A 144179-nucleotide genomic window follows, 5' to 3' on the forward strand; every position below is an offset into this window, starting at 1 on the left:
AAAAAATCTGCACGTAGGAAATTTTAATGGAAAATACGATCAATTACAACCTCAGACTGGATAAATGTAATTCAATCACTTATATATTAATAAAAGTTTGTCTATATCATAATTATTAACAATTTAAAACTATATTATTTAATGCAAACTTCGTGTAATCATATAGTTTGATCACATTAATAAAAGATCTAAGATTTACTGTAAAAAAATATAGACTAAATTCTTTCGAATATTGAAAAGATTTAGTGACAAAAGCTACATTTACATTCGTAAGCATTTTATAAAAATAATGAAATAGATAGATCCAATATTATTTTTTTTTCATAAAATAAAATGAAATGAATATATTCGTACATATTTGAAACAATTTAAAAACAAAAAAAAACATGCTTTATTGTAACATTTTTCGCCTACGTACTGAAATTAGGAATGAAAAAAAACTAAAACTTAAAGAAACAGAAAATCGGTCTTTCAACAAAACGGTTTAGCAATAAATAAAATCTCGGTTTTCTATTGTCGTTTTTACCCTACCTTAAAGGCAAATCATATTTCTCAGAAAAGAACATAAAACAAGCAGAACAAAAGTGTTCAGTAATTCCCCCCCCCCCTTCTTCTACCCCTCAATAAACCTGCCCACTTAAATAAATCTTAAATCATTTTTGATGTACAGCTGATGTGTTTTCTTTCACCCACACTGTTTGCTCTCTCACAATGGTTTACAAGAAAAAAAATTGACAATGTGTTTTATCAGAGCCATTTGAAAAGAAACACTTCTTGCATCGTCCAAGTCTATTGTTCCCAAATTTTGGCGACCGTCATTGAATAGATTGTAAGATGTTCGCAATGCTGATAGCAGACAAGAGCAATTGTGTTTCAAGATGGAATTCTTGGAGGATCAAAGGATAAAGTAGTTGTACTAGGTAAGATAAAGTAGTAAAAGAAAATCGGGATAGAAAGGGGAAACTTGGTTTTAAACCAATTGGCATGCGAGTTGCACAAAAGTAACTTTAATATGGATATATGTACTACACTTAACTTTTTAAAGCCAAGATTACGTATATAATAATCTAGAAGAAACCATACATATTAGCAATGGTAAAATTAAGCAAAAACATAATAATAAAACTCACTCATGTTTACTGAGTGCAATTCAGACATCTAATCATTGCATTTGTAAACTTATAATCTAAAATTAAATGATTCATAGGCATTATGATTCTGTATAATAAATAACGACAAGTTATCCATAAATATGTCAAAATGAGTAAATATGACATTTGATTTCCAAGACAAAAGGTGATTTGTTATTAGGTAGGTGAGAAAAACTATGCAATCGCAATGTCGTGAAAAAAAAAAGTCAAAATATAGTAAATTAAATATGAGGTTAGTATTTTGCTACAATTAATTAACATACGCGCAGTTCTGGATGGCCCAAGAAAAGCACCGTTAGGCTCATGTACACTATAATGCTTTTAAGTACCAATTACCACAATACCAAAATTTTATTTTAAAACTAATTTTTCTTAATATTTTCTAAAAATCGACTACTATATAATATCATCTGAAATCGTAGATCACTTCTCTTAAAATTGGGAGTTTTTTTTCCGGTCCAAGAATTCGAACAGAAAAAAAGTTTTTATAAGGATTTTTCAATGGCTCAATTGTTTTTTTTCCCCCGTTGAGTTCGAGTTTTTGATAAATAATGCATATATTAATCCGAATGTTTTTACCTGTTGTTTTCTTCCATTTAAATTAAATACAATGCTAAAAATTTTGCTCTAAATATTAAAATATTTTCCAACTTTACTTTTTTTTTACCTAATTTAATTACGCTATCATAACATTCGATGATTCATTTTACAGGTCTCTATAATGTCTATAACTTGATTTAAAGTTTTTCTAACAGTTTAATTCATGAGAAAAATTAACATTTCATCCACCCACCACAGCCTTCCATACATTCTTAAACGATCACACATCTGGTGGAAAATATTAACACCCCTTTTGAATAGCTAACCCTACAACTTGAATCAATAAAATTGCAGTTATGTATTTCTTCTAAATCTAAGCACAATCAAATCGGACTATAAAAGGGTTTCAAGAATTACACAGCTTGGAAATATGACGTTCACTTGCTTTACTATTATGAAAATTTAAATTCTTACAAAAATTAAACTTCATGTCTATTCAAAACTTTTTTACAGTCAATTATGCATTTATTTTTTTATCTCCTTATTTAATAACTTCAAAAAGAAAAAGAAACATTTTAATATTAGAGATTTTTAGGTATTAAGAATTTTTAACTACTAAAGCCGTAAAGATATCACTTTCACTTAAGACAATATAATTCTACCTTTTATAAAAGTAAGCACAAATCCTTACTTATGGCAATGAAGTCTTTACAAAATAAAAGTTACCACGGTTTTTTACAAAATATTTAGTAAATCTGAATTATATAACTAATGTTTTTATTTTGCAATAATCTGCATCTAACTGAAGAATGTTTTTGTTATGAAGGCTTCAAATAAGATTAATTTCGAAATAAGAACGAGATATAATAAAGGCGAAATTTCAGGATTTAATATGCTTTGTACATCATAAACAGTTGAGATATAATGCTTCAGAAATAAAGTATTAAAAAATACGAAACTTTGACTGAAAAATTACTTTCAGACAAGTTTAATTCAGTAAATGTTTCAAAATAGTGTGATTTAATACTAAATATTTTCGTTAATTCTAAAAAAAAAAAAAAAAAAAAAAAACTAAAAAAAAAAAAAAACCGGAAATAGAATAGGCATTTATGCGATAAAACAGAAGGCAGCTAATAATATTAACTTCAGTTGGATAAGAGAAAACGTCTTTCATAATTAGAATTTCGAGTTAATGAAATGTTCATTAATTTATTAACCTCGATAATCCATACATTCATTTCGTTTGAACTAATATTCAGTTGAAATCCTTTTTAAAATCAATTTTTGAAAAGTTCGTAAACAGATACTTTTTAGAAGAAAAGTTATTCTCAAAAAATAATACTTAAAAAAATGTTTTTTAAATGCTTGTATTGAATAAATTTGTACGCAAAACTTTAATAGACTATTTCTAACAGAATTGGAATTTTTTTTTCTATCAATAGCATATAGTTATCCAAAAGATCCAAAATTTCAAAAAAAATTTATATTATAACGAGTTTAAAAAATAAGTATAAACGAAAAATGCAACAAGATTTTTTTTTTAAATTGCATATGACGAAGAAAAAAAATTTAAATAAACAAAAGGCGAGAATCATAGACATATTCTTAGCAAAAGAGGTCGAAATTTTTTGGTATAACAGTTTCTCCAAGATAACAAGATTTCTCCAAAAATTGGTTTTATATAGCAAATAACAAAGAACTAAAAAGAATAATATTAATTAATAAACTCTTTTTTTTTCAACTATTTTACTTAAATTGCCACAATTTTTTTAAAATAAAAAATAGGATTATTTAAATTTTGAAAAGCAGTTCGAGTTCAACAATGAGTAAAATATATTTTTCAAATTTTTTTTTCTTACTATTTACGCATAATCCAAAATAGTACAAAAAAGTAGAATTTTTCAAGTTTATTATTTAAACATTTGTAAGCCAGGGTCTTGAAAATTTTTTATTTTCAGCTTTATAAAAAATTTGAAATGTAATTAAAATTATATATAGTTAACCATTTTTTATTTGAAGCAATTTAGTTTTCTAATTCAAACCTAGAACAATTGGAAATATTTCATTATATGATTTAGATCTTTATTAGAAAATCTTTTATATTATACCATAACATGACAATAGTTTGTATGCAAATAAGTAAGAAAAACGATTTCAAAGGTTGGAGATTCATGATATTAATTAAGGAACTAATCTGAAAATCAGCCTTAAAGAATTTATTAATACGTTTTCCACGTCAAAATTTTAATTATCAACCCTTAGGAAATACATAGATAAAAAATGCAAAAATCAAATAAAAAGGATTTTTTCGAAATAAATTCAATTGTAATAAAAAATATAAATCAGCAATTGTTGCATGGAATTTTATGCAATTTCCAGACAAAACAAACATGAAACAAATAATTTTAAAAATAAATAAGCTTGAAATTGCTTCCAGTTTAATCAAGAGTAAAAATTCTTGATGTTTTTTTTTATTTTTTTAAGTGAAAAAGGGTATTCCCCCGTCTATTGCAAACACCGTTGCAAAATCGAATATTAATATTAAAACGATTATTTATCATAACTATCAGAAAGCAAAAACGGGAAGTAACGAAATAATGCTTATCGATAATAATACGCACTTTTATCCTCAACACCTCAATTTTCTGATAAGAGAAATAAAAGGAGTTATTCGATAATAGAATCACACTGACAATAGGATTGATAAAGAGAACAAGAGATGTGCAAGTTTTATCGGAAAAACACCCCCATGGTAAGCTTATTTTAGAGAATATGCAAAATCAATACGTCACTCTCAATGCCGTTTTCGAGATTAAAATATCGATAAGTTTTTTTAACAACCCCCCACCCGGCAACAAGTCTGTCACCGTTATTTATATTACACTATCACTGTGAAACAGTTGATTTATCTTTTCTAAACAATTAGAAACTGATTAAATATTAGCCCTGCATGGATATTCGCGCGTTCCGGTAAGATTTCGAAATTAACTAATTTATATTTTTTATTATAATTTATAAGCTTTTTTTTGTTGTTGTTTAACCACTGATTCAATCTATTATGAAATGTTTCAATTTTAAGAATCAAAATAAACTAGTAATTTTAATTGTTAAGACAATAAAGAAAATACATACTTGTGGTTGAAGAAAAGGATATCGACAACTTAGTCTAAAATGAAAACTATTTTCATCAAAAATCTTTTGAGTTTTATCAAAATTCTTTTTGATATAAATAAAAAAAATCTTTATTAAAAAGTCAAAAAAAATCTTTGATTAAAAAGTCAAAACTCTTTAACAAAAATCAAACGATTTATGGAAATAAAAATATGAAATCGTTTTGAAATAATCAAGATTAGAATTTTAGAAAAAGAATTTATAAGAAAATTCATCATCTAATGAATTATTCATTAAAATGTTTTCCAAACGTAGTTAAAAAAATATGAAATAATTCTTTAAACTACCATTATTACATTCAATAAAAAATTCTATCTGATTCATTCACTGAGAAAGAAAGGAAAAAAAACCTATCTTAAGCACTTTAAATTTATTTCGATTCAAAAAGCTGCATCACTCACCAAATTTAATGAAATAAAATTAATTTTTAAAAAATAAAAAATCTAGTATATTTTAAAACAGTTAGCTGAAATAATATTACAGCCATTTATTTACAAATCACTAATTTATATAGATTATACCATTACTATAAAAAAATGACCTTTTAAAAGGTTAAGCTAGATGGTATAGCTGCAATAATGGTATAGCTGCAATAATATTTCAAATTCATTTCATACCTGGTTCTTTCCGATTTTCTAACCAAATTAATTCTTAACGGTACTAGAATTGCCATTCACTTTATCTTTTTTTTTTCTCTTTTTTTTCAGTTCAAACGTTTTTCCAATTCATAATTGATTTTACTATAATAAAACATTGCGATATGTTAGTAAACTTTTAATTGTAAATTTTTTTTTTTTATGTATATCTGTTTACTTCATCCCAAAAATTCATTATGGAATTGGGGCACAAAATTATATTTCTGAAGGCATTTTTTTATTAACCCTTTCTAGGGCCGTTCCCACCAAATTTATCAATCTTTGTATGAATTTATGTAGGTTGGCATAAGTTCTGACAATTTTTTTTAGAAAGACAGAAACTTAGATGCTTCAGTTCTTTATTTCACACAAAATGACGTGTCTTGATTTGTTACATAATTATTAATTAACCAAATTAATTAATCAAATTAAATTTATCTAATAAGCTAAATGAATCCCTTTTCTTATTCTAATTTCAAGCCTAAAAATATTTTAACATAATATGACTAGAAAAAAATGGCCCTTTAAAGGGTTAAATCAGTTCTCGTCTTTTCAACGCTCCATTATCTATATAATTCCTTATATTTCCAGAAACCATTATTACACTTTCTCGTATAATCATCAAAGACGAAGTATTGTAATAACCCAAAAATTCAACCTCGGTTTTTCTTTACTTTTCAGGCCTTCCCTGATCCGGAAAAATGACATACATTTGTGTGTATGTGTGCTCGTCTGAATAAGAAAATTCAGATCCGTCAAAACCAAAACGGATGAAACTGGGTGTAGGTCTTAATTCCAAAACTTTATATTTTTAAAAAAAAAAAAATTTGAAGGAAATAAATCAGTTTATGTCAACCGTTATGCACGTGAATAAGATAATTCAAAAATGCAAAGAGTTAAGACAAATCAAATTTTATCATACGTATTACAATTCAGTATCAGAATTCCACCAAATTCGCAAATTAAAGAATTGTCGTCGATTTATCAATTCGTCTGCACAAGAACTCGATAATTTAAAAATGTAGCAAGTTAAGTTAGATAAATAAAATTTATATGTAACCTTTAGATAAAAACTATAAAATTATATCTTTCTTGTGCCATTCTGAACTCATACCAAATACTGAATTAATGCTTCATATAATCTGCTTCCTGTATATAGTATAAAACTTCTACCTCTGAAAATAAACGGACCGTTAGGCATAGGAAGTTAGAAAGGAGAATGAATTAAGACTAATTTTTTTTTTCCTTCGTCCATAAAAAAGTCATAGATCGTTTCACTTTGGAAGAGCCATGAAGGTATTTCTTCACAATTCTTAAGCTCTGATAATATAACTTTAATACAAAAAATAAACTAAATAGAAAATTAAGCAGGGAACTATTGAGATTTGTTCACACAGTTCACACCAGGTAAAAGCAAAACTTTATCATAAAGTTTTATTGCATTACATTTATCTATTGATAAGTGATAAATCTTTAGCTCAAAAGTAGTCTAGAAATAATGTGTAAAAAAGCAAAAACTTTGCCACATTTTTTGTTTCTTTAATACTTTAAGCCCCATAATATTTCCCAGTGATTGACATTATCCTTTCCGGTTAGACCGCGTCAGTCATCGATGCCTGACAAAATACTTTTTGTTCAAATTGAGTCAGTCACTGTGGATTGACAATATACTTTTTGTCTAACCCATGTCAATGATTGACTAGTCACTGGCAAGTCAATAAATGCAGTTGCGCTTTGCCATATTCCTTTTTTTTACATAATAAGCCAGATGTCACCAGTGATAGGCATTATTTTTCTTCGGTAGACCGTGACACTATACTTTTTGTTCAGATCACATTAGTCACTGGTGATTGAAAGTATACTTTTCATCTAAACACGTTGACTATTGACTAGTCACCAACATGTCGATAAAAGTAGTTATCTCAAGTTAAGCAAAAAGAAAGGATTTCAGTTCAAACAGGATTGAAGCTTAAGGAGCTAAATATCAAAAGGATGGTTTAATATCTATTTATCGTAACAATAATTAAATCCTCTTTTTGACATTTCTGACTACAAATAATAACTAGGCTAAAGAGTACAATGGAACCTTCTGATGGTTCCTGTATCAACAAATTTCATAGGTATAAGTACTGCAATTCGTCTGTAATTCCAGCAGACAGCACATACAAAAGTACAAGCAAATGAACTCTAAATGACTAAGATAAAACATGCCTGAACAAGTTTTAGGCTTTAACAATCGAATTCCATGAAATCAGTAACATTAAATTTGAAATAAAATAATTCATTACATCAAATATCAATACAAAGACTGCATAAAATTTGAATTCTGTTAATACATTTATCACATTTAGGATTATATTTAGGAATGGTGCATTATATTTAAAGCACCGTCTAGTTTCTGCCAGGCTGTCAACTTTAATTATTTTCCAACTAAATAACCAATATTGTATTTAAATAATTTCACTATTTTTTATGATTAAAGAACAAAAATTTAAAGTCATCGTTCAAAGAAGCGAACCTATATATTGCTAGTTTAGTAAATAAAGAAAAATAAACACAGAATATAACTATATTAACCTTTTGCACTCGGATAACTTCTCATTCCTAATATAATATTGTAAAGTATTATCAAAATATGAAAGAAGATGGATTCAATGGGAAGTTGTATCCAATGATGGAAGTTTTGAAAGATTTTCTCCAAGAAGGAGTAGACTGTCTCAAGACGCTCCGTATAATCGCATATATGTGTACGGTTAGAAAGTTGATATAGAAGAAAACTAACTTTCTTGGAACAATTACAACAATTTGCATGAGCATTTACAGAATTCTTATGCAATAACAGATTCTCAAGATATGATTAGTACGATATTATTTCACAGCGTAGTAAATCCATACGATTAGTGCCATGATGAAAATGAAACAATTGAGTTGAGTCCGCCAATTATATTTAGAAATCAAGTCTAGATGAAGGATATGAAGTCATCGCGAAATGCAAGATGGTTATTTGGCATGAGCAATTACATGTGGATTGTGACAATTACGTAAACATTAAAAGAATTTGGCTTATCTTAAGATTAGCCAAATCTTTGCCAAATGCATTGGCAAAGCTGAACAACTTCAGCGAACAGTCCGGGACAACAATCCAGACTAGACATAGATGCAGTTTCACCGTAAGGGGTTCTAAACTTAAAGAAGTTATAATGTCAGCGTTTTTGTCATGATTTTATTATAAAAAAAAATAAATCAGAAAAAAACTATCTAAAATATGCAAATGAGATTTTTTTTTAAATGATGTTTTTTTCCCCAGAAAGTATTTGAAGGAACAGTTGTTCCTAAAATATTAAAATCCTGTTAAATGTAAAAGAAACACAATTCGAATTGATCGGATGAAGCATTTCATATATTTAAAAGTGATTAATCAACCGCTACTAAAGTTTTTGGTAGAATAAGTTTTCAGAAGTTTTTATTTATATATTTTAAATAATAATGAAAACGAAGTTCTAAGCCTATACAATTGAGTCGATTTTGTCAATTTCACCTATTAGCAAGTTCAACTAACCAATTATAATTTCTTTTGCAAGTATAATTTAAAATAAACTTTTTTTGTTAAGATTTAATTCATCCGTGTTGCTTGATATCATTAAATTAATACTATTAATATATGGTGGAGATGGCTAGCAATAATAATGGATTTCAATAGCACAATTGAGGGGAATTTCTAAACTGTCAGATCACAAAGCATTGTCACATTTAAAGAGACAAAAATCCTTTACAAGTAATTTTCCATTGAAAGAAAAACGATATAAAAAGATAAGAATAAGCAAGTTTATTTGAAAGATTAAGTTAATAAAGATCAAAAGTGTTGATTGTGTCACTATAAAAGCATTTTGTTGACAACTAATATTAGGAAACAAATATCCACCTTATGAGTAGCATTAGTACCTAACTCTTAAATCATGATGTTTTGGGGGAAAAAATATAAAATTAAAGGTTCACAGATCAAGAATCATGAAAGCTAGAAGTTACCAAAATTTCATTAAATTCAACTTCACAATTATTGTAATATCTTATGGCACAAAATTAATAGATAATAAGTATTTGCACATTGTCTTTAGAAGTAATATAATTTTACCTTTCGATTTCTCATGAGAAATGCGCAGATAATAAAAGAATCTTTTATACTTAAATTATAAAATAGAGTAAAAAATAAATTTTGTGCATTCATATTTTCGAGAATTATCAACGGAAAACGGTAAAATATTGCTTACATTCTAATAAAAATTTTAATGGAATTTTAGAAACAATTCCTTTTAATGTGCTTTCGAGAATTATCAACGGAAAACGGTAAAATGTTGCTTACATTCTAATAAAAAATTTAATGGAATTTTAGAAACAATTCCTTTTAATGTGCACATTCCCACCCTCCAAGACATATCTATCCCAAATTTGATGAACTCTAGATTAAAATATCCGTTCAGTAGGAGATATTCTCTTGCAAACATACAATCCACTTTTGTTATTAAATAAGATTATTATTATGATTAATATTATGTTAGCATATGAACGATATCGCGATAACAAAAATTTAACTATTTCAGACATCTAGCATTAATTTTTCATTCTAATTTTCAAACAGGTGACTGTAATTATTTGCAGTTCTTTTCTCAAAATGAGAAAAATTATTTTCTATGATTGTTTTTAATCAAAACAGAACTAAGATCAATTTTAGACATTCAATCCTTCATTTCTTATCCAGTATAAATGCGATTAAATATTTTTGGAAATTACTAAAAAGAGGTGAAAAACACCGCCACCGAATAAATTCGACGCCGTTTATCTAATCATGGCATAATAAGTGAAGCATTCTTGAGAGAAGAAACATTGTTTCGATAAAGAATAGCGTCTCTTGATTTCACCCAATATGGGCCGATAATAAACAAACCACAATACATTCCAGAGATAAGGGTATTCTATTATTTTAAATCACTTGAAGAAATAGAAGCAAAATGGAACAAATTACTATAAACAATGACAGAAATATTACACTTATTTGAGAAATCAATTGAAGCATTTTCTCTAAAACAATTCAAATAAAATTTTAAAAAAGTTGTTCTATCTGTTAAAAAAGCGCCTAATAACATGTGTGAATGGAAATATATATACAAGAATATTACACAAAAATAAACTTTAAACGCAAGCAAAAAGAAAAATTTATATATAATCTATCACTATAAAAATCAATTTGTTTTCCAATTCATCATTCAGATAAAACAGAGGAAATTTGAAGAGAAAAAAAGGGGCGCACAAAAAATGAATGGTACAGAATATAAGCAATGAGCAACAAAATTGAACTCAATTTATTAACTGATCAAGAAAAAAAAATTCCATAAAAAAGTGCTTGAGATATTATAAATATTTTAGAATTGTTCATTCACAAAAGAAAATTAATCGATTTGAAGAATTATCTGCGGAATTGTAATCTAGTAGTTCCACGAGATGGAACTACTAATAAGAAATCAAATTTTATTTGTTAATTTCATTTTACAATGAAGTTGAGAAAATATTATAGTAGAGCGAAAACATCCAGAATGTACAATTACAAAATTTTATAAATATAACATATCAGAAAATAGGCAGCAATGAATAACAAAATTCAATTTTCTCAATAAAAACAAATTTTTAAAAATGCGTAAAATCAGACACGAGATGGATATGTTATATTTTTGAGATGTTGGTTTCAGATAATATTAGTTTATGGCGAATATGTTAGAACTTGAAAAATGTCTTCAAATCTAAAAAGCAGAATCAGAGAACCAAGCAAAAGTAAATTACATAGCATTATTTTCGAGTGGAATAAAGTAATTATTTCCATAAAACTAACACTGAAATTGTTTTCAATTATAACAAGATCAAAATCGGAAATATGTATATAATATTTTTAAATATTTACAGCATTTAAGTTTTAGAGTCGTTGATGATTCTAAGTAATATTTTATTGCAACTGAAATATAAATTTCTTTACAAGAAAAACTTGAATATATCCAACGAAAAAAAAAAACCGCATTTATAGTATGAATAAAAATTTTAAAAATCCAATTAAAAATTCTTTAATTATTTTTGCTATATTTCATATCTGTAATATTTGAAACATCACCGACAGTGTGTGGCAGAACACAATGAGAGAATAAAAAATACATTCAAAAGCATGGTCTAATTAATTTCGTGTTCTAACTAATTAACGCTCTTGGGGGATAATCTTAAAAATATGTTTGAAATAATGTTATAAAGCCTTTTATAAATGGATCTTGTCACAAGCATTTTTCATATCATTTATTCGCACACTGACAATTGATCTAGTTTGTGAGTCCACCCCCCCCCCAATAATTATATACATGAGCTTCGGGGGTGGGGGGTTAATAAACATAAAACAGTCATCTCTTTCTATATAAAATAAACAAATATTAATTATAAATAATTTAATAAGGTGTGTGTGTGTGTGTGTGTGTGTGTGTGTGTGTGTGTGTGTGTGTGTGTGTGTGTGTGTGTGTGTGTGTGTGTGTGTGTGTGTTCTATTCAACATTAGCCTCGTTCACTTTTAATTTTTTTTATTTATTTAAAACATCTTTTTTAATATTTTTAACATCTAACAACACTCTATACTTTTCCTCCCGTTAAAACTATGATGAAGTGGAAATAAAAGCACAAAGCTGGCGACACCATCATACTTTAATATGCATGGCATTGTTAATACGTCAAAGAATAACACAAATGCTACGCACCGTTTCTAAAACTCGTTTTCATAAAAATAATAAAAACTGGCGATAGGGCTTGTGTGAGACATACTGGCGGCAGACTGAAGTATTTCTCTTAGGGGTGCGGGTGGTCAGGTGTTAATTATACTAAGTAAATCGATCTGGAGTAACGTTTACCGTAAACCAGACAGAAATGGCGTGTAAGATTTTCTACGTTTAAATGTATAAAAATTGTTTGACCAAAATTTTATCCAAGCAAATGCTTTCTTCAAAAAGAGATCTAGTTTTTGTACAGATTTTCTTAAAAATGAATTTTTCAACTATGAGTAGGAGAAGGGGCATATTTCATAAAAAATATTTTATTAGAAAAATGTTATTTTAAGATGTTTCCACCACCAATAATTTTAATTATTATTTAGAAAAAAACTTTCTTATATGACAAAAACAATTTTTTTTCGAGTATGATTACGTAATTTGCACGAAAAGTAACATCAAGTAAAATAAATACTTCCCAAATGTTTCGGTCAACTTGTAGCTATCTACTAAGCATTATCTACAATAATACTATCTACAAAATTTTATTCAAATTCATTCTATTCAAGTAATAATTAATATATCAAAGAAAAGATCCAAATTTGTTGCTGGGTAGAAATATTATTTATAGCATAAAGTAGCATCTCAACTTTGTCACTTACATGAAATGATGAAATAAACTGAATTTCTAATTGGAGAAACCACGTAAGTTGTTTTTTTTTCTGAATTTGCACTAATTATGTTTTTATATTTTAAAGAGCCCTAATGATCAATTAAGGTTCGAATAAATTCGCAGTGTAGTTATATCAAATCTACCAAATAAAAAAATAATTGTTTAAAAAATAATCAATTTTTAAAAAACATTGATATTATTGATTCATGTGGCTTTTGGAATCAGCGATTCAATTAAATTTATTTCCAGATCAGAACTAAAAAAATTTAAGCCCATATTGAACAATATAATGTCAATGAAAGTGGTGGAACTTGGGTTTCCTTTAGTAGCGGATAGCATCTGACAGTGAATGATATTACAACCACATAATAAAATTCTTATAATCTTGTCAGCGTGGGAGTTTTTTAATCGTAAAATTACAAAACTAGCGGCACTAAAATATTGAAAAATGTGAATCGTTCTTTAATCGTATTACCAGTAGAAATTTCACAAGGGAACGCACAATATCAGAAATCAAAAAGATAGAAGGCAGAAGCTGGAGATATCCCAAGTAATCGACTATGAAATCGGAACTCGACTATGAAATCGGAAACTTTTCTCAAAGTATCTTTTAATAAAGGGGGAAAACATAGATGCCCAGTAGATGGAATTCCGAAATAAACAACCCAAGGATAAATGGGGTTGTAAAACCATAATTCATAGAATCTTTAAGCGTGTCTTAAAGAACTAATCTTTGCTTAAATGTGGTAATTAAATCGCGACCCAAGATTTCACAATATTAGATTCATTCATTTCCAATGAACAGGGAAAGCGAGTAATAATTTTTCTTATGATTACAAGTAATTAGTAATTATCAATAAAATCTACACACACAAAAACGGACCATTTTCCACAGAACTATCTATAAAGCGGCATGGCGTTGAGATAAGCACATACACTGCTGCTGCCAAAATCATGATTCATAGATTGTTTATTCACAGCTGTGGAAACAATTTCAGGAATTGTTGAGAAGGTTCAAGTAAAAAAATGACCGAATTTCCAATTTCTGAACACTGGATAACATTTTTATGCTAGATTTCAATCAATGGCTATAATCGCAAATTCTAAAGATGATGAAATTTTAAATGTGCAGCCATCTCATTTTAAGCTTTTCAAATATGATACGGTGATAAGCAGAATGAAATAAAAATTAATCCTATCATGTTTCTTTTTATTTATCTTGAATTCTTAAGTGGGGCAGGCATCAATGCAAATTTCGCCATATTGATAAAGCTTGACTTTTTTTTTTTTAGACCTATCAACTGTTTTTTCCTCGTAAAAAGTACAAGAAGTAAAATTTCTATTTGCCACATGTAAAAAAAAAATTACTCCTACTTTAAAGCCGTTTTTCCTTTATTTTAACATACATTTAAAGCAAGAAAAAGTATACTTATTCGTATTACTCTTTATTATCTAAAATAAAGTCAGTTTTTTTTTAAATACATGTTTTTTTATTTCTTTAAAAGCTAAACAAATCTTAAAAATTTGAGTCCTTAACCCTTTCTAGGGCCCTGGGAAGTATGCTTCCCACCAAATTTATCAATCTTTGTATGAAATTATGTAGGTTGACATAAGTTCTGACAATTTCTTTTAGAAATACAGAAACTCATATGCTTCAGTTCTTTATCTCACACTAAATGATGCGTCTTGATTTGTTACATAATTATTAATTAACCAAATTCATTAATCAAATTAAATTTATCTAATAAGCTAAATGAATCCCTTTTCTTATTCTAATTTCAAGTCTAAAAATATTTTAACATAATATGACATAAAACATAATTTAACATTAACATAACATAATTTAACATTAACATAACATAATTTAACATTAACATAACATAATTTAACATTAACATAACATAATTTAACATTAACATAACATAATTTAACATTAACATAATTTAACATAAAAATGGCCCTTTAAAGGGTTAAATCAGCATACAATGCTAAGAACAGGCTGACATGCTCATTGGTATGATTCTATATTGGAACGATACAAGAAACAGATTTAAAAGAAAAAAAAATGCATTAAATAACTATATCCTTACCAGATATGATCAAATACTTATATTTTATAAAGAATCAATTATTAATAAATTTTATAATTTTTTATTATCAAAAACAACATTAATTTGATTACCAAGCTATCAACAATTACATTTACTATTAACATTAATGTTTATCACATACAAATCTATTTTTATTAAATATTCAATTTAATTCAAACAATTTTTAAAAAATTTTTTAATTAATTTTCCTCTAGAATTTTAATAATGATGCGATTTTTTTTATTATACATAAAAACCTCAAATTCGTTTTATTTCCTTATTACCTCAGATATCATGAATGGCTCAAGCAAAAACCGATATGACGTCATTCTTGATAAAAAAAGTTTAAATACTATTCCGAATATCAGAGTTTTACTACACTATCAAACTCATCCTTGAGAGTAAATCAATAAAGCTACGCTCAAGCAATATTTAGGTCAGAATCGCCGCCCTACTTATAAAATCTCTTGGAAGAAACAGAGAATGTCATTTAGAAATCCCCTTGTGGATTAAATATGGAACTGAGAAACTTGTAATAAATTCACAATAAAAATATATTTTCTTTCGGAAAGTTTTTTTACTTTTTTTAATTCAATATTTGTAATGATATACGCTCTTTATTATCATTTAAATATAAATTCTGACGTAAAGGAATTTAAGCGAACAATCTATAACGATACATTGACGAAAAGACCGTTAGATAATCATATGTCAAAAAGTAAAAAACTCAAGTAGCCGATACACAAGCAAATAATCTTCTATTTACATGAATAATTTAGTAACGTTTCTAGGTAAATAAGCCTCATTTTTTAAAAATCATTTAAAAAGAAAAATTTATGGAAAATGTAACAGTAATTGTGTAAAATGTATATTCGAAAGTCATATTTGTTTTTAATAACACATCAAAAAAAAATTATTTGGCACAAGATATTACCAAACACATTTTTATTATTCTTAATGTTTTATTTCAACAAAATTACTGATAAATTTTAAATATATTGCATTTTTTTTAAATTTAAAATATGGGAACTAAAAGCACGAAATGACTCAACTTACCAATATATTTGCGTTTAATTAAACATAAACTTTTATTTATCTTAAAAACTATTGCAATAATTAAAAGCATACCTTCTGCATTCAAAATAATAGATGAAAAATTTATTTAAAGAATTAAAATATTAATATAATGAGGTTTTTATTTCAAAATAAAATAATGAAACAGAATTTCAAAATGCAAAGCTACGCCTTAAAAAGCACCATATTTTCAATTAGTATATATAAAAGAAGTAATCAATTCCTAAATTTAAATATTGATTTTTTTTCCCATACGCATAAATTTAATTTTTTCACGTCAAATATATAATTTATGTAAGAATAAATCTAATGTAAATATATAATAAAATATATGTAAGAAATACCATTTATGATATTATTAAAAATCAAACAGTTCTAGAACAAAACAGACTTGATAAATCACCACAATTAAACTTTTCCCCATTACCATCATTTATTGTTCTAAATATTATCAATTAATTTAAATATATCATAAAATGGCATAAAACACGATTTTGTGATAATATCTAAATATGGCTTCAAAAGGAATTCATGAAAAGCAAAAAATAATCCTTTTATAAACAATCGGTTATTTATTTATTACAAATGCCCAGAAGATTGGCTATGACGCCATTAGATCTTTAGCCTTCCAATATTTCTGAACTTTTCAGTCAACCGATTATAAATATCCAAATTTACAATCGATTTTCCAATTAATATCAAATAATTTGATTTGATACGTTCAAATAGAAATAATAACGATCAAATAGTTTGAATCAAAACTTGTATAGATTCCTCTGCTATGTCACGCACACAAAAAATTAATTAAACATAAAATCCTTATTAATTTATAGCAAGGCACATATACATTATTGCTAAAAATATACACATACCCGAAATAAAGAATAAAAAACTATGAATCACAATCACTTATTTCGCAATAATTTACAGAATTTCATCATCAGCTTATAAAAACGTATTTTCAACAGAAGTTTGCATAATTGCAATTCTTTAACTTCAAAAATAATATAATTACGTACCAACACTGTTGAAATAAATAATAACTTCATATCTAATCTCAAAAACATCTTTAAAAAAATTTCTAAAAAAAAAAAAAAAAAAACTCGAATTCAAATTTACAAAAAACTCCACTTACGCCATCATTAAAGAAACACAGCCAGAAAACAAAGAAAAAAATTCCACAACAACAACACACCTATACGAATCACAACCACCTTACCTTTTCACCACCATCCACACACTTCAACCAGTTAATAAACAGAAGGGCAACACCAACTTTCCATCCATTCCATTTCTTGGAAGGCACACGTGCGCCGACTACTTCGCGCGAATCCAGGAAACGGGACCGCAGAGTTCTTCCCTCCGAAATGATGGTCCGGAGTCGGAAAAGAGGCACCCGGGGAAATCCGGGAGCAAAAACTGGAGAAAGAGTGATGTTGATGCGAGGGATGACGACGGTAGCGAAGGACGATGATGATGCAAGTGCGCAAGTCGGATGACTCAGTGGCTAGTCCAGCTCTGGATCACGGGACCACTACTAAGAAGTGAGGGGGTAGCTGCATATCTAACGAGGGTTCACAGAAAAGGTTAGGTGTACTAGAACTGCAAGGCCGCCAGCAAGGAAGGAAGGAGGAGGGGGGGGGGGGCGTAACAGGCTAAAAATATCTTTCCCAGTATTAATTTGACGCCATTTTCAGGAAAATTAAGAGTTCCAATAAATTTTATTAAAAACTTATTGGAAGAGAGAAAATTAGATTGAAATCTTTGAAATGAGCGCCACCTACTATAGCGATATGTTTTTCAGTCTCAAGCAACTTAAATTATTTTTCGTTCCATTTTTTGTTAAATTAGTGTTTAGTTTATCTGTTAAATTAATTTAAAAGTAGTTTTCAGAAATATAAAAATGCCATTTTGACATTTTTTAAAAATAATTTCTCTGTTCTTAGTAGAGATTGTCAAATTCCATTAGACCACTATCTCCATTTTTTTTCTGACAAGGAGTCCGATACTATGTACTTTAAAAAACCATTTGAAGCTTCAGTAAAAAATATATTGCGCATCAGTAAGTGAACGTCTTACTGAAATACTTAGCGCAATATTAGACAAAAAAAACCTGCATTTTTTTTAATACTTCGATATTAATACTACTAAATTGTTATCAATTACTTCATAAAATATCAACATCCATAAGAGTGATGTCGAAAAATATCTGAATGATAAAATTTTTACTTCCAATTCTTCAATAATACAAAAAACTAATTAATAAGAATAATTTATTTAAATTCTTACATTAATAGTTACTAAATAATTCTCGTATTTTAATAATTTTCCTAAAATGATATGAACCTCCATTTGTATTTTTAAAACACATTGGAATAATCTAAGAAAATTTTTGGTTAACAATTTTGATTTCCATACAAGCGGTGCTACTTAATAGAGTATTAGAGAAAAAACTGAGTACCACACCATAGTATTTATAGTAAAAATATTTTTAATTAAAACCTAACAAATATAAATATACTTTTCTACCATACTAAAAAACTATACTTTTTGCTCACAAATAAAAGCAAACTTTTTTAAAGAAAAGCAACTTATTCAGACTTTTGAAAAAAATGACAAAAAATTAATAGAAAATAATAATGTCTGCTACATACTTATATAAAAACTATTTCATTTGGTTAGACATTTATTTTTTGCCAACTTTAATTTACTTCAGAATTTTTTAATGGTTGAATCGGAATTTCGGATGAAAATATCTCAGAAATTGACGGAAGAAAAAAAAATCTTGCTCACCAAAAATAATTTACAATTATCACATATGGAGCTACTTAAACAGAAAAAAAAACTTTTCAAAGTGCGATATTACAAAAATCAATATATTTTCTCCTTAAAAATAAACAAAAAAAAATGAGAAAGACAAAGAAAGTGGCTTTTATTGCGTTTATAAAACTTCAGAAAACCTGTTTTTCAAGATGAAGATATTTAGTTTTATAGAATTCCCCCGGTTTACACATTTAATTTTTGATTAGAATAATTGCTATTCCCCTGAACAATAAGCATTTTTTTTAATATTATGCGGAATAATGAGATTCAATCGATCTAGTCAGAACCATGTCCTTGGGCAAAGCTGAGATAGGGTATTTTAATTATATGTTTTCAGTAACCAAAAAAGTCCTTGCATTAAAAACCGAGTTATATAACAGTGCTTTATATCTCAATGTAAAACACTATTATAAAGACAAGAGTTACATTCTATAAACGATATACTTTAAAATTCTGCACAACTTACTATAATTTAGATTAGAGCAATAGCTAATTATTTAAAAGCCACCAAGCTTTCAATTTTCATTTAATTTATTTAATTACACTAAACGCGAACAGAAAAATCTGTGCTTAATTCTTTATTTCAAATACATTTACCTCATATGCTCGATCATCATGAGAATATCTTAATTTTCTATATTTAATTATATGATATGCTAAATAAAAATTTTCATGTCATTAAAATTTAGTATTTAGATATTCCAAATACAGATAGCAACTTTATACCCGATAGAAGTTATAGAAGGCATATTATCAGAAATGTTTTCCTTCGATCATTTTACTATAAGATTTTAATAGTAATTTCTTTGACACGTGTAGACTGTTTGTTAACTGATGTTTGATTGTCGGACAAAGGAATTCTTTCAAAATATTTCAGAGATTAGAATTAGTTATATTAACGTCCCTTTTAAAAGCAGCACTAGGGCTATTTTGAGACGGACCTGGTCATCTTGAACCATGGTCAGTTGACGGCACCTGAGCTGGTAACCCCCTCTCCAAACTTCTGCATCACATCAGCGGGAGAACATTTGGCTCCGACGGATTAAACGCGCAACAGATTAGCTTACAAGATGGTTATTCAGTGGAATCGGGTCTCGAACATGGAACCCTCCAACTCCGAGGCCCAAACCTTACTACCCAGTTCACCACGGCCCCAAAATATTTCGGAAATTGTTTCATCAAAATCAAATATATCACCAAATGCTACCGAAAGATTCTGCTTTTTTTATAATTTTCATCCCTTTACCAAACAAGCGCCATTGGTCTCTCTGAAAATTTTCCGTATTCCATAATAATGATCCCAACTCCTCGACCATCATTGTGGGTTTGACCAAGGCCGTAAAAACCACGTAGGCTCAGAGTTTTATCATAAAGAAATCGAATTGATGAAAAGGATAAGGTTGAAGGGTGATAAGTATGCAAAGTGTCACGTAGGCTCAGAGTTTTATTATAAAGAAATCGATCAGGAGAAAAGGATAAGTTTGAAGGGTGATAACGCATATAGAGAGTCCCTCCTCTTCCCATTCTGACTTGAGTATTATTAAACACCAAATTATTGAAAATTTCAAATATCATGTATACAGGCATAAAAATAAACAGACCGAAAGACGCTAAACCCGTTGACGGATCTAATTAAACTATGATACTGATCAGCATTTTAAATATCAAAACTGATACATTTTATTCAATTTTGTCTTTTACATTTTGTAATCATCGCGTTCACTAGTGGGCAAGCGGACAAACAGACACATAAACTTTCTGCGAATTGCCCAAAATTATCAAATTTACAAATATAATGTAAAAAGTCTACATACCAAACTTCATCCGTCTAGCACAAAGCGTATTTTTTAATCACCATTTTCATAGATAGCACTAATTCCAAAAACATGTTTTTCAAATTTAGTGAAATCATCTGAATCCTTTGCAAAAGCTTCTCTTTATATACTTCATATACGAGAAAATAAAACTATCAGGAAGTTACTAAAATATTTTTTGGACCTTAGTCTATTTATAAAACTACCACATGTCCTTAAAATAAATATTTTTCTCATTATATGGTAATATAGCAATCTAAAGATAAATGTACATTCCGGAATACAAGATTTTTAAAGTTGCTACAATGTCACTAAGCTAATTTTGAACAGACAATTCATATGAATCATAGTAAATACTTTCCCCAGCTCAGGACGCCAGAAAAGAAGAGACGCGGAAATAATTTTAAATATTCGCTGTGTTTGTGAGACGCTAATAACTGTAACCATGGAGATCTAGAAAGCAATTGATAAAAGCATGAATCATCAGATTCAGCGGATTCATAAGACGATATGACTGACGCAAAGGAATTGCTATGCTATATATTCATCATCTTCCACAACTCATTGATGAAAAATTATCATGTATATTAAATTGAAATGAAATATTTAAATATTTGTTAACCATATGAAACTTAGGGCTTCATACTTGAAGTACAATCGTTTTTGCTGGTGTACTTTGATTTAAAAATAGGCAATTTTTTATTTAAAAAATCTTAAATAATAAATATCACATTATTTTTCTTTATACATATTTCATTAAAAAATCAAATGATAAATATCTCTAATTTTAATAGAGAAACTACATTTAAAATAGCATTTTCTAAATACCATTATTACTTTTATTATATTACTTCCCTTTATATTATTATAATACGTATACATACAGGGTGGTCAAAAAAAAACTTCCCCTATATATGAAACCCTAGCGGCCTATCCGCTCAACCAATCGAACCAAAATTTCAGACATGGTTGTTTGAAGGTATGCGCTGGAGATTGTGATGATTCTAAACAACGCAGAGCTCACGGTTACGGTTACAGTGAGAGAATTTTGAAATTTTCGAATGGCAACACCAACTTTTTCCTTGAGCAAATTGATCACCGTATTGAAAAACCACAAATGGCGTTGGAACGATTAGCGTGTGACGAAAATTGCTGCCGTAAAGCATACGCAAAGAAGAGCATTATAAAGGACTAATGACAACACAGAGAGGAAAGAGAAAAAAAGTTTTTATTGGAATGGAAAGTTATAATTACAGGTTTCCAATGTGTTCACCTTAGCAGGCGCCAACGCATTGCAATCGGGAGATTGTGGACAACAATGCCGAACGTAACATGAAAGGAGGAATCTGCATAACTTCACGTGTTATGGCATCTTGCAATTCTGACACATCTCGTGGACCAGGCGTGTACACCTTAAGATTTCAGATAACCCCAGAACCAGAAATCCATAGGAGTGAGTCGGGGGATGGCGGTGGCCACGAAACTACGAAATTTCTAGAGATGACTCTATCACCAAAGTGTTGTTGCAGCACTGGCCGAACACACTGGGCGACGTGTGGAGGAGCCCCATCTTGCATCCATACAATGTCCTAATGGCATTTCTTTGCTGCAATTCCGGAATAACGGAATTCTGCAACTGTGTCAGAATTGCAAGATGTAAAACACGTGAAGTTATGCAGATTCGTCCTTTCATGTTACGTTCGGCATTGTTGTCCACAATCTCGCGAATGCAACGCGTTGTCGCCTGCGAAGGTGAACACGTTGAAAACCTGTAATTATAACTTTCCACTCCAATAAAAGCTTTTTTTTCTTTCCACTCTGTATTGTCATAAGTCCTTTATAATGCTCTTCTTTGCGTATGCTTTACGGCAGCAATTTTCGTCACACGCTAATCGTTCCAACGCCATTTGTGGTTTTTCAATACGGTGATCAATTTGCTCAAGGAAAAAGTTGGTGTTGCCATTCGAAAATTTCAAAATTCTCTCACTGTAACCGTAACCGTGAGCTCTGCGTTGTTTAGAATCATCACAATCTCCAGCGCATACCTTCAAACAACCATGTCTGAAATTTTGGTTCGATTGGTTGAGCGGATGGGCCGCTAGGGTTTCATATATAGGGGAAGTTTTTTTTTTTGACCACCCTGTATTTTAGCAGATACATAGCCGAATAGAAGAAACTTTTGAAATTTTAAAACTTATTTATTTAACACCTGGGAGGCAAAATTTATGTACAAAGAATATGTGGTAAGAAATACATCACTCTACATCGCGGCAGATGAGCAGAAATTTTTTCCTTCAATCATTTTACGATAAAATTTTAATAGTAATTTCTTTGACACGTGTATATTTAGGCAAGAGAATTTTAGGTATCTTTGAAAGAATGTTGTAAGCATTAAGGGTTTTTATCCCTTCACTTGGAGTGTGAGAAAATACTGATTTGAGCAGTTTTATAGAGCGCGTGTAGAATTAAATAAAAAGACGGGAATTGGATCAGGAAATAAAAGAAAATTTTAGAATGAAGTTAATATGGACTAAAATAAGATAAAAAAAATTAGAAAATTAGGATTTAAATTAAATTTTATTATTATATATATATATATATATACACTATGCTCGTTAAAATTTTTCTAAAAAAAATAGTAAAAAAACAACGCTAGATCTAATTGAAAATGAAATTTGGAAGTTGCAGTCAAAATAGTTTTGGGGTATAGTAAGACTCTTTTAGAACATTATTCTATCTAGCTCCCATATCATTCCTATTCATTTCACCGTTATAAAACATTTATAACGTCTCAGATATTCGACAATCGATCAAATCGATCCATAAACTATTCATCGATCTTTTCCTTTTATGTTCAAATAAAACTGCTGCACTTTTCTTTTCTCCACAGAACAGATCAGACTCTTGAATCAGCAAATCAAATGTCTGCTTTAAAGTAGTTTATAACAGACTGATGGATGGGATGAAGATGTTTGTGATCTGGACAATGGCTGATTTGGGGCATTTGCAATCCTTGGTATTGCACATTATGAAGCCTCTCCTTTAATAACTAATGAATTTAGTTTCCTTCACATCTTTTTAAGTTAACCAAATACTAATGAATCATTTTAGTGTAACTATTTTGTTTTAGTAAATTTGTGAAAAATATTTTTAATAAGTATATCATGGAAAAAAATGACTTCAGAAATAAAATTCTTGAAAAATTAACAGTAACTTCATGTTATTTCCTTTTTTTTTTTTTTTTTTTTATAAATAAAAGCATTTAGCTTTTATAATAGAATATAAGGAAATAATTAATTTCAAGCAAATATAATATTAAAAATTATTATTTTACAAGACTTATCTAGTGGAATACAGCATAATTATTAAATGTACAATTAATATATCGTAAAAACTGATTTATTTCACAATGAATTAAATAATGCAATTGTAATGTAAATGTAAATACAATTACAATGCACATTGTAATTCTAACATTGTATCATTCACGGAATTTGTGTTAAGTATAAATTACACTAAAACTAGGCTTTAAAATTTTTTTTAATCGACGTACTTGCGGTCAGCAGTTCTTGGCACTTGCCAAAACCGAAATCCGCCACTGACCATATAAATTTCAAGATTCTATCGATTTTGTTCCTTCATATCACATAGAGAAATTATCCAACTTTTTCAAAAACATTATAAAGCACAAAACTATGAAGAAGTTCTTCTCAAATCACATTAACACAATATTTTTTTTTAAATTATGAACGGTGGTTATTCCAGAAAGATAACTCCATTTAAAGTAATCCAATTATCGTTGGCTTTTGTTATTTAATATTAGAAAAAACTGTCGATATTCTTTAATTATATATATAATTCTTTTATATAATACTGATATTTAAATGAGATAAAAGTGGAAAACTTTTAATATTTTTAAATTTAGAGCTTTTCAATATTATTTTACATTACAAACTTATACTAAAATAATAATTCGTAAAAAGACCTAAATCATTACTGAAATATTTTATTAAATTTTGATTTAACGTTAACTAAAACGTCGTTGAAATTGTTTTACATTAATAAAAGTAGTGTGTACATAAAATTATTACTTGAAAATTGTAACATTTCTTTTAGAAATAATTATAATTTGTTCTGCAATGTATTCAGCTACATAGTAGCTACATGTAGCCTTAGTCACGATTTAATTTTATTTAATACTACATAAAAATATAAAATGTATTTAAGTTTTATTTAACATAACTATATAAAAATTGATAGGGCATTAAAAGCCCCACTGAAATGGTGTGAAGAGATTTGGAAAGGGAATGCAGGTTTCTGTTTATTTAGAAATTCACCTGTATTATTCCATATTTTAAAGGAATTTATTCCTATTACACATTTTAAATTAATACAGCAGCTGCATCAGCAAAAATTTCAGCAAATAGTGCGACAATAACGAATTTCCGCAAAGATCTAGATATCGATATTTCGGAATCTCGTCTATGTTCCTGATATTAATGACTTTTCAAATAATATTAAATCTAATTCAAAATAAGAACAATTTTCTAGACTTTTAATGCTCAAAGCATCAATTATATTTATCTTCGAATCAGCGTCTATTGAATACGGTTTCTGCTAAAATTATTCAGAAACAACATTGAAAGGTTCTAAACTTCATATTTGTGAAATATGCGTTATGAGATTTAGTTGATAATTTTAAATTTGTTTGATTTTAAATCATTATATATTTTGTATTATAAATCATTCTTCATATCGTAATGAACATTTTGCATTAATGCTCGTTTTTCTCAAAAACACCAAAATTTTGAGCAGAAATCTTAATACACTCGGGCGTAACGCTACGGAAATTATTGGCGAGCGTCTGGCGATTGACTTCTTATGTCAGAGCAAATCATTACTAATTCTCTGGTCAATTTATTAATTAGATATCATAAATAACACAGTTTCCTCAATAAAGCTGCAAGGATACTTGCAAAAATGTTTAAACTGAAGATTAACCAGCGAGTTAAATTGTATGTTTCAAACCGACATTCAACTACTTAAATCATAATACTGATCTGTTAACATTCTGTTGAGTTATTTTTATCGACTTTTAAATCAACATCCCACTTTAATTCGCCAACCACGACCTCAAAGTAGATATTCACCAAACAAATTGAAACGTGTTTTATTTTTCAGATACATTTTCTTAGTCATTTGAATAGCTGCGTTCGTGACCGGAATTTCAAAAACCTTTATAAAAAGCATAAATTTGATTATGAAAGTAAGCAATTATTCGCTTTTGACGGCACGTGTGTGGAACTATTTATATTAAACCTTGAACTCATTTGGGTAGGGTTTATTTTTTCTAATTCATTTCTCAAATGTTCAAAGATAAGTAAAATAACATTAAGTGAAAATAATTTCATTTAATTAATCAATATATTTTTTTTACATTTGGAGAAAATGGAAGAAATTCACGAATTTGAAGGATGTTATACAAACAAATATTAGCATTACAAATCACATAATGCAAAAAGGCGTCGAACACTTAAAAATTAAAACATTCACATTTTTAAGTCTTATGAAAAAAAGTATAATGACAGATTCAGCTTCACAGTAAAAGCACAATTATAATTCTTTTTAGGGAGTTAAAGTTTACTTGTTATATAGAGCAATTAGGTAATTCGAATAAATATATTAATGTAAAAACTTATAAAATGGGTACCTATATGTAATCTAAAACTTCAGAGGCGCTATTTCACTATAAAAAAAAACATTGCACCTAAAATTTTTATTACAAATCATGCCTTTTAATATATAAATAACAGAATTTTTTTATATATTTCTACATAATAAATTAATTAATAACTACGAAAAAATAAAAATCAGCAGCTCAAACGTGCATTTCCATCACTGTGAAATTTCATTAATACATCGTTTCGCCTTGGCATCGATTTATTTTTCTTGATTTCAATACTCATAAAAATTCTTCTAGAAGAATTATATATTCGTAAATTACAACTCAAAGAATTTTATTAATGATATTTAAGTGTAAAGCTTGCACAATTTGCACTTTGTAGGTATTCAGCTGAAGGCGATTCTTTGAGTTGTACTTTACGAATACATAATTCTTTGAGATGTAATTTACGTATTCATAATTCTTTGAGTTGTAATTTACGAATATATAATTCTTTGAGTTGTAATTTACGAATATATAATTCTTTGAGTTGTAATTTACGTATTCATAATTCTTTGAGTTGTAATTTACGTATTCATAATTCTTTGAGTTGTAATTTACGTATTCATAATTCTTTGAGTTGTAATTTACGAATACATAATCGCCTTCAACTGAATGCCTACAAAGTGCAAATTGTGCAAGCTTTACACTTTAATATCATTAATAAAATTCTTTGAGTTGTAATTTACGAATACGTAATCGGTTTTTGCGTAATATTTTTTATTCGAAAGTTATGAGGTACGGAAACTCCGACTATAATTAATGAACACCCTGTACAATTAAATCATTTTTTTTAGACAAAACTAAAATTTGAGTATTTTTTGCAAACTTTCTTGGAAAGATAGAAAAATAGAGAAAGATAACTTCAAGAGAATAATGGACTATCTATATATATAGCAAAAAAGAACTATCTAAAGCATCTACAAAGAGCAAGCTATCTAAATGCATCTAAAATATCGCAATATACCCAATTCTGAAAATTATATTTTATAATGTTCACTGATAAAAATTAAACGCAAAATTGTACATATGATTACTCCAGATGGATTGATTGGGGAGATAAAAATGCTGCAATACCATTTATCGCTCCAATTATTCAAAATTTAAAATTTCATAAAATTTTATAATGTTTTTAAATAGATGAGCATTATCCGATAATGAGCATTATCCGATTACCATGATGTCTTATTAAAATCTAGACATATGCCATTATATTGTATAGATAAGCAAGTAGCTTATCCAATTATAATCCAGATTCGAAAGTTTATCGTGATCGTTAATATGCATTTCGAAGAGATCTTAAAAGAAATTCTACTATATGTAAAACTTAATGAAAATATACTCAAAAATCATTTCAGTATTTCTGTTTCAACAAATTTATTGAAAATTTGCAAATATATACCCAGAAATATTAACATGTAAGAAAATTCTTTTTTTTTTTATTTTACATAAATCAAAATAATGCATCAGATCTCCGAATTCAAAAACAGTATGTTAAAATTTGATAATCAGAATCCTTATTATTCCAACAAGATAAAATCTTCCAAATATCCTGCAAAGTTCCATCAAAAAAGGATGCAAACAAAAAGTGGAAAATGAAAGAAACAGCTGCTATTCCTTACTTTACTATACACATTTTTAGCCAATGAAAGTCAACTTACCTTTATAATTTTGATTTAGGAGGCCAATCAACTTCAATTACAATGCTCCATAGTGAAGCTGAATTTCCAAGAATAACCTGTTGAAATAAACAATTATTAATAAACAAATCGCTGAAATGCATTTATATATTGCAATTCCATAACTTCATTCAGAGAAGAATATGTTAATTATAGAAAAATATGTATCTTAACAATATTTATCCGTGTTCGCAACATCCATATAATCAAACGTCGTTTTACCACAATAATAACAATTCAAACACCATTTTAGAGATACATCGATCTGGCATTTCATAATGTCAATAATTAAACAAGCGGAAATAATTCCCAATATTTTATTGCATATTTTCTAATAAAGGTGTCATCTTTTTCCTCCGGGATAAGATTGTGGGTCATGGGTAAAGCCAACTCATGCTTTGTAAGCTACTAGTGAGAAACAGTTATGCAATATACACCTTTGGCATGATTTTAGCATTCGTGCTGAATAACGAAATCTTTGGCAACTTTTTTTGGTAATAAATCTCTGATATGCGGTTAATATGCAAACACCCAAAAATCAAATATGTATTTCAGGCACTTTTTCCAATTCGATTGAAACCAAAATTTGAACATAGCAGTGCAATTGTAGTCACATATTCATATATTAAGTTCTATTTATTGAAGTCACCTAAGCTTTTGAATTATTGAATTTGCATGCATGTAATTATTCCGCAGGTTTCCTCAAACACTGCATTTTGTACTTGTGGAGAAATCTAAATATATGTCGTTTAAAGTAACGTACAAATGCATCGGTAGCATTGATTTTTTTTATATATTGTGTGGGAACAATAATTAAAAATATTTGTAAAATCATGTTGAAATATATTCTTCAAATAAAAAAAGATGAAAAAAGCAGAAAATCATACAAAGAATTTTAAATCATATTATTTATTACGATTACTATACTCGAATTTGTAGCGGTTACATAACTCTAAAACCTTCTTTTTTATACAACAGATGGCGTTACCTTGATGTTTGCTTGGGGGTAATTATTAGATTTTATTCTAAGTGACTGCCGTGTATTTTTCTGTTTGTTTTGTCTTGTGAAATGTGGAACTTAGAAAATAATTAAATAACTGTTTCTGGCACTTGTCCATAATTTTCATTTACCTCATAATGAAATTATAAAACTTATATTTTTTCGTTAATCAAAATTTATAGCTCTTAAAAAGAACCAGGTTTCAAAAGCGTCTTTATAGCTACTTTAAAGTTCTTTTACAAATTATTTACAGAGTTAATTTAGTATTTTTTTTAACATTTATCAATAACATTAATAGTAAGTATCAAAACTGCATACATAGGTTACATTTTAAAACTTTCTGCCTTTAGACTAACAAAGATTTTAAAAAATGAAACTCACATTTTTCTTTTAGAATTTCGATGCTTGCTTAATATTCGCTTCGTAAACAAACCGAAAAACACAGTTATTAAATTATCATATTAGTCGAAAAAATATACATTAAAAAAACTAATATTTTAAGTCTTCCATTTTCTCTACTGTATGTACAAGATAAGCTTCTTTTAAAAAATTATGACGCAATACATGAACATGTACAAAATAGTACATAAATTAATCCTCACACATGACAGATCTTTCCACTTAACAAAGAATGTGTGGTTAATTTACAAAGGTAACTTTCATATCTGCTTTTATATCGAAACATAAGGTAAATCCAACATCGAAACCAATTAGATGATGAAATTTCCCCCATTTCCTTTCATGACTCATGATTAAACTTTCACTCTTTCGTCTCACTGACGCAATACCCAGCGAGGATCAATCCCTTTGTTTTCCATGATGATTCAAATCCCATGCGCCGACGCGATTCGGATTTTTTTTTTAAGTTTTATTTTAATGAATCTATCAAGTAATCGATTGCTTATGCTTTCCCACAAATATGAATTAATGAGTTTTCAATTTTTAGTGAATCATCTTATAGAGTAGATCTGGACCCTAGAATACAAATCAGCACACAATTTACGCGTAAAATGATGAAATTTGTTTTGCTTAATTTTGTTACAAAGACACGTTAAATAAATAATCTTCTGTGTAAAAATTTTAAATTAAGCTCATATATATCAATTGATTTTTAAAAAATGTCTTAAATATATTTTAAACATGGAATGAGTAAATTTTACATATGATCAGCACATTATTATTTAATATAATGAGAGATATTTTAAAATTAATTCAAACATATTTAATGAAGTCAATTATGATGAAACTAGTGGCGATTTCTTACCGACCAGCTAATCAGAGAAGCTGGTCTGAAGGTGACCGCAGGCCTGGTGATTAAAAATATTAGCCTAATTGCCAATTAAATAAAATGTATAAAAAATACAAATTATATGAATTATCAAATATTTGAGGCTACAATGTTTAAAATCATTATTAAATACATTAGAGAATAATTATTTTTCAAACTTATATGAATAACATTTATTTATTTATTTGGCTATTATGTTCCATTCCACTTGACTGGCCCAGCAAAACAATTTTTAAAGTTATATTTATTTGGAGCTTATTGATCTCCCAATAATATAATAATTAAATGCCTATAATTGTGATTAAGAAAATCTAATTAATACTTATCGATGATAATAATATTAGAATAGAAAAGCAATAGAATTTTCATTTTTTAAAAATCCTATTACTTTAACTATTTTGCTATAATATACTTTTTTTTTAAATAATTTGAAAACGATTTTCACGAAGTTATTAAAATAAAAATTTTAATTAAAATAAATCTTTAACATATTAAATTATAATAAATTGAAAGGAAAAACCAGTTATTAAAGGAAAAGCCTCATAATACGCAGCGCCAGGAGCCGCAAAATATGGAAATCTACTTTTAAATACCGCGCATTAAAAAAGATTAATTATGTGTCTGTCCAATCCGTATTAAGTTATGGTTAAGGGAAATCCAAGAAATCGAAAGACGGGAATTTCAGTGAGGAAATAGGAAAACGCTTTCAAATCACTGAAATTTTTTTTAAAAAAATCAGGTAATCCCACGGATGTCCATAAAACTAATGCCAATTTTTGTCTTTCACCATTAAAAATATACACAACTTTTATACATCGTGTGAAACTATCTACAAGGTAATTAAAGTGAAAATAGATTAATTCCTCGAAGTTAATGAAATTTTAATGGTTTAATAATACAGCATACAGTATTTGTAAACAGAAATGAAAATTCTACTTTTACAGTATTTGTAGAATTCTTGTCAAAATTAATATACAATTTGAAACCTTTTATATAACTGTTAACGAAATAAATACAGTAAAATCCCACGATGTTGTTCCATTTAAATGTTCCACAATTAAAATTGAACCTGAGCTTGAAAATAAATATGTAATGCCTCCCCACTTTTACATTTGTCTTGAACGTCTCCACTCATTTCCAAAACTTTTTTGTTAGTCCCCTCAGCTTAAATGGCAATTAATACATTCCGCAAATAATTGTTAATTAACTCCCACAGATCTACACTTTCTTTAGATTTATACCATTGTTCTCTTGGTTCCTTGAAAAGAGGAAACATGGATGATATTATATATTCTATTTAATTAAGATGTATGGTCCCTACTCACTTTTGCTGGTCACTTGTAATAATAAAGAAGGACACACTTTAATAAAGCATACGAATTAATAAATGTAATAAACTGCAAAATTTTGAGAGCCAGTGCATTCTCCTTTTATATTGTTTTACATAACATTCATGCGGTACTTTACAAATGTAGATTGGACTTAAAATTCATTTTAATTTTTCAGTTGAAGTATTGCATATAATTCTGAAGTATTACTTTAGAATCGATTATTTAAAAATAAATTTTGAAATTACAAGGAGTACATCTTTAAAAAAATTTGTAAGGTAACTATCACTGACAAAAGTAAATGAGTTATTACAATGCATTATATAATGATTTAATTTGCGTTTATAGGTGACTGATACGATTTGTTCGATTACAATATTAGGTGTTTTACCAAAAACAACAGAAATTTTGTTTCTTCAAAATTACAACAATAAACTGCAAGATAATTCAGAAATAAAGTCATATTTCAAATAAAATTTTTAAACATAATCATTTATTTTTAAAATTCAATAAAAAATGTTAAATATTTTAATTTCTTTGCCGATTAATAAGTAAGTTATTTATCAAAATTAAAAACGCAATCAATCGACATAAACTGATTTCTTAAAAAATATTTTAGAAGAAAAGCATTCTTTTGCTTTTGTTTAATAAAAGAATTGTAATAAGTAAAACATAACGAAAATTAAAAATATATCATTATCTTAATTAAACATTCCTAAATTTATTTGAAAGTAAATTATTCAGGTTCACAGAATTTATTATTCAATTTTTAGTAATATACTGAAAATTATTTTTAGAAACTCCTTAAGTAGTTCATATAAGAGTACCGACATGTTTTCTACCAAATATGACTTCGGTCGCTCATGATCGATAAATTTGAGTTGCGACTAATTACAGAAAATTGTACACGAAATATTTTTATTTTATTGTAATTTTATTTAAATATGTTATGAATAATGTATTAAGTTTTTGTTTTCTAGAAAAACGCTTTATTTGTTTTATTCATTTGTTTTTTTAAGTATGCACTTATTTTACAGAAGGATAATTTTAAGAAATAGATGCACATAAGTGGCAACCATTACGCATTTACGAAAAACATTTTATAGCAAATTAGTTTGTTCTCTCCTTTTTAACTTGTTTTAAAAATATCAAAAGTAATTTTTTAAAAAAAAACCAATATTTTTAATTTTTGTCTTTTAAATATCGTGAAATCTAGAAAAAAATAAACTAGAAAATTATAACTACTTTAAATACAATATAATAAAATTATTAGCAATAACTATATTTTATCAAAATACAAAATAAGAAAGCTACTAGCAATAACTATATTTTATAAATAGTCATTTTAATTCGAAAGAATTTTCATCTTAATCTGCGCAGTATTTTTAAAAAATTAAGTAAAAAAATTTCTCATTTTGCATCAGTATTTCCTTAGAAAACAGTTCCATAATCTTTTGAACAATATTTCCCTTTATCCATTTAATTAATTAAAAAAAACCAATGAAAATTTTCTCAGAAAAAAATAAATTTTCCTGATATGTTAAGAATAGCTCAAAATATTTCATTTTTATATATTTTATATATGATATTAAATATTTAAATATCATAAAAATTATTACCTACGAATAAAAACTTAAAAAAAAATATCAAAATTTACATATTACGAAAGATTTATATAATTTGGGCTCTAAAAATTTGTCAATTTTTTGCAAGCATACAATTTTGAAATAAAGGAAGTTAATTCTACTAGATGAATTCAGTAAAGTTAAATCTCAAAGGTGCATAGCTAATTTTTTTAATCACATCAGTTAAAACTTTTCCAATATAAATTTAAAAAAGATCGATCTTTGTAAATGAACGATCAAGCGTTCATTTACTTGTAAAAAGTCAATTTAGAAGATGTAAATTAAAGATTTATTAGATATTAAATAAAACAACGAATGAAATGTTAGGCGATAAAAAATTTAAGGAATTCAAATAAATCGAAATACTAAACACAGCGATACAAATCGGGAATATTATTCTTTAAAAAAGTTGAGCATAAAAATATATTGGTTTTGGTGTACCCCAAGGCGATCCGCCTATACAAAAAGGCGTAAGACTTAAAGAATCGCCAAAGAGAGAACCATTATTCATTCACTTAAAGACTTGCTATCGCCGCCAGAATATGGGAGGTAATTAAGGGTGTACGTTATAATTTGTTTGTTTAAAATGAAATAACTAAACTGATAAATAAACAAGCCTGCTCTCGAGTCAAGAATTTAAATTAAAACTTACATAAAAAAGCAATAAAAATACCTAAACATAAAATTGCAACGTCCAAACGACGGAAGATATATATTGTGCAGCAATATTTAAAATACAATCAACTGATTAAAAAATAGTAAAAAAAGTATGTCAGAAATATGTGCAGAAACGCATAGAAATATATTAAAGAAATATATAGAAGTTTTATAACAATACATTAGATTTCATTATATTATTGTTTTATAAATATGGAAGCATGACGACCATTCGATAGGTAGATATGTAGACGAAAAGGCATCAGTTAAAAATCGAGGTCTCGCCTCTTTGGCGAGAATAAAAAAAGGTGTAATGCCCTCCATTGAGATGATGGAACACACTTTATTGTGCCTCAGCCGGTGAATGCGGCTCGTGTTTCAAATATATATAATTCTAAGAGAGGGATTTTAATCTATTACAATAATAAAGAAAAACTTTCGCAAACTTAAGGGAATTTTCAGAACATTTTTTCAATAATGAAACACAACTAACAAAGTAGAAAGAAAAGTGATTTTACTCCCACGCTGTTATTTGCGAAATGCTTTACTCAATTTTCTTAAGAATTCAATTAAGAAACGAGCTTAAAACTTCAAAGAAATAGTAACATCAAAGTAAATAACACTTCCCAAATCAAAGTCAAGAAAGTCTATTTCACATATATTTTATAAAAAAAGGAAAGCAAAATAATATGTAGATTTTCCCTTCGCTTCATTAACAATGTTTTAGATAATTTTAAATACCACTGCGCTACACCCTACATGCTTTCAACATAATTTAAAGATTACAGTTTATTTTTGAATTAACGAAACGTAAATATTGATCCAGTGACGCCAATAGATAGTGTTTTTTTAATCACCAGTTTACTTAATTCCACCCACAAAATGAAATTCTTTATTGCAGGGAGATGGGGAAAGGTAGTATTCTACATTATATCCCTCCAATAAAAAGATTTTTAAATTACTAAAAAACAATTTTTTCAACTTTTCCTATTTATCATTCTATGATAAACGCACGAATTTAACCCTTTGACTACTAATTTTTTTAAATTCTTTTCTCCGCAATCGTGTAGAAAATGAAGATGATAGCTTCTGTATTATTCGAATTTTTTTCCAAATGTTTTTAAACCCCCGTGGCTAGGACATGATGGTCAAATACATCACCCCCCCCCACACACACACCAAAACTACTTTCACTTAGAGCTATTAAAGCGCCGGCGGCTTGGCCTAGGGGTAGCGCGTCTTCCCCGTGATCTGGGCGTCCCGGGATCGAGTCCTGGTTCGGGCATGGTTGTTCCTTACCCTGTATTCTATCAACCCCCCCCCACCGACCCTGTAAAAAGGGGTTGCGCAAACGAGTATGTGAGTGCCATCTTCATATGAGCTAGAAGTCAGACTTCTGCCCTCGGTTGCTCAGGGGTCCTTACCCTCAGAAGCTACTGCACCCCTCCTTCCCCGATCTCTTGGACTTGCCTTGAATTGGCGTTCAATACGAGGGGGATAAGCAACATCAACAAACTATATAAACTGATTTTAAAAGGTTAGTGGGATGTCTATATCTCGTTGGTAGTCAAAGGGTTAAGAAACATATCAAAACATTCTCATAATGCGAAATACATTATTCCAAATGAAACGAAATGATCGTAAATTCCCCCTCCTCTCCCCAGAGCTTTAAATTCTTTACATACCAACCATATTTCTTTATCTTCAAATAAAATTAAAGTATTTATTCACAAATTAATTATTAAGCATTTAATTAATAACCAAAATCCACACCGGAATTAATTAAATCCCCGAACAAATAACATCGCCAATGTTTGACGCAGAGACAAATCAAACTCAGCTTCTTGGGAGACGGTGTAATTTGCAGATTTCCCCCGGGAAAAATCGAGAGAGAGAGAGAGAGCAAAGCAGGAAAAAAACAGCGGCGAAAGCAAGCAAGCAGCACGAAGTCAGGTGATCGGGAAGGGATGACGTAAAAGAGAAATTCAACAATTCGCCACGATGGTAGTGGTAAGAGAAAAGGGAATAGAAGTGGGCGGAAATGTATGGTGCCTCTACCTTAGCCTTCAGAATAGGAAAAACAGGCATCTTTTTAATAAAGGCTGACACTTTTTCCTCCCACCCTCGCTCTCTAATTGGCCAGATGCGATCAGAATGCTCTTTTGTCATTGGCTTCTACTATTAGAAGAGAAAAGCTTTGACCTTAAGGATTCATCTGTCATGAAATGAATTGATTGCTCAATAAAATCGTTAAAAGTAGGAACAATACATTTCACCTTATATACAATGCAAATGACGATTTAAGCATGCGACAAACTTGCCAGAGGGAATGTTCTCCTCTCGGCTTTCTCTATACTGACATATTGTAGCCCATTTTATGTTAGGATTTATAAATTAAAATTGAAAATTAACAGTTCATTTCTTTTGACCGATGAGTCAAACTAATTTTAAATCCAAATTTCTACCAATTTTAAATTTAAATTTTGGCACAAATTTTAAATTTAAATCATGTTAAATTTTGAATCCAAATATGCTATATTTTTAATGCCAAGATTACATCTAAATTCATTTGTCTTAGTAAATTGGATTTTGTCATTATAATGTCTATATCCACAAGACTGAGAATAGACAGACTTCTTGTTAACAAATCTGGTCCAAAATTTGATGTCAATAGATACATTATTTTTCGATACAAAGGTGCATTAACAGATATAGGTAATAGGTACATTAAACCAGTTTTCCTTTTTCAAGGTCATTTGTAAGCTATGGTGTTTACAGATTGACTAACACAATTCCAAAAATGATTTATAATGATATAGATTTAACATGTGGATATCTACCAACATCCAAAGATAAAATTTTCTTCACGATTTTGATATTTTCTCTTCTCATAACATAAGGGAGTAAAAAGATTGAAAGATTGTTTTTCAGATTTATACATTTTAAAATACCTCGAAATACGTAATTTTTATAACGCCTAACATGTATAAAAATTTAAATACTCTTTAATAACGTCAGAGAGGACTTTATTCCGATATAGAAAGATTTTGACCACTTTAATATTGATTTTCTTCAAACACTTGTCCTAAAAGAAAGTAAGGCTGTTTTAAAATTTCCGGAAAATTATTCGAAAATGATATAATTTTTCATAATTAAAAACTTTTAAAAGAATAAGTTTAATTTTGAAAACAAAATGATATGAAGCCAGTGTATTTTGAAATATATCCCAATTCTGGATAAATAATACTTTTCTTTTTTAACGATATTTCCATAATTTAAAAACGATCTAACTTTAATTATCTTAAATATAATTAAGTGCCTATTCAAAACACACCCTAATTAATGAATTTTTGCTTATAATATGCAAGTTCCACTCTTTTATTGTTTACGATTATAAATCATGTAACCATTATATTCCTCACATAATTACGTAGACAACCGAAAGGAAACATAATCTTAATCTAGTACTCTCTGCTAGCAAGGTAATAATTACAGAAGTTAAGAATAAAGTAAACGTTTAAAAATACTATTTCATGTACTTAACATAGCAGATATATAATTTTTAAAAAGTATACTTCTAGTCTAAAACCAAGATTAAAAAAAAAACTAAAAATGCAAGTTTAATTATTAAATAGATGCAATAAAAAAGGAAGAATAACTGGATATGCCTAAATCCCTTTCAGAATTTAATTACCAAAAACTTTTAAATTTATATTAGCAATCATAATAATAAAAATTATTCATCTCTTCTCACTTTTAATGCTATTTTAATCATGAAAATGAAATATAAAATCAAATAGCAGCTCAACACACGATAGCAATGTCGATTATAAATATTTGAAAAATTCAATATTTATTCATTAAAATTAAGGGAAAAACCCCATAATTAATGATCTTTCCAATTCAGGAATTTTCATCCAATTTAGAGTGCGTAACAGAAGCATTGCATTGTGTTAGGAAATTTCGGCATTAAGGTTCTAAATTCCAAATTCTTTTGTCTCCCGTACTTTATTCTAAAATAATGCAATGCATTTTGAACCTGTTATGTGCGTCCTTAGTTTGAGTAAATCACTTCACTTGACATTAACCATCTAGCTATTTAATCGGTATCGTATTTGACATTTATTTAACCCGGTAACCGTAGCTAATATGCAAATATAAGAATTAAGAAATGATATAAATACGTGTCATTATGTTTGTAATGTGGTTCAGTGTTGATCTCAGGTCCTGTAGTGACAGTCTATGTATTTATAAGTTTCTCCATCATATCTGTAAATAGTTCATCATGTGTTTAATTTTATTTCCTCTTAATAAATTGTGTTTAAATTAAACCTTTCCTTTTGTCGGGCCCAATCTTTGGAGGCTTTTTATTTGTCATCATTTCCACTGCAGTACTTTAATATCAAACGGCTGAATCCCCAGCCGTTATATAAGATATCACTTTAACACATTGTATAAATAACTTATAAATAAACTTATAATATTCTAAACTTATAAATGCAATTAATAATTCTATAAAGCTTGAATATAAACAAACAATGCCATCTCTTTACTAATGAGCACAAAAATTGATTCAACAACATTAAAAAAGCAACATTAAAGCTTAAATATTATAGTACTTATTAACATATAAATTCCTTTCAATGTACTACAATAAAAAATAAAGAATCTAATTTAAAAGGTAAAGAATTTTTCCACTGAAAAAATGAAATAGTACAAACAGATAGTATACTCATAAATTGTTCATTTCACGTAACCTAATACACAGCATCTAATAGGCGACTGAATAGATATCACATCTTCCAAGTAATGGGGTGGTTCTTATCCTGATTTGTCAAACATATCTAGACATGTCTGTAATTTTAAGTCTCATGATAAAGTGGAATTATAGAATATTCCGTTCATCAAAGCAACCTGGGTGGGAGGATTTGGATTAGTTCCAATGTACTAATAAATTTGGTTTCGTAAGGAACTTTAAGGGCAAACTGATTCACAGTTTGGTGAACCAATAGGAAACTTTAGTGGCCTGCCTAACAGCAGTGCTTAAAATCATTGTTAAGACGCACATCAATCTGCATTTTTGAATAACTCTGGTTAAGAGTATATAAACCTCTTATTCGGTTTAATACATTAAATCGCTGGTAATATATTATCGAAAAAAACTGGCAAATTTGCAAAAATATTTGAAATGATTTATATTTGAATCATTTCAAATATAAATTTCAATAAAGTTGGAACCAAAACTTTTTCATACTTTATTTTTCAAAACGCTTTATTTTAAAGTAGTACAAAATCACGCAAAAAAATGAAGAAAAAAAAAAGCAAAGAAGAAATAACTGATTTTTCTAAGGAATCATAAATATTAGTGTTAATTTATATCGTGCCCTAATCATTTCTCCTACAAATCCATAAAAACAAAGGAAAACAAAATAATATCCTTTATCACATTTCCCCCGATTTCATACAGTTTGTAAAAAATGCAATCTAAAAACCATCAACAATAACCGTGAACAATACCCAAATAACAACCAGCAATCCGATTCACCCGTAACTCAATACCAGTTAAAGGTCAAGAAAATGAGAAATTACTCGGTAATAATCTCCACGACGCTTAAAAGAGATACAAAGTAACGACTTCTCCCCCAAAATGCCGCAACTCCCTCAAGGTTCTTTCCTACCATCGCCTCATTATCTCCTCCTAGAGAATAGCGAGGAAACAAACGATCCAAGGGCGTCCCGATCAGCAACGGGTTACGAAATCCTGACATTTTCTTCTTTTTTCTGATTCTCGAGAATTGGAGAGATAAACAGAGAAAGGAGAAATCGTTCTACTGACACACTTGACATCAATAAATACTAGTGGGACACTTATCAGGAGTTGAAGGCGTTGCACTGAAAAGGTATGTACTGATTAGTTAATTGAATTGTCACATGAATAAAGTGACAGACGTCCCTGGATTAGTAGGGGCGATCCCTGTTTTGAATAAAGTGCTACGATTTTTATTTTCTGGCATACGAAGTATAAGAAAGGCACATAATGATTAGTTAATTAAATTGTCACATAATTTAAGAGATAGAAGCCCCAGATAAGATGAGACTATTCTGAATTATAATAAAATTTATCGGATTGTGTGTTTTTCTATTTCATTTTTTTTTTTCGCATAAGAAAAGTAGTGCCTGCCTGCTACTACCAGTTCGTCCATCATTTTAATGGTAACAATTTATTGCTGTTATAATGTAATTATAATTAAAAAAGATGTTTTGATGATAAAATCAAATGAAAATGCTATATTAAATTATACCTACACGTTAAATACACAGCTTTCTGGATGGATCCAAATGCATGCAAAGTGACGAAATCAGCTGATGAATAAAATTGTTGAAATCGGTCGAGTTACTGAGACTCGGTTTTATTTTGCGACATTTCTCGAAAATGGGGAACAGGTGGGAGGGGAAACAGGTGACCGTTAATGGCGTCCTAAATATCATGGGTTTCCAAATGAAGTAACTATTGGAAAATCGGTACAGTGATTGCGGCTGGTCGTGATTTTTTTTTCCAACCATACAGTATGTCTAGTGGCGCTTTTTGAGTTTTCTTTCAAACTGGAGGGTTGGTGAAAGAGAAAAAGAGAGGAAAGTAATTACAAATTTAATTTCGCTTTTTAACACATTTTTATTTTAATCAATCTGAATTATTAAAGATTTATTTTTTTTATCTTAAAAGTTTTTTTGAAATGTGTTATTTTCTTATTGTTTATTGTTATTATGGCTCGTAATTGCACGGCCTGCAAGTTTATATGCAATGTTAACTAAGCGGGCGTTTGGCGGTTATAAATATTATATGAAACAGATTGGAATATGACCAAATATAGGCCACATAATAATGCATCAAATTAATGTTCTGAATGTCAATATTAACCAATCATACAGATTGGAATATTACCAAATATGTCACATAATAATGCAAATTAATGTTCTGAATGTCAATATAAATCAATCACATGTTTATAAATAAAACATGTTTTCTCATATATTTTGCACGTGCTGTTTTATTAAATATTTTACATTTATTTGGCAACTAGTTAATACTATTTTAATCAATCTCTCAGGTCTGCGGCCCTAGGCGTCTACCTAGTCGGAAATTCATTACTAATACGAACAGAAAGTATTAAAATCGGCAAAAAAAATTATGGTGCCATTTTAACGAATCTTTACATTTTGAACCTCCCACGATCCGATAAACCGTTTTTATATCTGCTTGTTTAATTGAATTTGTTTGTGAACATAATTCCGATATAGATTAAATCTTATATAAGTGTCTTAACCAAAATTATACATTTTGATCCATAGCCGTCTATGGGATGGTGGCATTTCTGTCTGACTTTCCTTGTGATGTGAATATAGTAACTCAACAATCTCATAAAATGAAATCCGATATGCAATACTCCCGTCAAAATTATTGACCTGTATCAAATTTGAAACCCTAGAGACAGACATAACACATTTCCGTGGATATGGATTTCAACGTTTCTGTAATCTAATTTAAATATTATTCAGGTTTAATAATTTTTTATGTAATAATATAATTTTTTAAATACCTCAAATCCCTTTTTTTGTATAAATGCTTTCATTTAATTGTTTAATTAATCGTATTTTGTTTTGCGGTATTTATGCTTGACAAAGTTCATTATTTTATGAAATCCAGCTTTATTTTTAATGCCCTATCTATGTTATGTTAGAAGGCAAGAGGCCTTAAAAGTGTATTCGATTTTTTTTAATACTACAAAGCTAAACACAAAAGACCCTGCTTTACTAACTATAATATAAAGCCAATTAACTAACCAGTTCATCAATCTATTTAAAATAATTGGTAAAACTAAGGAACAAGTTCTTATGCAACCCCGTGTCCGATTTCGTCAACTTGTATTTCACATGAAAGTTTATCGAACATATATATAAAAAGTCATACCCCCCCCCCCCATTTCAAAAAAAAAAAAATTGGTAAAATCCTCTATCAATTCACATACTACATTGATGAAGAAATAAAATTACAATATTTTCAATTTATATATTTCAAGCATGAAATTTTTTTTAAAAAAATTGAATAAAACGTAACTTACAATAAATTCAGTATTTAATGAAATTGAAGTTGAAAGTTGAAAGCAGATTACCATTAACTAAAAAACCTATTATGAATTATTTATTAACAGTTAACTACTTTTCGATAAGGAATTTTCAAAGCATTAATTCTTTACAAAATAAATCACAATGGTACCCAAAACCTACATCAGCTTAAAACACGTGATTTCTAAACTAAACGGAAATGAATGATCCATACATAGGCCACGTGGCTCCAAAACTTTCCAAGCTTGACATGTATTTACCAAGAGGAAACTAGACTATTTCGAAAGCGAAGCACTAAAACAGATTAATCTTAACAAAGATTTAGCAAACATTAAATATATTAAAAGTGAATCCGGTAAGCTTTCTCTTATCAAAATTCGAAACATGATATTTGGTCTCTAATTTAATTTTTTCTTTATAATCAAGTTAGGTTCAGGTAATTTGATGTTTTTAAGTTCTTGTTTCTAATTTATTTGTTTGTTCCAAAGTATAATCTCGAAGAAAAGTAAAATTTTTATTAACTTTATAAGCCAGGATTTCTTTTCTTTCCTTCGCAATTTCGTTTAAAAACATATTAAAAATAATAACAAAAAAATTTTTATTGCAAATTTATAAATGTGTTATTATTTTCTATTTTTACTTCGCAACAGAATTTCATTTAAACTAATACAATCGCAGTCAGTTTCGTAAACTGCATTTAAAAGAGTTAATTCGACATAAAAAATACGTGAAAAACGTGACTACGCTGTAAATTAAGTGTATACTGCGCTGTGATATGTAAATTTTACCTTTCCTTTTATAATACTATATATAAAGTATACAAAATAAAAATAAAAAAAAATTATGATTTTTTTTAACAATATGGCAAAAAATGCTGTATATTCACATTTAGGATCTTTCGTAGCCTTAGAAATACATTTTTGGAATTACGTCTGACTGTCTATCTGGAAACCCAGTACCTCAAAAACATTTCGTGTTGGACATATGACATTCAGTTTTCGGTCTTAAAATCAAATTAGCAGGTTTCTATCAAAATTTGGAGAAAATTCTTTAAAGAAAATCCTGTCCATATGTATGCATATGAAATCGGTAATTCAAAAACAAAGATCTAACAGGTTGAAATTTGTTATTCAAATATATCACTTAGGATTGTAGGTGCATATAAAATTTTAAATAAAATATGTCCAAAGAGCGACCATTTGTGGGTCTGCATATTCGCGTTCATATGAATGCGGTAATTCAAAAACGCAACAACTCTTGTTTATCTAAATAAACAATATTTATCTTAGACAAACAAGATCTTGTGACCAAAACTGCAGATCTGTGTCACATTTTGGATCCGATCAGTATTTAAAAAAAAAAAAAGGCGGGGGCGTTTAAAGTGCTTACTCAAGTATCTTAGTTACATTAAGAAGCATAAAACGAATCGGATTGCATCGCTAAGCACAGAAATCCGGGGGGAGGGAGGCATGCATATTTGTGACTTCTTATGGTCTCGATGTTTTTAGATGCCAGCATACACAAGAGTGCATTTCATGAGTGTTGGGTGCAGTGACGAGAATGAGACAAACAACTTACTAAGTAATCTCAGTGCCATGTTAATACCCATATCACCAGTTCAATCCGGAGGTTAAGAACATAGAAGTTCAAGAACTCCGTAACACATCTCTTCAATCGGCAAATTGAAACATTGCAATGCGGAGGCTCCGTCTGCCAGTCTGGGGAGGGGGGGGGATCACTAAAACACAAACTATTGGGTGGTTTAAATAAACTGGCCAAATTTTTCTTAAATGTAACTTCGTACAATCAATTATTAGAAAAAATTCGAGGGATTAAAAATAAATATCTACAATAATCAAGCAGTAAATTATAAAAATTTTCGAAACACATAGGCAGTGGCCTTTCAAAAACTTCTCATATACTCTTTAATAAACGCACTTGAGCATTATAAATGTACACAATTCCGTTCAATGTACTTTGTGTTTACCTAATTTCTCGTACCCATCTTTTGACATCACAGAAAAGAACGACAACGTTTGAAAAATGGCACATTTAAAAAACTGATTTAAAAAAATCGCTCGATTCTAAGATTAAATTTTTAAGTACAAAAAAAATTCATTAAGAGCATTCTTTATACTGAAATGTACTCAACATGAAAAAATTAAGTCGAAATATTATGATGAAATAATATCTTGAACAAAAGGGGGGGAAGGCAAAATGAAATATTATTAGCGAAAATTTGAATGGTTTCAGTTTCATTTACTTAAATGACATTTAAACACTTCCAAGAACATTAAAAAAATAAATTTTTGAATTTTAAGACGCTGTAAAAATTATTTCTCCACTATAATGTTTTCGAAAGTTATCGAGAAAAACGCCAAATTTTATTTAAATTTTTAATTAACAATCTAATTAAAGTTTAAAAAAATAGCTCCGAGGTGCACATTCTCATCCTCCAAAGTATGTATGTACCAAATTTAGTAGCTCTAGATCAAATAGTCTGTCCTGTAGAGGGCCAACAAAAAAGCAAACACGAATACGCATTCATGTTAATTATAAATAAATATAAAGATACACTGTTTTAAAATAATGTTATTTATGCCCCTTTCAGAATAGATGCGTGCATGTAAAACAATTTGAAAAAATTTATTATTCTGATGGTATGTGTTTCAAAACTAAACTTTTAAATTATTTTTCTTATTTGAAAAAAAAAAAGTTAAGTTCACGAATAGGCGTTTTTATATGACATATATTAAAAACTTTAGTTAAAATAAGATAAGTAATAATAATTTTATTCATAAATATAAAAAAATAGAAAATTTATTTTTAATTATTTCATTTAATTTTAATTTCATTTAATTTTTATTTTTCATAAAAAATTAAAATTTAATAAATTACCTATTTTACTAATTCTTTAAAATACGTTAAAACTACGATTAATTTTTTGTAATTTTTATTGAATTAAAATTTTTAGCTGGCATTTAAATTAATTGGATATATGAAAACCTATAAGGGCAAAATAAATTTTTCAATTACTAGAAACGCAGTAAGCAACGAAACAAACCCCAGAAATAAGAGACGCCTTATTAGCTTCCAGAACTATACCAAAGATGGCGCTATTGCGCTAATGCAGGTTCTTTTTCCGAGAAGTATCGCCAGGATTCAATTCTCGGAAATTCGTGATAGCTTCCGAGAAAACAGAGCACAGGCAGCTGTTTCCGAAAAATCCTCTCATTTCACAGAACCGCTTTAAAATATATATATAAAGAAAAATAACAAGAAACTTGATTAATCCACAAAAGAGGGGTTGGAGTTTAAAAAATCAATAGAAGGGCACCGGTAGTCAGAATGAAAATAAAATAATATCGCATCGTAAAACTTAAGAAAACACCAGTATAATATTTATAAATCACATGCAGGAAATAATTTAAATTTATATAAAATTTATATCTGATTTAAGAATTACTTTGCAATTAATTGGCAACTAAGCAATCTAGAATAACACGGACAGGTGGAATTTTATTATCAGATGAAAATTCATGGAAATAGTGCTTCAAAAGGAATTTTTCTGATTATAAAATTTAATTATGATTAAATAAACTATTATCAAATGAACTACATAAAAGGTGATCACTATTAGTTTTTTACAATTTGCAATCGATCAATAAAAATAAAAAACAATCAAGAATAGTACTTTTTCTAGATTTTTTTTTAATTTGAACGATTTTTTAAAATTTTATTTCAATTTCAATTCTGTATAATTAGGACATTTATTAATGAGTTTAAGGAAATTTAGTACACTAATAATAATTCATATAATAATTATATTTCATAATAAAAATAAATTATGCAAAATATTAATGACTAAAACGTGGATTTTTTTTTTTTTTTTCTATTTCATACTTGATCTCCACTTATTACTTTTATTGCTGTACAGAAAAGGAGAAATTTTTAAATCCCATTTCAGGAACCCTAAGTAACAATCGTAAAATTGGGAGAAACTGAAAACAACATTCTTATATAATTAGAAAATTTCAAGCGTTTGACACCATTTGACTACTAATGGGATTTACATGTCTCTCTCACCTGTAATTAAAATATATAAAACATATTAAAATAAAACATAAACATGTTATGTTTTATTAAATTATAATAAAACATATAGCGGTTTAAACTTTTAATTTACATAGATAATTTCCTATATTCGGGGTTTAAGCGCTTTAATCAGTCATTTTGTAAATTTTTTGATACGTTAATGAACACGTTTTTTACAACTTAGCAAAAATTCAGGATATTTTTTTTTATTTTATAAAATACTTCTAAGTTTGCATAAACAGACTGAAAAGCTCATATGAAATATATATATATATCAGAAAAAATCCAAGTATTTTTGTAAAAATAAGAACATATATTTCTCTAAAGAGATATAAAGCAAAATTCTTCTAGTTCACAGTTCACAAGTTCATAAAAAAAATCATCTCAAGAATTTGCAGTTAAATATCTAGCCTAAATCGAAAAATAAGCTGCATTTCTAATCTTTATATACCTGCATTCGATTGATAAATAGCATTCATTTTGCATTTAAAAAATATGAAACAATAAAACTATGAAATCTGTTTAAAAGAAAAGATTGTTTAATATGCAGTTCAGAAATTACAAAACATTGAAAAATTATTACACCAAACTTAACTGGTGGGAGAGAGGGGGGTTAAAATCAAAATTCAGAAAATAGCATTAAAAGTTAAATTATTTAAATTAAAAAAACCAATATAACTTTCCAAAGAATGAATACATCAACAAAACTCAAGCGGTTTAAAAAGAAAGTTATATCCAGAAATTACGAATATCGAGTAAAAGCAAATTTGGTATTTTCGTCGAAGATTATTTCTCGATTTCGTAACATATCTTAAAAAATATTCAAATAACTACCCTCAGTGACCAGATATTTGCAAAGCTATAAGTCATATGAACCAACTTCAATGAATTGCATCTCCTCATATTAAAAGAAAAATGCTATCTTAAATATTTAAACTAAATTTGAATTATAAATATAGTACATTCTGATTGGTTAAGAAATTTTTTAAATTAGCGAATAAAAGAAGCAAAATTGGTGTTCTTGCTAAAGCTGAGGTTCTGACAAAAAAATTATTTTTAATTCAAAAACTGGAATTTAAGGCAGCGCAAGAATTATGAATTTAGGCAGTTGCGTAGCGAATGGTGGGGATACAGATGCCTCGTACGCCAATCTTAAGGGTCTGTATGGTACCGAAATGCCAGTGTATATAAGACACTTTTTGAAATCAAATATGAGGAGGTAAAGCAAGTAATATCATATTCTGCCCTATTAGCAGAAAATTTCCAACAGCATTTGTTGCGATCGATATCTTCATGTTTTCTGACATCTCCAAATGTAGAATACCACCATGAAGATATCGTACAATATATTGTGATTACTGTGTGGCTTCAACTTTTTAAGTCGCTGATGATGATGGATAGAGGAGAAAAATATCACGTTATGCCCCAGGTGTCGCTTATAATCGCTACATCCCTGGAGGCAGACTACTAATGATGCATTTAGGGATCATGAGGTTACAAATGAAATAGAAACTTTCAAAATCAGTGCAGTAGTTGGAGTTGGGAAATTCTATAGTTGCCCCCCCCATAGCATATGTACAGTAAAACACTAATTTGAGAAACTTCTCCAAAAAAAAATGAAAGGCAGTAGACAGCAGATACAATTTAATAACACATCTAAATCTTTAATTTCACTGCTTATTTTAAATACAAGGATTTTTTTTAATATCTCCCCTTAAAAAACACGATATTATCAATTCCATTCACTGATATTATCTCATCCATTACAATACATTGTACGACAATTCATATTTAAAATGAAAAAAATATTTATATAGCTAGGTACCAAAATTTTTTTTAAATACTTTTACCATAGTTAATCCACATTTATTCATTCCACACATATTTCACAAAAATCAAAAAAGTAAACATAATCAACATGACTTGACACCCATCACTTGGCTAATTAATTTACTGGTATTTTTCTGCCATTGATAAAGACGTGCTCTCACGCAGGCAGGGGAAAAAAAAGCCGAATAGGAGGCACGCAATACGATCATAAATATTCCATGACGGGAGATTTTCTGTCCATTCTTCAGGTTCTGAAAGAAATAACTCCCCAAATAAATTAATTCTTTCTTCTATGGTACGAAATAATCTCGGACATAATCGCCCTGGAGCATATCAGAAGAAATTCAGACCTAACTAGCCAATTAAAAAAAAATAGTAATAAAATTCGAAATGATTATTATATCTGTTGTGGTGGTAACCTTAATTCAATTTAGTCCAACCTATTTAGTATTACTTAGAAACGGGTGTGATTTCTGTTGGTTAAATCGATCAATGGTTGCATCACTTTAGTATATCTGAATTAGCTTCAGTGCAAAAACAAGTCTTTTACAAGCACTTCAAGCCAAAAACAGAGAGTAAAGTGGTAAGTAATCAGTTTCTACCAATGGGGTAGAGCAGAAAGTGGGCATTCTGTCTTTTCAATATCCATCATTTCAGTAAATTAAAATTGGGCACTGACCAGTAGGTGAATGCAAATGGAGAGAGGCACAACCATCTAACTCTCCGACCCGCCACGAAGGCACACGGATTTAAACTATAAAAACTGAATGACCGGACCGCCGCAACAGCAACATTGGAGGGAACTGTGGTTGAGTCCTAAGGGCCGCCACCGGCCACGGTACAACCCTCCCCGAAGGAAGTACGTCCCGTCATCGATGGGAGGAGTCAGATCCCCCACCTATTAGTGTACTCCTCCAGGGTGGCGAGATCCAACCACCATGCCGGAAGCATCTCATCCTCACTTCGAGGTGCCCCCCCCCGGGGGATTGGAGAGAGGCACAAATTGGACGAAACGGAAAATGCAGAAAAATGATATGAAAGAAATTATTTACAAGTGTCATTCAAATTAGAGCCTGCAGATGTCATTGCAATAACCTAAAAACGATTTTTAGACACTTAAAGAAACCAGGTACGTTCTTAATAGTGGATATAAACCAACACTTATTATACACTCAAAATTCCTTAATCTAAATTAGACTCTCAATAATTAAACTTTCATGATATAGAATAATAACAAACAGCTGGCTAATTGACTTGATCCAATGATGAATTAGCAATCGCCATCCTTCTTAGCATGTTTCTGTGAGTTCCAGATGGCTTTAGAAATTATGACACATTTCAATTATCGTATCCCTTGATGTTTCTTAAAGCCCCTTTTCGTAATTTTATCTTAGCATTATCGAGAAATTGAACAATAGTTGTGGAATTAAAACAATTACAAATTATTTCTAAAGAAATCATTAATGAAGCAATTAGCAATAATTAATGAATAATCTTTCCTGTGTAACGACAAGACAACATTGTCACATGTGATGGGATTAAATATAGTGCAGACCAATTAGAGAAAGTTAGATCAAAACTTTTCAATCAAAATAGCAATTTAATCCTTCTAATGCTTCTCCAGCTGCTTCCATAGATTTGGAAGTCAGTTTATTTTATGTTGCATATCACATTTGTGTTTAACTTTTATGATTATAAGTGTTCAAGCATAGTATATATGCTATTCTATAACAACAAATAACAATTTAGTGTCAAAAATACCTTAAATTATTTTCAAATGTTGTATCGAAATAGTGGCTTTAAAAAAATCAGCATTTAGAAGGTTAAAAGAAATAAAATCATTTGCGCATGCTTCAGACTCATAAATATCCAAAAAGTTTCTTTGAACATATGGAATGAAATATCCAAGTATTTGGATGGGAAGAGCAAGAAATAAAATAGCAAATATTCAAAACAGAATGTGGCATATAATTGAGGAATCAAATCTATGATTAAAAAAATAAGAATCGGATGAAATAAGAGCTTTAAAGACTACAATCTTTTGTGCCCGCAGGACTGGTGTACATTTTAATTTCGTTGCCTAGGCTTCATATGCCTTCCATTTCTTTCGAACAACTTGATTTACTCGTTGAACAAAATCATCCGTTGCGATCTTAACTTGGAGAATACGGTTTGGAACCAGGTGATGGGATTCCTTGTAGAGTTTAGAGAGATGTCTGTCGTCGCTTTATATAATAAAGTGAGCCATCGATTACTAGAGTGTTTTCCAACGCTAAGTTGTGTTGAATTTACGAACAGCTCACTATTCCAGTTTTTATATTGTCACGAATTTGTAATATTTCTTCCCTGCGCAGTTAGTCTCCTGGTAAGAAAGACAGTTCTACAGATACTGCAATAACTGCTGAATGGCTGGCTATTCCCGGCTTTGGCGACGAACTTGGCGACAAAAATGAAAAATCCGGAATATTTGACGACTCTGACAATATTTCCATTAAGACTCGATTTCCAACGATTGTTCTGGAAACTTTTTGCCTGTTGCGGAAATTACAAAAAGCCGAGAGACGGAGGACTTAGGTAGTCAAGTTGGTTTGAGTTGAAGTGAATATAGCGAATTCACTCTAAACACTGTGTTGTTGCGTTATTTATTACCGATTTGCTATTTGTGAACTACAGCTACTGCATATGCTGTTTAGTGTACGTTACGTCTGTGTTTGGTTACTGTAAAATTCGCGGTTTCGTTTAAATTAAAGATTCTTCATCCGTATTTGAGACGGTTGGACTCTTTTTCCACCAGGACCACATCGAATGGATTTTGTAATTTTTTCATTATGATATTTTACTTTTAGATTTAAAAATAAAGTATATAAGAAAAAGTTGAAGTTTCTCAGCGCATAATAATTTTTGAGCACTTTTTTACTTAGCCGATTTTTTTTCCCCCTTCTTTGCATATTATTTCACTTCGTTTTCTTAAAAAAAAATACCTAATTACTATAAATAAACAAAAGAAGTTAAAAATAACAATATTGCAAATTTTACAAGAAACTAGAAATAATAAACGAGATCCATCCCGTTCCTGCCAAAACCTCAATTAGACATTAAAAAATAAGAATAAAGAAAAAATGAATTTATTATAAAGAATTATTTACAAGTATAGTTACTTAAGCTGTAATAGATAAAATAGCTGTAAAGTTTCTAGTATTTCCCATATCGATGGATCAACTTTCCTATTTGGTTTGATTTGTGAGGTTTACTGACACAAAGGCCAAATTTGGCCACGCTGCACCCAGGATCAGGTTTCATCTTCTAAGAATATTGTCGTCAGTAATGTAATATGAACCTTAACACTTCGCTGACGCTCCTTATTAGTTTGCAAATTCTTTTAATTATCTTTTAAGGAAAGAATATAGAGTGGAAATACCTAAATATCCACCTTCCTAAGATGAAATTTTGGTCAAACTGGTCGGCTAGCTCGTTGCCTAGGTTTCATATGCCTTTCATTTCTTTCGAAAAACTTGATTTACTCGTTGAACAAGAACTGTTGCGATTTTAATATGGAGAATGCGATTTGGAACCAGGTGATTTTTGTCTTTTTTCTTGAATTGAGAAACTAGCCAGGATTCCAAAATAATAATTCCAAATGAGCCAGAAGCTTCAAAGAAACATTAATACACTTCTTATATTACAAGTGGCCATGATCTCCGAAGAAGGCATTGGAAATCTTGTCCACCGATATGGCAAATCACCCAATCCTCACCAATCACCAATTGTCGGTAAATAACCATGTTTGTACATTTTTGATAATAACTAATCTCGTTCTCTACTCTCGTCTTTTTTTATGGTTTATCGGATCTTGAAAAATAAACTGTACACGTATTTTTAACATTTAAATAGAATTAGACATAATTTTCACATAAAGATTTCTTTATACACAATTTACTGGTACTTTTTTAGTATATAACCATATTAATGACCCTAAATTACATTTAACTGATTATTTTAAACGTAGTTAGTAACATGTAGAATTAGGGCTTATGTTTTACTCCAAAAAATATACTACCTTTTTAAAATTTATCATATTGGAAAACGGTATTACTGTAGTAATAATGATTTACTTTAGTAGCGGTTCATAATTGTAATTACAATCCTGTGTATAATAACCCACTTTCACTTCATTACATCACAGACATTTGTCTGTTCGATTTACAACTCTCATTATATAACTTGTAAACTGATTGTGGTAAAATATTATAATAAACTATATTTAACGCAAACTCTGGTGATATTATATAAGAATCACTTTGATATTCGAAAATTTCGGCGAAATATTCCTCAAATCATGATATGGTCTAGCAAACTTAGAGATATATTCTGCAACATGATGCCAAATGATTTATGCAATTACATAAAAACTTTGCATACTGCAACAAATAAATTTGCTTATATCATCACTATGATGAGCTTGTTTTACATCAACGCTCACAATGACTGTTCAAAACTGCGGCCATCAGCAGTAAAATGTGTTAAGTAGCGTCGATGGAATATTCAAAATTGCGTCATCAACAATAATGCATGTGTAAAAGCAACGAAGGAATTGAATCTATGACGTAAGGCATGCTCAATTATACTGATAAACTGACTGATGTTAAGTTTCGGGCAATTTCTGCAAGAGTTTCGTCGATCAGATATGCATTATGGCTGCATGTGTGCATGATTCAACTGGCTTTCTTCTTCTTATTATTATTATTATTACTGGCCATTCACTCAATTGGTAAAATGTGTTCGTGCACACAATTTTGATTATTATATTCATTATTATAAAAATACTTACTCAAAGGTACCATAAAAATACAATGTACGTCTTTTTTTTATCATTTTTATTTCTTGTGTATGTACGTTAGTTACGAGGGTACAAAAAAATTTTTTTTTCCAATATCCTCCTGTATTTCTAATGATTTTCCCAAGATTATTTTAGTTTTAATAAAGAGCAAGGGGGATTGATATAGAAAAATATAGAAAATTGAAAACATAGAAATATTGAAAAATATTGAAAATATAATGCTACTCTGAAATGGAAAAGTAAATTTCTCAATATATCATCAATTTAAAATGTATATAAGTCCCCAATAATCTCATAAACAGAATAGAAGTTTGTATTTAGAAATTCAAATTCACAATAATTTTGTATTAGCTGTATTTGCATTGTAAATAATCAAAATCAATCCCGAATATTTAAGAATTAAATTAAACCCTTCAAACTTGAGGGGGGGGGGTGAATATTAGCATCAATAAAGTAATAAAATTAAAAAGAATCGGCTTTGAAAGAGTAAAAATATTTTCAATTTATTTTATAATTCACTAACAATTATATATCATAACAAACGACATGGAAAACCATCTGTACAAATGGTTGAAATGGCACAAATAGTTTTGAAAAATTTGCTATACCATGAAATGGATTTAAAGGTGTGAATTCAAATTTCCACAAATGTAATAGGCTTATTATGATATGCTGTAAGGTTTGGGAAAAAATAGTAATACTTGGGAAATATTTTGTTTAAAAAAATATATCAATCCAATTCTTTTATAATTAGTCAACAAACCTATTCAATGCAGTAAAATTAACATAAATTAAACATAAAAATAACATAACATGCAAATAAAATTAACATTAATCATAACATTACAGTAAAATAATACATGAGTAATGCTAAGTATTTGCATTATTATACAAATATAAATAAATGCAATATAGCGGTTATTGCGCAGGGGTGTTTGTGGGACCCCAAAAAATCCCCTGAAACTTTTACGGACTTACTACCGACATTTTGGAGTTTCGAGAAGGGGGGGGGGACAAATGAAAAATTACGATTATGAAGTATTGAATGACCTAATTATAAAAGTTCAATGAATTACTTTTTTTGCAAAATTAAGACCTTTGAACCCAGGTCACGTGATCGCACATCTGGTCGAACGAAGTCTCTCCCTTTTTTTTTCTGCCGCGCCTACTTGCCGAAAAGAATCCAGAAGAGAATGTCCGAGAACCGGAGGAATGAGTCATAACTCGCAATAAGGAAAGAACAAAAAAAGAAGTTTTTTCCCCCTTTTCACGCATTATCACTGCCTTTGGAGAAAGGAAGGAAAAGTTTTCACCACACACACTGACCTTGCATTTTCTGCTTTCAAAGCAAACAAAATTACCCAGATCAAAATAAATAATTCATTATTATTCCTACTTCATTTTGAACGACGATCCCCGGAATTTCCGGGTATCGAAGTTCAAAATCCCCGGAATTCCGGGGTTTCCCCGGAGCACAAACACCCCTGATTGCAGCAATTTAAAGCTTAAAAATATGCCATTTTAGCAACAGATGAGTGGAACTTTTTTGTCTAAGTGAAAAATATTTCACTAATTATGAATAACTGGATCGGGATGGGGGGGGGGGCGAATAGAAATTTAAACTTCGTAATTTTATTGACTCAAATAACAAAAATAATTTAAATTCTTTAAAAGAAAGTATATAGTTAGCCTAAATGATTTAAAAGTTAACTGTTGATCCATATTTGGAATGGGCACTATATACAGAAAAAATTCTGTAGTAGTACAAACACAATGCGAAATACAAAATACTACAACGTTGCAAAACACAAACAATCCCTAATACAACAATTCGCGTCCCTTAGGTTGCGAGTTCGAACTTCGCCGGCCGAAGATTCCCCGCGTGCTTGGTGGCTGACGCGCGTATAAATTTGTCGTGGTCACAAAGTCCTCCATGTCGAGAGTAATACACTGGGGGTACTGGATCAGGGGTGATCGTTCTCTGATTCAGGTCTAAATTACGATCTGTGGATGAGTGAATGAAATGCGTGAATGAAGTCCGCTCCGTAAAAAGGGTTGTGACGTGTGTGTAGCTAAGTCGTTCTCTTGGCCCTAGATGGCGCTACTATAAAAACAAGAGACGCTCCCCCACCGGCTTAATATCGCTGTCTTCGTTATAGCGGGATTGTTCATGGCAAGTGCCATAAGAAACAACATCACAATTAAAAAAAATTATAAGCGGATGTTACCAGAAAGCAATGCCATTTCAAAATGTAAAGGAAAAACAACATTCATACATTAAAACAATCTACCTAGTAACTTTGTAACCTTCCCTTAATAATTATATATGCTTTACAACTTCTCTCATTGAATGTGAGCAACATTTTTTTTAATGTACACACAAGAAAAAATCTTGCATTAATGACCACGCTTTTCGGCTAATAACCACTTATAAATCACTTAATTACTTTTTCAACCATTCTTTAAAACAAAAACACCACCGATATAATTCAGCATTAACAAGCGAGAACAGAGACAAATCGTATACAATGGCTGTAATCATCACAAAAAAAAAATAATTAATTAAAATAAAAAAAAAATTAGCGTCAATAATACATGAGAAAATTAATTACATCATTTCTCGGAGAAAGCAAAAACACAAAAACGTCTGTAGCAGACCGATAAAATCTTCAATGAGAGACTGACAATCTGAAAAGATTTAACGCAGAAACAAAATATGCCCGGCATGTTACCAAGGAAAATGAATACACTATTAAGAAAAGGCATCCAACTATATATGCAAAAAGACTCGATGTTAAACTATCCTTTAAAATAAAAATCCGTCATTTTCAAGGTTAAAAATCCACCACTGTAATCCGACGCTAAGGTCACCTCGAAAAGCTGTTTTTCGACTTTGAGTTATTTTATTCATTAAATTTTTCCTTTTTTTTATTTTTTCACCAACTGCTGTTAAATCGCTTTCAACCACACTAACGTAATTATTATAACGATTTTTTCCATCTCCACTGTCTGGTATGATGATTGGTATTTGAAGTTGTTCAGACATCGTTTTTCGCTCAAACGTTTCTTTCAAAGCGACTGCACAATAATAGAATAATCTAGACACTAAAGCCAGGAAGAATCAGCGAAATTCAATAGAAAAATAATTTGCTTTGGTTAATATTTCCAATGAATATTAATGCTTTGCATTCAGGCAAGAAATTAGACGCATTATTATAATACGAGAGTATAAAGATTTCTTTTAGTACTCAGAATTCTCAGAAATAGTTATAGGTTTGTTACAATTCCTAAGTTTTTGTACAATAACAAAATTGTTACTGTACGATTAAGAATGTGAAAAATGATGCTTTTTACACAATGACAGCCAGATTGGACATAGGAATGAAAAGGGTTAAGAAATAAGCTTCTTTTTAATACCGATACATAAATTTAATTGGTCAAAAAAAATTTTAATTCACAAGCTACTATTTCAGATAACTTAAAATTTATTCAGGCACCCCAAAATTATATTATTCATGTAAACGATTAAACAATGTTGTAACTACTTATTAAAAAAACCCAATGAAGTTTTTGGCTACAACTTTAATATGCTATTAATGTAATTAAATATAGTCACGTGAATCAGATTTTTAAAAAACAAGCGAAAAACAAAATTCCAAATATTTTTTTTTAAATCCCCATATGTAACAAGATGGGAGCGATATTATATATGTGTGCGTAAAAAAGATATTTTAGCAGTTGCGGGGCAGAATAGAAGTAACTTCTAGAATTTTAACTTCAATTTATTTCATTCCGGACAGCATAATGTGAACAGAACAAACAAAAAAACAAAAAAAAAACGATCATAAACGGTGCGTTTGTCTACACTGCGACACAAGAGCAAAAGAAACCAAAATTTTTCTCTTCACTGATTTTACTATGAGATTTTGATAGGGATATCTTTAATATGTATAATCTTAGGAAAGGGAAATTTAGGTATCTTTAAAAGAATGTGCTAAACATTAAGGACTTTTATTCCTTCACTCGGAGCGTGAGAAAATGCCGAGACTTGCAGTTTTATAGAGCGCGTGCAGCATTAATTAAATATACAAAGTGGAACTGGATCAAGAAGTAAGAGACCATTTTAGAATGAAGTTACTACGGTCTAAATAAAGATAAAAATTAGGAAATTAATTGGGATTTAAATTAGATTAAGAGAAAGCATTACATATATGCACAAGCTTTTCTCAAAATTTATCAACCACTTTAATTATATACACAGTCATAACAATCAGTAACCTATGTTAAAGTAAAATAGCTCAAATTAATTTACACAAGCAAACAATTTTGTCAGCTACTAGAAATCCTCAAAATGCACACCCTTATTGTCCAGACCATGTTGATAAAACTGACCGATGTAGCTAAATTGCAAATGGCACTAAACATATTCTTTAGCATTTGAAAGCATGCTCTTTAAACGGATGCTTTAATCTTATTAAATGTTTTTCTTTATAAACAATGAAATGGTAATCCATCAGGATGAGATCGGATCAGCGGAGAAATTAACGCTTCCTTAATTATTTATTCAACAAAATCTCACTCTGACAAACAATCACAACCGGATCACGTAAAAATTGCAAAAGTTCATTCTGCTAGAAGCAGCATTTTTCAACCTCAAACATCTTTTGAATACATTATGCATTTCTGTTCTAAATCCAAGCAAACATAATCAGTGAAGCAGACTCACAAAGCGAAATCCAATTAATTCATATGCTGACAATCTTCCATACAACAATTAGTATCTACAAATTCTAAATTTTATCCCACTATTAAACAAGGATTATCAACTGCCGTATAGCTGCAATTATAACGACTGAATAAATCATTATTCATTAAAAAAGGAATTTTTTATAACAAAAAGTTTGCATTGAATAATTAATTAGAATAATTACTTTCTAATTAATAACTTTCGATAGTTGAGAAAATTCTGCAAATATGCTCATTAACATGAATTTTTGATATATGGTATTAAATTTTTTCAGATAATCTCCCTAAACATTTAACGCCTGGGAATACATACTTTTATCCACAGTCACAAAAGGACTATAAAGTTGACGAATGGCAGTAATTACACCAACTAATAGTGCCACTTTTTCGTAAAAAATTAATTTTAATATAAAAAAATAAGTTTTATATTAATTACAATCATGGAACTTTCGATTGCTAATTAAATGCTACATTTTAATTTTTATTACGAATTTTTTTATACACGTAGAGTTTTATGTAAATTGTTCAAACTGGAGCATTGTATTTTATTTCCTTCCACTAGGTCACGGCTTGCATCATCTTTAAAATACGAAATTCAAAAAATAAATAAACAGTTTCAACACAGCAAATCAAGAAAGGCATTGTGAGGTTCTGAGTGCCATTAAATATGTTACAGTTCATAGTTGCATACTTTGCATGTTCATACGTGGCTAAAGTATATAATGATTAATCCACAAAGCTGTCGCGTGTACATGAGAAATGAAATGATCCTGTTTCCTCCTTTAGATAAAGATATGTTCAAACAATGCATTCGGTTTTTTGCAACAGAGCTTACGTTAGCGTATAAAATGCTCCAAGATTGGTTCGGCATAAAACGATGTTCAAACAACATATCACGTTCAATCTCACTAATGTGCATCAAAATGCTCCAAGACTGGTTCTATACAAAGCAATGTATCACATTCATTGTCACAAAATTTAGTTGACGCTTCAAGAAATTCCCTGTCTGGTTCTGTGCAAAACGATGTTCAAACGATTAATCGCATTCATTGTCTCAGAGCAAGAGCTTAAGTAGGTATATAAAAATGCACCAAGACTCCTTTATAGAGCCAAGAACGTGGTGCTCGCATCGATAGTGATTTGCAATTCTAACAATGCAATCTATTAAGTGACATAGTAAATAGCATCTGTCTTTCCATCCATCATCTAGTCACCAAGCTACAACGATTTATGGGATACCAATATCAAAAATATGCGATTAGCAACCCTGATACAAAACTTCCAATGTCATCACAATGATTAATTTAAAACAGTGCTTGCCTTAGTAAATAGCTACCTACTTATTGTTGTACATATAATGGGCTACCTACTTATTGTTGTACATATAATGAGCTACCTACTTATTGTTGTACATATAATGAGCTACCTACTTATTGTTGTACATATAATGAGCTATCTACTTATTGTTGTACATATAATGAGCTATCTACTTATTGTTGTACATATAATGAGCTATCTACTTATTGTTATACATATAATGAGCTATCTACTTATTGTTGTACATATATTTTGGTTAATTCTACTTATTGTTGTACAAATAATGAGCTATTTACTTATTGTTGTACATATAATTTGGTTAATTCAACTTATTGTTGCACATACAAGCTGGTATTTAACAATCTTTTTGACATAAAAAAGAACCGATTCCAGAATTTCTAATATATCTAAATAGCTTAAAAGCTGCATTTATGCAAAAAAAAAAAAAAACAATGTAAAGGCATAAAATTGAACAGAATAAAAAAAAAATAAATGCAAGACCTTATGCATATTTCAATATGGTGAAATAGAATATTTCTTTCGTAATCATCTCGCATATCAAAAATTAATGATTATTTACTTGATAAAAAATTAATACAAGAACTCCTATCTGATTAGCAAATATATGTAAATCATCAAAGAATTTATGCTGAAGCTATGAAAATAATATTAAAATGTTTACATCAACATTTCAAATAACAGAAGCAATTAAATCAAATAAGGAACTTTCTCTAAATCTCCCAAATATCGATACAAACTTTTAATAACGGTCAATGCTTCAACATATCTGAGAAATACTTTCATTTGTGCTGCATTTCACAACGGAACAAAAATATCTTATTCTTCAATAACAGCTGTTTTTGAATCCTAAAACACAGCATTTGGAAGATTTTGCACATAACATAAAATTTACAAATAATTATTATATTATTATTATATTAATTTCCAAATAATTATTAATATTAAACACAATTTCAATTCTGAAACTCGGCCATTCTTCATGAAAGGATTTATTTTATATATGGAAAGAACCTAATTAATGTAATTAAAAAATAACATTAAAAAAGTTTAGGTGTTCGTCATCTGCCTGCTCTTTTGATTATTTTTAATTTAATTATAAATTATATTAATTATTAATTAAATTTTATTTTAATTATAAATCAAATTTTAATTTTTTTTTTTAAAAAATGAGAAAAATTCAAAATCCAAGCCAATATGGTAATATTTTTGTCTTATCTTTATTTTTAAAATCTGCTCTTAAATATATAGCATCAAAATACACATTAAAGATGTAACCCTTCGGATCGCGCTTCAATATAAAATCAGCTACTAAATACTGAAAGCATTTTTATAAAATATACTTAAAAATTTCAAATATTTATTAAAAGAAAAAAAAATATGTGGTAATAAAATAAGCATCACTATAAAGCTGTTAGAAAAATGTTACATTTTTTAATTCATTCCTAATTAAAAATCTAGTTGAACAATTTGAAAAATTCTTAATAAGCACTTGCTATGCGAAAAGATGCCAAATATGATAAACTATTTCTAATAGTGTCCCCCTAAGTTTTAAACGACTTTTATCATGTAATTTAGAGATAGTATGTCAGCTTATAAACTTTATCAAGTTAAAAATAGCAAGAAATTGTCACTGCGGCTGAGAAAACTGAAAACGATTTTTTATCAATAATTCAATAGGTCAATGAGGAAAGGGTAACGGGTAGAGGTTCAATATATTCCGTTTGATTTCAAAGATGTATATATAAAAAAAAACGATACAAGTCAGACTTCAACCTCAGTATGCCTCAATAAAAATCTAGCCAACAAAAAATGCCACACTTTCATTTCATCATATGTCCTTGACCCATGTATTATAAACTCGATGAGCATTAAATTAAAATGAAAACGATCATAAATTGCAAGTTTGAAAAAGATCTCGTTAACATGATTTTTTTTACAAGCGGGAAAATGGAAAAGAAATTTGTTCAATAAATAATTTGAGATAAATGCCTGAAATCCACTCTTAAGTGCTGCATTAAATTCAGGAAGAAAATAAGGGGAAATCGATATCACGTGACATTCTATTGATCGATTTATTTTTTTAAAATTTGATATAAGTAAAAGAAACATATGAAGAGATTATAGATTTCAATACCAGATTAACGCATGAAAAATTTCTTCATTTTAAATCCTTTTGAGAGACATTTAATCCTTTCAAAATCATTAAAATTAGAAACAAACATATACCTTGCCTTCTAACCTTTTTCCTCATCTGTATTTATTTCTTTATCTCTTAACGAGCTCATTAGGCAAAATACCACTCATTCAATTAATGAATCCAATTGAAGTTGAACAGTTTCTTGAACGAGGATTTGAAGGTCATCGTTGAAGGAGAAATGATTAAGAGATTCTGTCGTAAAAGAAGAGCGACAATTTTTATTTACTTCAGCGACTCGCAGAGAAAATATTCATTAATCGGCAAGTTTGGTTCTTTTCTAAATTAACATTAAACGTCGCTATTTTCCTGGCGTAATGAGAGGAAAGAACAAATTTTTTTTGCTGTTATTATAACTGAAAATAAAAATGTGGCATTATTTTAAATAGGTTCAATTTATGTAACGACACTGCACTAACTATATATACATTCATGCAAACAATTTTTCAGCAGAATCATGACCGAAGACAGAGAAGACAGTTCCGAATTTTAAAACTTCACTTTTATTCCATCCCAGGAGACATAATTTATGTATAAGCAGAAGCGACGAGCACATCAACATAGAACGACAAGAGCAAAAAAGGGAAAGGTTATGAAATATTTACCCCTGAGATTATATACTGTGAGATTTGGATAGGAATAGAGAATTATAGGGATCTTTTTTAAAAAAAAAAATTAGTTTGGCTTACAGCTTTTTCTCCCTTCACTCAGAGTGTAGGAACTTGTTGACTTCAGCAATTTTAGAACTTGTGTTGAATTAATTACAAAAAAAGGTGGATTTGGATCAGGATCTCAGAAATAAGAAAACATTTTAGAATGAAGTTAATATGAGCTAAATTAAGCTAAAAATTGGGAAATTAATTAAGCTTAAATTAAATTTTAAAATATCATTACTATATACATGATGATATTTTAAAATCTAATTTAAATCTCAATTGATTTCCAAATTTTTATCTTAAATTAGTTCATATTAATTTCATACTAAAATGTTCTCTTATTTTCTGATCCAATCCCACTTTTTTCATTTAATTCATTCTACATCACTCTAGAAAACTGATACTCTGAGTGAAGGGATAAAAATACCTAATGTTTACAGCATTCTTTTAAAGATAACCAAAATTCCCTTTCCTAAGTCGACACGTGTCACTGAAGACTGTGACAAAGACGACACGTGTCACTGAAGGGAAAAACTGCTGTCGTTTTTGCTCTTGTATCGCGATGTAGACTGACGCACCTTTTTAAATTGTTTGGAATGTGTACAAATTATGTCTCCGGGAGTGAAATAAAGCGAAGTTAAAATTTCAATTAGCCTTTTTTATTCGGCCGCGTAACTTAAAATATGACATATGTTTACACTGTGTGTGTGTCTGTGTGTGTGTGCGTGCGTGCGTGCACGTGCATGTTCTATCCGCATATTTATTTAACGAATAAAATCTGCTCCTGAGGTTACTAAACATAAAAACGGCAAAAAATAAAATTTGTGAAGAATCTAACGAAGCTAAATTTAATTAAATAGATTATTAAGCGAAGATATTTAAAACTCTCAAGTATTTACTGGCGCAAAATCTACTCACAAAACCGATTCAGGTTAAAAATATTTTCTACTCGATACTTTTTGACCGTGTTGCAGGGACCAATTTTGATTTATAAAGCTGGGATGAAAATCCAAAATCTATGAAAATAGCATTAATAGAATATATATTGTTAAAAATATAAATTAAAAGAGATCTGAAATTCTAATAAAACACATCGTGTGATAATATCTTAGATTTCATTCGCCTTATCCTTATTTTCAGAATTTACTCTTTTATTATAATGCTATCATAACATACACTCACAAAAAAAGTATCAATATGCGTCAGAAAAAGTATAGCTACTAAAAGGCAGAGAGAGGTATTTTAAAAATATACTTAAATTTTTAACTTAAAACTTTCAAAATTCAGTAAAATAACAGAAAAAATAATTAGAGTTATTAAAGGAAGAATATTCAAAAATCGATTGTTTTTAATCAGAAATCTGGAAAAAAATGGAAAACTTAAATAACATCTATTATTCAAGAAATAAACTATGAGCCAAATTTGGTATTATATCCAACAATCTACCTTGCAGAGAGTCTTGAACGAATTTGGACCATACATCATGTAATTGACAGAAAGTATGCAAAATTATAAATATTATCATATTAATAAACTGATAGTTAAAGAAATAATAGTACGCAAAGTTAATAATTATAATTTAATGGTAATGATGCAGATGATTTTATAATGAAATCAAATTACACTCGTATGATGCTCATTAAATACGCTCAACCTATTTAGAAATAGAACCCAGGTGGAAAAGCATAGCGCTGACTCACAAGCGTCATGTACGCATAATGCCATGCTAATTTATTCCACTGTACAAAAAGCAAAATCACAACACCAAATAAATCTGTACTTTCAACTTCAGCATTCAAAGGTTAGCTCCCAATTACCTTTTTAAAAAAATGATCGCACATCCATTACATAAAGGAATTCTTATTAAAATACCATCGCAAGACACTAAACTAAATCTAACGACACAAAATTTCCAAAACGGTTATTTTACAAATACCAAAAACAATAATCAAAGAAAAAAATTTAAACATCAAAAGATCCCGTCTTTTAAAACGCGAAAACATTTAAAACAAAATAACTCAACCAAGAACCGTGCGTGTATTTTGTATTTTTCCCAGCAAGAATTTACATGGAAATTTATTCAATACTCCAAAAGCAGAAATGAAACCAAACGAGAAAAATTGATGTGAAACTAGTAATAAAATTCCCATACAATGCACTTTTGAAAGTGAACCGTAAAACAGCTTTTACATCGTAAATATTCATTTTAGAGAAATACAGGATTCAAGTACCGGAGACACCATTTCCTTTCGCATTCCGCGTCCTTGGCATTTAAATACATTCGAGTCGGTTTATCAGGGAATATGTAGCTCGGGAAAATCTGCTCGTGCCGCTAAATGTCACGTAAGGCAAACAGAGACCCTGCTTCCAAAGCTCCAATTGAGACCTCGGCATGGATACAATATTTTAAAATGCAATGCAAAGTGGTGTATGATTTTAAAATCTATCTAACATCGATGCCATTAAATTTTTACAAAAGGACAAACAGAAAAACTAATCAAAATGCTGATAAACGAAATGACTCATGAAATTTCTGTACAATTTCTCCAATCATGCCACAATAACTAGAGTCATTTATTGAATATGAATTGGATAAGTTTTAATTTGGTTGTTAGTGCTTATTAGTTGATATACCTGCCACTACTTGGAATTTAAATACTTACTTGCACATATTTTTAATGCAAAATTTATACTTTTTTAATTATTATAATACATAAAATCCTTTTATTACATCATATTACTCGACCGATTGTTTTCGGGTTTTAATCACTTGGTAACAGCAAGAAAATGAAGGCTATATCAGTTCTTTCTTCCAGTTACTTTAAGGCATGTTTAAATCATCATTTTAAATCAATAACAAATTTCAATATTATATATGTTTCAAAAATTGGTGGCAGAGTACATAAAAGTCATACTGTAACCACATATTAAAATCGTTTGCGTTTTATTTTTTAAAACTTAAGGAAAAAAAAATGTACAGAAAGGATAGTAATTGGATATCGCTCAAAAAGTGAAATTTCGAATTTTGAGATGGTATTAAAACATTTATTGAACACTAATTCTGTAACTGAAAAAAAATCGACAGTATTTTTTCTCTAATCCTAAAGAATAAGTAGGTAAAATGTGGTTGAAATAAACCCAGTCGTTTAGAAGATGTGGAACATACAAACTTACATATATGCATAAACAGCTGTAATGACTTGTTTATATTAATATTAAGGTAACAGCCATGTTCGGCTACATTATATCAAGCATGCGATAAAACAATATCGAATGCTGTATATCAAATTAGATTTTTATTGAAATTAGGGGGGAAATGCACGGAAATTGGCACCATTATGAGGGCAATTCTTTTTATCTTTAAGATAGTATAAAAATTAATTTTGTAAGAAAATATTTTCGGAAGATTTAGCTGAAAAATGCCAAAAAAAAAAAAAAACTTTCATTAATTAGAAAAGTTGGTAGAGAACGCAAAGCTCGGAGATCCTGTGTACCAGATTTTATCAAGATTGGATAAAATCTATAGATCCGTACAAAACACATACAAATCTTCATCTTTATTTATATACATATAGCAAATGTTTTTTTCTCGTAATAATGAAAACTGTTTTGATGTTTTTCGGGAACTGCATTGATTATTAACAGTTAGGGATTCAAAAATAATTTTCAAGTCTTACTTTCGATTGCTTTTTTAATTAAAGCTTCTGGCACTTTGTTGGAAGCTCTCTTTAGTTGTTTTGTCTTCCATTTGATAACTGCATTCCCTTATTAGTTATGAATAATAGGAGAATGGAAGGAAACGATGCAAAAATGCGATTTTTTCCCTTATATCTCCGAATAAAAGGATCTACCTTTGCCTACCGCTTGCCAAAAGGTATATTTTAAATGACTGATTTGCCATTTTTTATTAATCCAAAATTAGAAATTCGACTGTCAAAAATACAAACAAACATTTATTTTTAAATAAATGAAACATAGAACTGCAACATTCCAACTTTCTGTTTTAATGCAAGAATTTAAACAGATTTCATTCTTCATGTGATATCTAATCCATCAACAATGTAATCCAATTTCTTTTAGACTTTAAATATTCATGGCAAGCGCTTAAAAAACGATTTCTCTGTCTACGCGGAGCGAAAAAAAATTAACTGAAAGAGTACAGCGATTCTGAATAGTATCTATATCTGGTGCTGAGCATATTAGTTCTACAGTATAATTTCTTTAAAGAAGATACTATTGGGAATATAGTAATAGCGGTGCTGTATTTTAAACTTCTTTCCACAACAGAAACATTTTTCCCGCTGGTCTCAGTTTAAAAATAACAAAGGATAATTAATGTTAATTAAAAATTAATTATAAAAATATTGTGCCAAAACTTTTTTTTTCCCATAAATCAATGCGAAAATAATATACCTTTACATGTATCTTTTTAAACCTTAAATTTTGCATTTTTTTCATTATTTATTAGGATTCGTTATTATTAAAACTTTAATGATTAAATTCATTGTTATTTTAATCCGGTAATAAAATTCATTCGTACAAAAAAAAACAATTTTTGAATTAAAAACTTAAGTGTTTTTTGCAAACTTTTTTAAAATAAAAAAAATTATGAACTATTACAATAAAACAATTTCTATTGCAATGAAATGATCTAAAATATCATAATATATATAACTATGAAGATAAATTTTTTCGCGTTTTGGGATTTTAAAAAAAAATCGAGGAATTATCTATATACGATTATTCAAACTAGCATACTGCAGTTAAGTAGTGCAATTTTATTTGTACGTTTTTAAATTATTTTTTTAAAAAGTAAGAATTTTGAAAGTTAAATACTTAAAAAAGAAACCTGTATAATTAACAACACAAGTACACAGTTTATCGTATTTTGAAAAAAAATTTCCCACTTTTTAAAAAGATTTTTTTTTCTAATCAACAAATTATACTACAAAACAGGAAACACTTTTTCAATTTTGTTTAATATATATTAATATTATTGTTTAATATATATATATAATTATATAGTTAATATTAGTTTATTAAGTTAGTATCACTCTTTCATAAAATGATTTTGAATTTATTTTACCTTTACAAACATCGAAATTATTTTAAGCAGCCAAACATTTTATTATCAAGATATCTAGAACCATTATTAATGTAAAGCAAAGTTTTCAAGAACAAACTAATCGTTTGTATTAGTCATTAAATGAAAGAAATAAACAGAAAAATATAACTAATTTATGATCTTTTTTTTCTCCTCGAACATCAATTCTTTTAAAAATTGCGCTTAAAAATGAAAATTAAGCATAATGATTAGAATGAACAAATGAAAGAAGGAAGCATAAAACATTATATTCAAGGACACCTATGCAAATATCAATAATCATTATCATCAGTTTTGAATGCAGTTTGTTAAAAAAAAAAATCTCGCGTGCATGAAGGTCTTTTTTATTAATTCATTCAGAATTTCCTTTGCATATTTAATAATTAACCGGTGCAGCCGCCATTGTCGGTTCCAAATCAAGAAATAAATTCTTTTTCTCTTAATTTTTTTAATAAAATGTAGAGGTAAATCTGAAGAGAAAAATGAAAACTTCAATCACAAAAAATGTTCACATTTCAGTATTAAAAAAATTCGAAAGGAAAATTTTTATTGGAAAATGTTTCTAACACAATTTAGTTTGCTGTAACCATTTTTTCTTTCCTCCACAAATTAATTTTCTGTACACAGCCAAGGAAGAAGAGAAATACTTCGATTCTGTAATAATGCATCAATTAAATTACAAACAAAATAATAACTTATATAATAATAAATACATATTAAAGGGACAAAGCTATAAAAGGCAGAAATTATACGAATTGCAGCGTGTTATTATTCCTTTTTTCCAGCAAGCCAATAAAACTAAATTTCTATAAGATGCAAAAGCAGGCACTAATGCGTTAATTTTTCTAATTGCACTTTCCATCAATTCTAATTTGATTTGATTTGTTTGGGGTTTCCTGGCGCAAGAGCCATGATGTTCACCATATTGCGCCAAGCAAAAAGTAAAATTATGTCATTTTCAAACAATCATAGAAGGGAATTTGAGGAGAAACTCTAAAATGTAATCAAGATTTAAATAAATGGAAAAAACTGCATGGACTTTAAAAATGCAAAGAGTTGGACATGAGGATTATTATCAAGCAAGGAAGATAATGGAGTGCCAGACTTTTTAAAAAAACTGAAAACGCTGGGAATTGAAATTGGGGCAATCTAACAATATATATTGGACAGACATTTGACAGTGACATCTCGAACACAGAAGCGGTTGTTCACCTAGCAACAAGTGAATATGGGTGAATCTAATGTGTAGAATGCGCCAACGAGTTAAAACAGTATCTGCTTTTTTGTTCGCTAATGATAACCAAGCTTGCACATGGGGGGTTGATAACATGAAGTTTATTGTTTGTCTCCAAATCCCACTGTCCCTGCCATTTACAGTAAAGAAGCATTTTAATAATTTGAATAATCTAATCTTTTCTTTTAATAATCTAACTTGATACAGACAGATTATAGAGACGTTCTAATAGCGAGAAAACGTGTAAATAATATTATAAAATATAAAAAGAGACTAAATACAATGGCGCAAAATACTATGATGGTGACCACACTGCAAGACAAATAATTGTAGAATAAGCAAAAATAAAAATGGAAAATTTAATTGTTAAGAAAAGTTACAAGACGTCATAATTTTTTTATGATTTAAGGGGCGACAGCCTTTAAGTTGAAAGGGGGAACATAACCGGATTATAAATTTGAATCATGGGAAATGAATTATGAGACAAGAACAGATTTTGTTTATTTTTTTCTATTCATCCTTTTTTCCTGAAGGTTATTGCTTATTCTGAAGGATATGTTGTATTGAAATGAAATTTTATATTTTCCGAGAAATGAAACAATATTTTTTTAGGATATTTTTTACACTTACCGAGACAGGAAGAAGTATCTTTAAGGGTATTTTGCACAGAAAAGAAATTTTGTGCTTTCTAAGAAAGTAATAAAATAGATCTGGAAAATCTGACAATGCTAAGAATATCGTTAATTTGAACAAACGGAGTTAATTAAAATCGGATCATATCTGAATTATAATACTTTCTCATATAAAAAGGTAAAGAAAGCATATTAATTATCAAAAGACTGCATACGAATATATGATGAACTTCCAAATTTTGTTACCTCAATCAATATCTATTTATCATATAAAAAGAATTTATGTAAACATTGCATTTCATTCGCGTTGTGATTGGTAGATAGTGAGTCACCAGACAAATGACACTTGAGGTTTGTTTTGCCAATATTGTTTGAAATATTTAATGAAAATTATTATTACTGCGTAATAAAGTATTTATGTTGCACTTGACGATGAAATGGTGACAAAAAAAAAGAAAAAGTAAAGCCACGAAATTAACAGCAAATGAGATTAAAACAATATTATTGGTGAATTCTACTTTTAAGCACACCGTTTGTGGCAACACTGATGAATAACTTTCCGATTTGTTTATGTTTTCCGACTAACCAAAATTTTTCGTCTCTCCGCCAGCGATCGTCTGAATATCTAAGCAATACAAGTGTTAACCCTGCATTGTATTTTTTGAATATATTGTTGTATCACTGTATAATATTTAATGAAGATTCCAGCGATATCAGATGAAAAATAAATGCAAAGAAAGACCGGGCGAGAATCTGGCAATTTAAAAAGAAAAGCTGATCATGAAGATGGCGGCAAAACGTGAAAACTGATTCAATATTTAGTTATTGGAGATATAAACAAAGCATGTTCTCAATGTGAGGCTTCGAATTTTGAATCGGAAGTAAGCCAATCGGAAAATGTTTATTCTCGTCATGGTAAGATTAAGCTTCCAGTATCGAACGAATGGCCAGTGAAGTTTTAACTTCCTAACTAGAACTGACAAACATCGCACACGGTATCGCATACACATGTATCTGTATAATACAAATCAATATCATTTTTGTTACTAAGTTTACCCACATGTGTTTCCCTTCTTTCAACAAAAAATACAAAATACATGTATATCATTCTTCAAGTACTTTAGGTTAAAAATAAAAATAATTTTTAAGTATACAGAAATTAAGAGTGAAAATAGCAGGAAATTAAAGTAGTATAATGAAATGATTTAAATTTCTTGAATAATTTAACTAAAAAATATCTAATTTCGATCGAAAACAATATATTAAAATTTATCGAGTTGATTCATTTGTACAGAAATTTTACAGACACCAAATGAAAGTATCTGGTTGCATTAAAACATGGTTCTTTTTTGACATCATAAGAGATAAATGACATCATTACGCACAGGAATACATAGAAATCGATGGAAGAAGAATCCAAAAAAAAAATCATATGAAACATTTTTAAAAGCTTAAATGTACAAAAATCATCTACTTAGAGAAGAATATAAAGTTGCTTTCAGTGCTTTTAATTTTTTTAAAAAATGCAATGCTTGAAAAACATTTATTTTCTCAAAATAATCATTAACTTTTAAAAAACATTATAACCAATACAGTTCACTCACTGTTGAAGAACACCAATTACTTCAAAAAAGAAATCCAACAATAGAAATGAATATACACTGAATATTTCACTGTTATACAGTTTATATTGATTCAAACATTATTTTACGACAGTTTCATAAGAATAAACAAATAAATCGAACTAAAAACTACATACAATACAATAAAGCACCGTTTATAAGTTTCTCAATAATACGACATTTACATTTATGCCTCGTTTCCTTCAACTATCGCAATTCATTTGCAACCACTGTATCACTGTAATTATGAATTACTCCACTTCGAAGACATAAAGGATACTAAACACCAATTATAAGTCAATATATCCTTTTTTTAAAATTTGAATTTTCTGTCTATCATTATTTCTCCGTTCCTTTTAAAGATGAATTGTGATACCGATATAATGACTTCTGAATATTCGCAATATGTAAATCAACAGAAAACAAACTATGGCGCTAATTTTAGCAGGACAGAACGTGAAGTTATTTTATTTCGCTTTTAAACACGCAACGAACTCCACTGAAAAATTTCAAATTAATTTTATCTGTCAAAAAAACTAAAAAAAAAGCATTGGACGACGAATAAAAATTTTTTTTGTCAATAGGTACTTACCTATCAGCATATTCATCGCATAAAATAAAAATTGTATAATAGGTACTCAAGATAGATAATAAAGATATTTTCTCACAATTTTATGATAAATGCTTCATTTTAAAATTTTATTTCACGTTTTACAATAACATGCAAAATGACACTTGTACTGATTTAAAAAAAACCTTGATAATTATTATTATTAAAATTTAATTATTTGTATTAACAGAATCTGCAACAACATTTCAACTGCACCTGTAATAACCACAATTGTTTATTGAAACTTCGATTACATATATTTTAATTCATACGTCGATTTCACGAATTAATTGTTTATTGAAACTTCGATTACATATATTTTAATTCATACGTCGATTTCACGAATTAATTGTTTATTGAAACTTCGATTACATATATTTTAATTCATACGTCGACTTCACGAATTAATTGTTTATTGAAACTTCGATTACATATATTTTAATTCATACGTCGATTTCACGAATTAATTCGACTATATTACCTCTGAACACATGCATTTTGCTTTCTGTATTTAGATTTTTTTTTTAAATATTGCAATCTAAAGTGTTTTTTTTTAAACTGAGTGTAAAATAATAATTGCCAAATATTAAAAGTTAATGGGTCTTAAGACTATATTTTTTAATGATTTTCTTGAAGTTGATAAGCAAGAAAAAATCTTTACGAATTCCGTAAAGATACATATGCAAATAAATAATACAATGTTTGACTAAAAGTTCTGAAGCCTATCAAAAACAAATAGATTGTAATATTTATCCGGAATTATTAAAAGAAGATTTTAAAAATTCAAAGTAAGAATCTATTCAATAAAGAAAAAATTATTTATTATTAAATTAATTTTATATTGCCTTTTGATTCATACTTTCATTTGTACCCTTTTTACCTAACCTATAATTAAGCAACTAATTGATATAATTATTTTATTATTATTATCTACACTTCAAAAAATAAAATATTTTAATTTATTTAATTATAATTTCAATTAAATTATATTTTATCAAAAAATTTATATTCAAAAATCAAATTCAAAATTAAATTTCCTAATTACTTTCTCTGTACCACTGTAATTACACACATTAAATACAAATTATTTTGAAAATACTGTGGTGGGGGGGGGTCCGACAATTTTCGATTAAAATATTATCCAATAGTTTTAAACTATTTTTTAAAATAACATTCAAATTAAATGTTTTATTATTTTTAAAAATAAACTTACCTCTAGACTTGTCAGAGGACTACAGAGCTTCCAAGCAGATAGAGCACCTGGAGTGGGGGAAAAAAAAAGTACATTACCACCACCGTCATCACTTCAAAAAATTAAACCACTTAAAAATCAAAAATAACCAACTCTTTTTTGCGAGAAACAAACATACAAGGAAATACGGATTCTGTTCGCTTTTCAGCTTGCCAAAACATTCCTTACCTCAATACAGAGGTGGTCCTGTACACTGTTTTCACAACGTGTAGGAAAATAAATTACTGAGAATATTGCATAACCGCAAGCAAAAGGGAAGAACAGTTTTTTTCCGAGAAAGATGGCAATCTCCTTCGAACAAAAAAAAAAATGTCTTCTTTTCAACGAACACGGTTACGATAACTTCGCTTTCGTAGGACAGAACTGTTAAGTCTAGGAACATTAAACCTCTTAAACCTTTAAAGTGAGATGGCTACATCAAAAAATGGTAATGAAAACAGAGCGAAAGCTTCAGTTGTTTGTTTATGAACTTAGAAAACATTTTTCAGATCATTCCTGCTCAAGAAACCGGAACGCCAATTATTCGCAGAAATGGGTTTTAGAAATTCTCGTTAATACACATGTTTTCCAAGGTTTTCTCATTTTTATTAGACAAATTAACTTTAAAAGACGATGGCGCAAACAAAAGCGCTAATTAATTTCCTAAGATAAATCTCCATAAAATGTTAAAATTCAGAGTATATTTAATTTAAAGGACGAAAACACATTATAATTAGGAAATTTATCTTTTCTATTTCGTTGACTCGGTAAACTCAATTTGGATTTTAATAAAGCCTTTCGGACTGATTGTGAACAAAATAAAAAAATAAGATATTCTAAAGTCGATTAAAAATTTAGAAATTAAGTTAAAATGCTAGATGGATAGCATAAAAGCACAGGATGTTTTCCCTCTATTTATTATGCATGATATGCTAATATACTGAACAACTAAAAAGCTACATCCATTGATATTTATTAAATTTATTCATCGAAAAATTAAGATGGAAGCAAATATTGTGATGCATAAAAGAAAAAAATCTGATTCAAAATGCAATCAAATAAAGTTATTTCTTGCTAATGATGAAAATGAATGAATTTATTAAGAATAATGACACGAATTCTTTATATACGATTCACCGAATAAATGAATATGAATATTTTTTTTTACCAATTATAGCGTACTATTTCGTTCAAGCTAATACAGATTCTTTGTTTATTCAAATAAGAATATTTTTGTCAATTATGAAGAACTGGCTTAACCGATCAATTCAACATAATACAAATTCTTACATCTGAGTCACAATAAAATAAAAAATAAATACTGAATCCAAACACCGAGGCGGAGGATATTGATGATACAGGTATATTCTAAAGCAAAATTCTTTTATACGAAAAACTACGCAGAAGCTCAAACTTCAGGGGAGGGGGGGGATATCAAGTTTGCTCTGAATAAGGAATTAAGTTAAACAATTCTATTCATATTTGCAATTTTTGTATTTATTTTCATAAATGCAAAAAACCCTCCCTCCCCCCACCCATCAATTGAGAAAAGTTCTTTCTGAATATGATGTCTTTACAGCTTGTTCCGAAAGAAATATGGGGAAACAAACAGAAACTATTACAGAAACATTCTTTCTGTAATTAAATAGACTGTACATTTTAACTGATGAAACATAAAAAATTTGTGGTAAGTAGTCTAGAAAATGGTTTCAGATAGAAAAAAAAGTCAAAATTAAGATGCTTATATTTGCTACTCTAAAAAAACATACACAACCATTTAAACCATGCTTTATTAAATCGGTAAGTATTTTTTATTTGTCAGCCTGCTTTATTAAATCATCAGTATTTTTTAAGTTGTAATCCCTTTGCAATAATAAATGCATCAAAAGTTATTTTACTTATCATAAAAGAGCTAGTATTACTAAATTTAAAGTTAACCAAAATCTAAGGAGAAGAAAAACTGCTAGAAGTGACACAAAAGATTACGGCACGACTATAGAGGGAGGCATCGCAGCAGAAAATTACAGGGTTTTAATCTCCAACTATAAACTTAATCAGCATTCTTCAAAGACTGGTAGACGATGTGCATTTTAATTACCACTTGCTTACTGCGGACTAAATGAATTTGAGCCTCCAGAAGAAACACCAATAAACTCTCCTATATCAAGATAATCAATCATCCATGAAATCAACCTACCCTTATACACAAAAAAACAGATGATTTTTACTTCAAAATGCTTCCAGGATCAACGGAAAATGCCACAATTCTGCTCTATAACGAGTTCCTGATCAAGCATTTGGCTAGACATTCTAGATTCCAATATAATGGCAACCACAAATAGACAATTGAACATTTCTTTTAGCGCATTTTCATGTGCTCAATTCATGATCAAGTGAGATGCATCAATTACGTCCAACTAATTTGATTTTGGAATCCTTACTATACTTTCCATAAGCAAAATGGGCTTAACATCACAGCACGGCATAAGATAACGCAATGATTAGATCGTCTAGGCATATGATTGTGACAACAAAAAGATGAACTCCATTCTTTATCTCTTACAATGGTGTGCATGTGTGCACAATGTATTTTATGATGAAGCCATGAAGATAAGATACATAATTATATTTCATAAAATAATTTTAAAACTATCATTATTCTGTTCAATGAACTTAACGATGCAGGAACTGAAAAAGAAAAGTTGCAACACGAGGAATCCCCTGCTATAAACAAATATTTTGCAAAACCCGGATGTTAAGCGGAACTTCACTCGTCACACATCACTTCCTCAACCATCTTTAAACCGCCTTTATGCGTCTTAAGAAAATGTTCTTTAACAATACTTCCCTAGACAGAAGGTGGAGAAGAAAAATCACTTTTAAAAAGACAGATCTCACGCATTTGAATTAATAAAGGATACAACATGTCTAGCTTGTCAGAGGGAGTAAAAAAAAAAAAAAAAAAAATGTGAATTCTTTTAATAGAAAAGTTATGACTTACTAGCTTTTACCCGCGACTTCGTACGCGTGGAAATACATTGGAATTTATAGCATTATTTGTTGCTCCTGCGCATGCGTGAATTTTCAACGCCAATTGGGGCAACACAAGTGTATGAATTTTCTACGCCAGTTGGGGTAACGCAATATAAATTATAAATTTTTAATTTCCTTTATTCTGTTTTATTTTAATTCAAAAGTACTTCAGAATGAATCCGAAAGATCGATTAATTAACAAAGTTTAATTTTAAATGCATCGAACACTAAGAAAATAAACAGAATCGTTTGAAATAATAGCCAAAATCATGTTAAGCCTAATCTCATTGGCGTGGGAGAAAAAAAACCTAAAGCTTTACTCATTTGGCGGTTTTTGGCGGGAAAGTTAGTTTTTAATTAATAAAGAATTAACTACTCAATTAAACGGAATAAATAGTAGCCTATGTCCTATTCCAGACTATAATCTACCTCACAGCGAAATTTCATCCAATTCTGTTCAGCCGTTCTGGCGTGATTGACTAACAAACATCCATCCCTCCATCCAAACTTTCACATTTATAATAGTAGTATAGATTTTGAAATATAGTAAACTCTTAGTTTAACGGACTTCAAATTTAAAAATACAATTTGATGGGGTTTTTTTTTAATTTTATTTTTTAGCTCAAATACAAATATTAAAACTTTATTTCACTATATAATAATATTCAAGGTGTTTTTTTTTTCAAATACTTTAATTATTACTTTAGTATAGATGAAATACAGTAATCGATATTTCACTCGCTCTTTGATGTAACAAATTGTTTAAATTTTATACATTTGATAATACGCTATTTTCTGATTTTCTGAACGTAAGAAACAGTTAATCCATTAAATGTTTGTGTTCAAATCAAATCAAAATTTGATTCATTTAGATGAATCAAATTTTGATTTCGTGTACGTGGTGCCAACTGGTAGTTGTTTAGGGTGAATAAGGATTTTAAGGTTTATATAATAATAAAAGACTAAAAAATAAAATAATTAAAATTAAAAAGTACTTTTTAATACACTGATAAAACAGTGTTTTAAAAATTGTTGAAAAACAGTGATGCATCACATAGCTTTCCATACTTGAGAAGTAATACAATTTTGAAAAAGAATGACAGGATTATATTCTGTAATAATATTTTTCACAGATCACTGAAAATTTCAAATCGCAAAAGTAACTAACGTAGAAAATATCCCAGCTAACATAGAAAACTAAACTAACTAGAACACTGTTTGTAATATGGCCAAACACTGTTTAACAAACAAACACTGTTTGTAATATGGCCAAAATATATTTAATTTATGTAAAAAAACATAAAATGGAAACAGATTTTACTAACATAGAAAATATCCCAGCATTTACTATTAGCTTACATATAATATTAAAGGATAATAAAATGATTATCAATAAAAAGAGCCTTAAAAGGTAATGCGGGAATTATCTTTCGAAAACTTGAATAAAAAAAATATTCAGTCGCAGAAAACATTATAATAAACAAAATATTAGTCATAGCTTTACTTGACTCAAATTTAATAAAATATTTTATATGTGATTAACAGGAAAAATCGGTGACGAAGAATTTTTTTAAAAAAATTGGAGTTCCTTAGACAAAGTTATAAAAAACTATCGAAATCTGGTTACAACAATAGCACGGTAAGTTAAAATTTATCTCGAAAAATTCTTATAAAAAAACTGTCAAAGTTTAGAACATAATTATGATAAAATCAATATTTTCTTTACATTCCAACAATACGAAACAACAAAAGCAATTCGAGTCATTTTAATAATTTATAAATAATTTAAAATTTCAACAAAAGATATCGATGTTAAATAGGTGAAAACACAATATAATAAAAAAACTTTTGAAAGTCTTAAAATTTATTGTGGAAAACCTTGAAGCAGCGGTATTTTCCGAAATTAAACTTTTTTTTTACAACATTCTATGATCATTCAGTTGTAAGAACAAATTAACAAAGGCTTCACATAAATGAAACGATACTTCAAAAAAAGAAGAAAAAAATTGAGCAAATCTTATTTTATAACAATGCACTCTAGCTAGATAGTATTATTGTTACTGCATATATGTAGAGACATGTTAACTCTGGCTCGAAAAACAGGCCTCTACTAACCGGATTATATATCAAATCAAATATCGCTCACTGTCCCTAAGGAAAAGCCCGGTTGAGAAAAATACTTAGAGATGAGTCATACTACAAGAATCACACACTGATTTAACATAAATGAATTTAATGAACTGAACGAACGGCCGGGCCGCTTTTACATCGATAAACACTATTATAGTACTGAATACAGTTTTAATGACGGGAATCAAATAGCTTCTTATTGGCTAATGAGTGATGACGCGAGCGCCGCCAGGATGACGCTCCGTACACCACATACATTATGACTGAATATTGTACCATATTTTTCTTCCAATCTAATCAATATCATCCAATGTTAATCAAACGCGAATCAAATATATATGTTACCATTAAAGTATATAATGCAGTTGTTTCATAGAATACCTAGTTATTCCATGAAATAACTGATCGTGTCCGTTAAAGTGTGTAATATGTTATTAATTTGACACTTTAACTAGTTATTCTATGAAATAACTAGGTATTCTATAAATTAACTAATGAGAGACAGTTAAAGTGTAAAATAAACAATTTATCTAAAATGAAATTAAACTAATAATAGACAATTAAAATGAAAAAGAAGCAATTTATCTAATTTATGGAGCGTATAAATGGTATTTATGGAAATGTACCATAAAATCATTTGTTATAACAAGGATTACTAAAATGACACTTGGAATTACAAAGAACATTATTTCTAAAACAAAAACATTTTTTATTTCTAAAACAAACAAAAACATAAATGCAATAGGGGTGGAAAGTAAATGTATTTGTCGTGAGAGATATATGATATAGATTATTTTACACTTTAACGGGCAGCAGACCGTTATTCTATGAAATAACTAATCAAACCATGAAATACAAGAGAGTTTTACATTTTAATGGACACGATCAGTTATTTTATGGAATAACTAGGTATTCTATAAAACAACGGATTTCATACTTTAACGGTAACATATACAATAAAACCAATGATTATACGGATGCGTGAATGAATGCACATCAAATCTGAACTTGATAGGAATTCTTTTCAGCTATGATTTAAAAATAATCACTTTTTTTTATATTTGAAAATTCAGCGATAATATAGAGCTAAACTGCAATTAAAAAATATATATCGCAATATGCCTTTATCAAAATACGTGACAAAAAAAATTCGCCAAGGAAACATTCAAATTAAGAATATAAGAAATTTTCCGATAAAATATTAAAACTGCTCCGAATTTAATATATTTTAGTTGTGGTTCTCCTGTTTATACTTTCGCCGCCAAATAAATTTTGTAACAAGGACTTAACTTGAGATTTTTCTACATTTCTTCGAATTTAATAATTAAATTGTTAATACATATTCAGATTTTTTTTTTATAGTGAAAGATATTTTTTATGTAAAAAACTGTCTTAATATTAAACATATAACAGATCATAGCGTAGCGGTTTAGAAATTAGCATCGTTATAGTTTTTTCAAAAATTTAAAAATTAATACACTTTATAACTTATCACCATTTTGATTAAAGGAAAGAACATTTTCAGAAAAAAACTTTTTTAAGCTAAGCAATTAATGAATTCATTCGTTAACTTTAATCAACTTCTTTTTACTAACATTCCCTATACTCGTTATAAAAGGCCAATAAACCTTTATTGTAAATATAAAAATTAGCATATTAGAGTTCAATTCTAAATGAATTTCTAAATCAAACTTTATTAAGAAACATTCCTTGAATTTCACACATTCCTCACATAAATAAGAAAATTAACCGAGAAAAACGGGCATATTTTGAGAATGACTTACACCAGTGTATCAATAAGCAGTTAGTTTCACATAATCGTGAAATTTTGCACTTCAGTTTTTAAAACTTTTTTGAGGACATAATGCATTTAATAAATTGAATATGTTACCTAGATCAAAATATTTGCACACTTGGTTCGCAGTTTTAATGAATAATCACGTTTTGTTATTTATTTAGAAAAGCCTTGTTAATACGTGGCGATAGACATCTGGGCAGAAATAATTTAAGCAGAAGATAAAACTAAATTAATATTTTTAAAAATTAAGTAAATCATGTAGAACAAACTAAAATATAAGATGTTTTTTAAAAGAGAATATTTATAATGCAGTAAGCATATTATTAGTTCAAAAAGTTAATTAAGTTTAGTTTCCTCAGAAAATATCTTATTTAATAGTTTTTTCTATGTATTTATTCATCTTTTAAAGGCAGAATTATGTAATCGATTTTTCACTAATATCGTAATGCGCTAGATGTATGTATTTTATACAGTTTGTGTATACCCGATGATAATACAATATTTTAGCATTTGCAATATTTAAAGAGCAAAAAGTTTTAATTAAGATTGATCCCGTAAGTGCGATCTGGTAAAAAAAATAATGAAAATAAATTATCAAGTTTAAAAAATTATAGTAATGAATTACGAATCGTATGAAAGATTAAGAAATATATAATAATTATTATTACATTAAATAAGATCTTAAATCAAACTTTTATTACTGCATTAAAAAGTAGAAAATCATTTTTAATCAATAACCAAAAGGCAACAAAATCACTGTAACAATGATAGGTGTTAAAAACGGCAACGGCGTAATTACTGAAATTAAGCTTCAATAGAAAACAAAGAAACCTATTGATATCTTAAAAATTACAGTATCTTAGGATTACAGTCAAAATTTCAGTTTTTTTTTTTAAGAGGAAACTTTTTTTTTCTCCAAGCTCTTAGGGACTTAAAAAATATATGATGTTCCTAAAATCATAGATAAACTGTTACAGCAAAACAAGCAGGAATCGCAAGCAAAAAGAATGACCGCTCAAGAGGATTTTTTTGTTAGCGAATTACATTATGATCTTTTTTTGAAAAACGTTTTACCGATATATGAGATCCGGCTTCAAACACGATGGCGCTCTGAATATACAAGAAAAAAAACCTGTGAAATATCATTTTTTTTTTGTTATTGCTTATTTATTCCATTGTTTCCGACATTTTCTTAGCCTCTGCCTAACATCGGCTTTTTTTTTTATACTGCAGATATCATTCCAATGCTATGAGTTTTTTTCTAGTGAAAATTACATGCCAATAAAAAAATGTTCATATATTTTAGAAATTTTGTCATTATTTTAACTGAACTATTGATTTAAAACATCATTTTCATCCCACTTTAAAATACCTGCATGAAAACTCATTCTATTTCTTGCCATAAATGTATCTCCCGATGAATCGGCTTCTTTGCATTAATCTGCAATATTCATTGACAAAAGAGAATTTGCTCTCTACTCCCATAAACCTCCCATGATTTACTATTAAAGAATTTGGTTTCATTATATCTAAGTCACTTTCGAAGCAATGCCAGGCTTTTTTAGGACGGACCTCCCAATTCTGAACCGTGGTCAGATAAAGAGAACGACATCCGATAAGCATCCTCCATTTCAAATTTTCACGTCACATCAGCAGGAGTAAGTCGGTCTTCAATGGATTTAAAATGCATTAGACCGGCTTACTTGGTGGTTCTATGATTCAATCCAGTTCCGAACCTTGAACTATCCGACTCCTAAGCCGAGATCTTACCATCAAAACACCATAACACTATGTTTCACAAAAAATTTGTTTAGTTAGTGGTTGAATTTTGTTGGCACAACAGCAAAGTGTCAGTGTAAAGGACATCTAATGAATAGAATTGAGATGCAATAGAAGTTGTAACTATCGGATTCTGATAAAGAGTTAAGAGTTGCGTATAAATATATTAATTAATCTAAAAATATCTTTTTAAAAAATTTATTCAAAAAAATATTTTTAAAAAATCCTTAAAGCTTCAGTACCGCTAAAGACATAAAATTCCCGCTACCCCCACCCCCAAAAAAGAAAGGAAAAAAAATGAAAAGCTTTATTTTCCCGCTAAGCTATGGTTATTGATTTCTAAACAGTGTTTAAGTACTTAATTTTAGTTCCAATGACAGAATGATTGACTCCCTTTAAAAGTAGCTCGATTTTCATTACGAAATATTTCCACCGGAGATGCAACATTAAAACCCTAGTAATTTCGTTCCAAGCAGTCTTTTAATAGTTTTTCCGCTCCTATTCGTACCAGACATGTCAAACGCACGCCAGTTACCTTGAAATTTGTCATGCTTCCTTGCATGCAAAATCCACTAGCAAACAAATAGAAAAAAAAAAGAGGTAATCTACTAACTAGCTGGATAGTTGGGTTCAGCACTTAATATTCGTTGCTATGCATTTTTCAGCAAAATCCTCCTATTTCAGAGGAAGCTAACATCCTAGAATTAAAACCTATAAAACTTTGAATATTTCTAAAAATTTTCATATATTTTTTTGATTATACAATTATTTTTGTTGATTTAAGAAGATAGAATATTCAAAAGTAACTATATATTCAATCCCACTTTTAACAGAATTCTGATTACGCTGTTTCTATACCACACGGTATGCTTATTTTCTAATACACTTTTTTCAAGCAGCGTGACTCAACTTCGGTATTCTTAATAAAACACAATTATTTCTTTTCCCCACCTTTCAGTTGTGGTTCTTAAGAATTTAATCTCACTTAACATGGTTTCTATATAACAAGGAACGAATACCAAGGCAGGAATTTAAAAGATCGATATAACAGCTGCAGCAAGCAAATCGCCAAATATTTAACACGAAAATAATCTTAGCTAATCACATATCCTCAATATAACCAATGATTTACATATCTTCATATCTTCTACATGCCTGGTGATATGTTGCCTTTTAAATTCTACATAATCAATGAATCACGTATCCTTTACATAACCAGTGAATCACGCACCCTCTACATAACCAGTGAATCACGCACCCTCTACATAACCAGTGAATCACGCACCCTCTACATAACCAGTGAATCACGCACCCTCTACATAACCAGTGAATCACGCACCCTCTACATAACCAGTGAATCACGCACCCTCTACATAACCAGTGAATCACGCACCCTCTACATAACCAGTGAATCACGCATCCTCTACATAACCAGTGAATCACGCATCCTCTATATAACCAGTAAATCACGCATCCTCTATATAACCAGTGAATCACGTATAGATGAATCACACGCATCGTCATATTCTCTACAAAACCAGTGAATCAGAGATTAGCCAAAGAAAACGATAATTTTTAAACTAAAAATGGTAGTAAAAATTTATTTTCAGTATTTAACAGTTTTAATAAATAATGCAAAATTAATAATTAATTTAATGAATGTAATAATTATCATTTTTAATAAATTCAAGATACTAATAAATAAATTTTAATAAAACAGCATAAAACACTTTGTATATAACAATTTTACAAAGTAACTTTCAAATAGCATAATTCATATTTGACACATTTACAAGTCTTTTGGAACTGTAAGAAATATTTCTTGTTATTTTAACTGTATATTTTATATGGCGGTTTCAGAGAAAAGTATAGGGCTTTAAAAATTATACATGGATAATTGAGGGCATAAGGGATAACAAAAAGGATTCTGAAATAAAAACCGTATTTCGCAAATTTTTAGTTTTCGAATTACAATAAAAATAAATTCAAATTATAAAAGAGAATTTAATATGATGTTAATTGGAAATTTATAAAGAAAAAAAAAGAAAAACATTTAAATCACCTATTAATTGATGGTAAAAACGTTCATACTAACAAATTTTCACAATTCTTTAAAAATTAAGACAGCTATAAATAATATTTATTACAGCTGTAATTAACGATATTAATTAAAATTAATACCAAAGCACCTGAAAGAAATCCATATTGACAACAGTATAATAATAGCCCCTACGGTTAATAACTAGAAAAATTCGTAGCTAATCGATATCTTGATTTTAGTTCACATATAAACAAATATATTTTAGAATAAACGATATAAATTATATTTTATTTAATATGAACTTTAGATTTTTGAATAAATGTTCACACAGTGCTTTAAAAATTATTAAATTATAATTAAAAAACAATATATAATTAGCATTTGCTATAATATTTAAATGCAAAAATAACATTCAAGATTGATAAAAATAACAATTAATTATAATGTTAAAAATTTTAATAACATTAAAGCTTTTTTTTAAATCTATAATATTTGTGACACACTCAACTCAAAATTAATCATTATAAAAAATTGCAAAACTCTGCTCATTAACCTTTGCAACAATTCAGTATAAAAATTATAGATAAAATGTTAAGTTCATGATCCCATAACTAATTTTTATTTATGCTTATATCTCATAATTTTATTCGTGCACCGAAAAAATCAATCAATTAAAACATAACTGACTCCATTACGAACCAATATAAAAGTTGTGATTTGCAGGTTCGATAAAGATGCGATTACAAGGAGCGACGGTGTTCTTAATTCCCTCAGCATTACAGACGTCTGCGGTCGTTTATATGTACTGATAGGTAACACAGGTAAAAATTATTCTAAAAATATATTTTTCGAAATCAGGGAAGGTGGATACATCAAAACCACTTTTTAAAAAAATCAACTTGGAAAACGAAACATTTCTATCTGTAAAGCAATGTAAAAATATATATATTAAAGTTATTGAAGCCATGATTTCCATAAAGTCATAAAGAAGATAAACTGTTGCTAAGACCGCAAATATTTTCCTTTCCACTCAACTGCATTATTTTTATTAATCTGAGACAATACCCCGAGCGTGATAAGCAGAACGGTCAAACACGTGGCCATCTATAGGTGAAAGTCATCCTGTCCTTAAAAATGTCGCTTGAAGGTCAAGGTTTCAAGTCCAATAAATAAGCCGTGGAACAACAAAAATGTTCCGCATTGTGAGCGGAAAGCATTTTTTCACCTACCCCGATTTAAATCTCAAGGACACCTTAAAGTGTGCACCCGTACCCCTTTCCCTCGCTGCGTCATGCTTTGATGAAGAAATGAAACAGTTTTACGTATGCAAGTACTGCAAAAAGTCTCTGTGAATCAGAGGAAAGAATGTCTGCATTTTATTTGTTCATACAAAATTCTGTACGTTAAGAAAAAGCGAACTTTGAAATGAAGTTCCACCGTTGAACATTTACCACTAAAAATTGTATTTTTAAAATATGCAAACTCAATCATGTTTTATGTTACTATAATTATAAAACTTTAAATAAGCAATTCTTGAATATATATGTATATATTGTGCATCTAGGAAATGGCTCAATGGCTCTATCGATTTGAATTAAATTTTGTATTTAAATAAGATTTTGAAATTTATATAAGTGTCTTTCCTGAAAAAATGCAATATTACATACACTAACATTTTTTTAAATTAACTATTAGAGAATTTTTCTATCTGCTGACAATGACATAGAGTGCCATCTCATACTTTTGTGGTACTTGCATTGTTGCCACGTACCGATACCTCAAAATTTTGTGAGATGGCACTATATGACATTATTCGAAGACCAATACGTTCAGTATATATATTAAAATATGTTCACATCCAATAGGAACAATGCAATTATTGTGTTAACCAATTCCAGTGCATTTACTTAATGACCATTTTTTTATTTAAATTAACTAGTTCATATGTAGGTAAGATTGAAAAATATTAATTTGTAATCAGTATGTGATTCGTATCTAAGTATTTTACAAAAAAATATTACTAAATATTTTACCAAAAAAAAAAAATCTACCGTGCGAAGCTTTGTCTCACAGGTACTTCAAATTTAAACGCAGAAGTTATGCATATTCCGTTAATAATAACAGTAATTGATTGATTTTATGTGAAAAACATCACTATAATTTACAGCAGTTTCAAAGATAAACTAATATATATATATATATATATATTAGTGAAAAATTGCAAAACCTCAGAATATATTAATATTAATAAGCTTCAAATACACGAAATAAACATAAAAGAAAACTACTAGAGAATTGAGAAATATTTACGTTGTGGTATAGCCAACTATTTCGTCATAACATGTAAATAGCATCCCCTCCCTACCTTCCCATTTCTCTTAACAAATCAGAGATTTTCTGGATTCCATTTGTATTTCCATTATTATTTCTGAATAACATTAATATTATTCCATTCGTATTTTTCAGTACATGCATTCCATTAGCATTTTTATTTAGTAAAAAGTAACAAAATTCTGAGCTAACACCAATCACAAAAGATGTTTTGCAATTTGTATGAATATCATATCTAATAATACTGGCACAAATTCTCATTGGGAAATGAATTTTACATTGGTTTCGATATTTACCAAGTAATTTCGTATAAAATATATATCATTTCATCTTTAAAAAAAAGCTATTAAGGAATTATTGAAAATATTTTCAATATACGTGGTAGAAAATAAAACTGGGTAAAATTCATTTCAAAGAGGTGTTAGAATGATTTATTATGCAATGTTTTCCTAAAAATAAAATTTTGTAATTCGATATTTTAAGACAGGAATAACATATTGCACGTTTAATCGATTTTGGGGTAGGTTCCTCATAATAACACTATCTTTTAAAATAGTCCTCAACATAAGCATTCGGGAAAATTTCTGAAGATCTTAAAAAAATCACAGTCCCTAGACCCCCCCCCAAAAAAAAACACTTCATTCAAAAATTTATACTATTGTATTATATGCTATAATATAACGCTTTGCCCATGTTATCTTTCAATACCTAGAGTAATTTTGATTTTATTTTTCCGGCGAAAGGAGTCAATATCTCGAATGAGTTCGTAGATGGTCCATCCAGTTAACCCTTTAAAGGGCCATTCTTTTCTAGTCATATTATGTTAAAATATTTTTAGGGTTGAAATTAGAATAAGAAAAGAGATTCATTTAGCTTATTAGATAAATTTAATTTGATTAATGAATTAATTTGGTTAGTTAATAATTAAGTAACAAATCAAGACACATAATTTTGTCTGAGATAGAGAACTGAAGCATCTAAATTTCAGACTTACTAAAAAAAATTGTCAGAACTTATGCCAACCTACATAATTTCATACAAAGATTGATAAATTTGGTGAGAAGCATACTTCCCACGGCCCTAGAAAGGGTTAAAAGAGGTAGGCGTGGAGTAGTGAAATTTTCATTTTCCTACAATTTCCTTACAACTAAAGATACAAAAAAAAAAAAATCAAACAAGGCGAATTAGTGTTTCACTAAAGTAAACAAGTTTTGCACTAAAATTTTTCGATAGTTGCCTTTTCTTAGAAGTTAGAGGCTGAAAACTAATTTTCAGACCCCCAACTTCTATTATTTTTAATGTAATGTATATTGCCACTTTTGAAAAAAAAAAGCTTCGCTTATTTCCTTTTATTGCCTTGAAATTCTTTAAATGCGTGAGGAATAAAGTTTAACGGCTTGAAGAAAACAAAATAAATAAAGGAACAAAACAAAAGGAAAAACAGGAAAAAGGAAACTAAATAAATATAAATCAAAATTAATGTAATAATAAAAAATAAAAAAGATAATTGGTGACATTATGTAAATATTCCAGAAGTTGTGCGTGCTTTAATTCTTTAGATTTTTTTTACCTAAGCATGTTTTATCAACTGCTTCATATGTTCATAAATTACTTGTTTCTTTAATTTCAAGAATCATCAAATTAATTTCATTAATTTTTAAATACGCCAAATCAAACTGCTTAATAATACTTAATTTGAATTCGTTTAACTAAAATTAAAATAAATACAGGAATTAACAATATTTTATTTTTATTGTTGCTGTAAGTGTTTACACGGATGCACAGAAATTGATCAATTTTGAAGTCAAGGTAAATCAACTAAAATTAATAATGGGTAATGAAAAGTATTAACCTATTAAAAATCATGGCTGGAGCAAACAAGATATATATCAATATTAAGTAATCCTCACTCAAAGCGGTAAGTTTTGTTATTTTGCAGTAATATTCATGTATCAATAAATATATCAATAAAGACATCAATAATAAAATTGGCCAATATCTATAAAACTAATAATTTTTATTACTAATTTTTCTCAAGTAATAAATATTATTTTTAAATTTATAATTTTCAGATAATATTAATACTGTTTCAATATTTTTAAAATTTAAATAAATATTAAATTTATAAAAATGTCATAATATTATTAAATTTTGATTAATAATTTATTGCAAGATATATAGATATTTCTTCAAGATATATAGATATTTCTTTTATGGCAAGATATTGCTTTTATATATAGATATTTCTTCACATGTATATTTTTGTCTTTTCTTGAATTTTTACTATACAATATGGCAAAATATATCTTCATTACTAAATATATTACAATAATTTAAATCATTTTATTATAATAAATAAAAAAACTGGATATCCTTATAATAATAATCAAATGTTTCCGCAAGTTTAGGAAAATTTGCAAAAAAAAAAAAAAAACATTAAAGTACTAATTTTTCTTTAAATAAGTTGATTCTTATCGATACGTTTAACTCAGAATTTAATTATATCACTATAAACTGGATTTATATTCTAATTTTTTTTCACTTCTGATTTCAAGCGACGCATTATCGAATATTTGCAATGTCAGAAAGATACATTTAAAACTGTAATAAAAAGAAACGGAAGAAAAATGACGTAGTAATGAGCGACAAATAGAATATCCACCGCAGTACTTTCTTTTATAAATTAACAAATCAATAATCTGTACTTTTACCAATAAGAAACCTGCAGCAGTCACTGCAAAAACACGGGAGATTCAATTATCTATTTCGCGCTAAAAAAAAAAATCAAATTATTCAATAACAAAAACCCGCCAACCTGGGAATCATAATTAAAACGCCCATGTTCCGCTTCCAAGAAATCTTTCCAGAGGTAGCTTCTTGGAAATATATTGCAGCTGGAGCCACAGTTCAACTCATTATACAGGATCAAGTTTAAAAAAGAAAATGCTAGAACTGATGTTAAAAATAAAAGAAAGAACAAGCATTCAGACTCATTGTCGTCTTTAATCCTACGTTGTCCCTCATGAAACTTGGTTTGTAGGTTTCGGTGTAAATTTATCTACTTTTTTTTTCTTGTCTACTTAATATTTATTCAAGTATCTGTGTGACTTATCCACTCCTAAATAACATTCTTTAAAAAAAAAAAAAAGCTGATGTTGCATAGATATCGCTTAATTTAAACAGATACGTTCGCCTTTACATTTATTTATGCATCTATTTCTTTTTAAATATATTCAAAATAGAATGGCAGTAATTATTCAATAGCTGGGATTAAAAATACATGCGATACTAACAAAATTCTGGTGCGAGACCTGCTGATTAAAAATTTAAAATGTACCAGGGAAAGTACTACTTTAAATTATTAAATATTACTATTTTCTATAAATATTTAACTGATTAATGTCAATTTGAAAATAGCTATAAAAATATTTCAAAATGTACCCAAGAATAAACATTTTTCATGAGCAGACGTATTAGAAAATGTGTAAATTCATTTTAATATTTATAAATAGAACAAATTATTGAATTTTTATTCAATAAATACCCAAAAGAGCCACTTCAACCCTTTGTGTTTAGAGTATTAACTAGCCTTCCCTTAACTAACGGTTGAATTTACAATTGATTTGAAAAGACGAAAAGCATTTTCAGCTTTTTTCTAAAACAAGCTATATAAAAAGATTTTTTCCCGCTCCTGGCAAGAAACGCGAGTACTGGAGATCCGTTTAAATTCAGTAATTAGTTCTTTCTTTCTTTTTTTTTTTTTTTCAGAACGGGGATGAGAATGTTTAGAACTAACACATCAGTCGGCATCTTGACTCTTACAGAAGATCTCATCCTGCCTTGAATTTTCGTCAGAAACAACTTCTGCTATCTAACTCAGTCAAAATATTGTCACAAGCTTATTAAAATACTGACTTTTAATTTAAGAACTGATGTTTGCACGCGTATTTTTGATTGGATTAGAACAAGAAAATAAAAAAAAAATGAAAAAAGATCAATAAGTGATCAACAAAACAGAATATACCTTCTTAATTCAAAAGAAAACTAATTTTGAGAATTAATCCAAGTTTTGCAGTATTGCCGTTTAATAAAATGATATTGAATTCCTCAATCAAAGATTCGTAAAAATCCATCAAATATTATTTCTTTCTAACTGGTGCATTTTATTTTCACATATATTCAACATTGTAAAACAAATAAAACTAACAGCGGCTCTTAGAGAAAAACAACTTTTTACTTCAATATCAAATCTGGTACATAGCAGTATCTATTATCAGACATAAAAGTCTACTGGTGATATCGGATACTAGGAAATACAGGTAAATTCAGGATGGAAAAAAATTGGAACATTTTCTCATGCAAAATAATTTGCATCACGTTTAAAGATATATTTCATGGTATATTGTGTCTAAAATTAATGAAAATGCATATCTAACAAACTGAATATCAATGCTATTTTAACGTGAAAAAATGTGCCCATCAATTTATATTAAAGAAAAATATATATATATTTAAAAAGTCAATGATGTTAATTTGCTCTCTTGCTGCTTGATCATTTTCAGCTACAGGATAATTCTTGAAGAAAGCATCATACCATTAGTAGTTTGTCTTGTTGTTCAAAGTATTCGTCAATAACATCTACTCTTTTCTAAAGAGCCATTTTAAAACACTTATTTTACTGCAATGTTCTTCAGGTTTGTCCTAGCCATTGTTAACGAATTGCATAATTTCATAGATCTTGTTTTTGCACAATGTTCATTAATATACATGCACTCATATATTTTATGCTATCTTTTGTATGGCTGATTTATCTAGTGTTTTATTCAATAATTTTACTGAGACTGGAAGTTGAATTTATTTGTTTTATGGCACAAAAGCCATCTTTGGTTAAGCTGCGCTACACTCATGGAATTAAAATATCTGTATCAATTTATAATAAAATAGGAACATGGAATATCTACGAAGCCCAAATGTCTAAAAGTGTAAAAATGTGAGTCAAGAAAAAGCACAACAGTGCTGAGGCTAGGAATGAAGAAGATAAGTCAATAGCTATCAGGTGTGTTTAAGTTCTTGCACAACTTGTGAACTAGAGCAACAATAACAATTTTCCAAATATTTGATTTTAAGTATTCAGTTAATCATTTTAATAAGACGGAATATTTGTTTCAGAGGGAATTTCTTGATAAGGCTCTTATTAATTCCATCAATGTCAAGGCTTTTAAGATTACGTAGGGATTTCACAACTGTCCACATATTACGTGTTTACTTAATCTTAAAGCTTTACAAATAGTAAAATTTTCGCCTTATAATACCAGAAATTAACAGTTTCATTTCTCGATTAATGATTTTTTTTAATTAATTTAGAAAAGATGTCGGTTACAAAGAACTGTCGAATAATTTAAAATTGGAAGTATTATTAGAAATATTTTAGTAATCGAAAGTATAATAGTAATTTCTGTACCTTTCTCGGAGAATTAATCCTCTTCAACTTTGAGTTTCTTCAAATTTCGGTTATCTGTAAAAAGAAATAAATGCAATTATTATATAATACAAACAAAACACCACTCATATGTTTTATATCAACACACACACACATATTATATATATATATATATATATATATATAGCATAACAATATATAATGGCACTATTTCGAAACTCAGCTTCAGATTAACAATATTATTCAAAATCAAAATCCATTTTTAAAAATATTTTAAAACATGAGGCAAAGTCAAACCACCTAATTTTAGCAACAACTTATAATTCTTAATTGTTTTAAAGCTAGGGGAGAACTAACTAGTTGATTATTGATATATTTGTGTTTATTGCTCAGCTAATATATAAAAATGTATCGTAAAAACATTACTTTTTGGAAAATATACAATTGTATTTTAAATAAAACTGATATAAAACCAAAAAGAAAAATAACCGATTGTATATAAGTGTCACAGTATATTTGTGGGAATTTAAACAATTAGGGCGATTTTTCAATCATTACATTTTTACGCTAGCATCGACAATCGCATTCGTCATGTATACAATTTAAGAAGTACACAGCATTAAATGCATAAAAATAAGTTAGTAATAAAATAAACTTACATTACACACACACATTACCAGTAAACCTTTACAAATCGGTAAAAAGAAAAGAATTAACTTAATTATGATTAAGTAAATTTCCATGAATTTCGACATAAATAGTTCGATGGACGAAAGCACGTGCAAGAAAAACGTGCTCTTTATATCAAATTCCATATTTCATAATGAATAATAAATATTAAAATGGCAGCAGCCATGTCACGTCGCAAAACAAAACTGATAACAATGAAAAAAAGAGTTTAAAAAAACACTATAAAAAGAGGAAAATTGATTTTCATAAATTCGGATGAATTGGCAGAGTTAGATTTTCAATAGATAAGATCATATATCTTTAACATCTACGGAAGCATTATGAAAAGTGATATTAATACTGATAATAATAATTTAATTTATTAATGCACAAATGTTATTCTTTACTTAAAATCTGGAATATAAAAAATATATCTTTAATACTCGAATGTACTAAAATTCTTTAAATAAAAACAGTCATTATAAAGTTCTCCCATTCAAAATTAAGCATTAAATTTTAACTGCACTGACTGTAAGCTATTTTAACTTTGGTCGAAAAATGTACTCTGCAATTTTTATTATTGTTGGGGTCCGTGCTTGGACAGTTCATTTCAGTTATATTAACGTCCCGTTTTAAAGCAACAATAGTGCTATTTTAGGCCTGCCCTCGTAATTTTGAATCGCGATCAGATGACGAGGACGACATCTGAGCTGGCGCACTTCTCTCCAAAATTCCAAACCATACCCCCATGTTTGCTATCTGCAAGCATTAGCGGATTAGGTATTTTGCGGCGTTATGCATTCATATTTTGAGTCTTCTCTTTTCAATAAGGTCATTTTAGTTTCACATTTCAGATATTTTTAATATTTTAGGATTTATACTTTATTTTATTGATTTTATGAAAATGTATTATTTTATCTATTATGACCCCAGAGTGCCCGACATTTCTGTTTGCGCACAATTTTATTAAAATAAATGCTCGGTTTTATACATTTTTTTAATTACTAAATAAATACAATGAAACAAATACAAATCTAACCAATTATACCTGATAAAATGCTATTCTAATATTTTATCATTCAAAAAATTTGTATTTATTTTTTATAAATTTATTTATTTGAATACAAGAGAAATAAACTTTTTTAATCGACTTTGTTTGCGGTCCTTTTTCAATTTTGTGGCCCTAGGCAGCTACCTAGTTAAAATGCTAGGGCAACAACCTTTAATAGATGCCTCACATCTGGACCTAAATACAACTGATGCGGTTGTACGCTCTAAGCCGATTAGATCTCTGTGGTCATGTAAGTCTTGGTGAAGTGTTAATCTTGGATTATTGTTCGTTTTTGTGTTCCACTCGATTTATTTGCGGCTTTTATACACCTGTTTAATTATTGAACGAGCCGCTAAAAAGAAAAAGAGTTGTTTCACTGCACAAACTTCCATATTATTCAGGTGAAATCAGAGATATTGAAATGATTTTTAAGATATGAACTAAATACTACTGAAGTAGCTTTGAAATACGATGTTCAATAAGAGATGCGATACTATGTTCAAATACGAAAGTGATGATCTTCTTAAAACAGGTTGATTACAGCAGACAGAAAACCAAAAGTCTACAAGGTTGCAACTTAACTCACAAAAACTTGTTTCTCAAATATGTAATAATATGGTTTTCATCAATTCATTTCATTGCAATTTTATTTAATTTACTAAGATAGGTCTAAATATCTATCTACAGTATCTTTAACCACATCGTTTTAAGCAAAAGCGTTCATCTCTGAAAATTTGGCTACATTGTAAGGGTTTCATTTTAGAAAGACAAAATGGTTATTATTAACACAAAATTCATAACTCTGACACAGTGAATTTTAAGACTTATTGAATAAAAAAGTACTTTAATCAAAATTTAATAATTTAAAAATAAATCAATTAGTGTTTGCTAGGTTCTTACAGGTTTTTTTTTTTTTCGTTCACATTTATTTCAGTTTTGTTTTTTAAAGAAATATCAATTCCTAATAGTTCGTCAGCAATTGTAGAAGAAAGGATGGCAAACAATATTTCCATCAGTTTTTTCTTTTTTTTCCAGTCTTTTAAGTTAATGATTAAATTATTCTAAACGCATGCCATTTCTTCAGAGACGAAATCCCACATTTCCATTCGAGAGAGATTTTACAGGTCAAAACGAAACTTTCGCAAAGAAAAAAACATTTGTAATTAAATATAATTTTATAAGAATTACTGTTAATGTAAGTCTTAATAAAGATTTTAAGAACACGCATTTTTTTGCTAAATGTAGAAATATATAGATGCATTCAAAATCGATTCGCAACTCACCAGTGGGTCTGGGAACTTCTAATTTATTTAATATCTAATTGCAATTCAAAGTTTTCATTTACATCAGAACTGTTAGGATTATTGAACATGTCTAAAATATATTTTAATAACTTTTATCACATTATGATGCATTTAATTAATTCTACTTGCAATACTTATTAGATTACTGATACAATATAAAAAATAAACGTAATGTTTAAGAAAAAAAATTATGCTTTAACAATAACCAGTAAAATGCAAGCTTTGAATTTCTCTTCGAATTTTTGTAGTCCACGCTCTCAACGACGGAAGATTGTCAAGAAAAACTAAAATCATTTTTGTTTATTGTCATGAAAAACTAAAATCATTTTTGTTTAACAATCATCTATGTTAAATCTAGTATTTAGTTAACAATTGAACAATAACAATTATTTTGTTCAAAATATTTATGCACAATACAATGCAAGATGTCAGTGATTGCCATAAGTGTCATACAGTGCTACATCCATTTGTATGTTTAGATGGCATACACAGACACATTTGTTACGCGACTTAAATCTTTTGACTTCATTCCCTTAAAAACTTAAATGTCAAAATAATATAGTCATTATAAAATAGAATTAAAAAAAATGCTGGTGCATTTTTATCTTCCTGCATATTAATATTATATTGGTAGATATTTTAAAGAATTACAAGATTACTTTCATTTTGCATTTGTAGACATAGAGTTCGGGTTTCGTACACTTTTCGTTAACTTCGATACCTTTAGACAACTTTTAATTCTCATTCAATGCACCGAGAAAGTCTGCTTCAAAATCTTCTGCTTACTTCTCAATCACATTTTCCACTCTAACTGATTAAATTCTTATAATCGAAAGTAATCAGTTTTAAAACCAATTTCATTACAACAAAGTTTTAAAAGTCATTTTGAATTTATTAAAAAAATGCAATTATTTAATAGAATAAGCGCAAATATAAAAATGAAGAAAGTATTAAAATGTATTTTAAAAACCATTCTGCTGGTTGTAACTATTTCAAGTAAAGGGCATTTCATTAAAAGCATAGTACAATTGTGATACAAACACATAACAATGTAGATTCAAAAATTAGCGTAAATGTCAAAATCAAATACGATAAAATATATTTTGGTAATTCATAATAGAAAATTTATACCTAATGTTTAATTTTCTTTAAAACTGAAAGAAATATATTTGCGTTATCAATTCAATATTTCTTAACTTTTTCGTTTTACGGCTAAGCAATATAAAACTGAATAATCCGTATGATTACACAATACCATCTGGCATATGAAATTTGAATTTATATATCAAAATGTGAAATGTAAAGTAAAAATATATCTTATTTTTAACGTCATGCTCTGGAAAACACAAAGAAACTATCGTAAGGCATAATTATCGTACACTCAGTATCACAGAGAAAATAAAAGGAATAAGGGTCATAATATAATTTTTTTCAGCATAATAGTTTAGTAAATACAGACAGCACCCAGGCTTCAAGATATTTCAATTAAAAAATGGTAAAATCGCATTAATGTTTTGTTCCGTTCGACCAATAAATCTGGCATCTGGGACATTAATACCATTTGCCTCCTTGTTGCTATTCCACTGCGTACTCTAATTTCTTCCATGATACTCCTTTTGTGCTATTAAAAACGTCTTTCAATGCTTCTGTGCTAATTTATTACATATTACGCCAGTTGACCAAATGGCATCTGATATTTTTCGACTCAAGTCAGTTACTTCTACTTGTTTTATATTGATTTTTCTTCTAGCGTAATTTTTGTAAATAATCTGTAGTCTTAGTTGGAAAGCCATAGAATTTTTTGAACATTTAAGTAGGAAACTCTCTACTTCCTATTAAAAATAATCCAAATCCGATGCGAACCCGCAACTTTCTGGAGTAGGTTTGAAACAACTCTTTTTGAGATTGTAATTAGCTGGTCTGTCCATGTTGTATGACGTCTTCTCCAAGTTGAAATCTTGTCTGTTTCAGGACTGTTTTCAGTTTGGAAAGAATCCATAAATCACACGAAATAATGTTGAGAGAGTCAAAAATCAGACAAGTACAGATATGATTGATGAGGCTAAAACGTTCTGTATTACCATCAATTCGATAGTTAGTAGTTTTCAGAGATTCTTTTGACGTCGAAATCCTCTGTTCAAATGGAACAAATGAATCCAGTGCTGATGTCCTCTGATTGCGCTGCCAGAGAATATCAGTAATGGACCTGTTGCCGATTATTATTTGAAGGTGATTCAATAATTCAGTACTAAATAGGACCTCACTAGTCAGCAATGATCTCATGTTTGGATGTTCAGATCACATGACAATATGTTCCATTCTCCATATACCACCAATTTCGTTGAGATTGTATCATTATTTAATGTGCTTGGTACTCAATGCTTCGTTTCAGACGGCTGTTGGAATCGTTTCCAATAAGAAATCGCCAAGTTTTGCACAAAATTTAGCACGTTAATCGCCGAATCTATTTTGGCGTTCTTTACACCAACTTCATAATATCGGATTTTTCAGATTTGCTAACAATCGTATCTATATATTGTTGCAATAAAACGGCATTCATTTAGATGCATTATTTTGTGACCACCAGATTAAAATTAATTAACAATTATTTTTTAAATGTATTATCGTCAGTCAACAACGACAAATGCAACTTGACCGAAAATTATAATCAGAGTCAACAATAATGACGTGACCTGAAAAAAAAATACAAAGTCAGCCATCAGTGACAGATGAGATACGAAATGAAAGTATACTGTCTAACTGATAACTGAAGTGGTCTGAAAAGAAAGTTCAAAGTGTTACCGGCAGCTGACATAGCATTTAACGTGCTAACGTGGAATGTCAAATTTTTTTCAAATATGAAAATCTGTCGACTTTCACTCACGTTTCCCATTTTCTTTACCGGCGATTGACAGGCTTTGCAAGAAAAAAATTCAAATATTCGCATAAAGATTCGCTTAATTACACCTGCATTCCGTCTTGTTAATTTGATTCGTTTAAGTACAGCATATTATGATTGGATATTTTGAAGAAGCGAAGCATGAAATGGTACATGAAGTCAATCCGATGCAAGAAAAAAAAAACGGAAAAAGAAATTCGAATCCCTGATTCGAAGCATTGTAGCAGATAATGTTTTAAAACTTATTTAATTTTTAATTACAGAAATTAAATTGCACAAAGCCAATCTGTTTAAAATCATCACAATACTCTACTGTATAAATGCAGTTACTAAAAATAAGGAAAGTGCAATGCATTTTCAGTAACATTTAAAAATTATACTGAAAAAAATATTTTTAAAAAAGAAAAAAACTGAACGGAAATAAAATTGGTATCTTTGAAAAATATTTTCTTAATCTTAAAATGGTATAAAATAGTTGTTTATGCTATAATATATTTCGAAATTACTGTGGGGGGGGGGACAATAAGATTGCAGTTTTAATTAAAAAATCTATTTAAATTTTGATAAAATTCTTATTACTCGAGCTTCACTAGATAATTCTGAAAACTATTTTGAAAATTTCACTGGATAATTTTGAAATTCACTAGTCAGGACTTCTATGCCACACTTAGCTTTGTATTACAAACCTATCATTTTTTAGGTAACAATGGCGATATTATTATAAAAAATTAAAGTACCAAGATTAATCATCCATCCTATTAGAATCTATACAAAAACTCCTGGAAAATGAACATGGTATTTTCCAGAAATATTCAGCAGACGATATTCACCGAACTTCTATTCCACATCAATGCTCGGATACTTTGAACCTCATGATATATAATCTTTATGAAAATCAAATATATGAAGAACTTTTGATAAAATCTAGTCTATAATGAGTGATCCTCCTTCTGATGGCAATTCTCGATCATCGTGTCATCAAGGTCAGAAAAATAATTCAAAGTCACTCATTTGACAGAATCTACTAAGAAATCGACTAAAATCTCTTTCTTTTGCCCGCCAACGGTCTCATCGATCACAAGAAATGTATTCAGTTTTAAATGATCAAGTACAGTGTGCAAACAAGTACTGTAGTTGTCAAAAAATGCAATATCCAGATTTCGAAGAGTATGTTTTAAATTTACTGTCTTGAGTAAAAAACATTTTGAAGTTACGTTGCCAATATATTTGCTTACAGAGTCATATGGAAGTGTTACTATGAGCAAAATTCAAAAGTACAGTGAGCTTGCTGGACGAAAAATTTGATATCATTTACACCAAACCTGTATATTTGCAGCCCATTCTTAATCAAATCTATGAAAGGAAATAAAATTTGTTGCTCTTTCCGTGTTAAGCAATGAACTTAACGGATGCCAATTGAAAACCAAGCATCCTCCAGGTAAGCTGTCTCGAGCACCAATATACCAAGAAAAGTAATGGGTCAAAAGATCTTAACTATGGGACATCCATATGGGCAGTACTTAAGAATGTACACATATTTCCCGAGATAAAAAAAAAAAGTACCTCTAAGACAAAAAAAAATTCTTTTTCAAGATCAAGCCTTCCTTTTTCAAGATCATTTTTTTTACTCCCTTTCTTTGATATTCCCATTCAAGTCATCCCCCCCAAACAAATTAAACTTAACTTCAAATCACATGAACTCATTGTTTCTCACAAGTACTTTCTGCATTGTAAGTATACTTATATAACCTTTAAAAGTACTTTTTTTAAAGAAATCTTTCATCATATTCTCAATTAATTAACAAGGAGCCATAAAATAGAGGTTCAAACCTTTTCTGGACCTATTGCCCCCTTAACAATAAAAAAATGATTTCTAATTATCTTCTTCCCATTTTTCCATATTAGATAATCATACCAAATGTTAAAATATTGTTGCATAACATCTATAATTATTTTATCTATTGGTAATCACAAAGTGGAAATAAAAATGATAGTCAATATAATAAAAAAATATTTAGAAACTATTTGAAAATAAAGGCAGGATTAATCAGAAATAAAAAAATATATATCAATGAGATGATTCAGACTTGTGAAGTTTTAACAATTTGCTGATTACTTTTCTTTAATATCAGTTGCAAATTGATGTACAGTTACAATGATTTACAGTATGTTCCTTTTCTTACGACAGTAAATAAGCTTTTGAACCGAACTAACTCTCTGCCAAATGCAATGAGGAAAAAGCAATTAAAAACTTCTATACTCTAGCCAATAAACCAAGGTAGACAGCTGATATTGATTTTTAAAGCCCGCTTTTGATGTTGAATTGATTTTTGATTGATTATTGGTCCTCCTGGTATCCATTTCTGAATTTCACTTTTAATTATTCGTTGTTTGAGAATTTTTCGATTTTCTCTTCTTAGTTTGATGATTCTGTAGCCTTTGTATTTCAGAAGGAATTTAAAACTCAACTTGGTATATTCTTGCAACCTAAGAAATATGTAAATCTAATAGTTCATCCATGCTGTTTTATTAATTTTCTAAGTAGGTAGGTAAGCCACCCTCGCCCCTTTTCACTGTCTTATGCCAGTTAATTTCTGGAACTGCTGCTGCTCCCAAAGAAGACTCTAGGGCACACTCAGAGGCAGTCGCCCCCTTTGAGAACTCATACCGAGTGATGAGGATAAAAATATTCGATTCTTTTATATTGACTCTATTGATTAATATTTTTCTATTATCTTTATTTATATTAAAGATTAAATTTAAATAAATTTAAAGCTGAATTTTTTCAATTGATACTTAGACTTTTACTTGCCCAGCTAAAAAATTATTAATCTACAAAGAAAATTTATTTCTAATAATTTTTTTTAGAAATTGTATTTGGAAATGTATCGATGACTAATCAGATTATGAAAATTCTACTACTAGGTGGCACCACTATATAAGTTCAAACAAAAAGCATCTGGGCAAAGTGAAATGTTTATGGAAAGTACAAGGTAAGAAGGTGGTATTCATGAGAATGTTTTAGTAAAATCATACTATCAAGAAGAAGATTATAAGATCCAGAAGAATATTAAGTATAAAAAGGTGAATCAAAGCACAGGAAGATAGTGTTTCCTTATCGAGAGAAGTTAGCAATTTCTTCTAGTGACTGATTTCTATTGATTATAGATATTGCTAAAAATAATGTATAAAAAAGTACATTAACGAGACATCTATAGAAAAATGTTTAATTAGATTAAAACATAAAGATACCTTAATTAAAATAATTAGATATAACTAGAAAAAAATAGTTAAGGTTGGGAGAAACAAAGGATGTGAGCTATATTATATATTTTCTAGGAGACCTCATGTTCCCATACCTAGTTTTACCATATTTATATTCATATTTGTTTTGGTTAAAACAATTATCTTGTTTATTTATCTGCTACTATTTTTTTCGCATTATACAAGTGTTTTTTTATATATATCCAAGCCATCCGGGAACCACATTAAAGCACCTAATCGAGATTCTGATCTGTTCACAGCAGCATACAGGACACCACCTCACGGAACTCGCATCGAAAGAAGAAAAAGAAAAGAACGAAAGAAAAACTAAACACAGAAAGAAAGCTGAATTACAGTGTTCACACATCACAAACAATGTATTGTCCGAACCAGCAGGAACCTGGTAGGGGATGAATCACCTCTGCCCATTCTCGATGATCACCTTGGGAAAAATCGACTTGACAAGGCAGTAAGGCTCTCGCTGAATGCTCTATTCACATTTTATGCAAAGGCAGCCGATAGAAAAGAATGGAAACAAAAAAGCAACAAGGTCAGCCTCAACAGAAAGGGTGTAGACGCCGATGAACATTCGGTGTAGAACAGGTGGGAGAGGGGAGGAGGATTGCAAGAGTTATTTTGATTGGATATTAAATTTTATGTTCTCGATGGTAAAATGACCAGCGCCAGAGGTTTTTGATTTTTTTTATTAGCAGGGAAAGGATGTAGGTTTAGAGTTATTAAGACAGCCAACAGGAATGGAAAGAGAAAGGGGGTGGGGTATTTGTCCTCGCGGTAGGACAATACTGTTCAAATGGAATGCAACTAAGTGTCGGATTTCATTAAGTGTTTCTAGGTAGATTAGAAAGAAGTAAATAGGTTCGTTCAGCAGTGTAGCAACAGAGTACACAGATGTTGCAAACACTGCATTTTGTGCTCTGTAGATGATCATGGCAAAAATTTTCGCTGAGTACAACTCAACGAAAATTCGTGGTACTTATTACTTCTATTCTTGGTACCATTAATATTGCTAAGTCACTGGTAGTTATGATTATTTTATAATTCGCTTCAAATGTCTTCTGCTCAAAGCTCGATCATACATATGCATGCATTAGGCATACGATAATATTTCCATTTAATAATTTTCTGTTTTTCCTTCAATTAAATCTACTAATAAATAGGCAATTGAAAAGGTGCAAAAAAGAGAGAGGAGCAAAGATTGTCTCATACTCATAAATATCTTGAGACTACATCAAATATAAAGTACCCTTAGATAGCCCCTAAAGTACCTTTAGGTAATACCTTTTTAACATTCTTACATTCAAGCACGAGGAGAAAATATAATATATCTCCTAGAAGAGCGAAAAATAAAAATTTGAATCAATCTCTACTTAACTTTGTGCGCCAATGGATTAGTCGCTGAAGTTCTAGGTGCAACTATGTTAAGATAAATATATGGACAGTAAAAGTCTATCACATCAACAGACTAGTTTTCATAAAGAAATGCCAGGAATGCAGCATAAAATAAATGTTAAGACAAAAAAATTAAAAAGTTAAATCCTTACACATTATACTTATTTTCAAGTAAAAGAAATTGAATCTTTAGCTTACAGCATCGTTATGGGCAATTTACAAATGTTCACAATGATTAAGTTTTAACCTTGAGTCGTTTGACTCTAAATTATTTTAAAATTGTTCTCTTAAATTACAGCGATGATAAGATACGCATTAAAAATGCATTCAATACTGTCGTAAGAGTGTTAATATAAACGTTAAAGGATAAAATAATAAAACACAATGGTGTCGAATAATAAATTCTTTGAAGGTATTTTTAAAATTTATAAAAAAGAAAAAAACTGCAGCAAATGCAACCAACATCATCACTGTTTATTTTTAATAAAAAAAATTTGTGGAAAAATATTTTTGCATGGCCAGTGTTCCAAGTTGTGGAAGAAATACATTAATATTTTAATTAATTTTTAATTAAAAACTTTATTAAAATTCTAAAAAACCTTTTTTATTTATCCCTAATTAAGAAAAGCTAGCAACATTCCAAATGTTATAAGAATTAATTTTTCAGAATAGAAATATTAAAAATGCGAACAGGAATATTTATTATTCTAGTAGAATATTAAATACATAAGTTATGCATAGTTTATTCTTAGAAACAGGAATATTTATTATTCTAGTAGAATATTAAAAATACATAAGTTATGCATAGTTTATTCTTAGACATCTCTTATATTAATATAGTAATTTTTTTTAGGATTCAATCTTATAACTATTTAGATATGAGTAAATCTAAAAAAAATCGGTCGATTATATATTATAATGATCTGCTTACGGCGTTGCAACGTCATCATGACCACAGTCGTTTCCGAAATAAAACTTAGGACGTTTAATACAGCTTTTACCCTGCAATGATTACCACATGAAGACTAAAAATAGTAAATATTACAAACTATTATAAAAAAAAACTTTAATCAATGCATGAAAATGAGAAAATTCATTAAAAGTCAGATGGTAAAACAAAAATCATAAAACGAGGCGCAGATAACAGTAGGAAAAGATTATTAAGCTATAATCAATATTATAAGTAAGTACCAAACATTCATTACGTAAAAAATTATAATGGAGTATTATAAATATTTACAATTTTTATTTACTTAAATTCATGATTTAATTTACTCTTATTTGACGTTTTTATATTTTTGTTTTACCATCCAAATTTTTGATAAAAAAAATTTGTTATTCTTTTTAAAATGTTAATAAAAAGGGTATTTTTTTTAACAAAAAATTACATTTATTACTGTCTTATTACGTTTTTGTGCTGCAAACACATTTAAAACCAGGTAGCTGGCATTTTAATTTAATAACTTACTATGATTCATATTTTATTAACTAATTCAAATTAATAATAAATTGTAAAAACAGTACACACAAAATACTTAATTACTTTTTAATTCATAAGTAAGCATTTCAAGGCTTTCCAGATTTATTAATGCACATATTACTTCAACAAAATCAAAATATAATTCAAAAGGAATTATATTTCGATTAACTTATTTCGAACTACATTGCACAAAACTAAAAATTAATTCCAAGACACAACTTTGCAATAAATTGATTCTCCCTCAATTTTTTTCTCCTATTTCAACATAAAATATCCTAATTTATATAATTCTGTCGGAATATACGATTTAAAAAAACAACCTTCATTTCCGGAATCAACCTTGAATTTACATTATGAGCAAGCAAAGGGTCACTTAAATTTTCCTCTTACGTAATTATACAAATGCGACCTTTCGGATATACCAAGAACAGAACTGACATTTATACTTCTGACTGGAAAACGAACAATCCTGTACTGTTTGCGTAATCTATTAACTATTATTCTTTTGTTAACCAGATAGTTCTTTTCATTTCCTTTTTGTTGCAAAAAGAAAAAATTGAACAATGGAACATCCGATGCTGGAAAAAGAACATTTATGTGTTGCATTAAATTTTCCTATCAAGCAAACTAGTTTTTAATGAAATCAATAAATGTTCATGATATATATTTAGTAACTATCAAATAGATTTTTTTTATCGATTGTGCATCTTATAGAGGGAAAAAAGTACATGATGTAACGCATCGTAAGATAGCCTGCATTTAGAAGATAAACGACGAGGACAGTAACTTTCGCCATGAGACAGCTACATCACACGAATGACCTCACAGATTTTATAAGAGTTTAGGGGAGGGGGGGCATATTAGTTTAAATACGATTAAGTATTCCAATTATCAAAAACCTGGATTCTCAACACCGATAAATCTCCAAGTTATTTCAATTCAAGAAACTCCATTACCTCCACCCCTGGAATTTAGATCAAAATTTAAATTATTTTTTAAAATTTAAATTTAATTTAACAGAAAAATTTAAGATTAAATTTACATAGTTTACATTAATTACATTTTAGGTTTTACATGGTTTACATAATTCTTTTAAATTTTTTTTTAAATTTTTTTTGTACTTTTTATGATGAAGTTAAGAAAAGAACACTTTATTTTTTAAAATAGGAAATAGAACATTACAAATATGAGCAAAATCCTATCCTGTTTCAGGGTATATGGTTCCCTTTCAACGGCACACCTAACCTCACACTTATACACAATTCTAAAAAATAAATTCAGAAAGTGTTCAAATATTTACATATCAATTTCCTTCTATCTCAAGATTATGCTTTAATACATATTGTTTGAACATACTGTAGTAAAATACGCGAAAGTTAAAACTTTTATCATCAACATTAAAATTTAATTAAGAAGAAATAAATTTCAAATAATTAAAAGTTCCTGGATTATTATTTTTCAATTTAATAAAAACATATACCTTAAAGAGCAGTAAACAATGATTGTAATAAAGAATTCCTAATACGGGATTTAAATTTACATCTTAACTGATAGAAGTCGGACCGTTTCACCTACAGCTAACAAATTTGTCACATATACACTCAGTAGGGTTGAAATCTGCGCTTCGGAGTAATTTTTCAAAATTTCAATAAAAAATCAAATAAAATTCTGGCATTTTTCTGGGATAATATCTAAATATATATATATATATATATATATATATATATATATATAAGAACAAAAACTATATTTACATCTTTAAATTCAAAAAAATATCTTTCTAATGATGCGAAAATTATAATATAAAACTTTCAATTTTTAATCAATTATCAAAAAAAAAATTTTAGGCCGATTTTCCAACAATTTTACAAGAAAGAAGATTCTGTAAACTTTTAAAATATTTGATTTATTAACTGAATAATTCTGTAATATTAAAGAATAACATGGTTTTATATCATATAAACGGATCAATAATAGGGTTTCAATACCTCTTTTTTAAACAATTAATATTAAATATATACATGTAAAGGGAAAAATGGTCTAAGTGAAGTAAAGAATAATATTTTTATGAAATTTCATTCAATAATATCATCTAAAACATTGTGAGCAAGTTAAAAATCCATCGAGATATTCACATATTCAAGTTTATTATGATGAATGATACAAATATTACAATCAGAATAATAATTCCAAGAACGAATAATGAATTATAAAAAATGATACAAATCTTATAATCAGAATAATAATTCCAAGAACTAATAATTAATTATAAAATATGATACAAATATTGTGATTACAAATTATATAAATAGTCATAAATTATAAAATATTCCAAAGCAGAAAATTTTTTAAAAAAACTATTTTTCATAATTTTTTTATTAGTGTCTAAAAGGTTCAAAAACTATAAAACTATTTATCGAAAATCAAGTGTTCAAAACAAACTTTTAAAAGCGTGAATGCTGAAAGCAAAATAAGGAAATGAAGCCATAATAAATATCATAGTAAAGAAAATTCTTAATATTTTAATTTAATAAATAAAGTCATTGTGGTTAAGTTTTTTTTTTTTTTTTTTGGTTCATATCTCCTAAAGACATGAACTAAATTTTGCCCAATTATAAAAGACACGAGATTAAACATTAACTTTTCGGAGCACAAAAATTAAATAGAAATTTTTAAAAAATTGCCTTTTTTCCACTTAGAACTAACTACATTATCATTATTTTACGACTTTTGACAAAACATTTACTGGTTTTAAAGTAGTGATTTAACTACGTTGAGAATGAGCATAAGTCAGTCACTCAGGTGAAGACACAACGCTTCTTATACTTCAACATATGTGAACAAAATGTGCAGTACTAATATAACAAATATTAATAACGTAAGAAAATTAGTTATTGGCAGTTTTTAAAAATCTAGTTCAACTAATATTCTAATTTTAATTTAAAGCAGACGATAAAAAAATTTTGCAAATCATAATAATTTATGCAAAAAAAAATTTTTTATGTAAAAATTCTTATGAATGAAAGGATTTTAGTGCAGAGCAAACTCATATCGCTTAGTATATAATAAATGTGATTGAAATTTTAATTTAATTAGAATATTTCTTTTAGTGCCACAGGCTTCAAAAAATTTATTCTAACACATCACCTGTTTGTGATTTATATATACTTGAAATTGATTCATACTTACTATCTAATTAGTTGACCCTTTCTCTATAACAGTAAAGAGATAGTAAAGGAATCATCTGATTAGACATGATCCCGAATCATAAGCGTAAATCTTGGCAACAAACTTGTTTATCTAAAAAATTTCCCCAATTTCTTTTATACTTTTAGTATATTAATAAAAGCATTTTCTTAGGACTTTACACAAAACTGTTGCAATTATCAATAACAATTTTTAAAAAAAATATTAATATGAGTGTTACGAACTTATTTCAGCGAAAATGCCAGCACTGAAAACCAGTTCCAAGCAAGACATCCTCCAAATTCACCAGAGATAAGTAACCTTTACGAGATGCATCAAATTAGCATTACTTCCTTTTCTATCTTATTCAATGTTTCACGACAAAAGCAATATTTTAACAAAGCAAACATTTTTTTACAACTATTTTTTTTTTATTCGGTAGGAAAAAGTAGGGTCCCATACATTAAACGTATCATGCGATGCTGGTCATTGAAGCATGAATGTCCATTTCCTCAAGGTCTAACTGATGATTAACAGCAACTTACAGTTTAGCGGCTTCAAGGTTGCCGAAGTATTAACATTTAAGCACAAGGAGAAGCCGTCTTGCTGAAAATGAAGATAATGACACATGATCTTAGTTAGAAATGTAAAAGGATTCCTTTTGACTGTAGATTCATTAGCATAAAAATCCACTGCATCTTACCAAGTTGTAATTGTTGCAGATCGGCACGTTAGGACATCAGAACAATGCAGATTGGACAGATAAATAGGTATTTCCAAACGCCGCATTAGAAGTTTTGCATTAATTATCTTAAATAAAGGATAATTACTAACACAAAAGCTTAAACCACTTTAAAAGCTTAAATAACCACTTAAAGAGCGTTGCTTTGTAGTTTTTAGCACTTGCCCTACAGAAGATTAACAACTTCCCATACAATGCAAGAAATATATTTTCTCTTTGTATTAACATTGAGCAAGTTTTAAGATTGGTAAATATTAAGCAAAGCAAGCTATGTAACATTCAACTATCAATCCTCAGAGAGAAAATAACTGCGATACTAATAACCAAAAGGATACAATAAAATTTATCTACGAAAAAAATACATACGGTGATCTGAATATTTTATTGTTAAATAATAACAAGCATAAATAAAATAAAGGAAACATTCTGATTAGTATTTATAGTAAGAAAAATCCAAAACGATGGGAAAAATTTTCTTAGGAATTAAGCTTGTGGATTTCAAACATATCGGCATCATTCAAAATAACTCCGCCATATTATTAACTCCATTCACATTTTTAAATGTTTCTTAGATTTATAATTCACTAAGATTCATATTCCAAGCATTTTGATTAATAATGCACAAAGATTCATATTCCAAGCATTTTGATTAATAATGCACAAAGATTCATATATCAAGCTTTTCAAGATTATTAATGCACAAAGATTCATATACCAAGCTGTATAAAATTAATAATACACAAAGATTCATATACCAAGCTGTATAAGATTATTAATGTACAAAGATTCATATACCAAGCTGTATAAAATTAATAATACACAAAGATTCATATACCGAGCTGTATAAGATTAATAATGCACAAAGATTCATATATCAAGCTTTTTAAGATTATTAATGTACAAAGATTCATATACCAAGCTCTATAAAATTAATAATACACAAAGATTCATATACCAAGCTGTATAAGAATAATAATGCACAAAGATTCATATACCAAGCTGTATAAGATTAATAATGCACAACGATTCATTTACCAAGCTGTTTAAGATTAATAATGCGCAAAGATTCAAGTATCGAATTCCCCCAGTAGAAATCCAATTTCAATTAAAAACAAGAATTCCAACAAGGGGTGAATGTTTTGAACATTTCAATCAACTTTCTCTCATTATATAGAAATATTCTGTCCACTGCAATATAGTATCATTCTACGAAAAAATTACCGTGCATTTTTCACACAGATGTTGCGCTGTTTTCAACAACAATAATTATTTGCATTATTTTATTTCTAACTAAAATATTTATCAAAATTAAACAATTATAAACAAATAATCAAATAAATTATAAATCACAGTTTAATAATCGCCACACACAGCCATTAACAGCCAATACGCCATTTTTCAATTATATATTTACATTCTTACGGCAGACAAAAAATAATTTGCATCATTGAAAAATCTTAGTATTTTTCATTATTAAAAGAACTGGAATGAGAATATTTCATGGGAAAAAATGATCACACAAACAAAGAAAAATTGTGACTACATTGAGCTAATCTTGATTCAATAACGTTTAATTTTTGTTTTTAACTTTTAATAAAAATAATGAAATAAGAAAATATAATGCCAATAAATGCAAAGCATAAATTATTAATATACAAAATAAGAATGTAATAACATTTTAACACGTAAATGCTACCTAAAAAGTTATCCTTACACTGCAGTTAGTACACTGAAATATTTTCCTTCATTCCAAAACATTATTTCCCTCTTATTCATTCCTTAATGAAAACAATTCCTTTCAAAAAACCGTCAAAAGATTGTCAATTCTAATATCCGTTATTAATTTTTAAAATAATAGAAAAAAAAACTTTCCAGGTAACAATTTTTGACTTTATAATATGAAAAATACAATTCTAAAGATTATCTTTCAAATTTCAATAGTATTCTTCACGCACAAAAAATAAATGTTTTTTCCCACTATTATTTAAAAAAAATTTAAATAATCATCAGAAAGAATTAAAATTTCCCGAAGATATTTTTGTTCCCAACTTGAAAATAACTTTTTAAAAATAAAAATATTAATGATATTTATGACGCTAAGGTAATAAGTGAAAAAATTAATTTCAATTATTTTTTTCCTTACATGTTCAACCAACCATCTTTCAATTCAAGAGGGAAAAGAAAAAGAGAACAACAGATAAAATTTTGAAAATATATTAGCAGTATGTGGAAAAAAAATTGTTCTTCTGAAGTATATTAATTACAGTGCATCTTTTTAAATGAAATTCGGTTATTATATAAATAAATTTGAGATAAAATTCAGAAAAAAAGAAATTTTCGTAACATAAGTTTATCATTTAATAATTTCGAACAGTATATAAAAGACTTAAGTTTTAATTTAATTGTATCCTCCGCAATTTCAAACTTTTTTATACGTAAAATAATTAATAACTATTTTAATTTATCAGTGAGTTGAAAGCCAATATTCATTAGTTAAGCCAATTCTTTTTCCTGTAGCCGAGATTAATTAGAGGGAAAAAATTCCACCGTGGAATTTATTCCAAAGAGGAAAATACACAGCAGGAAAATTTCAGTATATATAAGAATGCGGAAATAATCTTCGAATTTTAAATTAACGACATATTTAAACCTAAGAAAAAATTTTCAACTAATAAAAAAGATTTTTTTTTCAAAAAAATTTCAAACATATAAGCTATAAAGCTATGACTACATAAAAAGAATTTACATTTATTATATTTATTAATATTGATTTTTTAATGGAACTTTTAACTGAAATTTTTTAAATAATAAAATAATTTTATTGAATACAATAAGTCTTTATAACAACTGGTTCTGCCTTTTCACACAATAGTGAGGATTTCGCCTCTGACATTTTTTATGAAGTATTTCAGATAAATTTTTTAAGAATAAAAAAAAGGAAATGTTCTCATATGTTTAAGGCTTTTGCAATCTGATAACGATGCATCAAGATTAGTAAGAGCGGATCCAAAAAGCTTTAATTTGAGTTATCCGATTTATATTCAAATAAAAAAGAAAAATGTTACTTTAGAACTTTGATCACCAATCCATAACAATGCTCAAAGATATTATCTAATGATTTCGTATAATGAATGCAAAAATAAATAAATACCACAATAAAAAAAGGTAAATAATGGAAACCACTTTACTAATTCAGAATCTGAGAATTACGATTTATCATTTCATACAAATAAAATACTATGCGTTTTAATTAAATTTAAAGTATCGATAACAGTTAAAAAGAATTTAATTGTATCCCTCGAAATTTTTTTTAAAAAAGGAAGCGGAATTCATAAAAAAACAATTAAAGTGAAAATAACTAATCTTATATAAAAAATATTCTATAAAGCATCTAAAATACGAATATTAAATTAGGCAGTTGATAATTTCTAATATTAACCGTTTTCAAGTACTAGTTAAGATACTACACACACACAAAAATAAATTCTTATCTAGACGACAATTGCTTATCTTGATAAAGATAAACAATTGTTCATCTCGATAATGATAAACTATTCCCATGCTCACGAATATATAAAACAAATTTGATATTTTCACAGAACAGATGCCGATGTCTTTACGATTTCTGTTTTTAAAAAAATAGTCTTTATTTCATTCTATCATATTCTAGAACGATATTCTTATTAAAAACGAAACAACACACGAATAATGTAAATTAGAAAGAACGAATTACGTCGTTTTCTTTACAATGATGACGTATATTGATTGATCGAAAAATAAGTTGCTGCGTAAATTTTTCTTTCAGTTTAAAATAATTTATAAAATTATTTAAAATTTTTAACATACGTGATTTGTTTTTGTTTTCTTCTCGGGACTCCACAGTTGTCACAACATTGTTTCAAAAACATAAACAAACCGTCTCTTTCAGTAAAACGTAACTAAAGAGATATAAAGACAACTGATACAATAGCATATGATTAATACTACCAACCTTTTAACGTAATGAAGCCCGCACCGTCTAATTTAAAAAGAACCTTTTCAAAAGTTTACTATTTTGTTTTATTTTTCATTTCTCCACTAAAACAACCCTGCCAGCTCACAGGAATCGCCTACGCAGTTTTAGATGGAGCCTTTCCGACTGCACTGCGCCTGCGTGCAGCTCACTGCAGTGTTTCAAGTTCAAAGTCACACACGTGCTGCCAATCCATGCACCTATACACCGCGACGATTGTGTTCAATGCCGCCGGGTCTCTGCAATTGGCGGTTTAATGCTTAGGTTGAGCATTAATAAAAATGAGCGAAGGAAGAATCATAAAACACTGGCAGGAAGAGGCTCTTTCCTCACCAAATGTTTAAACTTAGTCATGAAATGTTATTCAATATCCGAACTCCGTGTTTTTTAAAAAAGATTTTCCTTCGATTTATTTTATTAGAAAATCCCCCCCCCCCTCAAAAAATTAGATAAAATAATTTTTACAAGAATATAGTATTACATATTAGTTTAATCGCAAAAAAAAAAAAAAAAAATGAACAGTAGAATTTTTTAAAGGTTGTAGCAATTCGACTTGACATATCAAACCTTCAATTAAACGTTTTCGAAATTTTTTGAATCATATTAGACCTTTACAATAAATCAAACATTAAGTATTGCTGACATAAAGAAAAAATAATTATGAAACAAAAATTGAAAAAAATGGTGTTTTAATAATAAATTTCGATTTTAACTTCAGATTATTAATAAATAACAAAAATGCAGACGATCTTTGAAAACAAATTCCCTTTATGAATAATTAATATACCGTCTGAGCATTATATTTAGATGGTGTAAAAAAAAATATTATAGCAAGAAAATTACAAATTGCTATCAGTTTTATTTTTATGATTTTTTAATAATAAATTTCGGTTGTTTCGAATCAGTCCTATAAATTAATCGAAATTATCATATAAAATGAAATTCTAAAAAAAATACCTTTTATAGACTTCGAGGCATGCCAATTTTTTATTAATAATTTCCTTAAGTTCTAAAATATGTGCTTATTTCTTTTTACAAATTAACTAAAGTAAAATAAACTATCGCTTATTTATGCACTCAATATTAAACATTAAAAGAAGCAATGTTAAATTCAAGCAAAGTTTATAAAACATAAAAATATACAGTTGATTATATTTTAAAAAAATCAAGAATAAATAACACAGAAAAGTTTAAACTTTATACAATTATTAGATAATTACAAAACAGTGGCATAACAATCCGGGGGAGGGAGGGTACAGATGTCCAATACACAAGTCGTGGGGAGAGAGGGGATGTAGAGAATAATTTAATAAATTATATTTTTTTACACTTTTGAAAACCAAATATCATCAGTAAGGGCAGAAATACTTTTTCATCGACGTCATTCCTCCTCGATATGCCACTGGACAGCGGCCACTATCTGCACCCCTACTTCCTAGAGTAGCAATCCCAGTAGAATTAAAAAAAAAAAAAAAAAAACATGTTCATATATAAGGCGATAAGGATCCATATATAACACAATAAGAGGATTAAAATAAAACTATGCCACTGGTTTGGATAAGTAGAATTTTAAACAAACGAACAAAAACAAAATAACCCATTGGTCTGCCAAGCAACTTTAGGTAAACATAATATGATTTTATTTAAAAAAATTCGTAAAAATATATTCGAAACAGATTGCAAACCTCGTTGATTCCTGAAAAAAAGTGCATTTAGGTGCTACGGGTAGTAATTTTAAGATTTCATTTATTACTGTTTATTCTTTCGTGTCGGTCTGAACATTTCATAAATAATTGACATGTTTCCAAATGCTTTTATGCAGAAAATTGGGTGACCATAGCCCTTATGGGTGGTAATATGTAAATACATTAAATATTTCTCCATTAATTCATAAAATACAGAAATATAATGCAAAATGCAGATATGAGGAATACTGAATGTTTAGTTCAAACCTTCAACAATTTATAAATATTTTGTTATTTATGCATCATAATTTTGTATAAATGGAAGAAACAAAATGTGTGGTTAACAGATTATTCAGCTAGAAGAGAATCTGTTCTATTGAATATAGGACAAAAAGATAAGCATTTTCTTTTCTTTTTTTTAATTTACATTAGGTTATATTTGTAAACACATAAAAATTTGTGGGAGAAAATATATTCAAATATATTTCAGTTTTAAAATATGTTCCAAATTCAATCTTAAAAGTTCGCAAATGAAAAGTAAAATTGGCGCATTATTAGCCATATAACACCCAAATTTTATTACCAAGAAAACATTTATAAGCAAACTAGAAAAGTTTATCATTATTAATTTTATTTAAAAACAATAAATTAATGTAAATTCTGCAAGAAAAACACCCTTTCTTTTATAATAAGAATAGTCTAATGATCAAGAATTTCATTTTTAACAAAATGTTTCTGAGTTTATATGTAAATTCTTTTAATGTTTTCTGGATCCATTTTTCAATAATTGTAATTATATATTTACTTCAAAAAAATTTTACGTATAAAGTTTTTTCTTTATAATTTGAATAAAAGGTATTTTTTTAATAATTGTTTTATATACATCGTAATCAATATATCTTTGTTTTAAATACTTTATCATTATCCTTCTTGGCATTACTACAATACTCTGCTTTTTCCCAAATAAAACCGAAAATGTTTTATTAATCTGTTTGCAGACTTGTTTATTTATTTCTTCTTCTGTTAATTAATTAATTATGATCATTTCTGACTGTAAAAGTTCTCATTAAAAATTTTAATAAAATAATTAATTAATTTAAGTTTAAAAGTTAATTGCAAAATCATTTTTATTCATTTTCATACCTGACAATTATAATAATCGATTCATAAAACTTTCATAACAAATAATAAAATCATTCATAAAATTTCGCAAAAGAATATATAATTAAATTAATAACGAAGTATATTAAATCCAAACACTTTTCAAATTAAAAATCCAAAGGATTGAACCAATAGTTACTACTTACAGAGCAATACATCATACTAACTAGATTATAAATAACATACCATTCGCACAAACACAAACTCTTAAAAAAGAAGAATTTTCAATAGTTGTTAGTTCATGATCTTGCAGAGCCTTAAATCCACAGATAATTTATGCTCTTTTTTCTTTTTTCACACAATAATAAGAAAAGATTGTAAGAATCCATTATATTATAGAAAATCCATTATCAGGTAACTAAAGGTAACAGAAAACACGCAATTTAAACAGAAATGGCAAGGGTTAGGCAAATTAATCTTCATACACGTCAAGATTGTCAACTAACACGAGAAATTGATTAAAATTAATCGGAATAGTTGATGAGAAAGTATTAGTTAAGTGACTTTAAGCAGTTGCCAGATCCGCACATAGGAAGAGCAAATTAGAATTTGTTTCTACTCATTCAGATCCGCATAGTTGTATAATAAACTCGGCAAAGAAGCTAAGAGAAGGAAATTAAATTAAAATTGACGAATCACAGAAGTAATGACATTAACTGGAACAACAATTAAGTTTCGGTTTCAGACAAACGAAAATTACACTCAACGTATTTTTCTTCCCGAGAATATGAAATTACTTCATTTCAAAATACAACAAAATTCTTTGCTATCAAGATAACCAAACATCCATTATCATTAAAGGAAATGTATTTAAATAGCTGGAGAGAGACATGAAGCTAAAGTATGCACTAAGAAATTTGTTTTAAAGAGCTTCTAAATTCTTATTTTATTCTTTTATTTGAAGTTAGCGTACTAACGTCCATAAAATTTTGAAATTTCCCAATTCATTTGATATTTTGAATTTCCATTAGAAATTAAAGAAGATAATTGTTATTAAAATTTTATTATCACATCACTGCAGATCGTTTGATCAAAATATATGTAATGTGCACCAGGCTCACTTACAGGCGAATCAATGATGGAATCTAGCTTCGGTCATGGCCCAACTTGGGTCATTTATTTATTTTTATACAATAGATTTAGAGCTTTTTACTTTACAGATATTGTAAATAATGTAATTCGTTAAATAAAAATGGCCAGAATTCAACAAAAAAAATGCGTATATTTGCATAAATGGTAGCTTTAAAAAATTACCAATGTTCGAAAAAGTTTTTAAAAAAATCCTTCTACAAGTTTTTAGTCTTAGTTATATTAACGTCCCGTTGTAAAGCAACACTAGTGCTATTTTGGGACGAACCTCGTCAGATGACGAGCGGCGGTCAGATGACGAGGATACCTGAGCTGGCACCCCCCTCTCCACGTCACACGACACCAGTGGGAGGACGTCTGGCATGACGAATTTAACGTGCAACAAACCCCCTTAAACAACGGTTCTTCGGCGGAATCCGGTCTCGAACCTGAAACCCTACAGCTCACAAGCCGAGACCTTACCACCAGGCCACCGCAGCCCAATATCCTTCTACAAATGAACATTTTTATGAAAACGAAATAAATATATTTAAAATTCATTTTTAACGAACCAGTTGTTTTATGTCGGCTTTAACAGAGTCAATCGAAGCTCACATAACACACACTGCGTGTCCACTTTAATTTTGGAAAATACTGCGCATCTGGCAATGCCGCAGAATAATGCAAATATTCTTGAAATTACAATGGAATACGTAGTTACATTTTTAACAATGTATATTTTTGACTAGGTAATTAATGGGGTGATTACCTAGTGAACTCTAGGTGAATTTATATTAAATTTAAATATAATTTTTAATCTAATATAATATTGTTAGTTAACATAATAATATAATTGTTAAAATTAAAAGTGACTAAAAAAAGATGATTCAAAATGTGCAGTGCCTCGAGTCGCAAATTGCTTATATTCGCCAATCGTTTTCTAGATGACAGTGATATCATGTGAAATTACCCCAATTCTCTATAAATTTTGTTGCTATTACTTAGTACAAAATTTTATTTGTAGTTACTCCCTTAAGAGCTTAATTGCTTGAAACCACAATTATCCGAAATGGCTTGTCCACAATTCGAACATCGTCGTCATTCATTCGTTCATTCGTCGATTATTCAAACTACTATATATATTTTCGCAATTTTTTATTGTAATTCTAACATTCAAGATTTTTTTTTGTTATACTATAAAAACACTTGCAGAAAACGAAGATTAAAATTAAAATCACATAAAAAACAAAAACAATCCGTTTATCCGCATTATATTGCACGTAAAAATGCAGTTCTGATTGTTTATGCAATATTTTTCAATCAGTTTTCTAAAGGTAAATCTTTTATACGTAAACGATACTTCAACTGCACTTCATATAATATGTAAACTTGTTGATAAAGGAATTCTTAAACAAGAAAACAGTAAAAGTTTTATCGTATTTGTCTAGGAAAATTTAAAATTTTGCATATCACACATTTTCTTAGAAAAAACCCTGATAAGATATGAGACGATTAAACATAAAGAACGGTATATTTCACTCAAATGCGCAGTATTAAAACCAGAATGATAAGAGGTTTATGATTTGAAATTTTTCATTGGATGAGTAATTCTGCAGTTTGGTTGGATGATTACCTCTAAGATTTTGTGCGGTACGAAATATAATACTTTATATTATTACTATTATATCACTAAATCTTAAGTTAAAATCATAAAAAAATATGTAAAACATTTGTATAAGTTGACTATCTCAAAGTGTTGCGTTTAATATTTGACTGTGTAGTACGTCGTCACAATATACAATATATAGTATCATTCATCAAAAATGAGCATTTTTTGCCATCTATGATTTATGGTACGACTTTTTTATTTTAGCAGCGACGATACCTCAGCTCTGTCCTAGTATTTTTCTCAAATTATAATTGAACAAAGAAGAATTTTTCATAATTAACTTATCTGAATGGAAATTACAATTCAATTAAAATATAGATTATCTAAAATTTTTACTTGTCATTAAAACTGTTGCTATTCTCAGTTATTCTCGTGTTTCTTTTTTTCCCCCGCTCCTTTCTTAACCCTTTACAGGGCCATTTTTTTTTCTAGTCATATTATGTTAAAATATTTTTAGGCTTGAAATTAGAATTAAAAAAGGGATTCATTTAGCTCATTAGATAAATTAAATTTGATTAATTAATTATTAAGTAACAAATCAAGACACATCATTTTGTCTGAGATAAAGAACTGAAGCATCTAAGTTTCTGACTTAATAAAAAAATTCGTTAAAACTTATACCAACCTACAAAATTTCATACAAAGATTGATAAATTTGGTGGGAAACGTACTTCCCCAAGGCCCTAGAAAGGGTTAAATTGCATTAATTTATGAAACATAAGGGCACGCAAATATTTAATTATAGAATACATAGCGCATCTTATAAGAGCAACAAGACTTGGATGTTACAGACTAATTAGGTAATTAGCAGTTAGATGTTGGAAGATATGCGCGGCTTACTTTATTATGCGTCTGTGACGTCAGCTACATTGACTTTAGAATCCTAAAACGTAGCAGCATCATAATACTTCTTTTTCTACAAAAATTCGTATTTTCTGCCAGGGAAATAAGGAGATACATCAAACCTTTTATAGCATAAAGAATAAAACAAATTTAATAAATAATTCAAAATTTCATCGTATATTTTTTATTTTATTTATTTACTGATTAATAATTTTTTTCATGTTCACGTTCAAGTTCATACATTCTGTCATCTTATTGATAATAACACCAAAATATATAATGAGCACATTTTAAAATACATTCACTTTTATACATACAATAACGAAATTAAACAATTCGAGATTTTCTATTTATAAAACAGAATGTCCAACAGAATAGTTGAAATCGAATTGAACAATTCTGTAATATATCAATAAATTCTGTAGTGATAAAACAGTCGAAAAGTTTAAAATAAGGATATGAACATGAGATAAAAAATAAAAAATGAGAGTACATCAATATAATAATACGTAAAAGCATAAAAAAAATAATACAAAAATACAAAAAAGTAATCTTAAATATGCAAGGCCATTCTACTTTTCAAACAATACAAAGCTAAACAAAAATTGCTGTTTCTATTTGCCTCATTTTCCGATTTTAATAAAAGTATTGAAATTATTTTCCCCTCAAAACTAGAAAAATAATTTCTCTAAATTATTTTCACAGCAGACGATTTATGATTAAACACCTGTTTCACCAAATGACGTACATTTTTAAACAAATTATTACAACAAAAATAAAAAGTATTTTTTGTTTTATGAAGGATAACATATACAGGTTATTTCTATTCAATATATACAAATTTTCTATCTGTATACGTAGCAGAGATTTCAATGTATGCACTATGCAATAAAATATTCATACAATGATATTCATGACTCAACGGGGACCGATCACGCTATTTTACACTCCACATAAGCCGGCTTTCATTTTCAATTAAAAGCCGCAATGACCTTATTTTTCATGCATCTGTATTGACAAGTTGATTACAGCATCAAGGTTATACTTAGTTAATTACCGCAGACATACAAAAAGACAGGAAAACAAGTTCCTCCTCACACCGAGCAGTCTACCACTTTCAAGAACAAACAAGAAGAAGGCAGGAAGCAAAAAAAAAACAAAAAACTAATGAAAGAAAACTTGTTAACCGTAAATTTTTGTCAGACAAGCCTCTCAAAATATCGTTACAAAGAGAGAAAGAGCACTTACTATATTCTAAAACATTGCTATTAAATTACTTGGATAACACCTTCGTGAGTTTCATGTATTATAACGCAGAAAAATAAATAAAACTAAAAACAATTTAATTGTTTGAATCAGATGAATAATTAAAAGACTAGACCAAGCCTTGTCTAGACTCCAGCCAAGAAGAGCTTCACTATCCTTTTCGTTTCTTTATCTTCGAAAGCCAAATATTTTATGCTGTCGTTGTTGATTTTAATTAATTTTGTATAAAGAAGTTTTAAGTTATAAATTTGGAATAAAATGGAAAAAAAAGTAAAAACATTTAATTGCCGATCGTCTTTAAAAGAATTGGAATTCAAGATCAAACGCACAAAAAAAAAATTAAAGCTTTTTTAATGCAATATAAAGACTCTAACACACTGGGACGTTTATTTAACGTTTAACTGGGCTACCAGCTTTTGGGTTAATTAGCTGCGAAAAAATGGGCCACTCTAATCTGCAAGAAAATTTGAAAACCTCTAAATAAAATTCTAAAACTGAAATGATTTCTTAAAATTTTAATTTAAGTAAGTTTGAGTGCAGTCTTTGTAAATCAAATGAAAGTTCGCTATTAAATTACCTTAAATTTACCGCAAAAAAATAATAGATAAAAATCCCAAGCTACCCAAAGTTACCCCTTAGACAGTTGTCAATTTCACTTATTTGATAATCTGACCTTAAATAAGTGGTCTATATTTTCTAATTAAAAGTTTTTTTAAAAAAGAATTCTGAAATTTATAATCAGTCAGACAGGAACAAACAAAAAAGAATATAGAGGAAAAGGACGCTACACCATGACGAAATTTTCAAAATTGTTGAAAAGTGAATTAAATACATTGTAAATGCTTTACAAATAAAAGCACTGAGAAAAATTTTAAAAATATGAAGTTTTTAAGTTTATTAGCCAGCGATGATAGATGTGGTCAAAATAGAGTGTGTCGAAATTCCATGGAGGGACTGAATTCACAATCAAGGTCACATTAATTGGGTAGATATCCGTGTTATTTAACAAATGCTTATTTATTTATTTATTCATTGTGTGTGTGTGTGTGTGTGTGTGTGTGTGTGTGTGTGTGTGTGTGTGTGTGTGTGTGTGTGTGTGTGTGTGTGTGTGTGTGTGTGTGTGTGTGTAGTTATTCCTTCAAAGCTGAAAAAAATTTGGCAAATCCCATTTCCAACATAAAAAAAAAACAGAATGTTAATTTAAAAATAATTTTGACAATCAAATATTTATTATTGCTGAAAACAGTACCAATAACATCAGTATAGTATTTTTTATTTCGAATTTCAAAAAAAAAAAAGATTTCATTTAGAAGTGCTGTCTAATTCCATTAAAAAACGTAAAAAAGAATTATAAAATCATTAATTCATAATTCAAAATTATCAACAATGCACTTTCTGGTACTTTTCTTTAAAATAACATAAGTCGTATATCAGATTGGTAATACAAATAGATGACTAACAAATATCGCCAATTCAAATAGAAATTGCTAACTACAGTTTTCACTGTAATCGCCTAGATCAATATCCTGTGACATTTCTTAAAAATCACCTGTAAGCATGACTCAAAAAAAACTATTTTCTGTTAGTAGAAGAATGAGAAAAAAACGTATTAGCACGCAGGTGCCTAACGAAAGGAAAACATTACCTCATAACAAATAATTTCATAACGTTAAGAAAAAAAAAGCGCATGCAAGATAAGAGAACGCCGAAAATAGCCATGCTCCAACTACCTTGCGGATGAAAATGAAATTATCTGTGACCTTGTACATTTTTAAGGCCGATACCAGATGCCAAGAAACACGTCCAAGAATTTCCTGAACACTCGCTCGCATGATTTAACGATCTTTTAACATTTCAAACTTCAGAATCGACAATCAAAACCCCTTCGTGTCTGGTTGGTAACTCAAATTACATCCACCATCTTAGGGCTGTATCCACAGAGTATAAATTGAGTCTACACAGAAAGTTCTTAAAAAACTGAATATTTTGATATACTTTTGAAATATCCGCAATAAATATTTTTGATTATTTCAAAATAACTCATTTTCTCTTATTTAATTTCAGTATTTTTTTTCATTATCACTATTTTAATGAAATAATTTCAATGAATTTTAATGAAAATAATCACTATTTCAATGTTTTCTTACCAGTTAAAAAAATTCTTTACACATCGTTTGCACTTATTTATCATTATTATAGTAATCATAGCATTAAATTATAATATATTATCATCAACGCATTAAATATAATTATCATTATATATCATATCATCAATACATTAAATATCATTATCATCAATGCAACAATTAGCTAAAAAAAAATTTTAAAAAAAAAGAGCTCCGAGTATATATGAATATTTATTCACGTGTAGAATAAAAAAATTTAAGTAGAATCAGGACTTTAGTTCGAAACATCGTAATATTATATAGTAGGACTGATCCTTTATGTTATTTTATTTTTAAAATGTTTACCAAAATAAAACAAAAAAAGTTAACGTGTGGGCAAAAAAAATAAATAAATAAATTTTTATAATACTGCAATACGAGATTGTATAAAAAAACACATTTACTAAAATATTGGCAAGTATGAAAAGTATTCTTGCAAAATTATTTTGGAAAATTTATTAAAATTAAATAAAAATTTTCACAGTAATAAAAATGGTGCCACCTGAAAAGCTTATTTTTTCGAATTGAAAGAGGTAGGAAAACAGTTGTGTAATTATACATATATTAAAGTTTTTAATGAAAAAAAAACTTAGCATTTCTATTTTTTTTAATTATAAATGTTATAAATGAAATTTCGAAAATGCCTATTAAGGATCACAAAAATGAAAATTGTTTGAAAATGTTCTTATTCTTCCTTTTTTTTTTTTTTTTTGTTAATTAATTTTACTCTAAACCTCCCTGTGGATCAAAGACTCCAAATTTCGATTCATTTATATTTAAATAAACACAAAAGACGTTTTTATTTTCAAATATATATAATTTTCACTACACTCATGACTACTTTTTCGTTCTACTTTCATGTCAACGGAGCAATATCAAGAGCATTAAAACGTTGACATTTAAAATTGAAAACCTTATAAAAATTAATAGCGTATTATAATGTTCGATAATCAAATAATATATTAAAATATAATTTAATAAATAAGTAATAAGTTTCGAATAATATCTAATGCCTGAAAAAAATTAACGTAGGCCCACAAACAAAACGAAACTACAAATACTTAACCGGCCTAAATTTGTTATCTTTGTATTCTCCGAGCAAAATAAATGGAACGTGACAAAATCAATATACAGTACAGGGAAAATAAAATAGTACTGCACAGGCCCAGTACAAATCGAGAGCGCCTGGCAACCCTACCTTTCCAACAACATTGCGTATTTATAACACGGCGGCTAAGTTTTCGCGCAGCGAGCTTGGCGACTGGCGAACATAAACAAAAAGTGTTCGAAAGTACAGCAACCCTTCCGTTGGTTGGTACGACATCGGAATGCATACCCACTAGCCCACTGAGCTACTTCTCTCCCTTTAAGAACTTTTTTTCGTTCGACTCAGTCGTCACATGCTTGTTTTTATCCAATTCGTTGAGTATGCAATGCTTCTTGGAAACATTTGTTACCATGGTTGTGAAACCTCGGATATTTTTTTTACACCTATCATTACTCAATGCCTTTTTAATGGGTTTTCTTTTCCCCTCCCCCCCTCGAAGTCTTTCGCGTACATACAATTGAAAAAGAAAACGTTGTTCGTAAAATTAAATGCAATACAAAAAAAAGTATGTTTTTTTAAAAGAATATTTTTTTTCAGTTCTATATTCATGTTCTGGCAAGAAGAGAGAACATTATTTTCATTGCTTTTTTTCCCCTCCTTCTTTCCAATTACGTTTTTTTAAATATATTTTATGTTATGCCTTTTTCAGTATAAAAATAATTAATTCACGAAGTCAGGATTACATTTAGACGAAATCTAATTTATATTTTTTCTAACACAGCAATTGTATTACCTTCGGAATTTTAATGGTTCTTCTTGGTCTAAACTCTTTCAGCTAATGTACTGCAAATCATTATGCATATATTATTCCAAAGATCATGTTTAAAGATTTGTTTTAATTTTGGCAAACAAATGAAAAAGATTTACTCAAAATAGAATACCTCGATCATCTAAATATTATATACCGAAATGGAATTATTTAATAATGTCAAATTGAATAATATCAAAATTAGTTGTTTAGAAATGAAGAAAATAATTTAAAGCAACTTTTATTAAATGGTTTAAAATATGAAATTATAGAGCCACATAGGTTCTAATTGAGCAATTTATTCTGCATAATTTAAAAGCATGAAAAATGAAAGTTATTTTAATATTTTGAAGGAAAATTTTGTAAACATAACTTCTCCGTATCAAAAAAAGGAGATAAAAATATTAAAAAAGGATATTTAGTTTATTAAATAACTTGATTAAATTATTTAATTATTATCCGTAAAAGATACATAATTCGTTCAGAAATAAATACATCTTAAACATAAGTGTTTAATTTTTTTTTTTTTACCAAAAAATATTAAAATAATTCTAACTATTTAATTGATAAAAAAGATATCAAATATCGCAAAATGAAAGGATTCCACATCATTCAGAACGATATATATGAAATTTTAAATATATATATATATAGAAAATTTTGGTAATATCATTTTTAATGCTATGTAAAATTTTACAAATTTCAATATCTCTGAATAAATTTAATCTATACAAACTGGATTTTATGTATCTATGCAAACAAATTTTGGATAAACATGTAAAAAAAATTCCATTGGATTTCATTTCTCACATGTGTAATGCAACATTCTGAGATACGAACAGCCTCTACACTGTGCATAAAGAATTGATAAAATTCAAGTACAGGTTATTTGGCTATTTTCCCAAAACAATGTTTAGCAACTCTACCTTACCTACAGCATCAAAGCCATTTTCCGCCATGCATACTCGTCGCATTTTTCAAGGTCATAAAACAAATGTGGTTATTAAGAAAAAGATTATGCTACCAAATTCAAAAAAACTTTTTAAACATAAAATAAAAATTGTAATCCATTTTATAACATTATTTCATACATATAACAAAAAAGTTCAAATAAATTTCAAACAATTTCAATTTTTTCATAAAATCTTAGTTACGTAACAAAAATATTTGTATAATGTAGAAAATGTTGGTAATATATTTAAAAGATTTTCGAAATTCACCAACTCTATCAATGCTATTAGCAATTAGATTTTAATGTTTCCGCAAAGTAGTATTATTTCACAATTATATGACTCTTTTAAAACCTTCGGCAGAATAATATTGAATATTATGAAAAATAGCAGGAAAATACTTTAACATATGGAAAACAAAGTTCGAACTAAAAATTTCCAACTCAAGGCTGAAGTAATGTAGTTGTTTTAATGAGGATAGTTTAACAATAGCAAGGTTAAAAATAAAAGCAAGCTGAATGGCAGAAATTCAATTTTTTTTTTCGGAATAAAACTTTAAAAAATAATAATCCCATTTGTATTTATTTTAGTTTTTAAAAAAACTGCATACTAACTAGTAAAATTTAACATTCTTAGAAACATTTGAGAATTAATAAAGCAAGCTCTTTCAATATATCATTTAGGGAATCTCCCTTTAATCTTTCGGACACTTTCAAAGTTCATCGAAATGGCATTTTATCTTCTAAAAACTTGATATTTCACAAGGAAATTATTTTAAATAAAATCTATGTTATATTTTTAACAAAATTACGCTAGCAAATATTTTGAATACAATGCAAAAATTATTTCTTAGAAAATCGATAGTCAAGTTACTTCACATTTAAAAATCAGCAGACATTTGTAATAAAAGGGTTACAAATCAGTCAAGATAGTAACATTTTGTCAATTTTATGCAGTAATTTAACACCACATCATCACAATATTATAATAATTTAACTTTGTAACACCTTATCAAGTTTAAAATTTAGGTGTTTTTTCTTTTCTTTTCTTCTTTTTTAAATCTTAGCATCCATATTTCTTTATTGGCAGAAAAACAACGTTTTCAGTTCATTTTCTGCTTTAATGCCGTATTTTTTAATTCTATCCTCCAGTTCTTTCCAAGTGTCCTCATTTGAGTTGAAATCCATGATTAGGAGATGGGGTTTAGATTTTCAGGACAGTTACGGATACATCAGAGACAAACGTTGTGAGTTATGTCCTAAGGATTGTTATCACAATTATTTGATAATTTCGAATGACTGACAAATATTGATGTTATAAAAAATGCTATTCCGATACCCATATTTTGTGGTGGTGATTTAAAATCGCCTTTATAATATTTAAAATAAGGCAACAATCTTTTATGTCTTTAATAAATATAAAATTACTTAGTTCTGATGTTAACATATATATTTAACAGAAAAATGTCTTCACTACCATGCGTCACAAATTCTTAATTTTTTTTCGTTCCCACATTATTACACAGTCATTGCAATCAAACATCATTTCAACTAGATATGTTCAATCTACTCCAGAACAAAAAATATAAATTCCAATAAAATAATTATTTAGTATTTTTTCGCAAAGAAAATTCTAATATTTCTATAATTTACAATTTTTTTTAACTCCCATAAGTCAGCTGATCTCAGTTCTTGGTTTCAGTTACCAGTAAAATCGAAATTGAAACTTTTCTTTACTGTATTCAGAAGAACTATTTAAAACATAAATCCATAATTCGTCGTAATTTTTTGCCGAATAAATCCCAAGTAAAGTAGATATAACTTAGCCGGATAATCAATGCTAATTTCCAATTGGATTATCCATTTTAAAACTTTTATCAAAACTAAAAAGTCGAATGGGATAAATTTACTAATTCAGTAGCATTTCTAGCTGATTTAACTTTTATTATGGTGCAAAATATTTAGATTTCAAACATTATTCCTTATTTTCCTTATACTTGGTAATTTTTACATATATAGGATATTTTTGAGAAATAAATAAATATAAATAAAATCCAAATGATATTTAAAATATTACTAATATGCAAAAATAAACTGGAAAGGACTGACGATTATATTTTTATGTATTTATCCTAAAACGATTGGTATCAGATCATTTTTGCGATTTTTTTTTCTTCTCTGTTTACATTTACATTTTAAGAAAAAAAATATATTCACATTTAAATAAAAAAAATTAATGTAGTTTTATTCAGAATTAAACTCAAATAATAAGAAAAACTGAAAATTTTTTTACCGAATTCAATATTAATTACAGGAATTTTCTACAAATTTAAGAATTTTTTTTATTACTTTTTGAAGCCACAATGTATCAATTTTCAATGTATGTCTATAAAGCAGACGACAAATGTTAGGTGCAATATTTTTTTTTTACATATTTTTTATGATTCTAGATTAGATAAAGTTTTAATGATAAAATTCTTATTTTTGAACAAGCTGATTAATCAGAATATCTTTCAACACTATTAACTTTTGAATATAATTAAAGCTTTTAGCAATAGCAAATGATTATTTTAACTAATCTTAAGTGAATTTAATCTACTAAATAGCAAGCTAAAATATTTACAAAAGAATATTCAAAAAGAAAGCATACATTCAGATTGAAATCTCATGAAAATAATTGCACATTTCACAATAATCATCTGATATAACCTTGAATCATTTTCAAGAACACCAACAATAAATTAACGTGTACCTACCAGTTAAACTATCATCAATAATTTATCAGCTTTTGAACAATTCCAGTTTTCTTATTATTTACAAGTAGGATTCTTTTCCGTTCTCTGTCTACTTAACATAGCTAAAAACTAGTAAAACATAAATCTTTGAAGCGATAAAAAAAAAGAAGACAACGCACTTGTTCCATTCTTCGCAGTCACGTGAAAAAAAGAAAAAAAAGAAAGAAACACTGCCGCACGCAAAGACGAAGCCATTTTTCACACTAAACGAACAGGTTCCTTTAGTGTTCAAGATATTGTAAAAGAGGAAAACATCAGTTGGTCGTCTAGCACATTTGCAATTAAACAAATTTTAAGAAACTTAATGGGATGTTCAAGAAAAGCATAAAAATCTATACTTTTGAAGTTTAAAAAAATTCAAACTTAATATTATCAATATTGAGAAATTCTACACAATGCTAATACTTGATAATATTTAAAACACCTTTAATGAAATCAATCAGAAATAATTGACCTTTAGTCCTCCCCCGGCGCAGCTATGGGGATACATGGGTATACACTTACTTAAGGCTTAAAATAGTTTTGTTTTTTATTCATATAACATAGATAGGCATTAACTGAGATTGCAATTATTACTTTTGATTATTAAAGGAATTACGTCGTCAAGGAATTTTAAGGAATTTAACCGACAAATGCGACCAGCAAAGCCTTATAATCATCCAATTAGTTTTTAGATATCAAAGAAGATTTAAAGATATATACATATATATACGTCAGTCTACATCGCTACGCAAGAACAGAAGAGTAAAAGAGATCAAAAGTTTTCCCTTCAGCTATTTTACTACTAGATTTTGATAGGGATTTCTTTGACACTGTAGGGAAAACTAGGTATCTTTAAAAGAATGTTGCAAGCGTTTGGGATTTATATTCCCTCACGCAGAGCGTCAAAACCTGCTGAATTGAGTAGTTTTATAGAGCACGTGTGCTATTAATTAAATAAAAAAGTGAGGATTGGATCAAGAAATAAGAGAACATTTTAGAATGAAGTTAATATGGGCTAAACTAAGATAAAAATTCGGAAATTAAGTTTACATTAGATTTAAACAATAAATCCGCCATATTGTGTAAATATACAACAAACCAGAGAGAAGAACGATTCTCCTGATTATCAAATACTTCCACCGAAATGCTTTTCTATGTGAAAAGAGCAACATATTTCGGATAGTTTCCAATATTAATCTTAAAACATATGATCGTCATAATTTTAAATTCTTTGAACAATTTGAAATATTGAATACAAGTTAACGAAATTTTTATCATTCTTATTGGGAGAAGGAAAAAGATCAACAACTAAACATTCCATTTCATTAAAATCAAAACTAAGAATAAAGAGATCATTTTTGTTTATATATTTGAACGAAAGATAAATAACATAACAAAGAATAAATAAATCACGAATTGTTAAAAGATTCTCTTAATTCCATACCACAACAGAAGAATTACGTAAAAAGCGGACGTCGTCTAGACTTCATGTTTTCGCATGCCACAAACAGCCAGATTATGAAATATTTCAAACATTATTCAGCCCTTTTATCAAGCCTATTGCTTAAATTTTACTCTTCATTCGAAGATCGATGTGCTTGTATGTGAACAGATATCTCCACAAAACATCTTCCGCACTTTTAAAGACAACCGAAATGATTCACAAAACAATACAGCATTCCTTAAATCCCCTGAAGTTGCTTTAAAGACTTTTTTTTTAAATTTCATTCTTGGTTTTTGTTTAAAAATCTATTTGTTCATTTTTCCATATTTAAGATTTTGGGAACAGTAAAATTAAAATAATAATAATAATAATAAAAGGAGACAGAAAATGAATTGAAGCAGCTCACAAAACAGACCTCGAAACCATCGAAATTCGATAACTGCGCATATAAACGGACTTCGAAAATTCGAAAACCAAAGTTTAATCCCAAAAAAATTTGGCGTTGGTTCTGCTGATCATTCGCAGTCCAGGTGTGGTACTTCGTCAACTATGTGAAGCATACACTACCACTCTCCTTCACTAGCCCTCCCCCTTCTCCTGTTAGTTATCAGTTGGTTTTGGCTTCACTTTCTGCTTTAATACGCATATGCTTTCTTTGGAATAGCATCTCTGGAATCATTTGCGTTAAAACACAGATTTCTTTTGTTAGAAATCACTCATCGTAGATATACCGATAATTTTTATATAATTACCATTTAGATAAGTAGAATTTAAAGTTTTGGATTATTAAAATGTAAAGTTGCTTTTTACAATTTACATTTTAACTGCATTCTTTTGAGAAAATTAATTATGTCCCGTTTTAAAGCAACACGAGGATTATTTCGGGACAAATTCGTAATTTTTAACTATGGTAAGACGACGAGGGTAACACTTGAGCTGAGGCATTTACTTTTCCAATGCTCTAGGCACAGCCATTCCTCAAAAAATTTTTAGTAAAATTATTAATATTAAGAATAATTTTAAATAATTGGAAGTTCTGAAATTCTGTATATTTACATAAAAATAGTAATAAAAATAATTATGAAATAAATTATTTTATGCTTACATGAAATTTGATGTATCAGGCAACATTATCTCCATTTCTTTCTCTTGCACATTCCTTTATCTCAGTTATTTTAAAAAGCCTTAAACATTGTGAGGGTGTTTCTTTCTTTTTCTTTTATTCCTTTTTAACTACAACAGGTTGTTAAATGATTATATATTATTCTTAAACATAGTTATTTGACTTTTGTGTCTGAACCTACACAAAATTATGGCGCGTAGACTCATAAATCTTAAAAAAGAACACTTCTCCTTTCATTAACTGCAGAGCATCAAAAAGAATCATTTCAACATGCCTTGAACTTCAAAACTGCTGCCGATCAATGTTTTCCAAGTACAAAGCTTCAAACCTACACGAAAAGATTATGTGACGTATGAAAAAAAATTGAGCAAGCCATTCCATACGCAATTCTTGCCTACGCGCTTGTTTGCGAAATCGACTTCATTAATTTCTTCAAAAGGAATCCAGAGAAGCATTTCTCAATATTTTATCATCAAGACATACAGAAAAGACCTGTTGCGTCTACTTTGACTCCAAAGTTTTATGAAATTGATCATTTAAACATTTTTTAAAGATACAATTCAAGACATTAAATACGAACTATTACAGTTTTACTTCTTTGAATTCAAGCTAATTTACTTTTAAATTTGCAAATTGCAAAAAAAAAAAAAAAAAAAAATCCGAAAATTTTTATTTCTTAAATATTAATATACCGCTTAAAAATAGATTATAATGCAGTTTAATAGAGGAAAATTTCTAAAAAAATATTTTAAAAATACTAATAGATCAATATTATCGATTATTTAGGAAATTCCCAGTAATCCGATTTGTCATATAATCCGGCTTTATGAAGATTGCGAAGAGAAAACGGGAGTTAGTGGTGAAATTTTGATAAAAAGGAAAACAAGTCACTATAAAATGATTTCAGTAACTGTACTGCGAAAAAGATAATAGAATTTTGAAATATATTTTCTAATAATTACTACATATTATATTTTTAATTTAATTTGTAACATTTATTAAAATAAAAAGCTTTTGTTACATTTTTTTTTTTTTTACATTTGTAACATTTATTAAAATAAAACACTTTTGTAACTTTTTTTTTACATTTGTAACGTTTTTTGAAATAAAGGGCTTTTTTAATAATACACATTCTTTTTATTGGAATTCTATCAATGCGAAATTTTTTTTCATTCGGTGTCCAAAATATAATATTAAAAAATTATCTTTTTTTTTTCTTTTTTCCCCCGGTTAGGCAAAACAATGAATTCAGTTAGTGAAATTAAAAAATCGTTCCTTACAAATAAATATTAATAAAAGTTTTAATAAATAATAGTGAGATATTATAAGCAAATAAAGGGGAGGGCCATATGATATATAATTACAAGATTTAAGAAATTTAAAATTTATCGTTCCCCATGTCAGAATTCCTGGAATTGAAATGAATTACAACATCGTTTCAGACTTATATATATATATATTTATTTATTTACAAACCAGTATCAGACAAAAAAAATCATCTTGAATAAAATTTCACTTTTATAATGGACTATTTGACAAGATCTACAATGGAAATATTTAATAAATCTATATTAATTAAAAAGCTCAAGTGATTTGCCAGTAATTTATGCTTTACCTATACCACACAGTGCTGCTGTCTGTACCGCGATGCTCAATTCCGAGTAATTTTCATCCTTTCTACTTAAATACAAGAGCGGAAACTGAAACACATAAATGTATTTTGAAATAACTTAAATTTCTAGACAAAAGTTACGCAATGAAAATAAATTATAAAAATGTCTCAAAATGGACTTAAGCTAAGCAATCGAAAAATTGATTTCATATATTTTAACAATACAAATATTGATAAATAATTATGTTACCACGTGAATTTATTTTTGAATCTTTTTTATACATAAATACCAATTGTTCATTAAATAACGGGAAAAAAGAGCAAATTGAAGTAGTAATTTTGGCATTACTAAGCTCAAAGAAAAAAGCGCGCGCGCATCAGGAAGATTGACAATTCTTGCTATTATCGTCTAACTAATTAATTTAACTTAACTTTCTTATTTGTTTTTCTTTATAATGTTCATTTGATTTGAAATTCTTAGTTTATAACAAATAAAACAAAAAAAAATTAACATCTTTCATATCTATATTATTTTACTATCAAAAATATTAAACTTACAATATTTTGGAACAACAATTAACTATTGAACTAAAAAACAAATTAAATTAATATTTTTTTCAATGCTTCTAAAATTTCAAAAAATAAATTTAATTCAATACAATGCATTTCTGGATTATTTTTATATCTAAGCAATAAATTTCAAAGAAAATAAAAAAGAACAGAAAATTCACATTAATCATTGCAGATTTTAAACCTTCAAGTGAAAGAAAATCCTAGCCCTCCTCCCTTTTTTTTTTACATTTGCGCCCCGGTTTTTTCCCCCCTTTCCTTTTTTTTCTTTATTTAAAGCTTGACATAGCTTTAGATAATAGAACTCAATGTTACAGAGCCAAGAGACATTAGTAAGATTGAAAGGTAAGTCTTTAACCTTCTAACGCAGGTTAAACGACTAACGATGTTCATTCTCATTTAGGCTGTCAACTTCTATTTATTTTTTTTTCAAATACAGCAAAAATGAAAAAATAACCACCGCTATGTTATCAAGAACACACTCTCCAATTTTTGAAGAATTAATCATTCTGTCAATTAAACATACGTTAAAAAGGCAAGTACTATATACATTTTTATTAATTTCTCAGAATTAGATCGATGCATTAGAAAGGTTGACTATCAGAATATTTGCCAAAACAAAAAAGTCCAGTACGTACAGATTAACTTATTTTAAAAATTCGAGAAAATACAATAGGAAAATTAATAAAAATTCAAACTGAATATTTGAAATATGACTTATGCGTTATCATCTATCTAATCTATCATAATTGCTGTACAAGGTACCAAGATAACACTGAGAATTGTGGAAAATACTCCATTTAAAATTATTAATTTGGAGATAATTCTTCCATCGGTTATATGAAAACTTTCAAATTATTTGCAATATTTATCGGTTAAATTAAATAACTCAATTAATTATAAATATTTAATGTACATGTATTATATTTATTGAGGCTTAAAATTAATTTTCACACTAGTAATAGGCTCTAATAGACTACCATTTTAAATTCTTAATAGTTATTTTAAAAATCCATCGTCATATTTCTAGCTTGAATATTTATTTTTCTTCTTTAACACCTGGTAACTTTAACAGGAAGAGAAAAAAAGAAAGTCATGACTTAACCCATGATTAAAACAAATATCACTTCCTGGTAAAACCACAGCCAGGATATTTTTGCTGCTTTAAAAATGAAAAGAAAAATACAAGATCACGTGATACCATTGACGTCACATGGTCACATTCAGAGACCAAAACATTTAGATTCAATTCTTCAAATTAATCTTCCGTTACAGTTACATTCAGTCCAAGGCATTAATCAACACAGCACAACTTTACGAACGAGAAAAACGGCGATATCAAAAAGAATTCCTATATTCTGATTCAGAAATTATTCTGACGTAAGTCGATGACGCAAGAGAAAAAAAAATGTCATCAATAATAAACGTGGAAGGTTTTGTTATACCCAGTATCTTGACAACAGATGAAAAACAATGACTGCAACTACATTTTTACATGAAGATATAATCTAAAATGAAATATCCACGAATGGAAAGAATTTTCTTTTGTAGTATAAACGAAAACAACAGAGCAAGATATACGATAACGTTCTGGAAAAAGGTATATAAAAATTCCTTCAGGGGGGAAAAAACTCGTATCTCATGATAAACAGATCCCTGTTATACTAATATGAAAATTAAATTATTTATTTAAAAAAACATAAGAAGTCCATATTACACCATGAAATAATTTAACAATCTTGAGAACATTTTTTTTAAAAAATAAATAAACACCAGAATTTATTTTGGGGGTAAATTTTCTTCAATTCAAACACGATGCACGCGCTATATTTGTCTTATACTTAACTGAAATTCCTATGTTTGTAAATATAAAAATTCTCTTGCACTTCTACAATCGCGTGTATTGAAACCGATAAATTTGAAACAAGAATTAAGTATATAATGTCAAATAAAACATTACTTTTATTAAAGAGAATTGTCAACTAATTGTGCTACGTTCAGAAATATTTGCTAATTTGTTCACATCTAAGTACGTATAATCTGTAATTTAGTGTACGAATTATTATGTAACTCTTCTTTCTACATTGAAAACTACATAGCTTAAAAATTGAAAAAGGAAATGAAAATGGTAATCTGATAATATAAGTGAAAAAAAACTCGACCGAATTGAAACCGGTTTACGTTTAAATCCGTCGGTTATACTGGCTTTGTAGCTATGTTGTTACAAGTGGATAGATGTGCGGTATAGATGTAGTTATCTATTCTAAATATCTGGATAATATAATTATTAATCAAGAAAAATCTTTCTCAAAGTTTATTACGCTTACTGCTTTGGAGTTCCTTTGTTATAAAATATATTTATAAAAATCGATAGTAAGTAATAAGGTTTATATAATAAGTAATAAGGTAAGTAGTAGTAATAAGATTTATTTAATTTTAATACTATATTATATTCGTTTATAAATGAGGCACAATAATTAAAATATAAAATTATATTATAATAAGCTTTGATCAATTCGTAGAATTTCTCTAAAGATGTACGAATTTCATTATGTGCTTTTGTTCGCATTTACATAATGTAAGTGGATTAAAAACAAAACCCTTAAGAATAAAATTCGTTCATAGAATATTTATATAATAGCGAATAAGTCAACTTTTCAATGCAGTTACAGAATTCAATGAAATGTAAATTTTTACGAAGAAAATAAATTCGTAATAGAATATCCGCATTCAATTTAATATCATATATTAATATAATATCATATATTTATTACAAACGGTCAATACAATATCATATATTTATTACAAACGGTCAATATAATATATATTTATTACAAACGGAGCAAAAAATTAATTAAAATCCATATTAAAAGAACTAATATCAGAATAAAACGAAGTGAGCAAAACAAAAAGTCCCTAAAAATGTGGATGGAAAATAATATACAATTCCAATTTCATCGGGAATTTTTTCTATACATAATTCTTTACTTATTGAGAATACTTAAAATTAAGTTTACATCTATCATACTTTTTAAAAGAGAATAATTTACAAGGTGTGGCAACAGCGCCTTTCCGGATAAAGTAAATTACAAACAAAATAGATATTTTAACATTTGAAACTGATAATTACAAATAAACACTTATTTTAACATATTTTGCTGATATCCATCATCATTAAAATTAAGCACAACACAGATTTAAAGGCAATATCTTCGTTGCTTTTACACTGATAAATTACAAATATATTTTTTTTTATAAATAATGAAGCAAACTTATATCTTCCATCAACGTCTCGGCCATTTTCAATTCAAAAAATGGCAGACAAATTCAGTAAGGTCAAAAATCCAATTTCATTCAAATTATTCCAAATAAATAATTTAATGAGGATTATATGTTAATGTTTTTTTTCGGATAAAAGCTAGCATTTTAATGACTTTCAATCAAAAACACATGAAAAAAAATAAGCTAAACTATTTTTTTTTAACATTTTTAAAATATTTTCTTCCAGCCAAAGATAGTAAAACAGTAACTTCTAAACTGTTAAAACAATTAAAACTTATATTCACTTTTCCAAAATGATACATACATTCTAATTATATAAATTAAAAACAAATAAGAATCAATAACATACATACATATTTCAAATACAGAAAAATTCAAAAATTAATTCAATAACTACGAAGTACTTTGAATGCATATAATTAATTTGCAACCGTACTTCTAATGAATATTATTTCTGACAGAGATACGAATTAGTGACCCAGATATTCATAAAAATACAAGAAGTAAGAAAAAGATGAAGCTCTTAGTTTGTTAGAATATCAGGTCACTATTAAAGGTCATTTTTCAAATATTACAAACGAATCAATTTTACTTAAATTCGTGTGATCGAAAAATTATGAAATAATAAATTAACTTAATACTAACAGAGAGCGGTTCTGCAACAAAATTGGACCTACTCTAATTAAAATAATGCACGAAATGACATTTTAAATATTTTATGTAACTCTAAAAACAAGCATATGTTGATTATATAGGTTCTTGTGGAAATGCGTGGATCTGCGCAATGGTTTCGTTAAAACACGAAATGAAAATGATAATCAAAAAATTTTATAAACAATAATCAAAATCTCTATTTGCATATATTCTTTTTCTTTAAAATTTTATTTATTGGTTTAAATTAATAATGAATAATTGAATCACCGAAAGCGAGAACGCATATTCTACGCAGTTCACTAAAAAGCTAGATGGAACGAGTATTGTTTATATTCTTTCGTAAATTGGCAATGGGATTTAATAGATTACAAAATTATACCTGCAAAAATGTTTCGTTTGCTTCGTAAAAAGATAACAGAATCTGATTAACTGATTAAATCAATAAAATTCGATTGCGTCATAAAATCAGTCAGAATTCGAAAGTCAAGATAGCAGCTTGACAAGCCGACTTGTTCTTAATCGTTTGCGCTTTACGTATTGAATAATATTAAATAATTTTTTTAAAAAAAAATATATTAAATATACAACTTCTTAACTCACCTATTTCATTTACATAGGAAGGAATGGAGTTCCAATTTTTAGCTAAAAACATAGTCTTGACGATTCCAGATGTCCGAATCTGCGCATGGCTCGAAACTCGGAATAGCGAACTGCGTCATCTGTGCCGAACTGCGTAGATGTTAACAGGAAAAGAATAAGGAAAAAAAGAACCTACATGCCTCGAAAAAATTTAATCCGATACAATATAATATTTTCAAAATAACAGAACATTTTCTTCCGAAACCGAGCGGGCCAAACGAACAGGCCCGCAGCCGTGGAATAAAAATTAATTATGCCTACCACCGACTTTCCACATTTCGGTTTCGCGCGCTTCTCTGCCAACCCTTTTCATTGATCGTGAATGTCAAGATCATCCCGTACACGAGCCGTAAAGAAGGTTGCTGCATTTCCCTCACATCGCCAAGAAAACTCGCCAAATATACAAATATCTTCGTGATTGATGTTGTTAGAACACCTGGAATGTGTTCCTTAAGATTCCGTCGACGTAGGCATGGTCTTTATCTAACGGTAGTCAGTTTGACAAACAGTAAGGATCATGTTTAGGAAATGAAATATAAGAAAGACCGCATGATTTTAAGAGAGGAATCGGAATTTAAAGCGAGTTGCATCACCAATAAACAATAAGAGATGTTTACATTTGTTTTCAACTCAAATAAAATAAACATTCTTAACATTTCTGGGTACTCACCGCTATATTTATTTATCATTAAAATAATGAGTTGATTGATTCTAATTGCATTGATTTAATCATTTTGATCACAAAATATAAAATAGCGGATAATTTTTTAGAATTACATCTCTGATAAAACAAAAGTATTTAAAATATGAGGGAGCTTAAATTAACGATATGAAAAAAAAAAAAAAAAAAAAATTACGACATTTAAGTAGTTCGAAATGTAATCATAAGATATTTAAAAATAATTAATATATTTAATCAGGATTAAGACTGAAATACTATGGATCAACGTTCTTTGAAATGAAAATTAGTTATTTCACGGTTCTGTATAATTAAGCAAAGATTAATTAATTAATTTCGTTCACGTGGTTTTTCAGTAAACTCAAGATACGTAGAAATACTTATTATGGTATTTTCGTTTGATTTTAAGAAAATTGCGCATTTTCAATTAGCTGTAGCTCGTCGTCCAGTTAAAGCTGCAGAATTGCTACACCACCTGAAAATATCTTAATAGCTTATCTTATTTTGTAGAGTCTAGGGAAAGAGGGGCTTGTTTTTAAATTTCTTTGATTTTTTTTTTAAAATCGAGATTAATATTGAAAATAGAAGAAAAAATGGTTAAAAAAAAAGAAAAGCAGAAGAAATTCACAATAAGTACTTGCAAGTCGTCGGCTGCTCGGAAACCAACCTCGGAAGGTATCACAATTCACTCAATACGCAATATCGGAAGGCGAAAAATTCTATTCATTGAGTTTAGTAAACTTTAGTAGTAGCTGGACTGCTCTGAGCTTTGATCTGGCTTGCCATACGATTGCGTTCTTTTCTTTTCTTTCTTTCTATCCCCCCCCACCTTCTCTCACCCGCAAGTTTAATTCGTGGTCTCAATTTCTTTTTCTTTACTGCCTATTATTTTGACCCCCGGGGGGCACCTCGAAATGAGGATGAGATGCTTCCGGCATGGTGGTTGGATCTCGCCACCCTGGAGGATACACAAATAGGTGGGGGATCTGACTTCTCCCATCGATGACGGGACGTACTTCCTTCGGGAAGGGTTGTACAGTGGCCGGTGATGGCCCTTAGGACTCAATCACAGTTCCCGCCAGTGTTGCTGTTGCAGCGGTCCGGTTATTCAGCCTTATGGTTTAAATCCATGTGCCTTCGTGGCGGGTGGGAGAGTTAGATGGTTGACTTGCCTATTATTTTGTTCTGGTTTCTTTTTCATATTGTTCCAACAGAAATTCATCTACTTTAATATGCATTCGTTTTCTTTTATATGGAGTCTTTCTTCTATTGAAAAAATAGATAATTTTCAAAAATACAGTGCAATTAAATAATTGCAGTTAAAATTTTTATTTGGCTATTTAGAGATGAAAATGTTTCTTTAGAATTATAATTTAAATGTATTCTCATGCAAGAAAATTTTTGCAGCTCCGTTCGGTATTAGACTGTCGAGTAACCATCGCTTTCGATATAATTCTACTTATTTCAGTTATTTTTTTTTACACTAAGGAACAAAAAAAAAACTTTATATAAAGATAAAAATGAGTGAATTTAGAGTGTCGGAATATAAAAAAATTAAACATACTACCCACAGATTTCTGTGTTAAATTCTATTTTATTACTATTTATTATTTATTTTTAATATAGGCAAATATAATAATTATTATTTCTTCTTTATCTAAGGCTCTTTTTTTTTCTTCTTCCATGAGCTTGAGTATACAAAAAATAAATTTGGTGAGATCTCTTGAATTTCAAACAGTTTCCGTTATGCACAATTAAAGTGAAATTGCCAGATAAAGTTCCCGACATATACCTGGTTGATCAAGCTAAGGAAAACTACTGTCGACATCTTTATTCGAATTCAGGGATTAGAGCCAAAATCTCATTTTTCACGGGCATTTATAATTCTGATCTATATTTGTTGAATCTAATTTTATTCATTTGTATTATTTATTTAAGAACCCAGGTGTGAAATAAAATATCTTCATTATATTTCACTTTAAAACAAATGTATATATTTATCTCTCAAATTCGCGGCTAATATCATATCCAAAATATATTAAACGTATGCAATCTGGAACGAACACGAGTCAGAAATATTGGCTAAAGAAAAGGAACAACATCTTTTGGACCACCTGAGCCCTCACTTATTCCTTGTCTCAAACGCAAATCTATTTGAAGGCGTTCTTTAAAAACAAAACCATATTTTACGGAAAAGTAAAAGCTTTATTTTTCAGATTGTTTTTACATTCTCATACATAAAGTATTAAATACAAAGAACAATATACAAATACAATACAATACAACAATACAAATACAATATTGTAATCATCAAAAGACTAACCCGGGGACTTTTTAACGAATTTGTTTACTTTTAAGACCCTTATGCGACGGAAGGCATTATTATAAGACCCTTATGTCAGAATAATTTCAGAAATTATTTTCTGTCAATGAACATGATAATTCATGTAAATTAGTATTGCATTTCATGATTACACAATAATTTATTCGATAGTGAAGATTGTGGTCCGGATGAAATAACATGTGTCTTCAAGTCAAGACACATGTTGTCTTTTATGGGGTTTATTGGTAACATCAACAACAAAAGGCACATGACGCCATAGTGTAGTAGGCCTAGAGAACTACACATAAAACTTCTCGGGTGGGGGAGAGAGCCGAGATCACACTCCCCCTAGTACAGGAGTCAAGCTCGTTCTGCTAGAAAAAAATATACTAACATCAACAGGGAGACCATGTGATATTTACATGATTGGCAGCTAACTCCGCCCAGGAAGACCACGTGGTTAACTGACTTCTTAACAATTCACAAAAGTAACAAAAAAGATAAAATTGAACATATAGCCTTATCACAATATTTGTTGATTTCTATCAACTTTTTGAAGAAATTCTTTGTAGTGTTACTCCTGTTGTAATGTACGAGGATTGTATCCTTAGGTTATTGCGACTGTGGTCAGTGGTGGAGCTTAATGAAGGACTTCCAAAACTCGGTGCCTTTAGATATTTTTTAGTAACAGTAACAACAAAATGTAACGTTCGTGGTAAATTTCTTTACCGTTGGGACTTCCTCTACCGTGCCTGCCACGCAAGTCCCCGTTCTCGGGGGTGAATATTTACCAACAGGAAGTAAATAACAGGCGGGGAGCCATCTGTGCAGAATTCGCAATACAGGTATTATCAGTTCCATTGCAATGCTTTCTTTTCATGTTCCAAATCGCCATGTGTTAAGATTCCTTTAAGGTCTGGTTACGAATCTATATTGTAAATAATTGTTTTTTGTAAACAAAAAGTAAGTAATATTTTTCCCACCACAAATAATAAGTAATATGGAGATATGAAATGGCTGGTTACAATGTCATAGCTAAATTATTTACCACAAATTCCATCCTGACCCTACATTAACATTTCTTGAATGCGATGACTTGTATTTGCTAGAATTCTGCATTATTTTAGAGCTGACATGTACAACAAGTTATTTTAGTTGATTTCTAAACCGGTATCTACATAAAAGAATCAAACCAGGGTACAACCCTTTTATACGCTCTTCAGGGATTAATTATTTCTTGAATGTAATGACTTATATTTGCTAGAATTCTGTATTATTTTAGAATTGACATGCACAACAGATTATTATTTTAGCTGATTTCTAATCCAGTACCTACTTAAAAGAATCAAATCAGTAAATCTCTTTTATACGCGCTTCAGGGGTTTCCCCAATACGAGTATTCTAACAAGAAATAAATATAATCGGATTTGGATTAAAATATAATTAAAATTATAAAACCAAACAATACAATCTTACTTTCCGTATTAAATATTAGTTGAAGTCTAATTCCTAAAAATATTTCATAATTATATTTGGACAACATTATGCTTATAATATCAAACACTATGATTTTTTTTTAATTTAAAGAATTGATACTTTCACATTATTAAACGCTTAATAAACAAAGAAGTTTTATTGTAATGATGCAGAATTTTTATGGCAATTACACTTCTTGAGTAAAGTAAATATCTTCTTCCTTTCATTTTTACATATTTCTTACATTATTTAATTAACTTCATATTCCATTAAATATAATTCTCATTACGATATTTCACCTCTTCATTGTGACTGAATGAAATTAAATTGGCTATCATTATATAAGCTTTAATTTTGTTTATAAAGAAATTCTGTTACTTTTGATTTCCTAGCACTTTCATTTTGGACTCCAATTGCAGTTTTGAGCTGATTTTTTTCCGGTGTGATAACGATATACGAAGGAATTTTTCAATGTTTTGGTGCTTTTTGAAAGTTATTCTCATTTAACTATATAAATGATTCTCAATTATCACTTGCACAATTAGCAATTTGCATAACTGATTGAAGAATAAATGAATGGTTAATTTAATTTCACACAAACATTTTTAAAAAATCCATAAATCTTACAAAATGATCAAAATAAACGTTCTACCAAGTTCTTTTGAAGTTTGAATAATCCAAAAGCGCAGACAGATAGAAATGAAGTCCACAGATGCATGGAATAACATAAAAGGCATGCAAGTTAATTTAAAATAAAGAATTCCTTCCTGATAGATATGTCATACAAAAGAATGAAATTCTTTGTTTCATAGAATAATCAGTTATTTCATTAAATAGCTAGACATTCTATAATGTATTAGCTGATATGTATACTGATATATAAGAAACAAATATAGATGGTTATTCTTAGTGCCATTATATTTCGGTTATGCTTGACATCAGAAACTAGACACGAAATTATAATATTATTTAAAAGAAATAAATAAAAATCTTACGTGATACATAAACTATCATAATATAAAAATAATGTCTTCCATTTAAGCCATTACACACGGAAAAAAAATACTTTAAGCATTTATCAATTATTTCTTGCAAAAAATATCAATACAATGTCCTTTTTAATAATATGTCAACTGTATTCTTATATGTTTTATTTGTTGCACATTTATATTTATATAATCTTCACTTCAAACGATTGTAAACTCAAAATTTTCTTATTTAGACTAATTCTGCTTTGTGAGAAATCTTCAAATGTAAAAGTTTAGACAAATCAGATCAAAATAATCGAATATATAAGAAAAACAAAATTTAGGGGCTGTTTCAGTATATTCAACGTAGCAAATCGGCTGTTTTATTGATACTTTCCTTTATTTTAAGTTTTTACTTCAATCGTTCATATGGTAACTTTAAAAAAAAAGTTGTAATATAAAAGTGGTAAAAAAAAGTTGTTTGTTTGTTTACGCTAACCATAAATAGGATGAAATATCACTAAATAAAAATCAAAAAATACTTTATTTCCATATTTAATTTTAAAAATAAATGAATAAATCATAGTTAAATAATATTTTTGAGGCATATTTGTTAAAATAATCAAAAATTCTGGAAAAGATTAACAATTCATATTAACAAAACAAGCTTAAATATCAAAAAGTTTTTGGCGCAGCTGAAAATGAAAATGCTTCTTTTCTGAAGAATTCCTTTATAACTAAAACATGAACAACAGAATGCTGTTGGTTTACATATTTCCACCAACTGATTCTTTAAATTATATTTTAAAGAGTTTTTTTATAGTTAATGTTTTAGAGCATTAAATAAAAACAATTAATTTTATCGGAATATTTTTTTAAGCTTATGTTTCAGTTTTTTTAAAAACTCTGTTTTGTCAAAGTCAGTGACAATTCATACAAGGAAATTTTGTCTTGCTCTTTCTATTGGCCTCAGAATATTTTTGAGTATTTTATTATTAATTAAATTTTAGCTTGTACATTTAAAAAGTTAAATAAAAATATGATATATATTTTCATTTTTTAAAAAATGCAATACATTCGTTTTGTTTTTTGAGTATTTTATTGTAAAATAAGAATTATTGTCAAATATTCTTTATATCTGGAAATGTATTGAAAAAAATTGGAACTCCCCTTTATCATTAGAAATTCAAATTTTAAATTGTTAATAAATGATTAATCGTTTACTCAAAATTGAAAAATGTCCTATGCATTCGAACTATTTTAATCTGGGGAATTTCGATTTGTATTGCAAGTTAGGTATTGCTATTGAAAAAAATTAACTTTTGAAAAAACTATTTGAAAAAATTAACTTTTTGCAAATCGAAATAGGGTGACGACTTCTTTCATGAAGAAATACGATTATAGAGATCATATTTCTGATGTAAAAGGTGTTTACAATTTTATTGTGTCCATAATTATTTTAGAATAAACAGCAATGTCGAGATATCTTTTCTATAGACTGTAACAGAGATGCAAATGTTAAATCCAGACAATTGAAAAGGCTGAACTTACTTTCTAAAAACATGCTGCAACTTTATCCATGGTTCAGAGACAATTGGTTAATGGAAACATAATATTGAAGTGTCCAATCATCTCAATCATTACCCACAGAAATAGGAAGATGTGATCCAGGTGCTATTCTGTTAACTCTGGTGGGTTTCGGGAAATTTCCATTCGTAGAGTTTCTGATTTCAAAGCAATTAATAAATTGTACAAAAGTTCTTCGTGAGATACTTAATCTCCCAGACATCAAGCCTTTTTTAATACTTTTTACCAACTAGCTTTTTTTGTTGTTGTTTTTGTCTGTCTGTTCGGTGCAAATTTTGCAATCGATTTTAAATTAACTTCCCGATGAACCAGAATGAAACTTTAAATATACCTCAGAATTTAATATCAATGCAATATCAACTTTTTTCCTTGTCGGTCTGTTTATTTCTCTTTTCGATTTAAATTTCTCAATAGACGTTAAATGAATCTAATAGTATGCAACTTCCTCAGACTTGCAGACTCTGTCTCAATGAGCAACAGATTTGAAACTGTAAACATTGCTCAGAACTGGATGACAATGCAATATTATATCACTTTCTTATCTATTAGACACAAATTTTGTCATCAGGCTCTTTCAGAAGTTAATTCGAAATCGATTGCAAAATTTCACACTCACATAAAACTAACAAGCGTAAGCAATTATTTAAATTTACAAAAAAAAAAATCTTTAATATTCAACATTTTTAAAGCAGATTAAAAAATATATAAAATCATTTTTTCTAGTACCATACAGATTTATAACTCCATAAGACTGTACTGAAAATTTGTGAACTTATAAAATTCAAAGAAGTGCAAAGGAAAGGAGAGCAGTTAGGGTGAAGAGGTGGATAGGAGAGGGGATAACTAGTCACTGTGCAGTTGGGAGGAGTTTTCTTAGAATTCTTGCTAAGGTTAGATCATGGAAAAGAGAGAGGGTTCAAACTCCAGAGCTTTTTAAAACGATCAACCCACTTTTTGGCTAGAGAATTGGATCTCCCCATTGGTCAAGAATTCAAGGTTACCATGTATGAATGGTAAGAAATTTTGATCGAGGAAGCAGGATACATCTTTTCATAACCGCCCTAAAATAAAATCCACTTCTGCAAAAGAAAAAAAAAAGAATCATAATATGAAACATTCAACATTGAAAACTTTTGATAATTCGCAATTATTTGAGAAATGTATATAATATTGCAAAGTTTTTTCGCATCTCAATTTATGAAGTGAAACAAGATTTTTTATAATAATCCATTTATATAACACAATGATCTATATACTTATAATAAAGCTTAATGTGTGTGTGTGTGTGTGTGTGTGTGTGTGTGTGTGTGTGTGTGTGTGTGTGTGTGTGTATTGGCGCTGTACAGGCCAGACCATTTGACCTACAGACACAAAATTTTGCACGTGTATACCTTGGAAATCGGAAATGTGTACCTTAGAGCGATTTTTTTTTGAATTTTTTTATTAGAATTTTAATTAATTAAAAATTAAGCATAATTTTGGCGTTTTTTCTCCCTATCTTCCGAA

The 144179-nt window shown here is 28.5% G+C and overlaps 1 long non-coding RNA gene across 1 annotated transcript; it reads right to left on the reverse strand.

The window, feature by feature from the left end:
* Nucleotides 1-28146: 28146 nt before the first annotated feature.
* LOC129969537 (uncharacterized) lies at nucleotides 28147-111048 on the reverse strand. The gene is made up of 4 exons (XR_008784532.1): nucleotides 110857-111048; nucleotides 90882-90935; nucleotides 72291-72337; nucleotides 28147-28216 (listed from the first exon to the last, which is right to left on the reverse strand). It is a non-coding gene; the product is annotated as an uncharacterized LOC129969537 (long non-coding RNA).
* Between the last annotated feature and the right edge of the window lie 33131 nt (nucleotides 111049-144179).

This window comes from Argiope bruennichi, chromosome 5 (genome assembly GCF_947563725.1).
Source record: "Argiope bruennichi chromosome 5, qqArgBrue1.1, whole genome shotgun sequence".
Lineage (NCBI taxonomy): Eukaryota > Metazoa > Arthropoda > Arachnida > Araneae > Araneidae > Argiope > Argiope bruennichi.